Source organism: Hippopotamus amphibius, chromosome 3 (assembly GCF_030028045.1).
Source record: "Hippopotamus amphibius kiboko isolate mHipAmp2 chromosome 3, mHipAmp2.hap2, whole genome shotgun sequence".
Lineage (NCBI taxonomy): Eukaryota > Metazoa > Chordata > Mammalia > Artiodactyla > Hippopotamidae > Hippopotamus > Hippopotamus amphibius.
Window position 1 is genome coordinate 6,852,622 of NC_080188.1, and position 143,722 is coordinate 6,996,343.

Genomic DNA, 143,722 nt, shown 5'->3' on the forward strand with positions numbered 1-143,722 from the left:
AGCATGAACACTGGAGTTGGAGGGATCTTGGTTCAAATCCTGGTTCAGCTCTAACCCTGAACCGTTATAATAACTGCGCACTACGTCCCAGCCACTTTGGTAAGTGGGCTGCATGGGCTATCTCTTCTAATCCTCCCAACAGCACCTCATCCCGCTATTTACAGAACGAGAAACCGAGGCCTAGAAAGGTTAAACACCCTGCCTAACCTAGCAAGTGGTGGAGTGGGATTAGAACCAAGACCACCTGACTCCAGAGGCAACATTCCTCACAACTACCTTACACAGTCCAACCTCTGAGCCTGTTTCCTCATCTGTAAAGTGTGTATAATAGTGTAGCTCCTGTGAGTTGACATATAAATGAAATGTTTATATATTTAAGTACCAGACGTGGTAGAAGAATTTGTTTTTAATTGCTATTCATATTGTAATCCTTCCATTTTCAAGGGAGGAGCCCCATAATCTGGAGAGCACATACTATATGATTTTAGATACAAATCACATTTTTGAAACCTGATGTGCCATTAAAAAAAAACCCTATGTTAAAATTAAGCTTAATTACATATCAGAGAAAACACCAAAAAAACAAGTGGCTTAAACATACAAGAATTCATTCTCACATAAAAGGAGCTGAGTTTGGTAATCCAGTTTCTCCTATTTTTCCGTCTCAAAGTTACTCAGGGTCCAAAACGAGTGCTGGAGCTTCCTTCATCGTATCTGCATTCCACTAGCAGGGAGGAGCAGGGGGAAAGAACAAGGACGTAAACCTCCCAGTCGATGTGGTTCCTTTAAGAAGGACTTCTGCTTAGTCTGGGATTGAACTGACGGAGGGCAGGATACAGTAGCCCCCCCTCCCCCGCCAAAGCAGGCAACACCACGATGCCCTTCTTGCACCAGAGCTGCCTGTGCAGCAGGATGAGGCTGGACTCCAGCTAAAACAACGTCTCTGCCTCACTTCTACCCCTGCCTTCTTCTGCGGCTCTCACTTCCTTACAGATTTCTCCTTCCAAAATTCACTTGCTCGAGAATCTCCATCCTGGGCTCTGCCTCTAGGAACCCCACGGTATGTTCTTTTTCAGCCAAAATCTGCATCCCTGTAATTTCACCCAGGTTCTACTGTGCTGAGGAATCCAGGATAAATGGAATTCTCTTCCATATAGCAGCATCTTTCTATGTTGGAACACAGCTGTAAGAGCATCATGTGATGACAGGTACACATCATTTGGCTGTTGACAAAGAGCTCTTGCGTTCATTTTCTCCTGTACTCTAACACGCCCTCTCCTTGACGGTAGGTAGTGCTATTTTTACAGACGAGGAACCTGAAGTTCACATAGTGACTCCTCCAGCGTCCCTTGGAAAGTAAACGGTGGGGCTCTCAACGAGAAGGTCTTAAGACAGAGCCTCAGAAAAGGTGCATTGGTTTCCTAGGGCTGCTGTGGCACAGCGCCACAAGCCAGGTGACTTAGAACAAGAGAGACACCTTTCACAGCTCTGGAGTCTGCATGTCCAAAATCAAGGGGTCAACAGGGCCATGTTCCACAAAAAGGCTCTAGGGGAGGAGGAGACTTTCTTGCCTCTTCCTAGATTCCGGTGGCCCCAGGCATTCCTTGGCTTGGGCCAGCACAACCCCCAGTCTCTGTCCACCTCTGTCCTCACGTGGCCTTCTTCTCTATGTCCTCTCGCCTTCCTATAAGGACATTCTCACTGGATTTAGGGCTCACCCTAATCCAGTATGACCTCATCTTGATCATTAACTAATTACATCTGCAAAGGCCCCGTATCCAGTCAGGGTCACTTTCAAGGTTCTGACTGGACCTGGATCTTCGGGAGACACTGTTCAGCCTGCTTCCCACGGAATTTTACCTTTCAGAAAATGTACTTATCTCCAGGTTTCATTTGTATGTGTTGACAAGGAACAGCCACTTTCAAGCACATACATTCATGCTCTTGTTTGCACCTCACTCCTGGCTCCCTCACTAGAGGGACATATGCAGGCAGGAAGAAACATGGGGGACCAGCCCCTTCAGAGCGCTGATGGTGCACCTCTCACGGGTCCATGTCCTCCGGTCTGCATTGCGGCATGTGGGCTCTTTGCTGTGGCACGTGGGCTTCTCTCTAGTTGTGGCCTGCGGGTTTCCTCTTCTGTAGCTGTGGCGCGTGGGCTCCAGAATGCCTGGACTCTGTAGTTGTGGCACTCAGGCTTAGTTGCCTCATGGCATGTGGGATCTTAGCTCCCTGACCAGGGATGGAACGCGCGTCCCCTGCATTGCAGGATGGATTCTTCACCACTGGACCACCAGGGAAGTCCCTGATTTGACGTCTAAAAGGCCTCCTCCATCAGGGCTCCTGTCTGTCGTGTCCTGGGGTGCGTGCCAAGCCCAGCATGTCAGAAATGACCAGTGAATGTCAGTAGTTTACTGAAAGGTGTCCTTTCTTTAGGGGTGTTTGGTTGTGTTGTGTAGCAGTGTTGTGCTGTTTTTCAAAGATCTGAGGAAGGCTACACAAAGTCCTCTGCATCTAAGTCCTTCCCCAGCCAAGTTGTCACAGTTAATTAAGGCTTTTCAGAGGTGGGGAGAGATTTGCTTTCAGAATTTAAAGCAGGGATTAGAAGTTGAGGGGCATAATAAGTGTGTTAGTCAGAGCAGGCTGCTATGACAGGATTCCGTAGACTGGGGGGCTTAAAAACAGACATTTATTTCTCACAGCACTGGAGGCTGAAGTCCAAGATCAAGATGCCAGAGGATTCAGGTCCTGGTGAGGACACAGTTCCTTGCTTGTGGATGGCCACCTTCTTACTGTGCCTTCCCTCATCTCAGACTGGCTTAAGGAGACAGAGGAATTTGACGCATGTAACTGGAAACTTCAGGCATGGTTGGATCTAGGTGCTCGCATGGTATCATCACACATTCCCATCTCCTAGTTTTGCTTTCTCCTTATTGTCTTCTTGCTGAGGCAGGTGCTCCTTAAGTGGTGGGAAACAGTACCACCAGACACTTGGTTGCCCCAGTGAAGAGCGCTTTCGCGATAGACTGTGTCATTGGCTACAACCCTTCAGCCCTTTCTTGACCTATGCCCTTTGCCATGTAACGTTGCAATGTTTGACCACATGACTTGCTCGAGCAGAAAGAATGAGGTAGAGGTGACAGCGGCAGCTCCAAGCCTAGGCTTTAGGAAGCTTGTCTGTTTCTCCTGGCTCTATTGTGCTTCTGTCATTCCCATAAGAAAAACGTGCCCAGGCTGGGCTGCAGGTTACAGCAGGAGGATGAGACACGGAGCAGAGCTGAGTCACTCTTGTCAAGGTGAGCCTAAATCAGCCTGTCACCGAACACGTGACTCAGCTCAAGTAAGATTAGAGAGCTGAACCCCTCAGGTACATGAGAAATCACTGAGATGACAAAATGTAACCATCACAGCCTCTTTCTTCAGCTGTTCCAGCAGAAGCTGGGTTTAGGGGCGTGACCTCCGCCCCAGCGGCCGAAGCTCCTCCTAGCAGCGCGGGGGCGCTCTGAGACACTGCTGGTCGCGGCGGCGCTCTTTCTCAGCCTCGTTGGTTCGGACTGAGGCTTTCGGGACGGCGGCGGGAAGATGGCGGCCCCCAGGGACCGGCTTGGAGCCGTGAAGGCTGAGGGGAGCTCGGGTCGCCAGGGGAACTCGGGCGTCGAGGTGGTGTTTTCCTCCGATCCCGCCACCCCCGCCCCGCTGTGCCCTCACGGTGGGTCCGCGTCTGGGCTCAGCCTGGCTGTCGGGCGCCAAGGGGCGTGGGTTGGCCGGAAAGTGCTTTCAGGGCTTCCCGGATTTTTATGTGCCTCTCTCCTCCCGCTGAGTGTGATTTCTAGGAAACGCTCCTTCCTCGTGAAGGTGTGGTTTTTCGCTTACTTAAGAAACCGTCCTAGAAAGTCCCCACTGTGGTGGTTTTGGCTCCACGGCTGTTACATCTTTTTTCGAAGGGACGAGGCAGAGGCTAGGCAGAAAGTATATATGTTATTGAGTAATTCCCATTGCCAAGTACTTGGGGATTTCATTTGTTGATTTGCTATCTTTTCAGTTAAAATTAAAAAAAAAAAAAAAAGGAGCACGATGGAATGAATTCTTGCTTTTCTCTAACTTGCGGAGAGAGTGTCCAATTCTAAACGGTCACATTTTCACTGAAAGGGTGACTGAGCGAAGGTTGCGAAGGGTTAGTTGTTTGGACTCCGCCTTTGTTGTTGTGTCAGGACCCAGGCCGTTCACCACGTGGACTGCAGCTGTACTGACAATAGCATTTTCTTTCTGGAGAGACCAGTTTTCAGAATTTATTTCTTAAGGAATCTGTGTCTGAATGTTGTGACTTTGAGAAAAAGAAACACACACACAAAAAACTATTAAACAGAGTAGTGCATTTAATTGTGACAAGTTGTGCATAAAACTAAAACAGATTTTATTTAAGCGCGATGGAAACTGGGAACTTGAGTAATTGACTGTTTGACATATTTTTTCCTATTCTGACCTAGGACCCACTCTTCTGTTTGTAAAGGTGAACCAAGGGAAAGAAGAAACGCGGAGGTTTTATGCCTGCTCAGCTTGTAGAGATAGAAAAGATTGTAATTTTTTTCAATGGGAAGATGAAAAGGTATATCAACTTTTTGGATATATATATATTTAAATTTTTGATGTGTGTGACATTTTATTGAGACTCAATGAGATAAATCTCTTAAGAGTTGAAGACACCATGTTTTCTGGTTTGAGAGATGTGTTTATATTTACTCTGAACTTACTCTGATTACTGATGTCTTAAAGTACTGTCTCAAAGTCCGAGTTCCCTTTAAGACTTTCTGAGGTGCTAGTATTGGTTTTGCAGATCTAGATTTCTCCTTGAAGAGTGTAGGTCATGATCATTCCAGGAATTCCTTTAGAAAAACACTTTTTGGGAAGCATTTGCATTGAACATCCCTTATTCAGCTGCTGGATGACCAATGAAGGCACTTAGAGATACAGTTACGAGCTTGGTATTCTCTTGGACTCAGCTTCAGTTAAAGTTTCTGAGAGTTTTGACTTGAAAACTTTAAGCTTTGTTAGATTTATTGGAAAACAGTCTGTATACTACTCTTCTGTAGATGTGTTAAGATCACCATGTGTGAATTAATCTCTCGGTGCTTTAATATGTTGGTAACTGTTTCAAACTGCTCTAGAATTTTCCCAGGTTAATGTATTTTGTTTTCCCCTGAAACGAATGCTTAGAGTCGCTCAAATTTCTGGCCTTTTGATGGCAGAAAGCGATACCAGTTTTTCTAGGATAGCAGCAAGTTTGATGGTTTATTAAGTTTATCTTGTACTCTGTTTCAGTTGTCAGGAGCCAGACTTGCTGCCCGAGAAGCTCATAACCGAAGATGTCAGCCTCCTTTCTCCCGATCGCAGTGTGTGGAAAGGTATTGATGCCGTGCTGTTTTAATTTATTATCCTATTGTTTTTTTCCTCTGTGCCTTTAAGTTTATTTTAAGTAATTAACTTATTTTTTTTATTGTGGTAAAAAATATATGTATAACATTTGCCAATTCAGTGGCATTAATTACATTAAACGGTGTCGTGTAACCATCACCACTATCTGTTTCCAAAACTTTTTCATCACCCCAAGTAGAAATTTTGTCACCATTAAGCAATAACTCCCCATTCCACCTTCCTCCAATCCCTGGTAACCTCTAACCTACTTTTTGTCTCTATGATATGACCATTCTAGGTACCCCAGATAAGCGGAATCATCAATATTTGTCCTTTTGTGTCTGGCTTATTTCACTTAGCATAGTGTTTTCAAGGCTTATTCATGTTGCAGCATGTATCAGGACCTCATCCTTTTTATGGCTGAATGACATTCCTTTGTATACATTACCACATCTTGTTTATCCATTCATCCATCAACAGACACTCGGGTGTTTCCACTTTTTGGCTATTGTGGATAATACTCAACACATGTTGGATTCAAATATCAGTTTGAATCCTTGTTTTCATTTCTTTTACATATATACCTAGGAGTGGAATTACTGGATCAGATGATAACACTATGTTTAATTTTTTGAGGAACTGCTAACCTATTTTCTACAGTGGCGGCACCATTTCACATACCCACCCAGCAATATATGAGGGTTCCAATTTCTCCATGTGCTTGTCAACACATATTATTTTCTGGTTTTTCTGATTATACACATCCTAGCAGTTGTGAAGTGGTGTGTCATTGTGGGTTTGATTTTTATTTCCCTTATTAATGATATTGACCATCTTTTCATATGCTTTTTGGCCATTTTTATATCTTCTTGGAGAAATGTCTATTCAAGTCCTTTGTCCTTTTTTTTTTTTAATTATTTATTTATTTATTTGTCTGTGCCGGGTCTTAGTTGCGGCACATTGAGGCTTTGTTGTGGTGTGTGGGATCTTTAGTTGCAGCATGTGGGATCTAGTTCCTTGACCAGGGATCAAACCCAGGCCCCCTGAATTGGGAGTGCAGAGCCTTAACTGCTGGACCACGAGGGAAGTCTCCCTTTGTTCATTTTTAATAAGGTCATTTGTACTTTTGTAGTTGAGCTGTGGGAGTTCTAGATATTACACCGTTATCAGATGATTTGAAAATATTTTCTCTCATTCTGTGGATTGTCTTTTCACTTTCTCAGTGATGGCCTTTGATACACAAGAGTTTTTAACTTTTATGAAGTCCATCTTTCAATTTTTTTGTAGTTGTTGCTTGTGCTTTTGGTATCATAGCTAAGAATCCATTGTCAGATCCAATCTCATGAAGATTTCCTGTAATCTTCTAAAATGAAATACTGAAAGAACCAAAAACAAACCCAAAAACAGGAAACAAAAACTTTTGAAAGCTGTAAACATCTGTTTTTAGAAATCGGCATTTTTAAAATGTTTTGTTGGGTGAATTGGAATTGAGTCACAGATTTAATTTTTTGGCAAACCTGTGAAAAGAATTAATCCCTCTCCTTTGTCGTAGGCATTGTGCTTTATGTGCTGGGAGAAACTTCTTAAGAAGCCCCTGTCTGGGTTGCTGATGACAAACAGGTTTTCACTCTGATGACAACCCCTTCTGGTTACCTGAGCTGCTATGTTTAGAAGGATTCTGAGGTCTTATCCAGGCTAAGTGTAAAGGAATACTGGGATCTATTAAAAATGTCTTGAGCTTCTTAGTAGCTTTTAAAGTCCTTTGATAGAGGAGGATTTTCTTAAGATAACTTGATTGCCCCTTAACTGCAGTGCTTAATCAGTGATGTCTACTTAATTTATGGGAATTAAGTCAACAACAAAAAATGTTGAAAAGGGAATTCACATAAATTGAGCACCACTGAGCTAGGCACACTGTGCGAGGTGTTTTCCACGAGATATTGTTTAAATCCTGCCGAGATGGTTTACTTAGATGAGAAAATTGAGGCTTGGAGGAGTTAAGTAACTTCATCAACTTCACACTATTAGAATGAATGAATTAGCAGTGACTCAAACTTTAGAATCTCAGATTCTAAAATGGTATTTTATATATATATGTGTGTATATATATATATATTTATTTTATTATTATTATTTTAACCATAAATTGAACCAGCCTAAAGACATGTATAAAATGGTATTTTTAAGCATGTAAGCAGATAGTAATTAATATATGATGTGTAGTGATTTAATTTAAGGAGATATAAGGATATAAAACAAAGAGTTATATAGAGATATATTATTATGAGATTGTTATAATGAAAGAAAATAAAATATCGAAGATGCAGAAAGTAGAAAAATGTCACCAGTGGTTTCTTCCTTTGAACCCATCACCTTGGTCATTTTGTAGTCTTCCTTCGGGCCTTTTTCCTATGCAAAGGTTTGTTTTACAAGACTGTGGTCATAATGTGTGCATAGTTTTGTACTCTGCTGTATCACTTGCAGCTGATAAGCATGTATTTCATGTTCTTGCATAAGGATATTGGTGATTCAGTTAAACTCTATAAGAAAAGTTAGATGATCTTTCCTTAAATAATAAGATTTTAGTCTGGAGTTAAACCCCTTTGCAAGTCAGAGTATGGTTTTTGATACTGAAGAATTTTTGAAATTCATATTTCATGTTAATTAGAATATAAAAACACTGGGTAGAATATGGAATATTAAAGAATTTTCAAAACGTATTTTTAGGGGCCATAATTTCATGTTATTTAGTGCTGGTTCTTGAGAGCATGTCTTAATAATTTCTTACATCTTAAATCATCTGTGACCCAAAACCTCGGATTTTGTTGCCCAAGCCTCCATCCATCCATCCATCCATCCATCCATCCAATCATTTATTCATTCTTTGTTGAGGGTTCAAAAAAAAACTTAAGATGTTAGTAATGGAGTTGAGATATATTTAAAGATAATACAGTGCAAAAGAAGAATGTGTTGTGTCGACAGTATTCATAGAAAAGATTGAGTGCTCTGGAAGGTCAGAAGCTTTACAGCTAACTTGTACCTTAGCGGATCGATTTAGTTTAAGGATATGGTATTTGAAAAGGTTTTGGAGGATGGGTAAAAGTTTTCGCTTTTTGAAATGTAGTATCATTGCTTCAGTGGATCACGTTATCATTGATGTTCTTACGTTTTCTTATATGCTTTCAACAGAGTGAAAAGTTTGAAATCAGTCATTTCTCAAAATTAAAAATTTTGCCTTTTTAAAGCCAAAGGCTTACCAAATTACCTATTCTATGTTATTAAGTACTTACTCTCTTAGTGTGTCTTCAGCTCGATACTAGCAGATTACTCTTGTGTGTAAATGGACCTAAGGATGATGTACTATTACTTGAGATTATAATTGTTTTCTAGTTTAACTTTATACAACTCATTTATATTATCTTATTAAATAACTTCTATATTTGAAAATGTTAAAATGCATTTAAACATTATACCTGTTCTATAAAGCAAACTTTTTATCTGTTACTGTAACATAACAACAGCTTTTCATTGACTGATACAGTTTTGAAATTATTAGAAAGGAATAATGGTAACTATTGAGATAAATTGACCTTTGTTACTTGATTTTTATTATGGAACTGGCAGAGCTGCACAGACTTCTAAGTTCTACAGAATAGGATTTGATATTCATTTTTCTAATTTCACTCTTTGAACCATGCTTTATATTTCATATGTGTTCAGTTGACAGATTTACATTTTGTGCCTGAGACTTGACTTTCATTATACTTTTTAGCTGTCTGTTATGCCCTGGAATGTGTTATTCTATTATGTCGTATGTTGGCATCTTTATTGTGACCCCTGAAGTCTTAGGGAAGATATATTTTAATGCTAAATTCAGCATAAATTTATGTGCACCCGCATAGTTTTTTAGTTGATATTTCACTTGGTTATGTTTTTTTCGGAGCTCATTTAAACTCAGATTTTCAAGGTCTGCTATTAGGGAAATGCCATAAATGTAATTTGTCTACTCCCGGAAAGGCAAATGGAACATCAAATGGAGATCAATAAAAATGACATTTCAGAGTGCTAGCCTGCAGCTTGTGAGTCATGCTGCACTGTGCAGCGGAATGAATTTCTTCTGCCCCGGGTATGTGTGGTAAGTACAGATGCAGGGGGAGCGCTGAGTAATCCTTAGCTCCTGAGAGCCTTAAGTTCTTCCTACAAAACTTAAAAAAAGCCTTGTGTCTGAATGTTACATTTAAAGCCATATAGTTGAAAGATAATGATATAATCTTGAATAGAAATATGCACAAGATCTCAGTTGATCTTTTGTCAAGGGAGGGTTAATAAACTAGCAATAAAAGCTTTCTGAAAAGTTTTGACCCAGGCACAAAATACATCAGTGGAGGTTCATTTAACTTTGTTCTTTTACTTTTTTAAAAATTTAAAAATAATTAAACTTAGTGCCTTAAGATAGTCCCATGTAGTGAGTGAATTGCCACACTAGCCCCTCACTTTGAACTTTCATCTCTTCTTGGTGATTTTGCAGCTTCTCCTGCCTTCATTTGGCTTTGCTTGGTGCATGATAGGCAGTCCTTCTCACCATATTTAAGTAACAGAAGCTGGCACAGCGTCATCTGTTTGGAGAGTTTCCTTTCTCCTTTTTCCTATAAAGGCCTTGATTGTTTTCATCATTCATTCGATGACAAGTATTTACTTCTCTGATACCAAAAGTGTGCTTCTGCTCCGTTGCTCTGTTTTGGTCCCCGAGTGCATGTACAATAACTTTGTGTTTCAGGCCTGAGTCATAGGATAATGGCAGTGACACTCCACCTACAGTCTGGCTGATGGCAGTTATAAATCATGTCTCAATATCCTAGATGCTAAAATGTGAAAATGTATGCATTTTAGAAGTGATTGGATTTTGCTTTGTGATCCAGTGTGACAGGCTTTCTTTTAACGAGTGAGTTTAGCCCATTTTCATAGTGGATATGACAGATATGCTTGGTCTTAGTTTTGCTGTATTATTTTTATGCTTCCTGTTTTTAATTGTTTCTTTTTATTCTCTTTTACTCTATGGCCTGTTTTGCTTTTCTTTTTTTAATGTGTGTTTCTTCTGTATTTTTGTTCTAATGGTTGCCTTTGTAACCTTTTAAACTATATTTAAATTTTTTTTTTTTAGATTGCTTTCCTCCATCTAACAATGGGAAATGATGGCAATACATTTCTTCTTCCTCTCTCTTTCTTTCTCTATAATTACTATCTGATTTTAGTTGATTATTTCTTTTAGGGTTAACCTTTATGCTTTTGAATACTGCTTATAGCTCTTTTACTTGATTTTTCAGTTTTAAATTATATCTTTCAGCCTGTGGCTCTAAAGCGTGAGAAAATCAGTATACGTCTACTGTCTCCCACTTTCTCTTCCCCTTCTCTTACCAGTTTTATTTGGATTTATATTATTTACATCTTGTACTCTAACTGTAATACCTGTATTTTTTCTGTTTTTAGCCTGTGGTCAAATGGATTTAGTGCTGACTGACAGCCCCTTTGCTGTAGTTTCTTCACTCATCTCCTATTTGGCTGAAATTCATCCTCTAGCAGTTTTTATTTTTTTTTAAGGCTTTTATTAATCAAAAAATTTTAACTCAAACTATCTATGTGGCTACTGTATAATTCCATTTATATAAAATATATATAAATCATAATAACTTCTTTCTTATACAGCTTCTTGTTTTCGTCCTAGTTAGTAACAGTTTTGAATTTATTTGTTGTCATAGTGACTATTTGCTTAATTATATATGTGCTTCAGAAATGATTCAGTGACAGACTGTCTGCCTGTTGTCTGAATCCTTTCAGAACATTCTAATGTAGCATAATCCATTGGTATCATCTTCTGGGACAAATCTGTCCTAGAGCTTTCAGAAATGCTCCCATCTGGATTGGTTGCCCTTTCTCCTTGGCATCTAGCTGTCCAGCAGGTTCTTCATGAAGGATCCAGGTTGTATAACTATATAACCTGAGATCTTCCAAGTCCAGAAACATTTAACTCCTTTATTCTTTCTTTTTTTTTTTTTTTGAAGATTAGAAATTTGATCTCTTTATTTTCTTTCTTTTACATATATATATTTTGATCAAAGTATAGTTGATTTACAATGTTATGTTAGTTTCTCGTATACAGCAAAGTGATTCAGTTTTTTATATATATATATTTATATTCAGTTATATATTCTTTTTCAGTTTCTTCTCCATTATAGTTTATTACTAGATATTGAATATAGTTTCCTGTGCTGTACAGTAGGACCTTGTTTCTGTTTTATATATAGTAGTGTGTATCTGCTAATCCCAAACTCCTAATTTATCTCTCCCCACCCCGTTTCTCTAGTGGTAACCATAAGTTTGTTTTCTATGTCTGTGTAACTCCTTTATTCTTGAATGGCACTATACTTAAGTATATAATTATTCGGGTATGTGTTTTCCTTGGGGACTTTGTGGGATTGCTTCATGTCCTCCAGAGCAGTGTTTCTTAAAGGGTCGGTCTTTTGTTTGCTTGCTTGCTTTATGTTTTTGTTTTTATTTCCAGTCCACTGGGATCAGATACTTTTGTAAATATAATAAAAATAATTAACTAGAGAATAAAATGAGAAAAAGAGAAGATATACAAAATACAAGCCCACATTTTTTTATTATTAGATTGAACAGACCTAAAAGTACTCTGTCTAATTGGTATAAAAGTTTCTAAACACATACTTTTTTATTTTTTTATTTTTGGGCCACGGTGCGCCCCTTGCAGTGGAAGTGAGGAGTCTTAACCACTGGACCGCCAGGGAAGTCCCTAAACACATACTCTTAATGTCTGTCTTTGTCTCTTCAGGAACTGGAAGCGTTTGGCGGCCAGCTCAGTGCATGGCTCCCTTTGCAGAGCACTGTTCTAGAGTTAAGTAGGTACTGAAGTTGTCGGGGGCCAGTTTGATTTTGACCACCCAGCAGCTGATTTGATCTTCTTCCTGAATGCTTAAAAGGAAGTAAATATTTTGAGATCTTACATTTCTGAAAATACCTTTATGCTGATAATTGATACCTATGCAGATGATAGGATTCGAGGTTGGGAATATCTTTCCTTCAGAGTTTGGAAGGCAGTGCTCCATTTTCTTCTGTCTTCATTATGGCTGTTGAGAAGTTCAAGTTCAACAAGTTCATTCCTGATCTCTTATGTGTGACCTGTGACTTGTTTGATCTCTCCATCAGTCTTTTAGAATCTTTTTATTCCTAGGGATGTGACATGTCATGATAATCTATCTGATTTAAACCTGTTTTATTCTATTTTGCTGGTGTTAGGTAAATCCTTTCAAACTGGAAACTCATGTTCTTGAGTTCTGAGAAATTTGCCGAATTATGTCCCCATTGCCAAAGAATGAAAAACCCAGTTTCACATAATTTTAGGGCTGAGTAGAACCCAGTTCTCACTGAGTGATCTTCCGGAGTTGTCTTTGCTTGTTTTCTTTGAGTTTAACTCTTGCCTTTCCTTTTTAAAGCAACTTTTAAAACCTTTTATTTAGGAAAATTTCAAGCATACACAAGAGTAGAGAGAACAGTATAAAGAACTTCCCGCACCCACATGCAGCTTCATCAGTCATCAATATGAGGCTAATTTTGCTTCCCCTGTACCCTCTACCCCAACCTCCAATCTACATATTATATAGTTTTACCCAGAAGCACTTCTCTATGTATCTCAAGAGATAAGGTTTTTTAAAAAAACATGATCACAATACTATTAAAATATGTAAAAAATAAACGATTGCTTAATCTTATGTGGCATGCAGTTAGTTTCAGCATTTCTCTGTTTACCTCATAAATGCCATTTTACAGCTGGTCTGTTCAAATCAGTGTCCAAACAGGCTTCACACATTGCAATTGGTTGATATCTTTAATCTTTTATTCATTGAAAAAACAGTCATTTGGTAGAAGTTTCCATATTCTGAATTTCGTTGATTGTATCCTGTAGTGTCATCTAACATTTATTCTATCCCCTATATTTCTTGGAAAGTAGAATCAAGTTCAGTTTTGGGAGCAGGACTCTTCTGTTAGTGGTGGGCTCTATTTCCTTTTATATCACATCAGAAGGCAGATAATGTCTGGCTGTTCACTTAGTGTGATATAGGATTGTTGTGTGTTCAGGTATTATCCAGCCTACATCATCCATTATAAAGTTCTGTGTCACTGATTCTCTAATGCTTTTGGCAGTAATTGATGATCATTGCCTAGAGTTATAAGGGGTTACAAATTCCTATCATTGCCCATGTAATTGTTAGCTGTAATTCTTTAAAGAAAAACTTTGTTTCATCAACTGTTGACTTAACCTTGTTACAGTTCATCTGGAAAGTCAAGATAAATGTTTAATTCTTTGTTTTCAGCCTATTTTCAGAATAATGATTTGGTCCCCCAGCAGCTTACAAAGTTGACTTATCAGGGTCATTGTCCTGTTGTTTTTAATATCACTATGAAAACATGTACTGTATTTTTAAAATACAGTGTTTTTTGTTTTTTTTTTTAGTTCATTGAAATTATTCTTTTTGGCATAGCACTTTTTGAATTTGATTTAATTTTTACAGTATTTTGGAGGTTATATGTAGGGTGACCATATAATTTTAATCTAAACCAGGATACTTTTTTTTTATAAATTTATTTTATTTATTTATTTATTTATTTTACTGGCTGTGTTGGGTCTTTGCTGTGCGTGGGCTTTCTTTAGTTGCGGTGAGTGGGGGCTACTCTTCGTTGTGGTGCACAGGCTCCTCATCGCCGTGGCTTCTCTTGTTGCGGAGCACAGGCTCTAGGTGCGTGGGCTTCAGTAGTTGCAGCACATGGGCTCAATAGTTGTGGCTCACGGGCTCTAAAGTGCAGGCTCAATTCAGTAGTTGTGGCGCACGGGCTTATTTGCTCCGCGGCATGTGGGATCTTCCTGGAGCAGGGATCGAACCTGTGTCCCCTGCATTGGCAGGCAGATTCTTAACTGCTGCGCCACTTAGGAAGCCCAACCAGGATACTTTTTGAGAGTAAGGGGGCACTAACTGAATGGAACTCCAGGACCGCAGATGTAAACTGGGCCTATCCTGGGCAAACGGGTGTGTGGGCACCCTGGAGAAATGGGGGTTGTTATGGGAAAAGTAACATTTTTGTCCTCAAATTTTTCAGCTTCACTGAAATACAATTATTTATGTACAGTAAATTGCGTATATTTAAAATGTACAGTTTGATAAGTTTTGACATGAAACCATCAACACAATTAAGAACATAGACATATCCATTACCCCCAAAAGTTTCCTCCTCTGCCATTGTCCTATATTCCTCCATCCCCAAAGGTCACAGGTAACCACTGATCTCCTTTCTGTCATTGTAGGTCAGTTTGGATGTTCTAGAATTTTACATAAAGGAATTATACAGTATACTCTATTCTTTGAGCGGAGGTATGTCTGGCTTCTTTTACTTAGCATAAATATTTTTGATGTTCATCCATGTTGATGTGTTTATATCATTAGTTTATTCCTTTTTATTCCTGAATAATATTCTGTTGTATGGATATATTTTCACTTGTTTGTAGACATTTAGGTTGCCTCCAGTTATTGCCTGTTACAGATAAAGCTGCTATGAACATTTGTGTATAGGGTTTGTGTGGACTCATGTTTTTACTTCTCTTACATAAATACCTAGGAGTAGAATGGCTGGATCATATGATAAATGTGTTTAACCTTATGAAATTACCAAACTATTTTGTAGCGTCATCATTTTACATTCCCACTGGCAATTTATGAGGGCTCCAGTTTCTGCCCGTTCTACACAACACTTCTTATTATCATTTTAATTATAGTCATCATATTGCATGTGATGTGATATCACATTGTGGTCTTGATTTGCATTTCCTTGATGGCTGATGATGTTGAGAATGTTTCCATGTGCTTATTGGCTATTTGAATATCTTCTGTGGAGAAATGTCTGTTCACTTACTTTGCCATTTTTTAATTGGTCTAATTCTTTTCATTGTTGAGTTGTAAGTATTCTTGTGTATTGTGGATGCAATTCCTTTATGAGATATACGATTTGCAAACATTTTCTCATTCTTGGGTTGTCTTTCCACTTTCTTGATGGTATCCCTTGCAGCACAAAAGTTTTTAATTTTGATTAAGTCTAATTTATTTATTCCTTCTTTTGTTGCTTATGATAAGGGTGTCTTGAAGAAAAGTTTAAAATTTTGATTTCCAATTTGTTAGTTTTTTTTTATACTTTGTGCTTTTTAAGTCCTATTTAAGAGATCGTTGCCAAATCCAGTCATTATTATTTTCTACTATGTTTTCTTCTTGAAGTTTTATAGTTTTAACTCATATATTTAGGTCTGTGACCCATTTTGGCTTAGTTTTTAGATATGGTATGAAATAGAGCTAGACTTTTGAACCTTTTAAAATCAGTTTTTCATTATCTACAAGAAAGTCCTGCTGAGATTTTAGTTGAAATTGTGTTGAATTTATAGATAAAATTGGGGAGAAATGACATCTTAATAATCGTGAGTTTGCTAATCCATAGCCATGGTATATCTCTCCAGTTACTAAATCATCCTTAATTTTTCTCTATGACATTTTGTAATTTTCATTGTACTGGGGTTATATGTCTCTTGTCAGATTTATTCCTAAATATTTTATTTTTTTAATGCTATTTTATTTATTTATTTATTTATTTATTTATTTATTTTAAATCTGTTTATTTTTATTGGCTGTGTTTGGTCTTCGTTGCTGTGCAAGGGCTGTCTCTAGTTGCAGCAAGCGGGGGCTCCTCGTTGCAGTGCATGGGCTTCTCTTGTTGCAGAGCACAGGCTCTAGGCACACGGGCTTCAGTAGTTGTGGCACTCACGCTCCGTAGTTGTGGCTCGTGGGCTCTAGAGCACAGGCTAAGTAGTTGTGACTCACAGGTTTAGTTGTTCCAAGGCATGTGGGATCTTCCCGGACCAGGGCTCGAACCCATGTCCCCTGCATTGGCAGGTGGATTCTTAACCACTGGGCCACCAGGGAAGTCCCTTTAATGCTATTTTAAATTCTTATGTTTCAGATTTCGGTTCCTGATTGTTTATTGCTAGTCTATAGCAATACATTTGATTTTGTGTATTAATCTTTTATCCTTGATAAGCTTACTTATTAGTTTTAACAGCTGTCTTGAAGATTTTCTTAGGACTTTCTATATACACAATCGTGTCTGAATAAAGAAGTTTTAATGTTCCCTTTCTAATCTATGCCTTTTATTTTTTATCTTATCAGAGTGGCTAGAATCCCCGGTCAGTGTTGAGTAGAAATGGTAAGCATAGATATCTTTGCTTTATTTCAGTCTCAGTAGGAATGCATTCAGTCTTTCATCAGTATATTTCATATGAAATAAGGTGTTAGCTATAGATTTTTCTTAGATACCCTTTATCAGGTTGTGAAAGTCCCCTTCTATTCCTACTTTTCTGAGATACTTTATCACAAATGAATGTTTAATTTTTGTCGAGGACTTTTTCTTCATCTAATGAGATGATCTTTTTTTTTTTTTTTTTAGATTGTTAATATTGTGAATTGCACTGATTGAATTTGAACGTGAAAGCAACCTTGCATTCCTGGGGTCCGCTACACTTGGTCATGATGTATTACCGCCTTTATATATGTGTTTTTGATTGCCTAGAGTTTTGTTAATAATTTTGAGTTTGGGTGCATGAAGTATATTGATCTTTATTTTTTTATAATTTTTTTTCTGGTTTTGGTATTGGAATAATGTTGGCCTAATGAAATGAATTGGGAATTATACCCTTCTTTCTGTTTTCTGGAGGAATTTGTACAGAATTGGTATTGTTCCACTGTTTTCTTATTTCCAGTGAGAAATCTGATATCATTCTTTTCTTTTGTTCTTCTGTGTCTTTTTTCCCTCTGGTTTCTTTTAAGATTTTCTCTTTATCAACTGATTTTCGAATAACTTTATTATAATGTATCTTATAGTTTTAATTTAATGTGTCTTATAATGTATCGTTTAGTATCTTATAATGTATCTTCATTTCTTGTGCATGGGGTTCACTGAGCTTCTTTGATCTTTGGATGTAATTTTAGAAAATTTTAACCATTGTTTTTTCAAAAAATTTTCTGCACCTTCTCCACTTTTGGCAGTCCATTTTCATGTATTTAGTCCCTTTGGTGTTTCATTTTGGATAGTTTCTAAGGCTGTGCCTTCAAGTACACGAATCTTTTCTCCTGTAGTGTCTGAACTGCTGTTAGTCCCATAGGGTGTTTTCTATTTCAGACAATTAAAAAATCTTTATAGGTTTAATTTGGGCCTTTTCATTTTTTTCGTGGCTTTACTTAGGCTCATACTTTCCTCCACCTTCTTGAACATTTGGAATACAGTTATAGTAAAGTGGCTTTAATGTCTCTGTTTACTGATTGTTTTATCTCTGTCATTTCTGAGTTGGTTTCAATTGATTTTTTTTTTCCCTAATCATGGGTCATGTTTTCTTGTTTCCTTGTATACCTGGTTATATTTGATTCAGTGCTGGCAGTGTGATTTTTACCTTGTTGTATACTGGATATTTTTTATTCCTTTACCTATTTTTGAGCTTTGTTCTAAGATACAGTTAAGTTACTTGGTTATTGTTTGATACTCTTGAGCAGGATTTGGCCAACAACAGTCTGCAGGCCAAATCTGGCCATGCCTGTTCCTTTCTGTCTGGTTTGTGTTTGCTTTTTGCTATAGCAATAGAATAGTAATGACAGAGAACAGATGGCCTGCCAAGCTCAAAATATTTACTGTCTGAGCCTTTTTAGTCCCTTGCTTTTGAAGGCTTATCTTTAAGCCTTTTGGAGGACCAGAGCAGCCTTTGGAGTAGGGCTGACTTCTCCCCACTGCTGAGACAGTACGTCCTGAGTGCTCTGCCTGATGCTCGTGGACTCAGAGGTTTCTCACTCTGGCCCCTGGGTGATTGTTCCACCTGCTCCTTTCCAGGGGTCCTCTCCCTCTCGGTGGGTAGTCTTTTCACGCACCTGCTAATCAGTACTCAGCATAGATTGGAGGGGAGTCTCAGCAGGTCTTGGAGCACTGCCTCAATGTCCGCTGTCTGCCTCCCATGTAGTCCATGCATACTGTCCAGTGCTCTGGCCTGTGGATCCAGCCACCTTGGCCTCCATGATTTCTCTGCTCTGCCTCATCAACTTGTTGTGCTGTGTTTGGGGCCTCTGTCCCAGGCAGTCAGGTCTCTATGGGCAGGAAGCTGGGCAGCTGTACCACTCACTCATCTCTTCCCTTTCCTCAGCATTCACTGTTTGGACTGCCTGTTGTCTGATATCTTTTTTTGAGGGCCAGAATGGTAAATCTGGTCTCTTTCGTGGCTGGATGTAGAAGTCTTCAACAATGAGCAGTTATTGATGAACGGTAATGGTAGTAAATGCAGTGTGCTGGTTGCTGAGGAGGGTGCTGGTTCCTTCCACTTGCATCTCATATCTTAGGAGCCCTTTTCTCTACTGACATTTTTACTTCAAATCACTACTGAAGTTTCTTCTAATATCATGCTCTTTTTTCTTTCCAGTCATAGATAAAGCTGTCAAAAGAACAGTTAAAAGAATTAGAAACATTTAAAGTTTATTTCTTGCTATAGCCATTCAGAATATCTATTTATCTCTGCCTTGAGTGCTTTGAAGTGAAACTGTGATTAGATACAAAGAGTTTTAAAACCCACTTTGATTCTATGTTAAGTTCACAGTTTTTACAGTGCAGTTCAGAGTTTAGTTCAACTGAAATCATATGACTCTTCTCAGACTAAGGATCCTTTAGTGCACTATTTGACATGCTTAGATCTAGACATTTCTGACCCTGTATGAGCCACGATAATCTTACTTATTTTTCTTTTGTTTTCTTACCCTGATTTCTGAGCTGGTATTGCATATACAAAATAGGCAGTTTTAAAAACATACTGTGATTGTCTTCTCTCTTTAATCATCAGTAATAAAACAAAAGGAAAAAAAAAAACCCAAAGTAGTGACTTTGAAATCAGATATAAAGATGACTTGAAAGGGATCAAGTAGGATATCCGGTATCATATTTTTTAAGACTTTGATTATTGTTTTGCTGTTTTGAGGGTGAACTTCTCAGAACTGCCTCCATCAGTACTGCTAAGAATAGAGGAACTTTGTGGGAACAGTTTTTCTTTTAGGAGGTAATTTTTCTTGCTAAGTATGCCATAAGAAATTGAAGAATGATCTTAGTTTCTCATTTTAAAGTGACTGTCTTACTGAGCCAGACTGTTTAACACTTCCAAGTTAGAACACATGGATTTGTCAATAAATTTAAAGGTGATAGTAGTCTGCATCACTACTAAGTTGTTGGAGTAATCTATTATATTCACGTTGTAAGTGGATATTGACCTTCATCCAGTGACTAAATTGGACCATCTCAATTCTTAAGAAATCGCTGATTCTGTTCCACTATGTAGGTATGCGGCCAGACATAAATTCTAGCCAACATTCCTTGGATTTTTTTGTACCTTTGCTTCTTCATGCAGTACTCTTTAGGAAGTAATAATACTTTTTGCATGTTAAAACTGGCAAAAATCACTTGTCTTTAAAGCAACAAACTTAAAATATATTCCTTTGTATTTTGTTTTGTCTTGAAGATACTTGAAATTTATCGAGTTGCCCTTGTCTCAGAGAAAGTTTTGTCAACGATGTCAGCAGTTGCTATTGCCAGAAGACGAGGAGAGACATCAGGAGCATCAGGTAGTGGGTGACGTTTCTGTCACCCAGTTAAAAAGGCCCAGCCGACTCCTTTATCCATTGGAAAATAAGAAGACAAATGCCCAGTATTTGTTTGCTGATAGGAGCTGTCTATTCTTGGTAGACCTACTCTCTACCCTTGGGTTCAGAAGAGTACTGTGTGTTGGGACACCAAGGTATGTTATATGATATTTTAAACACTTCTCCCACCACCACTATTTAAACTGTAAGAAAATTTATTAAGTAGTTATTTATTGGGTTGGCCAAAAGTTCCTTTGGGATATGGAAAACCCAAACTAACTTTTTGGCCAAGCCAGTGCTCTGTGCAGGGTACAACATGAAGCTTCATGTATACAAAGGAAGTATAAAGCATCGTCCCTGTCTGAAGGACTTTGTAATCTTTATTCCCTTTGAGAGAAATCTTTATAAATTTCTGATATATGGTAGGAGATTCTTTCTGATTTGATTCTTAAGTTATTTTTTATAATTTTAGAGTTTTCTGTTTCAGATGAGATCCACCATTTTAAAAATATTTGCAAAATTTAAACCTTGCTTGTACCTGCCAGATTTTCTTCAGCATTTCATTGAAATATTAGAACTATCAGGAGAATGTTGATGAGTTTTTTGTTTGCTTGTTATCTATGGCATTTGTAATTTCCTACTAAATTTGCTTTCACTAATTGCTTTAGGTTGCATGAGCTGATCAGGTTGAAAGCATCGGGTGACAAGAAGTCTAATATTAAAAGCCTTTTATTGGATATTGATTTTCGGTAGGTTTACAAAGTATAATATTTATTCTCCTTCAATGTGCCCTGTTTCTTTTTAATGTTTTCCTCTTATTAATCCTGTTACAGTCCTTTACTTAACATTTAGAAGCAGTGATTGGTTATAAGGTGTCATTTTAATCAGATAAACTCAACATGTAATCTTCCATATTTCAAACAGGGAGGTAGTGAGGTAGTAGATTTCTCTTTTTGCTAGTGTGCTTCCTAAATTTTCTCTGTGAATGTGTCTAGTTGTCTTTGGCTTATAATTTAGAGATATATTTCTGTTGAGTGAAATTTCTTCTCGTATACTTATTTTTCAAGGGTAATTCAAGTTTCCTCCAGGATTTTGTTTCATCATGATGTTTTAAGTGTGGTAAGACACGTATTTTAATATTTCTACTAAATGACGTGCATACTGTCTTTCACTGGACATGGCCTGACATGAAAGGAGTGGTAAATAGACAAGTCCCGAGGCAGAGGATAGGCAAACAGATAAGCTTTGTGGGAGAGGGTCAGAATAAATGGCTCCTTATGTGTTGGAACAAACAGGTGAGATGGCAGATCACATCGTGAGTCTCCCTTCTGGTGGTAATTGAGAAGATACAGACTTTTGATTTACAACACAGGATGGCAGATGTCTCCATCCACAGACTCTCTGATTCTGTAAACTGAAAGTATTCTTCCTGGTTTCTGTAATTGTTTGAATTCCAGGAGTTCATGGTGAGTCTGTAAGACACCGTGTTCTTAGTATATTTTACTTATTCTTGAGTGTATTGAAGGAATCAGGCTTTGAGTTACTTTTTATTTAATCTAATAAAGTCTGTTTGGCCAAATATCCAGTATTTGCTGGATTCTCTCCAGTATTACTCAGATTCCCTATGAAATTACATATTCTCTTTCTCCCTAAAAACAAGGCAGACAGATTTTTTAAAGTGTAGAAAGTCACAATAAAAAGTACAGCTTTCATCATTTATTTTTTTTAGATTTCCAAGTCAACTTTAGGCTATCTAATATAAACACATATGATTCTCAGAAATAACCCACACTTTCTGTAACCTTCATCCCTTATTAACAGGACTAGCACACACTTTACAAATACCTGCCTGATGTAATTTTGGGGAAAATGGAATTCCATAAGCAATAATATGGACTTCTTCTTAAAGATAAACTCAGTTTCTTTTTTTAAATTGAGATATAATTCACTTAGAATTTACCATTTTAAAGTGTGTATTTCAGCAGTTTTTGGTGTATTCACTGTGTTTTGCAGCCGTTACCCATAATTCCAGAACATGTTTAATCACACTATATAATATTCCATTGTATGAATGTCAATTTCTTTTTTTTTTTTTATAAATTTATTTATTTAAGTTATTTATTGGCTGCGTTGGGTCTTCATTGCTGCACACGGGCTTTCTCTAGTTGCTGCGAGTGGGGGCTGCTCCTCATTGTGGTGGCTTCTCTTGTTGTGGAGCACGGGCCCTAGGCTCATGGGCTTCAATAGTTGCAGCACATGGGCTCAATAGTTGTGGCTCACGGGCTCTAGAGCACAGGCTCAATAGTTGTGGCGCATGGGCTTAGTTGCTCCGTGGCATGTGGAATCTTCCCAGGGCAGGGCTCGAACCTGCACCCCCTGCATTGGCAGGCGGGTTCTTTACCACTGCGCCACCTAGAAAGTCCTCAATTTCTTTTTTAATTACTATGTTTCTTTCCTAAAGTATTATTGTTAAATTATTATAAATGTATTATTTTAAAGGTAGAAATTTAACTTTTGAGTTCATATAATAACAATATTAACAATAACTGGTATTTAGTGAATGCTTGTCACGTCAAACCCTATTCTAAATCCTTCGGTCTTCACAATAGCCCTATAGGGTAGATGCTGTTAACATTCTCCTTTTCCTCAGAGTAGAAAACTGAGGTACAAAGAAATTAAGTAACTTGACCAAAGTCACAGTTTATAAATGTCCAGGTCAGGATTCAAACCCAGTGAGCCTGGCTCCAAAAATTAAGTTATCCTCTGGAAGTGAGTTTGCTTTTGGAAGTGTATATAAGCCTTTCTTATGTAGCCTGTATTTCTCTCTTGCCATCCTTCTAGCTTTCCCTTTTTCCACCTCTCCCCCTGCTTTGTTCCACATCAGTTTTCAAATGCGTTAATAACTGGTTTCCAGATTACTCATGTATTTAGAGTAAGGCTTTCATATTAGTCAGGAATCTTTCTTTCATTAGAGTCCTGGCAATACATTTATGTCAAGGAGAATGTATTGGCTCACATTGCTGAAGTCTAGGATATAACAGGCTTCAGTCCAATTGAGATCCTGGGCCTCACACAATTTTGTTAGAGCTCCATCTTCCTCTCTCTGCCTCTCATTCTGTGTTTCTCTCTGTACTGGCCTTATTCTACAGACAGCTTCCTTCATTCTGCCAGGGACTTTGGTGGGCAGCAGCTTTAGACTTACATAGTCTCAGTGTAACTGCCCAGTAGAAAAGGACAGTCTTTCCTGAGAGCTCCAGCAGCAAAACTTCAGTGAGTACTCTGCTTACCTTAGCTGAGGTTGCATGGCCATTCCAGAACCATCACTATGAACTGGTAGATAGGGTGCTATGGAGTGGGTTCTCCATAGGAAATAGGTGTTTGACTGAAAGGAGGAGAGATATAGGTGCTGGGAAAAGAAAAAGAAAAAAAAAAGATGTCCATAACTGAATTATTCAAGACAATATGTCAGTCGTCAGCAGCATAGTCTCTTGGGTCCTGTATTGATTTGCTAGGGCTGCCATAACAAACTACTACAGACTGGGAAGATGAAACAGTAGAAATTTATTTTCCCACAGTTTTGGAGGCTAGAAGTCCAAGATCAAGGTGTCAGTAGGTTTGGTTCCTTCTGAGATCTCTCTCCTTGACTTGCAGATAGCTGCCTTCTAACTGGGTCATCACATGGTCTTTCCTCTGTGTGTGCACATCCCTGGTATCTCTTTATGTGTCCAGATTTCCTCTTCTTATAAGGACACCAGTCATACACATTGGGGCCCACCCTAATGACCTCATTTTAACTTAATCACCTCTTAGTACACATGAAACTAACATAATATTGTACATCAATTATATTTCAATTAAAAAAAGTTAAAAAGGATAAATGCATAAAATTAATTACCTCTTTATTTATTTATTTATTTATTTTTTATTTAATTGGCTGTGCTGGGTCTTCGTTGCTGCACACGGGCTTTCTCTAGTTGTTGAGAGTGGGGGCTACTCTTCATTGTGGCACGTGGGCCTCTCATTGTGGTGGCCTCTCTTGTTGCAGAGCACGGGCTCCAGGCACATGGGCTTCAGTAGTTGCGGCACATGGGTTCAATAGTTGTGGCTCACGGGCTCTAGAGCACAGGCTCAACAGTTGTGGCACACGGTCTTAGCTGCTCCGTGGCATGTGGTATCCTCCCGGGGCGGGGCTCGAACCCATGTCCCCTGCATTGGCAGGCGGATTCCTACCCACTGCGCCACCTAGGAAGTCCTAATTACCTCTTTAAAGGCTCTCTCTTAAAATATAATTACCTTTTGAAATAACTGAGGGATTAGCATTTCAGTATATGAGTTTGGGGTTGGAGCGACACAACTGAGGCCATAGGAGGTATATACCTAGGAGTAGAATTGCTTGGTCGTGTGGTAATTCTATGTTTCACTTCTTGAGGGACTCCCAAACTGTTTTCCAAGATGACTGCACTATTTTACTTTCCCAGAAGCAGTGTATGAGAGTTCCAATTTCTCCACATCCTCGCCAACACTTGCTTTGTCTGTCTTTTTGAAGTAGTGTCTCGTTGTGGTTTGTTTTACATTTTATTGGTGGCTAATGATATTGAGCATCTTTTCATGTGCTTATGACCAATTGTTTATATTTTTGGAAAATGTCTAATTTGGTCCTTTGCCCATTTTTTATATTGGTTATTTGTCTTCTTATTGTTGAATTGTAAGAGTTCTTAATATATTCTGGATACTAGATCCTTATCAGATACCTAATTCATAAATACTTTCTCCCATTCTGTGGGTTGTCTTTTCACTTTTGATGGAGTCCAGTTATTCTGTTTTCTTTGGTTGCTTGTGTTTTAGGTATCATACCAAGAAACTATTGCCTAATTCAAAGTCATGAATATTTACACTTGTTTTCTTCTAAGAGTTTTTAATTTAGGTTTTACATTTAGGTCATTGATTTCTCTTGAGTAATTTTTATGTATGGTGTGAGGTAGGGGTCCAACTTCATTCTTTGCATGTGGATATCCAGTTGTCTTGGCACCATTTGTTAAAATGATTATTCTTTTCCCATTAAATGGTCTTGGAACCTTATTGAAAATCAAATGACCATAAATGTATGGATTTATTTGTAGACTCTCTAAATTCTATTCCATTGATCTATGTCTATCCTTATGCCAGTCCCATGCAATCTTGATTATTTTTGCTTTGTAGTGAGTTGTGAAATTGTAAAGTGTGAGTCTTTCAACTTAATTTTTTTTCAAGATTGTTTTGGAGATTGTGGGTTCCTTGTACTTCTGTTTGAATTTTAGAATTATCTTGTCAGTTTCTACAAAAAAGCCAGCTGGGCTTTTTAAAGGGATTGTGTTGAATTTGTAGATCAATTTGTGGATTATATTCACCTTACTAGTAAGTGTTATGGTTCATGAGTATGAGATGTCTTTCCATTTATTTAGATATTCTTTAATTTCTTTAAACAGTATTTTGTAATTTTCAGTGTGCAGGACTTCACTTCTTTTGTTAAGTTTGTTCCTAAACATTTTTTGTTGCTATTGTAAATTAAACTGTTTTTTTAAATTTTATTTTGTATTGTTCATTGCTACTGCCCTGTTTACTTGGTTTTTTTTTTAAATTGCAACTGAATAACACAGGGAGATCACCTTGATGATTGGTGATGACCTAGAGGGTGGGAGGGAGGCTCAAGAGGGAGGGAATATGTATAAATACAGCTGATTCACTTTGTTGTACAGCAGTGGAAACTAGCAAAACAGTGTAAAGCAGTTATACTCCAATAAAGATCTGGGAAAAAATTGCAATAAAATACACATAGTAAATATAAAATTTACCATGTTAACCAGGTTTTAACTGTGTAGTTCAGTAGTGTTGGGTAAGTGAAGTACATTCATGTCGTTGAGCACCATTCTCCGGAATTCTTTGCATCTTACCTAATTTTCTTTTAATTTGAAAGATTTATATGGCCCTTTAGCTTGTTTGCCTTAAATGCTGTGCCTTGTAGTGTTACCTTTCTTGAGCCTGTAGTTGAAATCCCCTGGTCAGAGTAGGAAGTAGGGGATGTGGATAAAGTTGTTTTATAACCTATGGAATACATGGATGCTTTTTTTCTTTCTATGTCTATAAACCTGTTTGTGTGTGTTGAAGACAAAAGCTGAAGGTGTAGTACTGTGGTATCCTAGCTTAACTTCTTTGATAGCTACTCTGTTTCTGAGTTGGTTCTGTAAAAGATCAAAATTGGTTGCTAAGATAGAGATGGTTTATTGACATATGTTAGTAGCCAGAATGAACTCAGCCTGTTGCCTGTATTTACACTCTGATGGAGTGTGGGGTTGGTTCAGATTTCTCACAAGGACCACAGTTAAATCAGGGAAACATTCCTTTGTGGTATAAAGTGGTAGTGAATATTTCCTTCTGGCACTTTGACTTTGGCTTGTAGTTGCCCTACATAAGGTCTGTGCAAGGCTGCAGAGAACTGCCTCAACTCCAGTGCTCTATGTAGATGTGTGGCAAATGTCCTTTTCTGGGGGTCTAAGATATGAAGTTAACATTTGCTAAGATGGATTTCTATATGCTCTAATTTTAGCATGAAAGATAAGAAACTCTGTTTGGCAAACTATCATCCAAATAAAGTTGTGTCAAAAAAATGAATTTCTTAGGCTCATTTCATGAACTAATTTTATTCAGCTCTTGATTACATTTCCTGTGTGTAGAACATGTTTCATACTTGGTAACTGACTCTTATTTAAAGAGAATGAATGACCAAATTAAATGAATGTCCTTTTGAGCAGTTTTCAAGTGCATGCATTTCTGATTGCTTTTGTTTGCCTTATTCAATGGAGAGAATAATTCTTTGTGGCCACTTTCATTTTAAGAACGTAATGTTGAGTGATTTTTTTATAATTTAAGATATGAATAATTTTGCTTCCTTGCTGTGTTTGATGGAAACTTAGATCTGAAATCTTGACTTTTTTCTCTCTGGCTCTGCCCACTGCTGCCCAGAACATTTTGGGCAGGTGTGCTATGCTGAATTTTATGTAAATAATTTTTTTTTCATTTAAAAAAAAAGACTATTGCGTCATGAAGCAATGAAAATAAATGGAGGGGGCAGAAATATATTTAAAAAGGAATCGTATTTTCCTTTGCTCACACAGAGCAATGCATGAGAGAACACCCTCAAATGATGGTTGATCCACAACTGTAAAAGTATTAATGTATATGTATAAATTAAATAACTGATATAGCTGTATTATCAGCTATTTGGGATTTAGTTAAAGAGGAAGACATTTGTTTATTAATGGTAATTTACATTGTCCCACAGTTTTTTTTGAATGTTCCTTAAGTTACATAGTTTAATAGTTTAAATATTTTTCATTTATCCAAACCTTCTGTTTATTTCTTCAGGGCAAATTTGTTTTTTGAAATCAGCAGATGTACTAACAGTATCTTAAATGATGTTAAGGGATATTGTAGTGAGAATGGCTAACAGCTGTTCTTCCATCTCCACAGAACAACAAGAAACAGATTTAGATTATAGGAGGAGAAATTTTGATTGGGCATAAACACAATTCCCTAATATTAGAGACACTGAAACATATATCTTCATAGCTGGTATTTATTAAAATAATGATACCTGACATTTCAGTATATGCTTTGTAGCTGGCATTGTATTAAGTACTTTACATACCTTATTTATTCTTACCAAATCCTATGAGGTATTATAGAAACTGTTTCCCATTTTGTGAATGAAGAAACTGGGGCTCACATAGGTTAAACAACTTACTAAGATTACACAGTTAATAAGTGAGAGACCCAGAGTTTGAAACCAGACCACCTGACTGTATGTAGAGCTGTACCCTTAGCCACAGTGTAATAGGAAGAGGATAAACTAGGCTTGTCCATTGTATTCAATACTCAGCATGGTTATAGACAGTGATGAATGATCAGTTATAGACAGTAATGAATAACTGCGAGTAGAAGTAGAAGCAAAGAAGTGCCGCTGTTTGGTTAAAGAAGTTGTGTAGTAAAGATATGTCCCTGACTTTTTTTTCAGTCTTTCCACTAGGTTATGAATTCTATAGAAGGACGGTGTGGTTCATATGTGAATTGTTTATGACAAAACTGTAGAAGTTCAAAATCCTATTGAGATAAAAGAGGTTTCTATATTATACAAAAAAAAAATCAGAAATCAGCAAGGAAGACATTAAGGCCCATAGACATAAATGAGGAAAACAGAGATAGGCAGTACAAATAAAATTTAGGAATAAGGAAAACCCAATCTTGTAAGAAATCAAATAAATGCAAATTTAAGCCATAATGTGGTATGAATTTTGCCTAGTAAATTAGCAAAAATTTATAAAATGTTAATACCCAAAGCTGGTAGTCTCATTCATTACTGATTACATTTTAAAGTACTATGTTAGAAGAATAAAATGATTCAATCAGTAAAGAAATATCCTCTTTCCTGACACTAATTCAGTAAATATGAAATGTACATACTTCTTTTTCTTACATATTGAGAAGCATATATTATTAAGCTAATTTGCAATAGACAAGAAAAACTGTATTGAATACCTTTTTTTGTTAACCACAGAAGAAAATAATTGGCAGCTGTTGAGGAGAAATGTTGATTCAGTATTTTCCTTAAAATTATTAACTATGAGAGATGTATTTTAATTGCCAGTCCATCTCGAGCTTAAGTTGCATAATAATCTATCAGGAACATGATTATATATAATCTTCTGGTCCACAGAAGATTTTTATATATGAGTGTTTTTTATATATGAGTGTTCTGTAGTTTTGCCACTGGTTTATTCAACTTGGGACCGTAATTTAAGTTTGTTATTCATCCACTATTGCTGACTTCTTGAGATTTTGGGAAAGTATTCTTTACTTCAGAAAACTGAAGGATGATGAAATTGACTTTATTAAATGTGTGATTTCATAGTTTTAAAATTTAGCTCACATTTATTTGCTGTATAACTATGACCAGACAAGTAACTACAGTAATAAACAAATTGTTTTACAGGTATTCACAGTTTTATATGGAAGATAGTTTTTGCCATTATAACATGTTTAACCATCACTTCTTTGATGGAAAGGTAAGAATTATGACCATTATTTCTTTCTTCTTTTATTGTATTTTTTTCATTATTCTTCTAGGGACCTGCAAGAGCTAATGGTGGCTGTCCCACCATTTGCTGGTATTCATTTTTGTTCATGCGCTGAGTGCATATTGAGCGTCTAGAGGTGATCACGTTCTTTGTCTTTTATGACTTTTCATGGCTTCTTGGGTGAAGAGCTCCTTTCTCACCAAGACCCGCGTAGCTTTGTGTGATCTGGCCCCTGCCACTCTGTAGCCTGTCCTCTCCCTATTGCTGCTTTGCTGTTTGTGTTCAGGACACAGGACCTTCATCGCACACTGGCCTTTCCACCACAGGGGCTGTTGTTCATGCTGTTCCTTCCGTCTTTTGCTCTCTCTTTGCCTTGTTAACTTCACCTCATCCTTCAGAACCCTGTTCCAAGTTACTTTTTCCAGCCTCCCCAACCCTCAGACAGGGTCAAGTTCTCCTTTGTAGATTTATGATATTGTAATTAAATAATTCTGTGGTTAGTTGTTTGGTGTCTGCCTCCCTGATAAATTTCATGACCCAGTTAAGGGAATGTACAGTTTTACTAAACTAATCCTTAAAAAATAGACAGAGTCGAGAGTTAACCCCAGTCTATGAACTCTGGGTGATGATGATGTGTCAGTTTAGGTTCATCACTTTTAACAAATGTCCCAATCTGGTGGGTGCTGTTGACAGTGGGTGAGGTTATCCGTGTGTGGGGCAGAGGGTATCTGGGATATCTCGGTGCCTTCCTTTCAATTTTTGTGTAAACATAAATCTACTCTTAAAATAAAAAAACCTTTAAAAAAAAGGAGAGTGGCTTAAAAAAACTTCTTTCAGTATGATATTAATAACATCATTGTGAATAAACAATGTAGCAGAGCTGATATTTCTACTCCTAATTTGAGCTCTTTGTTCTTCCCATTACAAAATAAAATCTATAACCAACCAAGTAATCACACATGAAAGGAGGTTGGCCAAAAATGTTTGAAATTATCACGACTCCTTGAAGCATACCCATACATATATGTGTATATATCAGTTTTTTAAAGAATTGTGAGCCATGTTTAAGTATATATTGTGCTTTAAGCTATTAGCTAATGATAGAATGAAAGCCAAGCAACACTAAACACTGAGCATTCAGGAAATGAAAATAGATTCTAAGTTGTCGGTTGGGACTGAAAAATGAGACCCCTGGTTTAGTAAGGATAGTCAGCGATGTGCTCCTTCCATCAGAATCCACTAGCATTGGGATACATACTTTTCAGCAGTGAAAGCTATGAAAACCAAGTATTGAAGTAAATAGCAGTTAGAATTAGATTTCACTGTTTCCCAAAGGATTTATGTGGTTGATAGTCACTGGAATTTGAGAACCGATTAGGTGAGCATGGAGGAGAATGAGGAACTGAAAGATCACTTAACAATTGATGAAGAGCTTCTCACCTGGGAAAGTGACAGTGGGGAAGAGAGAGGAGAGAAGTGCATTCTGAAGGCATTTCACAGATGGAAACCAGAAGACTTGGTGTAATTACTATGTGTACACCTGAAAATAATATAATGTGATATGTCAATTATACCTCAATTTGAGAAAAAAAAGACTTGGTGATAAGTGTGCCGGGTGAGAAGTCAAAGATGACATGGGGCCGTGACCTGGATTCATCTTTCATTCCTCAAAACAGAGAGTAGGGAAGTCTGGAAGTGATGTTTGGAAATGTTGAGTCTGTGGGTCCGGCAGAACATCGACGTGCAAGTGTCCAGTGTGGTCTCTTGAAACTGTGGGGCCTTGAGCTCGGGGGGCTGTCCGCGCTGGTGACACAGATGAGGAAGGAACTGAGCTTATATTACTGCTTGATGCTGCAGTCATGGGTCAGGTATTTGTTTATTTGTTTTTAATACCAGACCATGATTTTGCTTTTTATTTTGAACAATAAAGACAAGAGTAAGATTACATTTAAATACCTAATAGTTGGCTAGCAATTTCATTTATGTTAAGAAAGTAACACGTAAGTAGCCTCTAGGAAATTCTATGTAAGTTTGAGAGTTTATAGAATTACCTTACAAATTTCTAGAATAATGGTTGGAATAAGCTGCCAAGACTGAGCTCCACTTTCTCTTTCCCAGAAGAAAACCGTCATCCAGCTCAGGCTCTCCTTTCTCTGTATTTTAGGAGCGGCCTCTAAATAGCACTGCAACTGTAGAGAATGATCGACAGAAACTATTGTTTAATGATTTTACTATCTGCCCCTTTTCTACCTACTTACACAGTCCAGGTTTTCAGTAGAGATTACCATCTACTAATCAATCACCAAAGTATTTACGTGTCTGCTAGGTGCCTGTCTGTGAAGGCATGTAAGCCTTTGAGATACCATGTGCCTTTGAGGATCTAAGCCTCTGCCACTGCACAGAAGCTCTTCACAGTTCACTGCATTAAAAAAGCAGGAGTTTTCTACACAGGATTTTTTCATAGCAAATAATATAGTCCTTTGGGTAATAAAAAATGTCATGTGCCTTATTGGTAAAGGTGGTTAAAGTGTGTACAGAGGGTAGCTATTTAAGATGCTGAGCACTTTTTTAGTGATGACTGAGATGAAGAAAAGAGTTAAGTTGCTGTCAACCTTGGTGGCACAGGCAAGCGTCTGTTTCCCAAAAGTGGTCAACATTAGGACCCTCGGCAGCTCTGGACGGGACATCCCACCGTTGATTCTTACCTGGCAAGGTGTTCTTTAATGTTTTTTTTAAATTTGGTTAAGAGTTCAGGCCTTGTTCACTTACTTATTTCCTTTTTTTTCTACTTTTAACTCTAAGGAATTTTAATTAATTTATTTTTAAAATTTTTATTAGAGTATAGTTGATTTACTCTAAGGAATCTGAAGGTTTTTCAATAACTTCACCTGTACTGTTAGTCCTTGTTCGTGTAGGCCGGTTAAGGAGGTGCCAGGCAGCACTTGAAAAATGATTAACCTTCTTGACACCATCCTTCGCTGTAGGACTTCCAGGAGGAAGTTAATAAAGACTTTACCAGAGAAAAGGGATTTAGGATGTTGTGATTTTTTTCCTTTTCATTAGTTGGGTCCTCTAAGTTGATTTAGTGGTAGAACAATATATGTTTTATTATAAAGTACATGTAGGTTTATTAAAGTTTAAATGCCATTAAGCTTTCAAATCTTCTGCCATTTTGTATACTGTAAGCATTGATTTGCTTTTATAGGTGAGTACTTGAAAGCAACTGCAAAGTCAGTAGATTAGAGCTAATATTATAGGTCTGTCTCTTATTGACTTCTCCCAAAGCAAAAAGTGATAAATACCCTAGACAGTTTTTAATGTTAACTTTGCAATTATTAAAAATACTTCAATCAATTTGTTGGGAAAATGTGTTAATAGCATGGTTTCATGGGCTGGATAAGCTTTGTTTGTGAACTTTCATTTATTTACTTTGCATGTTCAAATATGCCTGTCATTTACCTGGCACTCAAAAACATGTGCATGTTTAACTGGTAACTTGTGGCTTTTATTAAACTGAACTTATGGTGGTGGACAAACCAGACAGGAAAAAATATGTCTTATTCGTCTTTGTGTCTCCAGTGTTTGGCACAGTCCCTGATTCTGTTTGTTGAATTGAATTTAGCATTTTAGATAGTCCTCATGGGTAATGAGTTTCTCTCTTTTAGGTTACTAAATTTAGTTTTTTAATGTAACCATTTGAAATGTGTAGTCCTCTGATAGTGATGGTGTTTGAATTTGCAATTTTAAAAACCACTTATCAAGGAACCCAAAGATAAAATCTTACAGGGGCTGAATGAGAGAGGCTTCAGGATGTCACTGAGGGACTCTGGGGTGGCAGGATGGGTGAAGTTCAGTACGAAGAGTGAGACTGAGCCTAATGCATTCTCCTCCCAATAGGATGAAGTGCCTCCCTCTAGTCCTAATTTAGAAATGAATTTCTGTTTGTCCCAGGCTGCCCTTGAAGTATGCAGAACGTTTTTACAGGAAGATAAAGGTGAAGGAGTCATTATGGTGACAGATCCTCCTTTTGGTGGCTTGGTTGAACCTCTGGCTGTTACATTCAAGAAGTTAATTGCTATGTGGAAAGAAGGTCAAAGTGAAGGTGTGTAATTTATTACTTACTGCAAAATAAACATGTATCTAGGTATTTACTTCCTGTCAAATATTAGCAGAGCTCAGTGAATCAGAGCACTGATAAAATGTACATCTTGCGTCCTCTTCTTTTTAAAAAATAGGCTTATTTGATAATAACTTTATCATCTTGATACACGTATTATTCTAATCATGTATTTTAAAAACAGCTCATAGATAAAGTATTTGTTTTTTGGTGGGCATAAGGAGACATTATGAAGAATAGCAGTGAAACTGTTGGCATTTATTCAGTAAATATTTCCTAAATGGCCACTGTGTTCCAGGTACTGTTAAGGTGCTGGGAATCGAATGGTGAACAAGACAGACACTTATCTTTGCCCTCACGGACCTTACATTTCAAAATCTCTTCCGAAAGCCTTGCCCAAAACTCTAGGAGGGCACCCAACCTCTGGGCCACAGTTCTAAACTGTGCCAAGCTTTGTGTGGGAAGATTGGCCATCCAGTAGCCTGAATGTGGTCATCAGTGACACTTGGATACCTAACCCTAGAACTGGGTTAATGAGTAGAGGATATTCAGCTTAAAATGGCTCAGGACTTCAGAGTATTTTATGTAATTATCTAATTAGTACGGTCACTTTTCAGTTTCCAGCCTGCATGTTGGTAAATACAGGTGTCAGGAATTTGTGACCACGCTTCTCCATTAACTGTGCTGGGTGAATAGTGTGCTTGGGGACAGGGTGCAGACGAACTCTGAAACACGACTCAGTGCTAGCTGTTCCACTTATTTTTGGTTCTGGAGTCTCCTTATCACAATGGATAAAGTCGTTGTTGGGGAAGCAATAAAAAGCTTTGTGAGCTTGCATACAGGTCTGCTGCTTATTAGCTGCATGAATTTTGACAGATTACTTAAATTTTGCAGGTTCAGTTTCCCCATCTGTAAAATGAGATTACTGTATTCATATCTAACTCCAGGGGTCATTGTAAGGAGGTAACATGCAGAAAGTACCTAGCATTGTGTTCAGTCTATATCAGGTGCTCTGTAAATAATAGTTGTGCCCCCTGTCTCTCATAGAAATTACTTTGGATAAAATTGTTCATAAGAATCTTCCATGACTCAGAAAAGACAGATTCACCCTGGAAACTGGCATAGTGAGTTATGGCAGAGCTAGGATTCAGACCTCGGGCCTTCTGCCTTCTGGTCCAGGATTCCTTCCACCGTATCACTATCACCTTTGTGCTTCAAAGTGATGCTCATTTATTTCCCACTTTTTTTGTAATATCTTTGCCTTTACCTAGACTACAGTGATATGCATGTAAAGAGAATTTTTACATACCCTGTGTAGCTGTGTTTAGATATAAAAGAATGTTTCCATTGACTTTTTGGAAAGGTCAAGTTGTAACTGGTACTGTGGTAAATCGTCTCTCCTTTTGTATGATTTAAATGTATTGAAGGATTACAGTTTCTCCCAATACCATATGTTTGTCAGTAATAGCTTTCTACTTTATTTTTTTCTTTAATATCAGTTTCTTATTTTCTTTTCTCTTTATTGTGATCCATTAGATAAAAGTCACAAAGAACTACCCATATTCTGGATTTTCCCCTATTTTTTTGAATCCCGGATTTGTCAGTTTTTCCCAAGCTTCTGCATGCTGGATTACCAGGTATAGTAAATATTCTGTGTTCTGGCATGGTTGGGGAGTGGATATTCTACTTAAATAAATATTCTGATAAGACTATCCTTCAGTTTTAGTAAATGCAAGCCTATAAGCTATATGAAACACTGAAACTGTATCATATGTAACTTAGTGCAGTGGTTCCTAAATGTCTGTAATCTTTAGGGTGTTTATTAAAAATACAGATTCTTAGGTACCAAAATAAACCTACTAAATCAAAATCAGAAGGTAAAGCCCTAAGAAAAAATATTTTGCCAGGCTTCGCAGGTGATTCTGAACTGCAGCCAGGTTTAGACCAAATGATCTAATCTTTCATCATCACCAGAAGATTGTGCAGCACCCCAGGGTCATCATCATGAACACGGGTTTTCTCTGTTCAGAGGTTGCAGAGAAGTAAGTCGCTTTTTCTGGTGGGTGGAACACCATGACACTTTACTTTGCTGCTCAGAGGTTGCCAGGAGCTCTCAGGAGGGGTGTGCCCAAGGTTGTGGCGTGTCAGAGAAGCAGGGATGCTGAGGTGTGGGTGTGCTGATTCCGGGCAGACTGACTAGACCCCCTCCTTTGCATCCCTGTCCTTCAACTTGTTCTGCTCCAGTGTCCACTCTCCTGGATTCATTTCCTTGGGTTCTGAGGTTAACCCTGTTGTTGCTATCACTATGTGTGGTCACCAGGTGGGCACTGCTTCCTCTTTTCTGTAATGACAGTTTTCTGTTTGATTTTTCTGAGCAATGGACTAGCCTGTGATTAAGGCTTTTCAGCCCCAGAACTGTAAATGTCTTCAGTCGTTGTTCCAAGGTAGCACTTGGTTCTTTTTTTTTCTAATTGAAGTGTAGTTGATTTACAGTATTGTGTGTTAGTTTCAGGTATACAGCATAGTGATTCAGTATTTTTGCAGATTATGTTCCATTATATGTTATTACAAGATAATGGGTATAATTCCCTGTAGCACTTGGTTCTAATCTTTCTAGTTTTGAAGATATACACTGTTATGAAAATTATTTAGAAATAATGAAAGAAACAGTGCTGTCAGAAATGAGGGGACAGATCCTACCTGTGATTCTACCCCAAATAGCAAATGTTATAATTTTGAAGTACAGTTGACTCTTGAACAACAGGAAGGTTAGGGGTGCAGTTGAAAATCGGTGTATAACTTATAATCAGCCCTCTGTCTGCAAGGTTTCTCCATATCTGCGGTGTCGCATCTGTGGATTCAACCAACTTTGGTTCAGTATTTACCATTGAAAAAAGGTCCACGTATAAGTGGACCTGTGCACTTCGAACCGTGTGTTCAAGGGTCAGCTGTGCTCACTTCCAGTCTTTTTTTAAAAAAAAGCACTTTTACGTATAATCATAGCAGATGAATTTTAATTCTGCTTTCTTCACAGTGCCTTATATAAGTGTATATTTTAAAATGTAGGTACGTAATCTTATGCTTTTAATAAGTAAATTATTTTATTAATAGGCTATGTTATCATTCTCTTCTTTTTGGACTTAGAGGTTGCTTCCACCTTTAAGGTGCTATAAATAACACTGTCATAAACATCTTTTATTCATATAATTTTTCCATATTTTATGTAACTCCCTTAAAATAAATTTCCAAAACTAAAATAGAATTACAGAAGTTATCAAATTTAATGGACTTTTTTATGGCTCTTGAACCATATTAACAAGTTCCTTTCCAAAAGTGTGTGGCACAAGTCATTTTAACCTTGACTTCTTGAGCTCTGCTTTAGGCAAAACCATACCATATAGCTTCTCAAAGCTGGTTTATTTTCCTTTTTAGGGCATCCAGTTTTCTGTTTCTTATCTGAAGGATGCTTCTAATGTGGACATTTGCAGTGCAGAGATATCTGCCGTATCCTAAAGATGTTAGCTAAGTAAACTATTTTTCTGGTTTCTAGGAGCACTGCTGCCTTTGACAGTGAATAATCATCCTGTACAATCTTTGGCATATAGTAGGTACCCTGTACATGTTGAGTGAATAATTGAATGAACATGAACTTTTTTTTTAAACTTACAGCACTTGTTTTATTTATTTATTTATTTATTTATTTATTTATTTATTTATTGGCTGTGTTGGGTCTGTTGCTGTGCACAGGCTTTCTCTAGTTGTGGCGAGCGGGGGCTACTCTTCGTTGAGGTGTGCAGGCTTCTCATCGCGTTGGCTTCTCTTGTTGTGGACCACGGGCTCTAGGCACACGGGCTTCAGTAGTTGCAGCACATGGGCTCAATAGTTGTGGCTCGCAGGCTCTAGAGCACAGGCTCAGTAGTTGTGGCACATGGGCTTAGTTGTTCCGTGGCATGTGGGATCTTCCTGGACCAGGGCTCAAACCTGTGTCCCCTACATTGGCAGGCAGATTCTTAACCACTGGGCCACCAGGGAAGCCCAAGAGCATGAACTTTCAACCCTATTGAAAAGGAACTAGGTTTTAATGCTGGTTCTGTCACTTACTAGCTAGGCCTATGCATTTTATCTAACTCTCTGAAACTCCTCTTACCTGTTAAATGAGCATACTAATAATGTATCTGCCTCATAAGGCTTTAAGAATATTTTGAGATAATACATTGAAAGGCTTATTAGCCTTGTCCCTGACACACAGCAAATACAGAACAAAAATTATTGCTCTCAACATTGTCATAACCATCACTATATTGTCATCATTCAGATGGTCCCAAGGTGGGGGTAAAACTTTTCTTCAATTTTAATGTCACAAAACACATCATTAAAATTGCAAAACACATCGTTCTTCAGAAGACTGTTTCATTCACATTTAGAGATGCGTTTTCACTGTGGGTGAGAGTTTGAAATGGTGAGGAGGCAAAAGGCAGGTCCAGAATAAAGCAAGATGAGCGTGATTAATGTGAGTAACCAGTGATCATTTGCTTTAGACAGCCTGTGTTCCCAGGAAAGAACTTTTGGAAATATTGTAGTTTTAGTTTTGCAAACTAGTTCCAAGGTCCAGGTTTACTGAAAATAATTATATGACTCAGTGCATTGGTGAAAAGGTTCTAATTAGGCCATGCGTATTAGGGTGAAAAGCAGTCTTTTCAGTAAAGAGAAAGCCAACTCTTTAGAAAAAGAGTTAGAATAAGACCTATAAAACAGAACAAATCTTCATTTTTCATGATTCCTGCTAGAGATGAGAACACTACTGCCCATTACACGCTCAGTGGGAAAAACTGGTTTTGCCAGCTCTCCTAGGGTGTATGTAAACCTTGTTTGTTGTACCTCCCCTTTGATGATTTTTCCACTGTTGTTGTTGTTTTTTTTTTTTGAAACATTCTCTGGACTTATTATCCTTTCTGAGCCTTTTGCATTCTTTCTTTTCTTTTGTTACTTTAACCTCATTTTGTGGTAAATTTTTTTCCTTTTATGTTAGCTGCCTTCATCAAATGAAAAATTTGAAAGTTTCCTCTCCCCCTCTGCCGATCTTTTCCCACAGACCTTGATTAGGCCTTCTTTCTGACTTTGCCTGAGATGATTATAAGCCCCCAAGGCACAATGCATGAAAAAAGCAAAATCACTAAATCTCTTTTTTGGAGATACTTTTTAGGAAAGAGGAAGGTGGAAATGCTGCAGATCTTCATAAAATATAAATCATGTAGACCCTTCAGTGATAAAGCACTTGAGTGCAGAATAAAATAGTTATCAAAGACCTAGAAAACCAAGAGTTTTATTAAGGGCAGATTAGAAAGAAAGGATTTGGTAATGAAAAGAAATTCTGATTTAGAGTCAGAAGAAGTTCGAGTCCTAGCACTGCCTTTTAGAAGCTGTTTAATCTTAAGGGAAGTCACTTTATCTTTCCAACTCTTTGTTTCCTTACCTATAAAATAAAATGATTGAACCAGAAGAGGGATGGCAGATAAGTTTTACTTTTAGACTTAAGCTTGATAAATTAGTAGTGACTTTCTGGAGAATTTGTTGAGAATTCCAGGCTCAGTGGCAGAGAGTAGCGTGATTGATTAGTGATGTCTGCCACAGGGTCAGGGTCAGGGTCAGGGAGTGGTGGCATTCAGGTCCTGTGTTTACCATACCTGAACTAGATCATCTCACTTCCCTTCCACTTTGAACATGCTATGATCTCTTGTTTCTACTTAATCTGGGGCATTTGTCTGGATTGTTAAAAGTAGAGACCTTTGGACTTTCCTGGTGGTGCAGTGATTAAGAGTCCGCCTGCCAATGCAGGGACATGGGTTCAATCCCTGGTCCAGGAGGATCCCACATGCCATGGTGCAGCTAGGCCTGTGTGCCACAGCTGCTGAGCCTGAGTGCCACAACTAATGAAGCCCACACGCCTAGAGCCCATGTTCCGCGACAAGAGAAGCCACTGCAGTGAGAAGCCTGTGCACTGCAATGAAGTGTAGCCCCCGCTCGCCACAACTAGAGAAAGGGCATGCACAGCAGGAAGACCCAAGACGGCTAATAAATAAACTAATTACAAAAGTAAAAGTAGAGACCTTTGCTTTTTTTTTAAGCTGTCTTTTAAAAAATCATCTTGTTTAGAAAACTGTGTGGGTTTTTTGTTTTTTTTTTAATTATTTATTTATTGGGTACATTGGGTCTTTGTTGCTGCACACGGGCTTTCTCTAGTTGCAGAAAGCAGAGGCTACTCTTCGTTGTGGTGTGAAACTTCTTATTGTGGTGGCTTCTCCTGTTGAGCACAGGCTCTAGGCATATGGGCTTCAGTAGTTACGGCACATGGGCTCAATAGTTGTGGCTCACGGGCTCTAGAGCACAGGCTCAGTAGTTGTGGCTCATGGGCTTAGTTGCTCCGAGGCATATGGGATCTTCCCGGCTCAATGGGATCTTCCCGGCTCAGGGATCGAACCTGTGTCCCCTGCATTGGCAGGCAGATTCTTAACTAGGGAAGCCCAAACTGTGTATTTTTTGAGGCTGGTTTCATGTTCAGAAATGAAGATGTTTTGACAGGAATTTCTGAGAAATGATTGTAAATTATAAAGTGACAAGTGAAATTCTATAAACACAAAACATTTAATGGATTTGAAGTGTTGAGGAATAACACGTATATGTATGTGTATGTCTGTGTATATATACATATGATATTTAAAATAAGAGGTTACGTGGAATATGGTGTGACCAAAAAACCTTATTGCTATGGTAGAGGTTGATTGATGGAACTGAAGAGTTCACTTGGGATCTTTTGAATATACTGAAATTAAACAGAACACACTTTAGGGAATTATGAAAATACAAGTAGGTACTCTGTTTTATTTAAGCTTTGTTTCCTGGCATGATACCTGGAGCATAGTAGGTGCAGAATAAATGTTTGTCGACTTGAATGCTTTGGTTTCCATATAACTAGTTTCAGTCTCGTGTTGCAAAAGCAATTTGCGTATAGATAAAATTAAAAGTTAGGAATTGCAGAGATTTTGTGCTTTCCCTCATTTCTATACAGTACTTCATCACATTAATCAGTTCCATGGGAGAAATTTTCTATTTGAAAATGCCTCTCATCATCATTGTGAGTGAAATGTCAGGGATAATGATGGGAAAATGGTGTATCAGCTCTACCACTAGTGATATGCAATTTGCAAAATTGTGTTTGCTTTACAGCACTTCCATAGGAGGTTTATTTGTGTGGATGAAGCTATGAAATATGGATGTATGTTAGAGGTACATTAATTTACCCTAGCAGCATGCATTTTACATACCATATGTTTATAGTTAATTAGCACAACAAACCCACATTTAAAAATAATAATAATCTCAATTAGGTTATGCAAAATCAAGTAATCAACCACCTTCCTGACACACACATTCTCTGACTCCTTGGGTAACCATAAAGAAATTGTTCTTTTTTTTCCCTCTCTTCCATCTGCTATCTATTATATTGCATGGAATATTCCATTTACTAAAAATCTAAGATACACTTTTTCCAGCGTTTGAAAATCTTCATAAGATTCTCTTGGGAAGAATGTTTTTTCTTATGACACTCATAAATGTTCAAAATATCTTTGTTGAATTTAATAAGGTGCCATATATTTACTGAGTACGTAGAGAAGGTGCATTAGTGAAAAATTATGAATTTAAGTCATTTTAAAAGAAAACTACTTAAGGTACTATTTTAAGGTGATTTTGAAGTAAAATCTACTTTTGTATCTTAGCCTGTAATAGGTAACATATTCATAGAATTTTAAAGTTGGAAAGAAGCATAGGTTTAACATAGGCTAACTTCCCAGTGTGATAATCCTCTCCACTAAATTCATGACAAGCAATCATCTAGCTTCACTTGAATGCTTTCAGTGAGCAAAGTCCTACAGCCTTACAAGGCAACTCAATTTAGTTAATAGCTCTAATCGTTAGAAAATTTTCTCAAATGGAGATAAAATATGCTCCCTATTAACTTCTAACCATTGGTCCTACTTCTGTTTTCCGAAGCTATAAAGGATAAGTCTGATTTCTATTCCACTTGACACACCTTCAGTTATAAAATAGCTATCAAATCCTCCCAGTCTTCTGAATAAACGCCCCCAATCTGTTAAACTATAAGTCCTATTTACTCCCATTACTTTCAACAGAAATGAACTGGCTTTATTAATGTCCCTCTTAAAGTGTAGCCCGACTGAATGCAGGGCTTCACATGTGATCTAACCTCCTCTCCTTTCCTTGTTACAATATTACAGTTCTGTGTAGGCCAGCTGTGAGCCTGCACCAGCTCTTACACCTTTGTGCTAGGCTGTGGACTCACCACGCTGCACTGTGAGTGCTCACGTGCAGAACCCCTTAGGGCTTTTTTTTTCCCCCTACTGTCTCTCATTTAGCTGGGTCTCCTCATCCTGTACATACTTTTTTCCCACTGCTGAAGCTTGTTAATCAGTCTTTCTAAATTTATTCACCAGTTAATCTAACAGGCATTGGCATGGCCATGGAGAGAGCTTAGGAATCTCCCATTAAAGGCCTCTCTTTCCATTGTCATCGATTCCTTACATTTTTGTAATTCTCTCATTAAATAGCTACCTTGCAAGTCAGTTCTTTTGTAAATTCTTAAGTGGAACCTTGTTTAGAATCTAAACAATTTGTTACAACTTATTTGAAAGTTGGGATCTACCTGTATTAACCTTATAAAAATCCATGATATTCTTGTGGGTGATCTAAAGCCGTGGTTCTCAAACTTCCGTGTGCCAGGAAGGCTTGTTAAAAATAACAGATTGCTGGGCCCCACTTTGCTGGGCCCCACTCCTGGAGCTTCTGTGTTACTAGGTCCTCCGTGGGGCAAGAATTTGCATTTCTAACAAGAGCCCAGGTGATGCTGATGTTGCTGATGCAGGCCCCACACTTTGAGAATTGCTGATCTGAAGATAGATGGGCTTCGTGGCCAGGTGGATTCATGGCAGGTTTAAAACCAAGTTGACAATATTTATGGATAACAGGGTGGAGGAGGAGACAGGGGCAAGAAGCCAATAGAAATCATGCTTGTTGACTTCCGTTTACTTTCCAGATAATTTACAGAAATCGAGAGTCGAGTTAGGGATCTTGAGGAGAGAGGTAAACGTTTGAGATAGTCACTGTGGGGAGAACAGCTATAATTACAGACTTCCCTCTTCGTCTCCATCCTTCTGTCTGTCTCTACCAGACGCCGGGTGCTGAATTCAGTATTTCACATACATTGTCTCATTTAACTTTCATAGCAACTCGAAGGTAAGTGTCAGTAACCTCCTTTTCTAGATGAAAATGATGCATACTTGCCTGAGGTCCCATAACAAGTGAGTGGCAGAGCCACTGCCTGGCCCCCAAACCTGACTCTGTCAGAGAGTGATGGTGGAGGGCCAAACCAAGGCTGCACTGAGCCTCGGGGAGCTGAAAACTGACATGCAGTGAATTTCACAGGCAAACAATGAAAAGCCCTATACAAGCCGGCACAAATCATCAAAGGTGGAATGTTTTAATACCCAAAGTCTTAATTATATAAAAGCCTTTCTTGCAAAGTCTGTTGCATTGGATAAAAGATTAGAGTTGTTTTTTTAATCCTAGATAACATGAATGTGTCATAACAAATTTTACCTTTTTTATGATGAACTTCTCATAGAGGCCTCTCTGAGACTTGATTCATAAGTAAACTCTTGCTTTTAACAACTTCTTATTAAATACTCTGATTTAATTTGTATCTTGGCATCAGTTTATTCATTTATTGGTTAAAGAATCTTAACGAATGTTGACTCATTTGAGAAGTTTTTCTTTTATAATTTTTTTTTAACTTTCTAGGTAGATTATGATAATCATGCACTTTATAAACATGGAAAGACAGGACGGAAACAGTCTCCTGTGCGTATTTTCACCAATATCCCACCTAACAAAATAATCCTTCCCATTGAAGAAGGATACAGGTAAGATCACAGAGAGACCTTGAAATACACGAGTCACTGAAAATAAAGTTCCATATGTCTAACATCAAAATGCCTTTTGTAGTTCTTTTATTACTTTTAAATTTGGCCTATAATGTTATATTGAATTTAATTTGAATTACACTGAATTTTTGTAAGGAATGCCTTGTGACCTTTTATCTGCCTTGTGAATATCAGTAAGTATACACAGCTGATTTCTTCAGGTCTTTCTTTTCTCCTTAGATTTTGCCCTCTGTGTCAACGATATGTTTCCCTAGAGAATCAGCACTGTGAACACTGTAATTCTTGCACATCTAAGGTATGGTTTTCTTTAGAATGTGTTTTTACTCAAATATATTGGTTTTATTTTAGTTCACTAGTTTCATTACATTTGTTTAATATTATGTTGTTGATATAATTTGTATTAATTATCATTTATTATGCTTTAATACAGTATTTTTTCTCTAATTATAAAGTACAACAGGCTTTTAGAAACACGTAGTTGCCTTCATCATCATTAACAGTTATTTGAGTTATTTTTATATGATGTTGTATGACTGCTAAAATTATTAGTGTTTCAAGTTAGGCACTAAATGAGGGCAGCATTTTGCTGAGGGCAAAGTTAAGATGTTTTAAATAAGGCATTGAACTATTAGATACCATCACGGTTCTGATGAAGTGATAGTTAATAACATGTGCTGTGTACATTTTTTGTGCCAGGCCCTGTCTTGAGAGCTGTGCGTGGACTAACTCATTTACTCCTCACACAGCACTGGTAGGCAGGGCTTTTTACAGATGAGGAAGGGCTACAGGGGACATACCTCCTACTTATTTTTTTAGGAAGGTGGGATCTCCCTTAGGTTACTCTGTTAACTAAATCCAGTCAGAAAGAACATATGAAGTTTAGTTGGTTGATAAGCCCATATTATTCTCCAAAGGAAAGACTATATAACTATTGGAAAGTACATTTTTTATAACTTTATAATTGTATTACTAGTTACACTGTTTTTTAACTATGGTAACACATCTGATATTTACAAGTTTAGAAATTATATTCTTCATTAAAAAAAAATTATGCCCAAATCATACAAAGTACAAAATGAGGAAAACAAAATTTTATTATTTAGAGATGCACACATAAGTGGAAAAAGTAAACAAAAGGAAGTGACCATCACAAAAACCAGGATAGGTGTTTCTCAGTGGGAAAGGAGGAATGCTGGATTGGTAAGAGGCGTGTGGGGGAGTGTCTAGGGGACTGATGGTATCCTGTCTCTTGACTTGTTGGGTTTGTCAGTGTTCACTTTATAATACTCATTAAACTGGATATATGCATTGCATGTACTTCTCTAGGTAGGTTTTACTTCACAGTTTTTAAATTACTCAGATAGTAGCCTCTGTCCTTCTTAAATTACATTAAGTTCTCAGATATGAATGTTATTAAAGATTATGCCAGATAGACACATTAAAAACTATGAAATCATTAATTCTTTTGAAATTTTCATTGAGTCCTTTCTTTATGCAGGTTGGGTTGCTTGATCAGGAATGGACCTTCAAGATCATTTAGATAAATTCCCCAGTTTTAGAGTTAAGGAAATTGGGGCGCATCAAGGAGGTATTTGAGTTGGGTGGAGAAATGCATATATATTGAAATCAAAGTATTTAATTGTAAAGCCCAGGAAAGTGAGAAATAAGGAATGAATAATTTACATATATTTTGATAAGACATTTTAATTTTTAATTGTGGAACTTGATTTTTAATGACAAATTAAACTTATTTAAAAATTGTTTTTGTAGGATGGCAGGAAATGGAACCATTGCTTTCTCTGCAAAAAATGTGTAAAGCCTTGTAAGTATTTGGACTTAGTGTTTGAGATCCTATGAAAACATTTGAGTTTTCCTCATCTAAATAGGATTTTTATTTAACTGTATTTACAAAAGAAAAAAAGTAATGTAGAGACTTGTATTATTTTACTTGCTTTTTAATGTTTACACTTACCAGAATGTATATTCTCTCCTTCAAAGAGAGACATGACTTTACCCTGTTTCAGTGTGGCATTTGGTTTGGCTTATTTTGATAGAATATTGTATCACTCAGCCAGCCCCTATTGTGTCAGTGGCTCTAATAAGCTCATGACTCTTTGCAGAAGGGCGGAATTTGTTGCCATGTATTAATTAGCTATGCAAAGCAATCAAAATATTTGAAGTAAACACTATGCTTCCTTATCATAAAGGTTAATCAAGTGAAAAAGTATATTACATGAACCTCTTTTAAAACCTAATTTTTATTTTACAGCCTGGATCCACTGTAGCATTTGCAATCACTGTGCTCTTCCAGATCATTCTTGTGAGGGCCCTAAAGACGGCTGCTTTATCTGTGGTGAATTAGATCATAAACGGAGTACTTGTCCTAACATCTCTACATCTAAGAAAGTTAACAAGTTAGTTAAATTCTTTTATTTAGAAAAAATTTTCCTTGTGTATTTGTGCAGAGCAATCCATAGAAGTGCGCAGTAATTTAGGGGATCTAAATTAATTGTTGCGCTCACTGTTAGGTATTGTTTACATAGATGGGGGACGGAGGATATGAAGATGAGTCAAAGAGCTTAAAATTTTACAGGAAAGACATGAAAATAACCAAAATATAAGGTAGAAAGTGACTAACTTCCTATATATTTATGTAATATAGTTGTATAATTATACCAATGACAATAGTATATTTAGAAAAACTGTTTGTATTTCAACTGGGCTAATGTGAATGTTAACTTTTTTCCTTTTGAACTAAAGGGATTATAGCTATTGAGTCCTCTTGTTTTATTGGTGTGAAAACCAGATAGCCAAGTTTAACATTACATGACAGTTGAGATCACGATAAAAATTTTGAGCTATCATATGACTTGTGATGAGAAGAACATCTATTAGTATTAGAAGTATCTGATGCTTTAGTAACTACTTATGATTGTATTAGAATTCTTTTCCATCTGTTTGTTTTTATTTTTTTTTTGGTCAGTAGAAATTATTTTTTTCCATTAAAGGCCAGCCATTTGAATTCTGCCTACTATTTAAACTACCTTTTCCATTAGTTTTTATCAAATTTACTTTCAATAATTATTTCTACTAAGTAATCTAGGGTAGAAGTGGAATTTTAAAAATTAATTAGAGGTGTATGAAGAGTCATGTCTTTTTTATAAACCTTTAAGAATAGAATACAACCTAATAAAGTATTGATCTGGGGTTGTTGCACTCTTTACAGTGTAATTCTGGTTGCAAACAGGAGTTAGGAACATGCTCAGCCTTTGATTCTGTGATATTATGCCACATGGAAACTGAATTTGCATTTTGGCAATACAGTGTAGGCTCTTCATTGTTTCTTAAATAGCCCTGGCTAGTCTACTTGGTAGTAGTATATTGTTTTCATTGAGGGAAATCATGTAGTATCTCTTAGTACTAGATTTTATCAATTTTAATTCAAGACCAAACCCCTTAGGATGTGATATACCTGATAATTCTTAAACAACATCCCTTTCTTCTCTTAGGGAAGACTCCTAAACTCCTGTTAACAGTTATCTTCAGGTATTGCTTTCCAAAAAATTTTGCAATGAAATTGACAAGGCATAATTTTTTCTTTATAATAGTAAAAAATAATTTTAATAGCTTTTTAAGCATATATGGCATAAAAGATCTTTTCATCTTTTATGTTTTATAGTTGTCTTATGTTAATTTGATTTTCCGTAGTATAAATTTTCCTTTGGTTGTGAACTGGAGTGATGCTGGCTCCCTCTTGTGGTTAGAGCTTATCAGTTACATAAATACCTATAATTTAGAGGACAAATACTAGGTCAATTTAATTTTAAGGCAAAATAAAGAAGTGAGTTGATTTATACTCAGTTAATTTTAAGGCAAAATAAAATAGTTGATTTATACTTAGTTTGTCACTGTTGAAAGACTTTATCTCTGGAAAGCTTGTTTATTCATATTACAAGTGAATATTTCTGTTTTTGTTTACTGTATCTACTAGTGAAATCTGATTCATGTTTAGCTCTTCTTATGAGTAGATAAACCAAAGAAAATTTGTTTAAATTTTTTATACAGGCATGCAAAGCTTCATTGACTTTGCCATCAAGAGATTATATTTCATTAAATTTGTCAGGACGTTATCCTACTTTTAAAAAATGGGTGCAGGGAGGGAAGGGTAAGGTATGCCTTGTCTCAGTCTCCCAGCTCCTTGAAGTCAGAGATTGTGTCCATTTATTTTTGTATTCCCAACCCTTAACATATATACTGAGAGAACAAAGAGAGAGGCTGAGTTTGGTCCACTAGTAGATTATATATTGTTTACGAAGCTCCTTTCCTAGGTTTTGGTCCTGGGAAGATCAAGAGGAAGCGTCTCCCTAGGACCCGTGGTGGTTTAGGAGGAGCGAGTCTAATGGTTGACCTTGCTGGGCAGCCCCAGCCCAGCCCTTCAGAGGTGATATGAGAAGTGGCGTGATTCTGCTGCCTGGGAGGAAGGGAATGAGCAGACCAGTAACCTTTCTCAGCTGTAGATTGCCTGTAACCTAGTTCAGAGAGCACTTGAAACAAAGGATCTGTTGTTTGTTTGTTTGTTTGCTTTGCTTTCTGGTGTGATTTAGTGTTTTTTAGAGAGTGAGTTTCAACTTGTTCATTTTGAAGCTAGTCTTCAAGAAGGGACCACAAAATGTGGGCATCCTGTATGGCACTCGTCAGGACCTTCAGAGCTACCGAGGAAAGGAAAATTAGCTGTAGGACTATAAGATGGACCTCTTTAAAAGCCTTTTCAGTTTTTTCCATTGTGCGGTTTCATTTTTCTACTACTGCTAACTGCCAGTGTATTGGTCTTTTTTCTGAAAAATGTAATTCAGGGATTTGGAGATTGAAGTGCTGAGTTGAACAGTACAGATGCACCCCAAAAAAACCAAAAAACAGAAAACCTCCCAACTCACTGGCTTGACTGTTTACCTCTGTGGTATGTTTGTCCTGAATAGATTGGTCTAAATCTGTAGTAACCATCTTTCAAAGAAATTTCTTTTCTCAAACATTTTGCTTGGTCAGGACTCTGTCTCCTTGTTATTATGGTCAGGATTCTGAGGATTTATGCTTATAATACAGGAAATTCTTTTCCTTCTGTTTTCTTATTTGGTTAGCTAGTTAATTAAACTTCAACATAATTACATAATTCACTGTGCTCATTCTGCAAAATAATTTAGCACCTTGTTTTTCAGAGCTGTCAGAAAGCAGAAGCAAAGAAAGAGCAATAAGATGAAAATGGAGACCACTAAAGGACAGTCCATGAATCATACATCTGTTACAAGGAAGAAGAAAAGGAGAGAAAGAGCCCATCAATATCTTTGCTCTTAAATGTCCAGTGACTTGCGAATAAGAAAGATTTATAGTCCAACCTTTGATGCCATTTTCTGAAAGCGCCACACTGGACTTAAATTCTGTCGATTTCAAAGGTGTGTGCCTTTCTAAGCTTGAAAATAGGCAGGTGGTATTTGCTGGTTTATAGACCCCCCCCAGCAGCCCCTCTGGAGACCTGGGGAGTTGTTCCATCCTTAGCTGGTTTACTAGCTGTCAGTGCCCTTTTTCTCTCTTTAAATCTCTTCCAGTCATATTATTTTAGCCTCTTTTATCTGAAAAATGGGCATAAAGCATTCTTTTCCAGGAAGAAAGAAGAAAATGACAATGAAAACCTGAGGTTTTATTTACATTGAACATAAGAGTATGTTAAGTAATTTAAATTAAATATTGAAATATTGTACAATGGCTTAAACCCCACTTGTAAAGAGAAATACAGTGTACAGTTTTTTTAGACAGAATCTGAAGATGATGGAAAGAATTTTGACAGAGGCAGTCTAAAGATATAAAGATTATGATTATGGTTACATTATTATTATTAAATATTTATTTTTCAAGTACGTTTTGCAGTTGTCCTTTGATGGTACAGAATCACCTAAATGTTTGTTGAATGAGTGAGGTATTTGGAATTATGACTTGCTCTGTCCTCTTAGTGTCTCTTAATCTGGGCAGTATGTAGGAGTAGTAGCAGAGGGCAAGATATGCTTGTGGTTATTTTGGTGATCCTCATTCCTGTTCTAACACTTGCTGGTTGTATGTCCTTGGCGAGGCCACTCGCTCTCTAGAAGCCACTGTTTCTTCATTATTATAATGGGGACAATAATCGTTAGACCTCAGGTTCATTTGTGGCTAAGTTAAATGAGGCGTATGTGCCCGGCTCTCAGTTCTCCTGTTACCTGTGAGAAGTGTTAACAGATGGAGATGGCTGTGGAGCACTAACGGTCCTCATCGGGTGGTCCAGTGTCATAGCATGGAAGGGAGTAGTTGCAACAGTCTGTCTCCCCATTTCTCTGCTAGGTGTCTGGCATTATCTCCTTAAGACTTAGTAGTTTAGAATGGTTTGCATTTGCACAGTGACTCTTCTCTCTTTCCCAAATGACTGCTTTTAGCAGGTTTGGAGGTATCTCTGCTTGGGCTTAGCTAGAGCCCTGTGAGTAAAGGTAGAAGAACTGCACTCCATCTGGTATTTAAATTCCACCAGGTATTTAAGTTAGGATGGCTTGATGCCTGATGTGGAATACTCACATGTGGCCCTGATCAGTGTGGTCCTGGTAGATCAGGCTATATCAAAAGATGAGCTGATCGGGGGGTGAAGGGGAAGCTGAGACGAAGCGAGACAGTAGCACAGACATATATATACTACCAACTGTAAAATAGATAGCCAGTGGGAAGTTGTTGTATAACAGAGGGAGTTCAACTCGAGGATGGAAGATGCCTTAGAGGACTGGGGCGGGGAGGGTGGAGGGGGAGTCAAGGGAGGGAGGGAATACGGGGATATGTGTATAAAAACAGATGATTGAACTTGGTGTACCCCCCAAAAAATAATAAATAAATAAAATTAAAAAAAAAAAAAAAAAGATGAGCTGAGCTCCTGGGCTTAACAAGCATCAAAAAACTCTTCTCTTGCCCCCCCTTTAACATGGGTGCTGTGGTGATTGATAGGAGGCGTGGATTTTGAAGTAATTAGATGAGATACGAACCTTGTACATTCGTTGGGAGAGTTCCCCTCTCTGATTCAGGCATAGATGTGGACATTGCCTGACTTCTATGGCGTCCACGATACTGTGGTTAAAATCTATTGAAATCTCCCCAGAAACTCAGACGCCTGAGGGGCCATGACTGCTAAAGAACGGGGCCCTGGTGCCCAGTGACTGTCATCATCACCATATTTTCTTAGTTTTAAGATACCGTCAATTGTAAAATGCATTCTCGATGTAATTATAGCTTTCCAGGGAGAAAACTCCTTTATCTCACTAATTGTATATATTAAATTTTAGACATATCTTTTTTCGGAAATATTGAAATGTGAAAAAAAGTCCATCTTAGTATTGAGCAAGTAGGGTGTTACTTATAATCAGGAATTCTGTACTTTAAAACTTTGATGCCTTCTTAAAGAGTTAAAAATAGGAAATTTGATGGTTCTGTTTTTTTTGTTCAATTAATACTAATTTTAAGGACTTAATCTCTTTCTTTTCTCAGAGGATAAACTAATAGAATGTAAAAATGTCTCTGGGAGGTAAAGTGTGATGGGAGATGAGGTCATTTGTTCTAATTAGAAATCTGCATATCTGAATATTAAGATACTCAAAACAGCAGTAGAAGAAAATCCCTGAAATTTGACAGAAAAAAACTTTATAAGCTTTTTAAAAGGACATTTTTCTTAAATAGCTACAGCTAAATTTCATCCTGCTTCTTGTTTGTATTATGAAATGTAATGAAATACAGAGTTACTTTGTAGGCCCTAAATGATCAGATTTCAGTTTTTTCCCTACATTTAGTCTGCTACTTAGACTGATTTATTTCTCCAGTATGCCCCCAATCTTTTCATCCCATTCTCTTTCTATTTGCAATACTTCCCTCCATACAGCCATCTATTAAAGTCTTACAGAGTTTAGGCCCTGGCCCAAGTCCCACTGTCTCCTGGGAAGCCTCACAAGAGTCCCTGATACCAGCCAGCACCTTGCTTTCCAGACCCCTTGCTGCCTCCGCACCACATGTGAGGCACTTTGCATGTATTATTCTGTGATTATATTGACAGATTCTGTTTCCCCCAAAAGGTTTCAGTTTCTTCATGTCAGTACTCACTTCTTATACTCTCATGTCTCTCTTAGGTATTGTAGGTGCTCAATAAAAACTTGATGAAAACATGGAGTCTTCTAGAGGTTTTTAGGTGGTAGGTATATTCATTTGCTAGGGCTGCCATAACAAAAAAATCACAGACCGGGTGGCTTAAACAGCCATAATTAACTGTCTCACAATTCTGGAAGCCTGGAAGTCCAAGATCAAGGTGCCTGCTGATTCAGTTCCTGGTGAGGTCGCTCTGCCTGGCTTGCAGATGACTGCCTTCTCACTGTGTCCTCACGTGGTTTTTCTTCTATGTGTGTGCACTCCTGGTGTCCAAGTTTCCTCTTCGTATAAGGATGCCAGTCAGATTGGATTAGGGCTTACCTTATTGGCCTCATTTTACCTTCATCTCCTTTTTAAAGGCCCTGTCTCTACAGTCCCTGTCTGAGGTACTGGGGGTTAGAACTTCAACATATAGATTTGGGGAGACACAATTCATTCCCTAACAGTAGGCATGCTTAAGATATGGAGAGGACTTGCGCTTTTCTCTTTCTTAGAAGGACTGAAGAAAGGAAAACTGACCTAAACAGTATCAGGAGGAATTCAGAGCCAACAGGAGGACTGTCCCAACACTGAGGGTTTAAATGTTGGGTTGTGTTATATGAGCAAGATCAGCAGGCAGCCTTATCTGGAAGTCTTTAAATTTAGAATAATTCAGCTTTCAAGGTTATTTTAAGAAAAACATTTAAGTTGATTTCCTGCCTTTTCAAAGCAATCTATAAAATACTAGGCATCTGGGAGAAGTTTGACTATAGGCAGACATCGGATATATTGCGGGTTTGGTTCCAGACCACTGCAGTAAAGTGTGTATCTCAGTGAAGGGAGTCACATGAATTTTTGGTTTCCCAGTGCATCTAAAAGTTAACATTTACACCACACTGTAGTCTTTTAAGCATTGTCTAAAAAAATCCACATACCTGGATTTAAAAATACCTTATTACTAAAAAATACTAACCATCATCTCATAACACAGTGAAGCCACAAACCTTCAATTTGTAAAAAGAAAAAAAAAGAAAAAGAAAACAATTTCTGTGAAGTACAATAAAACAAGGTGTGCCTATACATTTTAAGTTTAAAATCACAGCCTATTAAAGGTCCTGGTCTGATACCACCTCCTTTGAGATGTCTTTGTTGGTATCTCCAGTGGAACAGTACATCTCTTGCTAGTGAAATAAAAATAGATGTGTGTCAGGGAGATCAACTAGATGATGGGTGATGACTTAGAGGGGTGGGATAGGGAGGGTGGGAAGGAGTCGCAGGAGGGAGGGGATATGGGGACATACATATAAGTACAGCTGATTCACTTTGTTGTATAGCAGAAACTGGCACAGCAGTGTAAAGCAATTATACTCCAATAAAGAGCTTTAAAAAAAAGAGAGAAGGTGTCTGTTTGTGTGTCTTTTCATTTCTTCTTTTCAGGTATTTAAATCATGCTCTGCATTAGAATGACTGTGCTTGTGCCCCTGTGTAGATTAGAAGCTCGTTGATGGCAGGGGCCTGTGGACATCCTCGTGAATGTTCACTGGCTCCCAGAGCTGTGTCTTGCACACGGTGACATCAGAGACCACCAGCTGCAGTATGCATGGCCTCATTCCTCCTCCCACAAGCCTGGGAAGCAGGTGCCCAGGCTAACACTTTTCTTCACCCTCCAAATAGAAGTTGCTCATAAATACGGAGCAGGTGAATGGAAATGGCCACTCGTGCCTCCCAGCCCAACTGTGCTGGATGACAGCAAGACGCTTACACACTGAAGGCTGCCCAAGGAAGAAAACTTTCCAAAAATGCAAAGGAAAATCCAACGTGCCTTATTTGATGCGGTTTTAATTGGAACATTAGGACATGGGTTAAATTACTTGAGGGTCAGTTAGAAGGCCATTGCAATAAAGTGAAGATAAGATCTCTACTATTTGATTTCAAGAGACTTAATATAAATGTTAACTCAGCAAGACTGAACGGGGGAAAAGCACCAAAAGTGAGCAAGCAGGTCTCAGAGATCTGGGGGGTGAGTTTTATCCCATTAGCTGGACCGTCACAAGATCCTCACGCTATTACGTTGCTTAGTACCCTGCAGACTAGAAGAATGACATCCAGTGGTCTCTAAGAAACTAAGCCTGATTCGGTGAGCCAGTTTCTTTATCTGAAAATGTGGAGGCAAGGAATGGGAGAAAACTAGCGATAGTCAGCCTCAACATCCCACATGCTTAAAGAAGACGAAAGGAAATAAAAGTTGCTGCTTGCCATACTTTACAATTAATACATGAGGCAGGTGAGTCAAATAAAATGAAAAGTAATTCTACCACCCAGAGATAACCACTGTCACAACTTATGTGTATGTTCTTCCAAAGACAGATTCTTGTATAAAAGCTGTATAGACACTCTAAAATTTCCCCCACAAAAATGGAATTGTAAAAGCATACTGTTTTGTAATCCTCTTTCTCATAAACACATGGTGAACATCAATTTATACCTATGACAACAGTATTAGTCTTCAGGATGGATGTACTGTATTTCATCAGTCTCCTGTGGTTGGACATCTAAGCTGTTTGCAGTTTTCACTGTTGTAAACAACTCTATGATGAATGTACTTACAACCAAATCTTTTCTTATTTCCTTAGGATAAGTTCCTGTACATACCAGTACTGGTTCTGTAGCTCTTTATGAGAACTTTTTTCCAGATGGGAGTCACATGAGCTGGTCTCTGAAGAGAAATTGAAGAGGTGGTGGGAGACAAGCCAAACACTGTGAATTGATACAGTCTAGACCCACATCTCACACAGATGCACTTCAAACTTCAAACTACCCTTTGCGTAGTAATGATTGATTGTCACATTGAACACCGTTGATGGGCTGCTTTGCCCCATCGTTCCCACCCTTTCCATAGTGTGCCTGCTGTGGGACTGGGGGAGCGTTGACTAGCATCCTCTCCTGCTCTTCGGGAGGACTTTTCATTGGGCATAGATTCCATCCCCTTTACCTGTGAGTGATTTCAGTGAGGCTCGGGATGGGGGCTGGTCAAATCACTGTGACTGAAGAGACTCTCATTCTTCCTCTGAATGCGGAAGCCTGTGGCTCCAGGTGCTGTTGGCAGTCGTCCAGCAAGCACATGGGGAGCCAGCCTTACAGTGGTGCACACCTTCAGCTGGGTCTCTGCAGACTCCAGGTTGCTGGATCTAGTCTGCCCTGAAGTTGGCCCTAGGATTGCACTTGTCACTTACAGGAGCTTGTAATTTACTGGACTTGTAATTACATCCTAGTTATTACTTGTGCCACTGCAACCATGGACGGGTGGAGAGATTCTATCACTTTTATTTCTTTTTCCAATGAATTCAGTTCATTTGCTTATTTTGTATGTTTCACTTATTTTATAATTTCAAAATAGGCCTCTCAAAATAACAGCCTTTCACCTGGCCTAGATCAGTCACATCCCACACAACTCCATCTTCCATCCCTGTACACTGTGAGCCCACATCTTTGCTCAGGCCCTGACCCTTCCCCCTTACACCTGCCTTTCCAGCTGCCTTTTGGCCTTCACAGATAGATTTTCACACGACCCCTCCAGCTGAGCATCGTCCTCGCTGAACTTTGCTCTGGTCTACTTTCCTTCCCATCCCTTCATGCTTCCCTCATACCCTGCCCCACCCAACAACAGCCAGTTCTCTACTCCCTGAGTCTGTGCACCCAAATATGCCAACCTGTCTTGACAACTCTCTTGCTTTCATTCCTCCAATCTAATCAATAATCTGTTCTTGTTGTTCTACTTCAGAAATGTCTCTGGAATCACCTGCAGCCCACCTCTCCCCTCCCCCACCTCTGCCCAACAAGTCTTCCTGCCATCTTTATACTGCCAGTCCTTCCTTTCTAACCCATCTCAGCCTTGGCACAAGAATTAAGATGCTGAATGACCGAGGAACCAGTGTCAACAACATCCCCCCCCCCCCCCCCCGCCAACAACCTCTGTTCTCACCTTCCTGCCCTTCACACTCCAGCCCCACACCACTGTCACACGTGGAGAGATGCCATCCGTGTGAACTAGCCCAAGGGCTGTAATGATCAAAAACAGCCTAGCTACCAAAAAGTCACTTCCCAAAAGAGCTAGCCACTGCATTTTTTCCAAGCACCAGGAAGAGGAGATATAGATATATACATCATGAGAATTCTTAAAGTCTATTTTCTCTTCATTTCCCTCCCTTCCCGCTCTGTACATTTGTATCCCCTGTCCTTGCCACCTTAAAAAACACCAACGCCTGATCTCTGGGCCTTTTCCCCTTGATCCTGTGCCACATAAGCACAAGGAAACCAGTTTGAAAAAGCAGTATTTTCCTTAGAGAATGGGGAAGGCAAAGAAATGGAGTGGGCAAAGCCAGTCTCCTTTATGAGGCAGTGAGAAAAAGAAAAGGCCGGAAACACTATGTGTTAATAGCTCTTGTCCTGTGGCTACTTTGGGTCATTTCCAGTAACAATCCCTGCCCTCCACTCCCACTGACACGCATGAGGTGCTGTGGCCACGTCTGGAACTCCACATCTATGCTGTTCCCTGTGTTGTTATTCATACCTTCTGGGACCTTCATACTCTTCTGTGAAGGTTTCACAGTATGCAGGTAGTTACTCTCCTCTGTCTTGTCTTGTAGCACTGAGTATATATAGCTGTATTAACTGTCCTTTTCATGTGTTGTATGAGGGTTCATATTCAGGATAAGTTCCAGGAAAATGGGCATTCAGTTTTCCTAAGATTGCTAAGCAGATAAAGATACTGGACCCCCACCATCGAGATTATCTATTGCCACCTGTTGGAGAATGGAAACGGTATCCCGAGACCGGACTATGTGGCAGGCAGCTCTATATAATCAATGGATCCGCTTATTACTGGGTAACTTACAGGGTGGGATCAAGCAGACAACGATCTGGAAGCATTCACAGCTGCACTTGGCACCGCCCGCCGAGGGACCATTGGGACAATTTTATAATTCACTTAGAGAAACAGGAAGTGCATTCCTAAGTCAAGGTTTATGAATGGGTAACCAGTCTTGTGGGTGCCAGGAATGCATCAGGGAAGGTCTTCATCACTGTTTGGGGACTAACAGAGCATAGAGGCCACCTGGTCCTAATGATTATTAAACAATATCTATTAACTACAAAGCCCTTCACAGAGAAGTGATTTACCACACGGTACAGTCCCGGGTAGGGCAGTGGAAGGACAGGAGGAACTGTACGCGCCCAAGGTGGCATCAGTTGTGCTAACAACCACGCACCACGCCAGAACATGAAATAATACCCGAAAACGCATTTCACAAATAACAAAGGCAAGTCCGTTCCCACCTTAGAATATTGCCTCTGGACGAATTAAGGGACATGCCAAATTGCAGAAAAAGCAACGGGAAAAGCCCATCTCGGAAAGGGTGCAGGGAAAACGTCAAGAGTTACAAACCGCCTGGCACAAAACAGTGCCTCGAATATTTGCTGCTGAATGAATTAGTGTGCCTCTGCCGCCTCCTTTCCAGCGGCTAGATCCAGACAGAGGGCAGGAAGATGGGGCTTGTTGAAAGTTCAAGGTCCTGCTGCCTCTTTCTCCTTCGAGCACGTAAAAGAAGTGAAAGGTAGATGGCTTTCTACCACAGACGTTAAGATCGAGAATCACAGGATGATACTGACACATTCTCTTAAGCAGGTTCATAGCTTGTGGAAACTTTTGAACACGTTAACACACTTCAATGTGTACCAAGAAGCATCAGATGAGTCCTGATTCACGTCTCGCCAGGCTGACCCGTGAACTTTTTAGGGCAGAGCGCCTGTCCCATGCATTTGTGTAGCGCAGACTCCTTCCCATAGCAGATGCTCCAAGAGCTACGGGAGAGATCCCCGCTGAGCCCACCGTCCTCGTCTGTCGTGGTGGGGCTACTACTGCCGATACGCTGTAGGCATGGGGTAAAGGATCAACAAATCTGCCTATGTCAGAGGCCTCAGAGCAGGACTCTCCCACCTTGGTTGCAAACTGGCAGCGCCTATAGCGTTTTGGGTTTTTTTAAATTAATTATCTAATTTATTTATTGGCTGTGTTGGGTCTAAGTTGCTACACAGGGGCTTTCTCTAGTTGCTCCGAGCAGGGGCTACTCTTCATTGTGGTGCGCAGGCTCCTCATTGTAGTGGCTTCTCTTGTTGTGGAGCATGGGCTTCAATAGTTGCGGCTCACGGGCTTCATTGCTCCGCAGCATGTGGGATCTTCCCAGAGCAGGGCTCGAACCCGTGTCCCCTGCATTGGCAGGCGGACTCTTCACCGCTGCGCCACCAGGGAAGTCCGCCTTTAGCGTTTTAATAAATACTAGTCTCATCCCGTATTAAGTCTCTTTTAATCGGTCTGCGGCGCTGCCTGGGCAGGGGTTTAAGAAAAACACTGAGGATAGCTAGGACTGATATGTAAGCAGAGCAATCCTTTTCCTTGGAAGACGTCACTCCTTGATGATGGCACTCGTGATGGTAAAGCAGCAACAAAATATTTTCACACATTTTAGCAGTTCTCGAGCGTAAAGCCTTCAATGGCCACCTCAGCAAAAGAATACCTCAATCAAGTGCTACAGTGTGTCCAGACATCTTAATAATAATGAAATAGACTCCTTAAAAAAAACAACTTTTATCAATTGATTTCTGTAAAATATTGTATCTATTAAAAAAAAAAAAAAGAAAAGAAGACCAAACACATCTCTCTACTGAGCACCCAAGCGCGAGCCCCGCGGGCGCGCAGCCTGCGGAGGGGGCTCCCGCGGCCCGAGACCGCGCCTGCGTGCTCTCGCGAGGACGTCCGGGCGCCGGAAGTGCCCGAAGCGCGCGCGGCGGCGACGGCCGGGCGGCTGGGGGGAGGAGGCGGCGGCGGCGCGCGGAGGGCCGGCGGGAGGGAGGCGGAGGCCGCCCGGGCCCCGCCTTGGCTGCCGCGGGTCGCCTCGCGGGCAGCAGCGCCGCCGGGCAGGCTCTGCGCGTGGTGGCAGGGCCGCCCCCATGTTGCGCTTCTCGACCTGCTTCCCGTCCTTCCGGGTGGTGGGAGAGAAGCAGCTGCCGCAGGAGGTGGTCTTCCTGGTCTGGTCCCCCAAGCGGGATCTCATCGCCTTGGCCAACGCGGCGGGCGAGGTGAGTGCGCGGGCGGGCAGCGCCGGGGAGGCGCCTCCCCGTGGGGCGGTGTGTGGGGAAGGTGGCGCCCACGCGCCCTCCCGCGCGCTCTGGCCGGGGGGCAGTGCTCAGGCCGCGTAGCCCGGCCCCGCGCGCCCAGGGCTTCCCGTTGTTTGTGAGACGGGCTTCGTCGGGGCTCGTGGGTCGCTCGTGAGCTAGACGTCGTGGTGGGTCCACAGACCCTGCAGTTCGTTTACTTGCAGCTTAGGCAGAAAAAAAAAAGATGAGTTACCGTCCAGCGTGAGCTGCGAACGTGCATGTGCGGAGCTGCCCCCGAGGATGTTGAAGCATCCTTACTCCGTTGCCCAAGATGTACCCTGTGGGCTGGAGGGCCATCCCTGGGTTCCTGGGGGAGTGTGCGCGAGGGTCGTCGGTTCGCCTTTCTAGCTCACGCTGTGTTACGCTTCGTCAGGTTGTAACTTGCTGCTGAGCGTTTGTAATTACTCGGCAGCCATTCTGTAAGGAAACCTTCACCTTTGCTTCTTTACTCTGGTGGCCTTTTAGCAGGTTTCCTGATAGTTACCTGGCCAGGTGAGAGTTGTGTGGTGTGCAGCCAGGCTTGGAAACTAGGTGGTAGAGAGAACTCAGCCGTCAGGGAAACGTAGCAGCCTGCAAAGCTCTGTCGACGACGCTCATGAACCTCGTTGCCAGGGTGCTGACATCTGCTTTCTCAAGGCGGTCTGTGACATCTTCTCGTCCCTCCACTGCCGGGGTGTTTTGGAAGTCTGTCCTGGCTCAGAGAGGAGTGCAAGTTAGTACAGCCACAACAGTAGGCGAGAAGGGAGAGAATGGGAGCATCCGTGTGGTTAGAGGCAGAGCTGTAATTGTCGGCATCTGTTGCTTCCCTTTTCTCGGTGAAGAAGAAAGGGTGCTCGCCGTTTAGGAGTGAGGATGGAGAAGAAAATATTGGAATTTTGAGGAGAAAAGAGAGGTATGAAAAAGCTGACAGGCGCACTGGTGAAATTTAATAGGATTGTTGGGTGGTATTAAGAGCCACATGAGATTAGTGATGTTGTAGTGAAACTAGTGAGCACGGTTGTATGTCTCTTCTCTTCTGTTCAGCTGTATGCGTGCAGGCATGGTTGGGTTTCACCAGAGTTGTTGTGGCGAACTGTGACAAAGCAAGAGAGATGCAAGGGAGTTGCAGTTATATGTAAGAGGAATGTAATGATGAACTTTGGATTATAACATGATTAAGTAGGGAGGTGAGGGCACGTGTGGGGTGAGGGACAATGAGTTGGTGGTAGAGTGTGACTTGTGTGTCTTGGAGAGGTTGAAGAATTGAAGTTGGGAATCTGGGATGAGCAGGAGAGATACAGGCGGTGATGGAAAGGGGCAGGTTTGCCACTGAAGATTATGACAGCATTTGTAGTTGTTGGTAATGACAAGGTCACAGGCATGACCCTGGGAATGACTGAGGTGAGGTAGAAGATGTGATCATTGAAGAAGAGGTAGTTGAGCACCAAAAAGCCAGGGCATTGTAGCTCTTGAAATCACCAAGAATGATGATGAGAAGTGTTGGAAAGCATGAGTAAGCCAGACAGGAGTCCAGATCTCCCAGGAATGGGGAGAGGGGGGATGGCCTCGGAGTCCGCAGATGACTGCAGTTAAGAGGGATAGCAGGTGGTATGGTCCAATTGCATATGATTCAAAGAAGATTTTAGAGAAGAGAAGAAAAACTAGCCAGAAATGGCATAAAGGAGGATGCCTTTAACTCCTAGCCCAGTAGTATTACAGGGGACGTGGCATGCAAAATGGCCACCACCCGAGAATCCTGTAGGGAAGCAGCGTCCTCAGGTGAGAAGCACATTTCAGGGAAGATACAGATGATGTATGATGATATGTGATGTATGTATGATGGTATATGATAGTTATCATACCTGACCATGAATTCTAGAGGGCACAGAGGAACGGTTTCAGAAGTAAGGAAAGTCGGAGATGGGCTCAGAAAAGAGCACTGGGTCTTGGGATGAGTGATTCCTGGCTTCCCTGTAACCGGGAGTGAAGAAAGGATGCTGTGGAGGTAAGGCAGGGAGTGGTAAAGCTGCAAGTGCAGGGAACTAAGAATGTGTGTGGAGTGGATCTTCAGGAGCACATGCAGTCTGAGGCCTTTTGTTCCTTATTTCCACCGGTTGTGTAAAGGATGGAGTAGGGAAAGTTTTATTTTTGAAGCATAAGGAGCTCTGGGCCATCATCTTGATCCTTTATGGCGGGAATTTACCCATTGGAAATGGAAATTTAGAATGGCTAAGTGACTTGTCCGAGATCCTTAGCCAGTAAGTGACACAGCTGGAATTGTCTGATTCCAAGTTTAGTGTTGTTTGATTATATACAGCTCCCTTTCTAGTTGTTTGTCTCCTTTATTTGTTTTTTCATTATCTTTTTGGACAGCCTTATTCTTTTCTAAAAGATAAGTCTCTTATTGACATAAAAGTTAGGAAAATGTATAGCATACAGGGTTAAATTAGACCTTATTTCACCCATTTTTTTGAAAATACCTTAAGTTCACACTTGTCTTTGAATTTCTTCTGATAGCTCAGTATTATACTTGATGTGATTTATAGTGGGAATCTAGGTTTATTTTATTTTTGGAAATGGATATTTTATTATCTGCTACTAAATCTGTTTTGTCTTAGGTTTTACTTCATCGACTTGCAAGTTTTCATCGAGTTTGGAGTTTTCCACCAAATGAAAATACGGGAAAGGAAGTGACCTGTCTGGCTTGGAGACCAGATGGCAAACGTAATGACAGTATTGTAAAAAATAAATTTTTTTTTCAGAAAGAGTATTCTGCAAAGGGAACTTACTTCCAGAAAGAATTTATTCTTATTATGTGCTAGAATTCTAAATACCAGTTTGGGAACTTTGTTTTTTCAAATGCTTTAAAGTGTTTTTGTAGAACTCAGATTAATTCTACCATCTTGTTTCTTGGCAAAGATATCTCTAAAATGAAATCTGACTTCTTGGCAAAGGTTTAAGTCTAAAAAGAAATTTGAGGGAATATACAAAGAACTTTGGGTTTCTTCTTTTGCTGTCTTGTTGTCTTGCACTGTTTGTCCCAAGCTTCATTTGCCACTCACTAGTCAGTTCATTGCCGTCATGGACCTTTTCTCCCCAGAATGTGTTTTAGCATTCAGTGTGTGGCTCGTAAATATTCTCTCTGCACATTTGCTTGCCTCACCTGAAGGACTGTCCTTTCTGACCCCCTTCCTTCAGTTTCTGTGTGATCTTGCTCCTCTTGGTGCCCCATATGTTGTAGCTCTGAGGACTGAACTCTCCTCTTCCATGTGTTGTTACAATGACAGTCATTGTTTGAGCTGTAGTACATGTCCAGTCAGCACAGGAAAATGCTACAAATCATACAGCTTAAGGTTCATCTATATTATTGGTGTTTTAAAAAAACGTTTTTGTAAAATGATATATATTCCTTGTTGCTTACTTTTTTTCTAGATAAATATGAGTATGTAAAAATGCCCTGAAAGCCTTTCACTTTACAGATAACATTTATTTTTGTCTGTACTCATTTTGCTCCATTCTTGTTTCATCTTTTACTTAAAAGAAAAAAGTATGTGTAAAATTAGAGAATTTTTGTAAGTGATATTTTGAAATCTTGCACTATTCATCCAAAAAAACACCAGGATCTCAAAAATCATGAAAGTCATTGTATGTGAAAATGTATCTAAGTAGATGACATTTTTATCCTTAAAAAGTGTCTTGTGATTTTGGGCAGTAAAAAAGGGGGGTTTTTTGGTAATGATTATTTCAAGATTGCTTTAAATTGTTTTGAAGAAGAGGAGACTTGGATTGCCTCACACCCTGCAAAGTTGCATGTGTTGGTATACAGTGAAACTCACAGCCCTCTGTTTAGGAATTCTTCAATTTGATATGTTAGGAAGATGTTAGTGATTTATATAGAGAAACTATACTAGGTAATTCAGCCATAGTGAAAAGAAGAAGACCTGTCAGTATTTGATGGCCCTGTTCATTAACTGTTAGAAATAAAAAAGAGGAATAAAAACTTTCCAAGAACCAAGCAGGTAGAATCACTTTTCAGCTTTTAGGTGGGGACCAGTATGTCTTGATGATACGATATTGTTTATCTGTTGATGCCTGTTCTGTATTTTCTGCTTGGCATCAAGGTTCCAATCTAAAGGCTCTGATATGTGAGATGTTAAGAACAGTACATGAGAAAGTAGTAGGTTGCTCATAAAAGTTTGAGCATTTGAAAATAAGTGTAAATAACAACATAACTGTATGCAAAGATATCTTTTAGTTTTTTAATTATTTAAAGGAAGGATTTGGGGGTTAAATCATTTCTGTGATTATGATGTATTTAAAATAGTAAAATTGGGCAAGAAATTAAATACCCATTTTTATCAAATATAACACTAATTCTGATTTTGTTTTCTTGTTTTAGTTTTGGCCTTTGCTCTTGCTGACACCAAGAAAATCGTTTTGTGTGATGTAGAAAAACCTGAAAGCTTGCACTCTTTCTCCGTGGAGGCTCCAGTTTCTTGTATGCATTGGATGGAGGTGACTGTCGAGAGCAGGTAGAGTAATAAAAAAAGAAAAATCCCAGTAGTCACAGTAGGGTGTTCATGAAATTTTCATTTTTTAAAAGTGGAAACTTAGGAGTATCCGAGTGTTGAGTGTGTGTACGTTGCATTCAATGTTTTGTTTTAAGCTTATCAAGATGAAATTGTTTCAATGCTTTGTTAGATTTTTTTTCTCTTTTGAAAACATCTGTTTTCTTATTGGAGCAGTAATGCCTCGATGGCCAAGATTTTTCTTTTCAGTTATTTTTAATAGTTTATATCGATGACTTATGCATTCAAATAACCTTAATTAAGATTACTGGTTAGTAAATTGAGATTGTGTTTTCCTTTTCACCATATATTTCACCTGTAGCTTTGTGTTTTTGTGTCTCAGTAAATATTCTTAGAGTACGAAAAGTGCTGAATCGAGCACTTGTGATGCTGAATGTTTTGAGGCTAAATGGGTTCTTTCTGTGTTTGTGGTCCCTATAGTTCCCTTATTTTGTGAAAATAATTTTCTCTTAGTCTGTGAATTCAGATACTATGCCAGGTTTGCAGTAAAGATGGCTTAAAGGATCAGTGGGCTTAGTGAATGCTGAAAATCAGTTTCTTTTTTGAGGGAATATGATAATTTTTTTTCCGTTAGCTTTTCCATTCTAATTAAGCTTTAAGTTAATATCAAATGAATTAGATAACAAGGTCTAGCCTGGGGTTTGAAATTCACTGTAGATAAAACAGTGATTAATCCATTATCAAATAATCAAAGGTTGTAAGTGGTCATGTGAACTTATAGAAGATTAGAGAATAAAGTATACCGTGTAGTTTCTATCCCAGTCCAGTTACCTGCTAAGTGTTTTCCTAACACAGTTTCTGTTAAGAGTTCAGAAATGTTATGTGTAGATTCCAGGTCTCTCAGGACACCATTTTCTCGCCTTCTTACTCATTTATTTCCAACCATATTTGGAGGTAGGATTGAAAAGTGGCGGGCAGGGGGAGGATGAGTAAGACTATTTCAAAATACATGGTGTCATCTTGCATACCTGCTGGATTTTTGCATCTCCAAATGTATGTCAGCCACAGAACCCTTCCTTACATTCAGTAATAATTGCAGTGTTCTTTACAGTTACTCATGGTGCTCATATGTTCAGTGTTGCTTCTTAGAGGAGAGTTAAGAAATCATGAATTCTCAATCAGTATCTGATACTAAATACATTTGAGTACATTTCATATGCTGAGAAAATTGTTTATAAATATTTGTTCCTCTAAATGTAAAGTGGGTAGGCTGATTTTTTTTCCCCAGAAATAGTTATAAGTAAATGAAAAATTTCCAACTTTTCTATTTCTTGTTTGTGATTGTTACAGTGACTGTTTTACAGGGGTAACCTGTGTGTGACATCTGTTTACTTGGCAATGTGTGATGTATAAAATTGGGCATTTAAAAAAATTAGTTTTAAAGAAATGTTGAATCTTTATTTTTATAATGCTTTTTATTTGTTTTGTTTTGTTTGCCCCTTTTTAGTGTTCTAACATCCTTTTATAATTCTGAGGATGAATCAAATCTTCTCTTACCTAAACTTCCTACATTGCCAAAAAAGTAAGTATCAGGGTTTAATTTCATTGAAATTAATCTTGCAGATGTCTTTCCTTTACTTTTAACACTGTGACAATTTTCTCATGTGTTTTAAAAAATGTATTTCTGTTTTTTTTCTAGTTATAGCAACACCTCAAAAATATTTAGGTAACATATATCTTTTTTGTTTTCAAGTAAGATAATGTTTTGTTATTTGAAAGACATAAAGATAACACGATATATTTTTATATTTTAGTGAAGAAAATTCTGATGAAATTATTAAGCTTTTGGGAGACGTCAGGTAAATCTTGCAGATACATATTTAACAAGTCTTATTTTCTTAAATTTGATATTTGATATTTGGGGCAGTTTTTAGACTGAAGATCCAAAGACTGAAGATCCTTATTTGTTGTGTTATTTCATTGCTGACAAATATCTCTGGATAATAGACAGTATCTAGTATTTACTTATTTTTATTGTATGATATTTGATTGTGTCAAGTTTAATATTAGGATTTACTTTTATTTTAAAAAGTAAAGGGGGATAAAAATGCTAGAGTTTCTAAAATTTAAATTTAAATATTCAAGTTCTTTAAGACCAGTTAATGCTGTTAGCATCAGAGCCATGATAAAAACCTATGGCACTTTATATTAGCTGGAAAAGAGATGATTTTGTTATTGAGAGTATATAAGTAGAATCATTATTAAAATAATATATTCTTATTTTACTATAAACTGATATTTTTTAGACTGGATGAAATTTGTATTGTTCCTTTGAAAAAAAGGAATAAGCCCTGTGTGACTGAGTTTTGATGCATTTGTTGGGGATTCAGTTCCCCCGCAAGGGAGCTCAAGCATGCAGATTATACAAGGGCAGGAACAACTCGTGTCTTGTTTTAAGAACTCAGTCCTCTCTGTTGTCCTCAGCTTGTTGCATTATTTTTAACTAGGCTTAATATTCTTGTCCTTGGAGGAAGCTCTGGATTTATTGAGCTTTATGCTTATGGAATGTTCAAAATTGCTCGAGTCACTGGGGTAAGTTTTTCTTTAAAATTTTCAATTTTGTTTCTCTTAGAATATAGCAGCTGAGTGATTTACAGAAAAAGAGTAAACATTACTTTTTTTTCTTAGTTTCAGTTATTGGAATTATTTGCTCTTAAATGTTGAGAGAGTAGTTTTCTTACCAAGATAAAATAGTGATATGATGCATGTGAAGATCAGGGACTCTTAGTGGAATTAATCAAAGTTTTTTTCTTAATGAAAAGATTGGTATGATACACTTGATTATCATTTAATGTTTTTCTAGCCTTGTGGTGTTTAAGAGCTACAGTTTGTGATTAGAATGTGACATAAGTCATCAGAAGCAATCTTATGCCCAGTCTCGGTCTTCTCCATGCCTTTTTCTTGTTATTCTTACAGTTCCCTGAAAGGGTAGAAAATGTAGGCTCTGTGGGAATGTTAGTTCTCCGGCACTTAGTTTGGGCCCTTTGTTGGGGGTGGTGTTTGTGTCCTTGCGGCTCAGTGGACACATGCCTTCATCTGTCACATATGTGTGGCAGCAGCCAGGCGTGTGTCTCTGCCTTTTAGAGCTCTGAATTTCTGCTTCCTATACTGTAAGCAGATGCAGTCTAGCAGTAACACTAGACATACTGGGGATTTGACTGTTTTACAGATTGTTGGTACTTGTCTCGCATTATGTCTGTCAAGTGATTTGAAATCATTGTCAGTAGTCACAGAAGTTTCTGCCAGTGGTGCTTCAGAAGTTTCATACTTTCAGGTGAGTATTGGAACCTAATAGGAGCAGAGAGTGAATATATATTTTTAAAGGTTTTATAGTTTTTTATTATCCATTTCACTGGAGTCTAAAAGTCATTAAAACAAAACAAAGCAAAAAAAATCGACTTGGAGCTTCTAAATCTTATATATAGAGTCTTGCTGGTGAACACCTTACTATTGCAATGGCCCAGTGTAATTTTCACTGAAACGATGTTTTGATGGTCTGTTAATGACCATATTAACTCGTTGCTGTACCACTTCCTCTTTGTACCAAGTGTTTTCTTAGAGTTCTGACCCTAATAATAATAAAAGCCAGTATTTATTAGTTGTCTAATATGTGCCCAGTATAATTCATTGACTCCGCACAGTAACCTAATAGGTAGGTACTCGTATGATCCCCACTTTATAGTGGAGTAGATGGGCACACAGAGAAAATGTAATTTGCTTGGTGAGAATTGGAAAGTGATGCTGGGCAGTCTGGCTCCAGAGTTGGTGCTCTTACCTAACACGTTGCCTCTTGTGTAAGATGACTGCTTAATGTTGGGGGAAACCTTTTTCATTTTGCACTGTTTGTGTCATCGATTGTGGAAACTGGGCTCCTGTATTTAGATTGTAGCCTTGCCTTCAAGAAAATCTTCCCTAAAATTTCATCTCAGATAACCCAGCCACTTAGCCTAAGTACGCGTGAACTCTCAAACAAAAGTAGGACGAAAAGATGCAAGATGTGATGCCTTCCACCATTCGTTGTATTCAGAACATCAGAGAACTCTGAACTTGCTGATGTTTGCTGGAACAGTTCATATTTGCTCTTCATCTTAAGGTTCTGTGAAAATATGATTTCCAGGATTGCATTTGGTGCTATAATAAAATGATTCACTGTTTATGTGAAATTTATAATAGATATTTTTAATAACAACTTTATTGAGATAACTCACATACCATTGTAATAGATATTTACCTTGTATTTATCAGTAGCTATAATTCCTTAAAAATGTTTTACAAGTATTTGTGATCATTTTTTAAATTTCTCATAATAGTGTTATAAAGTAGATTATTACATTTATATTCTAACTATGTAGAGGGGATTGCTAATCTAGAGAGGGTGATCTCTGCATAGTTAGACACTGCAGATTAGAAAATCCTAGGATTATATTCTGTTACTTTCCAAACTCTTATGCTCAAAAGGAGCAGAATTCTGACATAGTCTTTCTGATGTGTAGTTAGACCTTGACTCTTCTTTAAAAGAAGTATGTGTATCTGCTTGTGACTTACTTTATTATTTTGGTTTGACAGCTTGAAACCAATCTGTTGTACTCTTTCTTACCTGAAGTAACTCGAATGGCCAGAAAGTTTACTCACATTTCAGCTCTTTTACAGGTATTTATTTATAGCTTGTTTTATGTGACTATTTACTGTAAGTTTCTAATGTTCTGTAAATAAAAAACTTGAAAATCTTACTTTTTAAAGCCAACTATATGTGGCAGAGGAGTCTAGTCTGATAGACAAGTTTATAATATCCATTAAAGCTAGAAAAAGAAATTTAATTGAAAATCTACTCCCACCCATCTCTGTTTCTCCAAAAGAAAAGAAAAAAAGTAGTTTAAGTCTTTTTGAACATTCTCATAAACAAAACAATATTTTGGAATTTTAAGTTTTTTTGCACATGAAGTGTTATGGAAAACATTCATCATATCAATTAGCATTTGTACATAATAAATACACCCCAAATTAGATTAGTGTTTTAGTCAGTCGACAGTTTGGGCTGGGCTCAGCTAGAAGGTTCTTTTGTTCTGGGCCAGGTTCAGCTGTTTGACACTGGGCTTGGTCATACATCAGTGGTCAGCTGGCTGGTCCAGATGTCCATTAGCTGTGTTGGCTTTGTCTGGACTGCACATTACTCATCTCCCAGCAGGCTAGGCCAGGCTTGTTCATGAAGTGGTGTCAAGAGTGCAAGTGGAAGCGTGCAGAGCCTTCTGGGGCCTTGGACTCAGTGTTACTTCTGCTGCTTTGGTCACACTAAGACACAAGGCCAGCCCAGATTGAAGGACTGGAGAAACTGACTCTACATCTGCATAGAGGAGCTGCAAAGCACTGTGGCCTTCTTTTTTCCATCTGTCACGGTCACTAATGTACTTCATGTCAAAGATTTCTGGGGATTAGTATCTTTTTAAAGAGATACTGTTTGAAAATTGAATAGTTGACCAATCAGCATTTTGACAGTTGATGTATGTAAAACACATATGTAAGAAGCTGGAAAATATATGTTTTACCAGATAAAAATGTAATTTGAGAATGTTGGGCAGTTAAATGATTATCAAGTGTTAGCTATGGTCTTTTCTTTCTCAGGCTCACCTGAATTAAAAGTGACTTACAGTAAATTCTGAATTTCTTTGAGACAATTGACAGTGAGAAGCATGTATTATTTAGTTAGCATATTGACCTAAATATTTTTTGCTACTGTAATTTTTTTTTCTTGTTAATAGTATATAAATTTGTCACTGACATGTATGTGTGAAGCATGGGAAGAAATATTGATGCAGATGGATTCTCGTCTCACCAAATTTGTGCAGGTAATGTAACTGGCATTTCCCATGGAAGGCGTTGAAGAGCGCATGATGTCCTTATTTACTTCATGAAGGACGTGAGAAAAATCAGTCTGATTTGTAAAAGGCTCAGATCATGGTTTCTTTTAAATGGCTTGGTCTAACCTCAAACTGTTATCAGAGAGAGAGATACCAGCTCTTCCCATTGATACATCTTAGGTGGGGACAGGATTGAAAAGGAGCTGGTAGGGCTTGGGGATTAAGGACAGGTGTTGGAAGAGCTGACTGGCTGTTTTCCTATAACTGCTATTCAGGTAATCAATTTAAATATGGATTTGAGAGAAGGTTAAGGGTAAGAAATGGAGTTGTGTTCCTGTAATTTTGAATAAATAGGCTTATAATTTAAAATATCTCGGGGCTTTCCTGGTGGCGCAGTGGTTAAGAATCTGCCTGCCAATGCAGGGAACACTTGTTTGAGCCCTGGTCCGGGAAGATCCCACGTGCTGCGGAAGAACTAAGCCCATGTGCTACAACTGCTGAGCCTGTGCTTTAGAGCCCTCGAGCCACAACTACTGAGCCCACGTGCCGCACCTACTGAAGCCCACATTCCTAGAGCCCGAGCTCCACAGGAGAAGCCCACGCACCACAACAAAGAGTAGCCCTGGCTCGCCACAACTAGAGAAAGTCCATGTGCAGCAACGAAGACCCAGTGCAGCCAAAAATAAAAAATAAATAAATAAGGAAATGACCAATGTATTTAAAAAAAAAAACTCATTGTTTTATCTGCTTTTCTCTAGGAAAAGAACACAACCACATCAGTGCAAGATGAATTCATGGACTTGCTGTTGTGGGGGAAAGCAAGGTAATAAACTCATATTAGGTACTCTTGCTTTTCCTTCTCTTTTTTAAAGTAATTTATTTCAAAAGCAATTTATATTCATAGTAAAAAAAAAAATAGAAAATTTCAGTGCACAAAAAAAAAATAGTATGTATCTTTCTAGGCTTTATTCACGTTTATTTTTTGTGTAACTGTGATCATTTTGTGTCTATGTATAATATATTATATATTATATCTGTACTTTTTAAATGTATAAAAATTTAAAAATTTTATGTAGCCAAATCAGTCTATTATTATACTTGCCTCAGCATTATTCTTAAAAAGATCTTTCCCATATTAAGTGTTCAAAAATCTCCCAGAGATTTTTTGTGATTTATGTTTTTATTCCATTTACATGTTCCAGATGTGATTTATTTGGTTATGTGCTGTGGAGGACTAACTTATTTTTTTCTAAGTGTTTAATTGCCCAGTATAATTTATCGCGTATTACACCTTCTCCTTACTGATGTGAAATACCATTTTAGTACACCATCACATCTACTTCATTCTGTTCCTAGACTTTGTTTCCCGTTTTTGTCTTTTCCTTTGTGAGTTACAACAAAGTCTTAATTTTGGGGGCTATTTCTTTTTATTTATCTTGTTTAAAAATCTTGCGTATTTTGAAATTTAAACATTTTAAGTGATGGATTCAGGTTTTGAGTAGAGAAGACTAACATTACTTTCTTTTTCATTCTAGTGCTGAACTTCAGACCCTCTTAATGAACCAGTTAACAGTAAAGGTACGGTTATCTTTGTTTTTAATAGCTATGAACACTTTCTTAATTTTTTTTTAGAATGGCATATAGTATCTTACTTGTATGCTAAATATATTTTTTTCTCTTAATTAGGGCTTAAAAAAGCTTGGCCAGTCTATAGAGTCATCATATTCCAGTATACAAAAGTTGGTTATAAGTCATTTACAGAGGTATGAAGGTGATGTAGAATCTTTTGGTGTTGTATGTATACATACTTGGCATTGGTTTTCTTTCTGCAGCCTTCTTTCGTCATCTGGCATTCTCTGTTTCAGCCTCTTCTAGTTAAAATCGTTGCATTAGCATTTGAGGGGAATCTTGGAGTGCCCAAGATTTAAAGAATCAGTAATGGTAATTCTGCTTTATGAAATAACTTTTCAACATCTTTTCACCAGTCTGGGCCCTGTCTGGGCTTTTTTCTCACCTAGACAACCATGTGGTATGTCCTGAATAGGACATGTACCCTTTTTTGAGGGGTGAAATTAAGGACGTTTGTGTATCATTTTATCTGTTATGTAGAAGCATGTTACGTATTTTTGCATTTAACTCCTTGGCGAGGTGTTGGTTACGACTGTCCCCATTTTATGAAGTTCAGCACGGTCCTACGGCCGACCCAAAGTTAGTAAGTGTCAGAGCCAAGACTGCCCCAGACCTTTTGTCTCATGCCGTTTCCAGCTACAGCTCCCTACCTCAGTGAAGCAGTTTGCAGGTAGATGTTCAGTGTTTAACTTAAATTTTGATAAATTGCTTTATGCTGAGACCCCTGGCCCTTATTATATCACCTCCCCTTTTGATCATTATAGTACCCTCTGGTCTGGTCTCCTCCAGTCTGCACTGTGCCCCTCAAATGTATTCTCCACAGTGGGTCTGTTACTCTCATTTAAAAACTTCTGATGCCTTCCAGGGCTTCCCTGGTAGCACAGTGGTTAAGAATCCGCGTGCCAGTGCAGGGGACACGGGTTCAATCCCTGATCCAGGAAGATCCCGTATTTCACAGAGCAACTAAGCCCGCGCCACAACTATTGAGCCTGTACTCTAGAGCCCGAGCGTGCCACAGCTACTGAAGCCAGTGCTCCTAGAACCCGTGCTGTGCAACAAGAGAAGCCCGAGCACCGCAGTGAAGAGTAGCCCCCACTCTTTGCAGCTATAGAAAGCCTGTGTTGCAGCATTGAAGACCTAATGCAGCCAATAAATAAAGAAATAAAGTTATAAAAATAAAAACTTCTAATGCCTTCCTGTTTCTTAGGACCAATACCTTTTTTGGCCTTCTTAAACCTGGCATTTTTTTTCTCCCACCCAGGGCTTTTGTACATCCCTTCTGCTTTCTGGAACACTCCACTCTGTTCTTCACTTGCATTCTCCAGTTCTCAGCTCAAATCTCACTTGTTCAGAGAAGCCTTCTGTAGTCCCAAATTAGATCAGGTTCTTCTGTTATACTTGCACCTGGTGTATTTCCTTTAAGGCATTTATGGTAGTTGGGGTGATATACTGTCTGATTGTGTGGTTATGACTGTCTCCCCTGTTGGACTGTCAGTGTCACGAGGACCCTTTTGTTGTGTTCACCATTAAGTTCCCAGTATTTAGCATGGTGCCTGACCTCAAGCTGGAGCTCAGTAAATATTTGTTGAATATTAAATACATAGCCGTTGGGTGAACAAGATTACCATATGACTGTCTTGAAAGTTCCAAGACTAACCGTGGAACATAATTTGATCTTACAAAGTTTAATCTTGTGGTTACGTGTTTGTCTCACTAGTCATGACAACCAAGTGATTCTGCTACAGTTTTTTGAAATAATTTTGAGAAATAATTATTTCTCAGAAAGAAAATTAATGTTACTTTCAGTTTTTATTTCTGAAACCTTCGAAATATTTAAGCAAGGTAATAGCTGCCTGCCACCTTGATGATGGTGGTGTTACTAATTTATTTCTGCTCTGTTTTTGATAGTGGCTCAGAGTCTTTATTATACCATTTGAGTGAACTGAAAGGAATGGCTTCATGGAAGCAAAAATATCAACCTCTGGGACTAGATGCTTCAGGAATTGAAGGTAATTTAATTTCTCAACAGAATGCATTAAACCCACTTTACTTATTTGACAAATAATATTTATTTATTTCCTTTTAGATGCTATTACTGCAGTGGGTTCTTTCATACTCAAGGCAAATGAGCTTCTTCAGTAAGTATTGGGGATACTTGAATATTGGAATCAATGACTTGAGAATATTTAACTTTTTACTTATAAATAAGAAGGGGAAACTGAGAAGAAGCGAGAGAGTAGCACAGACATATATATACTACCAACTGTAAAACAGTCAGTGGGAAGTTGTTGTATAACAAAGGGAGTCCAACTCGAGGATGGAAGATGCCTTAGAGGACTGGGGCAGGGAGGGTGGGGGGGACTCGAGGGGGGGGGCGTCAAGGAAGGGAGGGAATATGGGGATATGTGTATAAAAACAGTTGATTGAACCTGGTGTACCCCCAAAAAAATAAAATAAAATAATTTAAAAAAAAAAAAAATAAAAAATTAAAAAAAAAAAAAAAAAAAGAACCTAGCAAATTGTGATTTTCTTAAAATGAGTTTTTAAGTTTTATCAAAATTATACCTTTACATGATTAAAACAATCCAATAACACAGCAATTTCATGAATTAAAAGAGGTATTTTCCTCTCCCACCCATCCTCACCCCAGGTCCTCTCTCCAGAGGGAATGCTCTTAACTGTTTCTGGTTTTAGGTGTGTAGGTTACTTCCATATTTCTAAATTATATGACTGTATACCATTTCTTTTACTTACCAGTTTTTAGAAATTATTTTTCTCTGTGTTTCTGTTTGTTTTTCCTAGACTCTATTTGCTTTCTTTTTTCCTTGCATTGTCTGTCTTGCCCAGGTCGTTAGGTTCTCTCCCTGTCTCAAGGGTAGTGTCACATCCCTGGAATTCCCTCTGTCCCTGTTCCTCCTCCAGTAGCCTCTCCCGCCTGCGCCAGCCTGGTTGTAACTCTCATGCCAGCCACCACCCCGGCCTTTTCTTCATTGCTTTTGTGGGTTAGGTCCTTACTTCCAGGATCTCCTCTGTTACTTGGGGTTCAGTTAATCATTTTGTGGAAAATATCCTGCAGTAACTTAGAAAACAGATGTGTAAGGGTAGCTTTTGTGTCTTTTCTCCTTCTGCCACACTTAATTGATGGTTTTGACTGGGTATAGATTTTGAAGGAGGATTCATTTTCTCATAGAACTTTGAAAACATTGCTCCATTGTATTTTGTCCTCTTTGTTGCCAGTGGAAGGTCTGGTGCTTCCGATTCTCATTCCTTTGTGTGCTGTTTTTTTTTTTCTCATCTCAAAAAGCTTCATTCTTCACCCGTGGTGTGATGGAATTTCACAGTAGTGTTTTAAATGTGGGTCTTTTCATTTATTGTACTCATAATAAGAAAATGCCATTTTAACCTGAATTCTATTGTATTATTATTTTGGTAATCTCCTCTTCTCCCTTCCTTTTTTTAACTAGACTTTTGTTCTAGAAATCTAGTTGGTTGGATATTTAGACTTCATGGATTGATCCTCTGTATCTTTTATTTTTACTCTCATTTCTTTTTATATCTTTGTCTTTTCTGTTTCCTGTGAAATTTTCTCGACTTAATTATCCAACACTATCATTCATCATAGACAATTATAGACCATTTAACTATTCTTTAAAATATTTTGAAATTAATTATTTTTTATTTATTAGCTGCGTTGGGTTTTCATTGCTGCATGTGGGCTTTCTGTAGTTGTGGTGAGCAGGGGCTACTCTTCATTTCAGTGCGCAGGCTTCTTATTGCGATGGCTTCTCTTGTTGCAGAGCATGGTCTCTGGGCACGCAGGCTCCAGTAGTTGTGGCACATGGGCTCAGTAATTGTGGCTTGCACTCTCTAGAGTTCAGTAGTTGTGGTACACGGGCTTAGTTGCTCCGCGGCATGTGGGATCTTCCCGGACCAGGGCTCGAACCCGTGTCCTCTGCATTGGCAGGCGGATTCTTAACCACTGCGCCACCAGGGAAGCCCTTAACTATGTTTTAAACACTGTTCTAGATTCTGAGGGTATAGCAGTGAACAAAACTGATTAAAAAAAATCTTGCGTTCATGGATAAAATATTCTAGCATGATGTGACAGACAATAAAAAAATGAATAATTAAAACATACAACAAGTCAGATAGTGATAAGTAGTGGTGGGAAAAACTAGGGAAGGAGGACCTAGGGCATGCTGGGGGTAGGGACTCAACTTTTTGGTTAGGGAAGGCCTCACTGAGAAGGTGATGTGGAGAGAGGAGGGAATGAGCCCTATTTGGGAGCAAAGGAGACTGCAAGTATAAAGGCCTTGAGTTTGGAGCATGCCTGGCGTACTTGAGGGACCTCAAGGAGCCACAGCAATTAAAGTCTCTTGAACGACAGTGTGAGTGGTAGGGGATGAATTGAAAGAGGTCATGGAGGGCGGGTCAGGTTGTATAGCACCTCTAGACAGTTGTAAGGACTTTGGCTTTTATTCTGGGTATAATAAGAAGCTCTTAGGGAGTTTTATGAGCACTGGAGTGACTATGCAGTTATAAGCAGGATATGACTTAGGTTTAAAAAGATCCCTCTTATGTACTTGGTATTGAGATTAGATTATATGAGGTCAAGGACAGAAGCCAAGAGAAAAATGGTGGTCAGAATCTGAAATGGTCAGAACCTGGATATATTTTGAAAGTAGAAATAACAAGATTGCTGAATGGTTGTGTGGATGGTAAAATAAAGGAGTCGTGGATAATTGTGAGTTTAGATCCTGTGCACCTTTGAGAGTAGGACTACCGTTTACTGAAATGGGGAAGACTTGGGGGAGAATGTAGGAAATATATATGTATTTCATGTTCCTCAGTTTGGGTTTATCTGATTTTTTTCATAGTTGGATTCAGGTTATATATCCCTGGCCAGAATATTATGTAATTGGTGGAGTGTCCTTCTGAAGGTGTCATATCCGGTGGCAAATGATGTCTGTCTGCCCCTTCTTACCAATGTTAATTTTGACCACACGGTCAGTGTATTAGGCATATTAGATTGAAACATTGGTTAGATACCTTGGTGGAGCTGTCCAGCACGTTGTTGATTGTACGAGACACATTCAAGTGAGGGATCCAGGCTGGAAATGTAAATTTGGAGCCAGCAGCACATTGGTATTAAGCCACGAGCGTGGATGAGATAGTGAGTGTGCTTAGGGGAGAGATCTGAAGACTGAGTGGTGGGCTTTCCAGTGTTAGAAATGGGGTTGATGGGGAGCTAGCGAGAGAAACTGGAGAGGTGGAAAGACCAGGGAGGGGGATCCTGCAGGCTGAGCAAAGGAAGCATTGCAAGAAGGAGTGAGGGATTGGTTGTCCAGTGCTGCTGAATCAAGCAAGGTGAGGACCAGAAGTGGGATAGATGAGAATATTATCAGAATAGGCAATTGGTGGCCTTGATAAGAGCCATTTCTGTGGAGTCACGGGAGCAGGTATGATGCAGTGTGAGAGCAGATGCAAAGAAAACAGCAAATGTAGTCTCTTGAGTTTGGCTGTAAAGGGAATGGCCAGTATTTAGAAATAGTTGTTGGTTTTTTCTTTCTTTTTACAGTGGCAGAAATTAGAAAATATTTATATATGACAGGAATGTTCTAGAAGGGGAACAGTTGAGATGGCAAAGAGAGGGAAGATTGCTAGAGCAAGAGGATACAAGAGGAGATGGGATTTCGTGTGTCAGGGAAGGGGCTGGAAAAATAGTTCCTCCATAGTTATAGGAGAGAAGGCCAAGACAAGGGTCACAGGTGCTGGTATATGAGCAGATGAGGGCTTGGGGATGTTCACTTCTAATTGTTTTTACTGTCTTAACGGAAGTAGGCAATGTTCTGTCATCAGCTGAAGGTAACGATGGGGAGGTGGTATTGAGCTTTAAGAGTAAAGCAAGAGCTACAAGCCATTTGTCTAGTACAGCGGGAGCGGGAATGGGCTGATGAAGCAGGGGATTGTCGGTAGCGCTAAGGGCCACTTGGTTAGCGTTCCCCGGAGCGTTAAAGTGAGACCAGCCAGCATGGCTCTGCAGTTCTCTCCAGCCAGCTTTAGCCGCTCGAGTGGGAGCACAGAATAGGTGAGCAGTTTAATTTTCTAGGCTTGGTGAGTAAAAGAAAGCAAAAGGGAGGCAAGAAATTGAAGCAAGGTCATGATTAAAATGATAAACTTCAAATCTGTACTGGTTTAGGGGGGAGGTGAGGACACGGAGGGGGTGAAAGGTGGTAGAACTAGTAGGTGGTAGTCTTGGCAGGGTGAATGTTGGGCTACTGGAGAGAAGTCACTGGTGGTTGATTAGTAGGATGCTTTCTTTAAATTGAGATTTAAAAGGTTCACGTTGGTAATGAGGGTCTAGGATGTGAACTTTAGAATAAATAGCCCAGGTGGGGTGAGGACGAAATTGACCTGAGCCATGCTATTGAATGTTTTATTATGGCAGTCCCATCTTTTAATTTCTAAGTGCTTTATTTGTTTAATCATTTTTCAAAGCTGTGCTCTTGCTTTGTGGATGTGACATCTCACGGCTCTCTGAGGACGTTAATTAGATTTTTTTAAAGTCTCTGCTACTCTTTGAATTATCTCCTCTTTGTGTGTCACTTTGCTGTTTGTTTTGGTCTCTTGTTGCAAGCTTTCTTCAAAAACCTGATGCCCAATTGTTTACTCATGTTTCGTGATGCAGTTTAAAGTTGCTTGGAACTGCTGGGCGCAGGGTGGCCGAAAGCCAGCACGAGTGCCGGAGTGTGCAGGCCTGTGCTGTGGGCAGCCAGCACCCACCTGGAACCGCCTCGGCTCTTCTCAGTTTGTTTATTCGGCTTCTTTGAAGAGCTCTGTTTTTGTCTGGAAGGTAGCAAATGCCTAGGCATTCATGTTTTGGGGAAAAGAACATATCGGCCACTCTGTATTTCAGTCCTCCCTTGTCGAGCCCCAGACGTCATCCTGATGTCTTCTGTTGGACTTGACGTTTCTAAGGACTGAGTATCCCTGGGGTTCTGCCGGGTGGATGCCTCCTTGCTGCCCACTCCCCTCAGTGCCTGGCACGTGGCCGCCTGTGCTGAGCTTCACCAGTCACCAGTCTTCTGTTGGCTTTTGACATTTCTGAAAGTTAAAAAATTTTTTTTTATTGTCCTCTTTTTGTGTGTGAGTTTATAACACACCCACCCCTCCCCACCAATCCGCCATCATTTCAATGGGGGTTTAGAAGGTAGAGCTTATTACGGATGTGTGTGCTCAGAGAACAAAGAAGGAGGTGAAATGACATTCCTTTCCCTGAATGTTGAATAATTTTTTGGTTCTCTATTTTTGCAGAGTAAACATAAAATATTAAGCTTTCTGTGATCACCCGTCTATGTGAATGAAAGGTTGTTGTTGATTTACCTTCTTGCTCCTTTGAGATAAGTAGAATATAGCATTATTTTAGGTTATAATGGAGAAACTGAGGCAATGAGAATTTTGATGTTAGCCTGTAACAGATCATTGGTTGTGTGGAGTTGGGGTGAGAGTATTGACTGGGAAAGACAGAAAGGAACCTCTTTTTCTGTTTTTTATTTTTGCTGTAAGAGTTTTGATCATAGTGCTTGGTAACATAAGAAATGTCACAGTCTTTTATGTCAGATGTTTTACTGTGTACAGAAGGGTTAATGATACTGACCTACTTCTCCAGTAGTATTATGAGACTGAATGCTTGGAAGGGACTTTGAGATTTAGGGGTGAAAAGTGCATGTATTTTTCACTTCGAGTAATTATCTTGTGGATGTGAGCGTAAAGAGATTTTTAAAAAATGATATCCATCTTTATATTCAAAAACAGTTTCATCAAAGTGAAGATAACTTCCACTTACAATCCTAAATCTTGGGGGTACATTTGTGTAAAGCCCAAGGAAATTCACATTTTGAAATCTGTTACTGTAAGGATAAAAAAGTCAACTTCCAAAAGTAATGTCTATTGATATCAGAGGTAGTGGTAGTGACATAGTACAAATTTATAATAATGATTTTCTATTGTGTTTGATGTTTTTTCTTCTTACTGATCAGTAAGTATTATTTTTAAACTGAGGATAGTGCTGAAAACTGTTTTTTTTCCTGATTTATTTCCAGAGTTAGAAAAGAATTTCATAGTTTACTGAGTGCTCGGAAAGACTGTTACACAGTTTGTGGCAAGACTGTTATATCCAGTTAGAATCTGAGTTATTTGCTTTATTTTTGAAAAGAATCAGGATTTGCTCTTTTGAAATTTTATTTTTGGGTTTGTGTTTGATTTGTTAAATCTGTTCTGAAGGCTTAAATGTCCAGCTAGGGTATAATAGAACAGTAAGGGTTATTATATTCCACAATACTTGAACAATGATACATGAACCCCATATAATAATTTCACTTCTGATTTCTTTTATTTTTATCTTTTAGAGTTATAGATAGCAGTATGAAAAACTTCAAAGCATTTTTTCGGTGGCTCTATGTGGGTAAGTTAATTGAATGAAGCATTCTTGTATTTTTAACACTGAAAAAATGGTGGGAGTATCAATTTAGCATATTTCAATCACTCTGGTAAAATTTTAAGTACCTATTGAAGTGGAGAGAATAGTACAAATGACCCCCCTGCTACTCTTCACTCAGTTTCAGCAGTTTTCAACACATGGCCAGCCTTGTTTCTTCTATACACCTACCCATCTCCACCCCCGCAGATGCAACTTCTAGCGTTGATTGTCTATCACTCATTGATCATTGACCCTTTAAGTCTCTGCTTTGTATTAGGTTACTGTTAGGTGTTAAATTTCAGGAAAAAAAAGGGAGAAAAAATAAGACAAAGCCTCTGTCCTTGAATAGTTTAACTCCTGTTTTATACTTTGGTCTTCTGTCTCTAGATCTGTGCCTTTTATTATGGTAGCCACTAGTCACATGTGGCTGTTTAAAGTAGTTGAAATTATGTAGAACTATATACACAGTTCCTTAGTCATACTAGCCACATTTGAAGTGCTCATGAGCCACATGTGGTTAGTGGCTACCGTGTTGGACAGCACAGAAACAGGACATTCCCATTATCACTTCTACTGGACAGTGATGTCCTAGCTAAATGGAATGGAGACAACTTGTGGCCTTTGTGTCTCCACAGTACCTTTGCATTTGTAGGTAATTAGCAAATAGTTACTGACTTGATATTAACTGTTTTCATGCTCACTCTAAATTTTGCATATTAGTTGTAAATGGAATTTATCCCATGTTTGTTAAAATTCTAAAGAGTAAAACAGGAAGTAAATTACCTGTAATGTGCTAATATCCTTTAAACAAATGCCCAGATATTTAATTCTCATATTTTTAAGACAGACTTTTCATATTTGTTAACCTAATATAATTGCTTTTAATAAAAAAATGAATGCAATCTGTAGATGTTGACACTTAAAATTCTTAGATTTTTCTCAAAACCTTACCAATGCTAGCCAGAATGGGGAGCCAGAGTGTTTATCAGACCAGCCTGTTTAATATCAGAGTTAATTAGAATAAATTACAATGTTAAAATTAAACAAAACCTTAGAAGTGATTTCCTTTTACAGAAGTCATAGCTTGGTTTTACTTATAATTATTGGAGTAATTAGGCAGTTTATATTCTTATTGCATGTCCTAACTGTAATAAGAAGCTATATTAGAAGATAAATGAATTACCACTCAGTCCTTATCATTAGGGCAAAGCACACTGGATTGGAGAACTGGGGACCTGACTGTAACTGAGTGCTGCCACTAGTTAGCGCTCTAACCTTGGTCTGCTCTTTCGTAAAATGCAGTCTCCATGAAGGCAGGGACTTCTTTTATACTGCTGTATCCCTAGTACCTATACTGTGCTCAGTAATTAATTTTTGGATGAATAAGTGAATGAGTGGAACTAAATTGTGGCTAGTTTTTCAGATAATTTAGAAATTTGAATTAATTAAAAACAGTTTCTTAAAATAATCCATACTTGCAGAATAATGTCCAACATGCTTTTTCCTGCCCAAACATAAGAAGCATATTCAGACACTACGCAAAAGCACATGCAGCATGCTTCTTGACTTAGGTGGGTGTAATATGTATAGAAAACACAGTATTGATGAAGACACCCCTATGAAAGGACAAAAAAGAATCAACCACAAATATTAAAGGATGTTTGTAAATATATATATACACACATGTAAGTGTGTATGTACACACATAAATCTTAGTGCAAATGTCTTCATGTAGCAAAAAAGCCCCAGGGAAAGAAACACATCTGTTTGGTATTCTAAGACTTTTGGAGGAAAGGATTGCTTGCACATTTTAAGAGAAGAAACATCACCAAGTTAGGAGGAATCCCTGCACACATAGTCTTAGCTCAAGGCATCAATTAAGTTTGTTTGTCTGGAGTGGCAGTGGGTTGAGTTGAAGGTGAAAATGAAAAATAATAGTTAGGATTGCTATACCAACCATTTTGAACCTGAAAGTATAAATCAAATTTAAATTCTTCATCCTTTAGTTCTTAGAAGAAAAATAAGTTTTCTTTGCTGACAAGAAGCTATTGAAAATGGTAAATGTAGTCCAGTGAAATACATTTAGTGTTTGAAATGCATCTATAATTAAAATTATGTTCGTAGTTTCCCTTTAAAGATAGTTTTAAAATTTATATTTCCAGCTATGTTGAGAATGACAGAAGACCATGTACTTCCTGAGCTGAATAAGGTAGTATATAGTAATATTTATCCTAATGTGTTAATATTGCCCTGGCTGAGCTCAGCTTTGCTGGTCATCTTAGTCGTCTTATGCAGTTATTAGTTAACAAGATGTTAGGCTATAGGCACAAGACAGATCCTAGTAAGACTTTTTTTTTTTTTAATTTGCATGTTTGATATTTTTCTTATCTCACAGAATACCTTTATTATGGCTAAGTTTCTTGTTTTCATGATTGTATAAGATTTTATAATCTATATAACATAGGGTGTTTGGTTTCCTTACTTTAACTCCCTAAAATCTTAAATGCATTTTTATTTTCCTTGGAAATCGAGTACTTAGGTATTGGTGCCTATGTTGGTGTCTGGTGAGCACCAATTTGTTTCTGACTGTAAGGATGGGGACTAGTTGCAATGGAATCTCCTTCTCGGGGAATCTTACAGAATAGGGCAGAATCAAGCCCCACTTGGGCCCTGCAGCTCACTCATCCTCACCTCTGCCCAAACTGAGTCAGATAGATTAGGTAATCTTGAGCCAGAAAAAATGAGAGCATTAAAATTAGCCTTGGTGGACCAGATGAGTAAGGGATCACAGCTTTTATACGACGTAGCTCTTTTGTGCTTTGGATGACTGGCATTGCAAACCAGAGATGTTCGCATTAGCTGTTTCTCTGACATCACTCTTAGCTTTATCTGGGGAAATATAATATGTTAGTTGTTGGGAGAGACCTCAACGTGTAATTTTTTGAGGGCTGAAGAACCAGGATAGGGAGAGGGCAGGGTCATTGAAAGAAGCAGAGGCCAACAGTGAAGCAAGGAACGCTCCTGGGTTGTAGCCCGTAACTCAGGTTGAGGTTATTTATCTGGACTGACAGTCCCCCATTCCCAGAGGAGGGACTCTACACATGTAGTCTTAGCGTAAGGCATAAAGTAATAAACAGCCTTAGGCCATAAAGAGTTCTGTAGCTATTGGAGTCACTGATTGGAAAAATGGGTTTAAGATATTTAATTACATGCTTCTCAGAGCCCTAGGATTTCATAGTTTTCAGAGTTGCCTAATCTAAATTTCTGTTGACATTTGCTTTGAAGGAACTTTGCCTATTTGTCCCATGGCTTTTAGTAGATAGTAAAAAAGTCACATTTATTATTACATAGAATTTTATTGTGAAGCTTTCTTTTATCTTAATTTGTTTTCTTTTTGTTCCTTTTGGTTTTGATAGATGACTCAAAAAGATATCACGTTTGTTGCCGAATTTCTTACTGAACATTTCAATGAGGTAGGAAATTGATATTTCTATAGTGCATTTTAAAAAATAAATCTGGATAATGGTAAGAAGTAATCAAATTCAATCCAATTTAATTGAAATTCTAAGCAATTATGTATGCTTTTTAAACTGTTGAAGTAATTAATGGCAGTACTTATTAAATGTAAAGAATATAAATTGAACTTTTGTTTATATGTGTGTCTTACTATCCATAAAAGAAAAGAGTAACTGCCACCAACAGCTTTCTTAAAAAATACAGTTTTTGGTTTAAATATATAAGATTATTTTTCCTTCAATGAGTTGACTTCAGAATTAAACTATATTTATTCTTTCTAGGCTCCAGATCTTTATAATCGAAAAGGAAAATATTTTAACGTTGAAAAAGTTGGTCAGGTAAGGGCTCTGGATTGAATCTAGTTACTGATTTTTTTATTTTTGAAAACTAATTTTAAAACTTAAGTGTTAGTCTTTATTATACAAACTTTTTGAAAGTAATATAATGCCAAATTATATAGTAGCCCTGCCCTTTTAGTAAAATCACCAAAGAGTAGCTTTAAACTTCTTGGTCTCAGAACCCTTTTACATTCTTAAAATTATTGAAGACTCCAGAGAGCTTTTATGTGGGCTGTATCTATCAATAGTAGATTTATTAGGTATTAGAAATTAAACAGAATAAAGAATTATTTATTCCTTAATTCATTTTAAAAGAACAAACCCACTTTCCATTACATGTTAATATAAATATTTTTAATGAAAAGAAACTTTACTTCACAAAACAAAATTAAGTGAAGAATGGCATTGTTTTATATGTTTGCAAATCTCATTGATGTCTGGCTTAAGACAAGGCAGCTACATTCTCATATCTGCTTCTACATTCTCATAATCTGTTATGATATGTTGTTTTGGTTAAGAAAGCTGGTTCCACACAGGTGTGTAGATGAGAAGGGCGAAGTATTTTAATAGGTTTTCAGATAACTGTGAATATTCTTTGATACTACACCAAGTTCTGACAAGCGATAGTACCTTAGATTAGTTTCGGTGTGGAGTCTAAATTGCATCAGTGGACTTTTCATATTCTCGTTCATTAAAATTCACTCATCTGCCTTGCACTTTGGGTGGCTCTTTTACCCTGTGCATGATTCTGTAATATCATGTGTTGGTCATTTGGAAAATACTGATTCGCTGAATTACAAAGATCTTCCGTACGCTGACACCTTTCTTCATATGTATCCAAGAGTCAGATTTTGTTAATATCATTACCAGTCTCGTCTATAACAATCTTTAACTACTGTGAGGCTGTCGAGCATGTAGTGGCAGATACAGGTTTTCCAAAATTTTAATTTTTGCTTGAAAGTTTAAATTTTATCATTGGTAACAAATACTGTCAGTTGTTTTGCTTAAAGTGACAGGATCACTTCTTTATTTTCAAGAACATATCTGTCAAATACCTAAGAATGAATAATCATAGTTTGTCTGCCAGTCATTCTTTTGAGTAAAAATGGAATTCCATTAACAACAAAGTGTCTGGCTTGACTCGCAATTACATTTTCATAAATGCTTTTCTTCCCTCCTGATAACCGTCATACTTTGCTATACAGCAGAAGTGCTGTATTTATACTTCCCAGTTCTGTCACTCAGAATATGAAAAAAGATTTTGTTGAGATTTAATAAAATTAATCATTTTAATAGCCTCATTAGAGATTAGTGAAACTGTATGTGGCAAAAAGGAATACAGTGTCTACTAGTGGTTTGGGGCCACTACTTTGGTTCTTGGCCACAGTGCCAGCAGTTTTCTCCACCTGTGCTTTTGACCATCAGGGCAGACGTTGTTACAGTGAAAAGGGCAAATAATATCTTGATACTATTATAAAATTAGTAATGACCTCAGGGATCTCTGAAAGCATCTTGAAGACTCAGAGTTGTATGGATCACACTTTAAGAACTACTGCCATAGAGTAGATTGACAGTTGATACTTTTTAAATTAATTTATAAACTTACATGTATAAATTTAAGATGTGCTTCATGAAAATAGAACATGAAATTTAAACTCATTTGATAGTCTACATCTGCAGCATTCTAATCTTTTAGTAGTTTGCAGTTCAGTTGCTTGGCATTTAGCACATTTTGGTCATCTCACAGAATAATGCACTTTCAGAGGACTTGGCGGTAAAACAACATAACAAGTAGAATAGTGTTAAATATAAACAGTTTTGGAGCCTAATTCTTTGATTTACAAAACTCACGTTTCTAATTCTGTACTTCTAGTACTTGAAAGACGAAGATGATGACCTTGTGTCACCCCCTAACACAGAAGGGAACCAGTGGTATGACTTTCTTCAAAACAGCAGCCACCTTAAAGGTATTTCATGAACCGAGTGGATTTTGGCCATGTTTGTATTTATTTGAGAGCAGTGCGTCAGCAGGTGTACTTGCTGAATACTTATCTAAGTTCTTTAGATTTATCTTTTATGTCCATTTTATTTGATTAGAGAAACAGTAAAATAACAACAGTGTATGACATTACCATGTTCAAAAACACTCTGATGTTAACTGTGATGTAGTTAGATTGCTTCAGTATTGTCTGTTATAAAAAATATGTATAAAAAATAGGATATTGGGAAGAAAACTGTAGAGGCTGATAGAGAAGTCTGTTTTGCCAGTTCCAGTTTATGAGCTTTTAAGAGCATATAATGCTTTTAACTCCTATAGTGATGCATCACTGTGTTCTTCTGAGGTTGTATTTTTTTTTAATTTATTTGTTATGCCTTTTGTGCTCTAGGATGTTGATATGGTAAAACTTTATTTAGCCAACATTATTGGGGATGCAACACAAAATAGCAACCATTAAATATGTCAGAACTTCTCCATTTTAGGTGAAAAGATTTTTAAAGCATCTGTTTCTTTGCTTTCTCAAAGAATAATGTGACCGTAATTTAGCTATTTCTTAGATCCTCGGGGTAATAGCCACATACATGTATTACCTCCTTTAATCCTCCCAAGAACCTATGAGGTAGGTACTTGCTGTCTTCATTTTACTAATGAGGAAACTGAAGCTTAGCGAAAGCCCAAGAGGATACAAGGTGGTAAGCGATAGGATGCTGCTCACTTGAGAGCCTGAGTTGTAACTGGACTCAGTAGTAATCTCTGCTTCTGCCTGGTTGCTGTTTACCTGAGTGAGTGACTGATGGGGGAGGTAGAGAAATCTTGGGCCCAGAACTTTGCTTATTGCTCTTTTGATTTAACCCTAGAAGTCCAGATTCTTTTTCAGAGCAGGATATATTTTATATTGCTTGAGAGTCTTAAGATCACTAGAGAGACGTATCGACATAAGTTAGCTGTTGAATGGAGGGAGGATAAAAGTGCAGCTGACTCAGCTCATTTACTGTATTTAAACAGGATGTCCAGGGAGTAGGGAAGGATGCCGGGGGAGGGCTGATGGCAGTGTACCAGCAGTGGTGGCACCTGGATCCTATCACTGTTGGGCTAATATCCATCCTGGGAACTGTGTGCTAAAAACAGGCCCTACCTTTTTGTCTCCTCACACCTTCTATGGCTGAATAGAAAGGCCTAATCTTAGTTACAGGCCTTAGTTATGTTTAACTTCAGATTAACTGCATCTCTTAAATGCTGAAGATTTTGCTAGTATGTGACTTTGGACAAGCTCATTAACCTACCAGTTTCTTAGTCTAGTATGAAGTAATAAAGACTGGGATTATGGAGTTATTAAGAAACCTTAATGAAACGTCTTCCTAGCACTTTGCAAAAATCAAGTGCTAAATGCTTAATGCACGAAGCTTCCCAGGGGACGTGAGAGAGTCGGTGTTGTATGTGAGTAAATGTTAGTTGGGAGCTGGGCTGCTGGGCTAGAGTCCTGCTCTGCCACCTCCTGGTTTGCGGCTGAGGGCATGTTGCCTGACCTCTTTGTGCCCTAGTTTTCCCTCCTATAAAGTGAGGATGATCACAGTGCCTCCCTCAAAAGGCTGCGGGGACGATTAAATAAATTAATTTAGATGAAGCACTTAGGATAGCGCCTGGCACACAGCGTACAAGCAGGCAGTATACATCTGAGCTGTTTTTACTCAGACCACTTCTGACACCAAAATGAGAGGATTTTTTTTCCTCCTGAGACCAATTCTGACACTAACTGTGCAGAGTTAGCACCAGACTCACGGGGTTGGGCTCAGCCCCACAGACTACCCCCACTTAGAGTTCGGTCACAAGGACTGGGTCCCCAGGTTGCCTACGTTTCTGTTCCACTTCGCTACAAAGTTGGGGATTCCCATACTTCAGGTTTAATAATTTGCTAAAATGGCTCAGAAAACTCAGACACACGTAACTTATATTTACCAGTGTATTATAAAGGATACAATTCCAAAATAGCCAAGTAGAAGAGATGCTTGGGGTGAGGGGTGGGGAGGGGTGTGGCGCCTCCATCCCCTCCAGGTGCACTGCCCTCCCAGCACCTTAATGCCTGCGCTGCAAAGGGGCTTTATGGCGTTTTCATCATATGGGGGTGGTTAGCTTGCTGGCCACTGCTGACAGGACTCGACGGCAGCTTCTCTCCCCTACCCAGAGGTTGGGGGATGGGGCTGAAGGGTCCAGGCTTCTAATCCAGGCTGGTCTCTATGGTTTCCAGTCCCCATCCTGAAGCTGTCTAGGGGCCTCATTAAAACAGAGGATGCTCCGATCATTCTTATCACCGAGGAAATTCCATGAGTTTTAAGGAGCTCTGGGCCAGGAACAGGACAAAGACCAAATATCTTTCTCTGATACCACAGCCTTTGTCACCTGTTGGGAGCTTAAAATGTGAACACGATTAAAACTCGTTTTATCCAGCATAGCTGGGACATGAGGTGCTATGAAGGAGGCCTGCAGAGCCCAGTGGAAGAGTTGGGCTGGGTTTGATTCAGAGGTCTAGCTTCTTAGTCATTGTTACACTGGGCAATTGCCTACACCTCCTAAGCCTCATTTTTTTAAAATCAGTAAAATAAAGTATGATGCTTTATACAGCTGTGGTAAACAGTAGAGATAACAGATATAAAAAGGACCTAGCATACTTGGTGTCAGTAAATGACAAATTATATATTACTTTCTATAGATAAAGTGTCCTTTTCAAAAGTAAAGAGCTTATTTTCATAGCACCAGTTTGTCTCCTGTTTTTGTTTTCACTGTCACACTCTTCCAAAACAATACCAGATTGCTGCTATACCATTGTGGCAAAGAAGAGAGAAGTGAGCTTATTTCATTATATGTCTTATGGTTCCCAAATCATCCCTTTTCTCTTATAGCCAACAGAAGCATATTGTTGGATTTTGGTGGAAAAATAAAATACAGAATAATAAGCTGTAGGGACTCAGCTTGTAGTGAGTGTGGTGGTTTTCAGTGGACTGGCAGCAGGCGATGACACAGGGCAGAAGGCCATGGTCATTTTTAGTGAGGTGGTGTGAAGGGGTAATGAAGTGGCCAGGGAGAATTCCACCGTCAGGTGCGCTGTGTGGGCTGGCTCTAACAGTAGATTAGTTTCTCCTAGTTATCTGGTTTGTGATAGCTTTTTATGTTGTTTTTGTTTTTGTTTGAAACCAGAAAGTCCTTTGCTGTTTCCTTATTATCCTCGAAAATCATTACATTTTGTGAAAAGGCGGATGGAGAACATTATTGATCAGTGCTTGCAGAAGCCAGCAGTAAGTTTGAAAGAAATGCATGTTTTTGTGTAGGAGCAAGAATATGTACAATATGTGGCTCACTTATGCAAATGATCATAGTTATTAAGATGAACTGTATCAAAATGCTGATATTCAACTGTTTTTGAGTAACAAAAATGGCAGTTTCATATGGTTCACCCTAATATTTCCTCTTATTGTTGGTTTCTTACATAAATTTAAAAATAAATACACGGTTATTGAACGTGTTGATGTTCTTTAGTATTTTATTTGTTCCCAGAACAAACTTATTATAAATGGTCTTAGTTACAGAGCTGATGTGTCTGTTAACTACCAGAAGATGGATGATTGATGCTATGAGACTAGAAGAGGTCATTTCTAACCTGGCATTGCTTATCTCCAAGGTCCTTTTCAGCTCAGAACTTCCTCTCTCCCTCACTGTCATGACTGTCATTAAAGTTTCTTGCATGAAGGTTTGGTGATATAGATGTTTTTTCACTAGGCTTAAACAGTGTTGATCAGTCACTTTCTGTGGAGTATTTATTTGTGTGTAAGTACAGACTTTAATTATATTTTTAAATCTTGTTTAGGATGTAATTGGAAAATCAATGAATCAAGCAATATGTATTCCATTATATAGAGATGCTAGAAGGTAATTCTGTTTACTTTTTGGGTGGTATAATTCAGCAGCCAATTAAAATTTTTCTTACTTCTTTTTCTTTTGTTTTAGTGAGGACTCCACACGTAGATTATTCAAATTCCCTTTTCTGTAAGTGTGTGTCTCTCTGCTCTCTCATATGAACAATACAGTTTTGTTCTGTGCATTGATAGCTAAATACCATATTTTGTCATTAATTTTTTTCCTTAGGTGGAATAACAAAACCTCAAATCTACATTATCTTCTTTTTACTATTTTAGAAGATTCACTTTATAAAATGTGCATCTTAAGGAGACATACTGATATTTCCCAGTAAGTATTAATCTAAAGTTTGAATTGAGGAGATAAGATTTTATTATTTTTAATAATAAAAGATACTACTTCCCTTCCCTACATTTTAGGTTTTAGCTGAGCTGCCTTATGACTTTAGGCTAGCTAACTTACCTCTTCTTAGTATCAGCTTGCACATTATTAAGGCGGTAATGCCAAATTAGGAAGCTACATGATCCCTTCTAATTCTAGATTATTTAGTTTTGTATTGGTTTATAGCTTTTACATGTAGGATTTTTTTAGAATTAGGAAAAATGTAACAGCAGAACGGTCAGGATCATATCTCATGAACTTGTGGAAGTTCAAAATTATATTTTGGGTTCCTTTTTACCTCAGGTTAAGTATGCCTTTCATTAAACAAGTGGCCTTACCTGTAGAGACTTCTTTTGAGAATGCAAATAAAAGTTCTGAAAGAAGAATCATATTCAGAATATCACTAGGATCTTAAATGGTTTTTTTTTTTTTTTTTTTTGGGGGGTACACCAGGTTCAATCATCTGTTTTTATACACATATCCCCGTATTCCCTCCCTTCCTTGACTCCCCCCCCTCGAGTCCCCCCCACCCTCCCCGCTCCAGTCCTCTAAGGCATCTTCCATCCTCGAGTTGGACTCCCTTTGTTATACAATAACTTCCCACTGAGTATTTTACAGTTGGTAGTATATATATGTCTGTGCTACTCTCTCGCTTCATCTCAGTTTTCCCTTCACCCCCAGCCCCCTCCCATACCTCGAGTTCTCCTAAATGGTTTTAAATCTAAACCTGAAGGAAATTTTTTGAAACCAAGATGTAGCCCAAGAGAAATAATTTGGTTGTCCCAAACATCCTCATTTTATAAGGTGTCTTGCTACTTTGGTGACTAAGATTTTAAACCAAGTTGTAATTTTGTTGTTAGGTTTATCTGTCAAGGGTATAAATTAGTTGTCAGTATTCTATGACTATTAACTTAGTTATCAGTAGAGTGAGTGTAATGGTGTTTCGTTCTGGGGTTTGATGATTAGGGTAAAGGTACTGACAGTCATGTTCTTTCAAGCATGTATAGATTATTGCCTATCCAAGCTTTTGTTCCACAAAGCCTCTTTTTCCTCCCTTCTTTCTTCAAGATCTGTAAGCAATGGACTAATTGCTGTTAAGTTTGGGAGCTTCACATATGCCACAACTGAAAAAGTAAGAAGAAGGTAAATCTTGAATCTTTTTTGGATGACATGTATATATAGGAAATATTGATATAATTATAGGAATATAGTTAGACTCAAGTTACAGTGGTGATACTCTTAGAAGGCCTTCTTCATTTGCAACATAGGGGGCTGGATTGGTTATGTATTTTATACGTAGAGGATGATTTGACTTAGAATTGAGTAGAACCTTACTGGCCTGCAGGAATTTTTATGGTGTGTTTTCCTGCAGTTAATACTTCTGAACTCTCTGTCTGCTAAGAAAGTAATGTGGTTCCAGGGCAGATGACTGAAGGTCTTCTTATAACCAACAGAGATATGAAGTAGTAGCCTTCTCACTGCTGTGGGATTTTTTTTAGTGCACAAAGGGTAACAATACCAATGTCATCCTGAGGCTTTGCAAGAGAAAGAACTATGACAGTAATCCTGAACTGCTTTTTTCTTGCTATTTTCCTTACATAAAGAAAGTTATTTATGATGTCTTTGAAGCTGTTATGTCTTTTCATCTGTAAATGTTTTTACTTTTCATTCTAGTTAGCTCTGCTTACTCATATATATATGTGTATGTATGTATGTGTGTATGTATGTATGTATATATGGTGTCATTCATGGAATTTCCACAGGCTTAAGTCCTGACCGTTGATGTCAAGAGTTTTCTGAAACTGTGAATCAATTTCACAGATTTTTCTTTTTTCATGATTACCTATTTTCAAGGCCTAGTTATATTCGTGAATAATCAGTACAACAGGTAACTGTGACTTTAGTGTAAATTAATGGTATTTTTTAAAATAAATTTATTTATTTATTTATTATTTTATTGGCTGTGTTGGGTCTTTTTTTTTTGCTGTGCCCAGGCTTTCTTTTTAGTTGCGGTGAGTGGGGGCTAGTCTTCGTTGTGGTGCGCGGGCTCCTCATTGCCGTGGCTTCTCTTGTTGCGGAGCTCTGGCTCTAGGTGTGTGAGCTTCAGTAGTTGCAGCACATGGGCTCAATAGTTGTGGCTTGCGGGCTCTAAAGCGCAGCAGGCTCAATAGTTGTGGTGCATGGGCTTAGTTGCTCCACGGCATGTGGGAGCAGGAATCAGACCCGTGTGCCCTGTATTGGCAGGCGGATTCTCAACCACTGCACCACCTAGGAAGCCCTAATGGTATATTTTAAATGTTGCTGTATAGAACGTCACTTGATCTTTTCATTGTCAGTTTTTTTGCTTGGTACCAGTATAATGTTATATATACAATTATTTTCTCAGTCATGATAACATCTTTGATACAACAAAACTTATTTTTATCCTAGCACCTACAGTTGTTTAGATGCACAGTTTTATGATGATGAAACTGTCACAGTAGTTCTTAAAGACACGGTAGGACGTGAAGGAAGAGATAGACTCCTCGTCCAGCTGCCGTTGTCTTCAGTGTACAGCAGTGAAGATGCCGCAGAACATCAGTTCACCGGGACTTACTCCACACGGTAACTTAGCATTAGCAAGGTTGGCTTTCTGATAGAGCGGTTAAATGTTTTTTTTAATGTATATTGTATATTCTAGTTCTTTAGGTATGATATGTAAAGTCAACTGAGCAGAAATACTCCTGTTTTTTTTTAATTGAAAAAATACTGGCTTCGACAGTTCTTCTGTCCTTTTGCTTTATTAGTAAATCAAGAATTATTTGCTGAAACAGGGTGGGGGATTATTTGGTGTGGAGAATAGAACTTCTGTTTTCAAGCATGAATCCCAGTTTGTAGCATAATTATTTTAGATTTGCCTGTAGTATTTTCCTTTCAAAATCAGGACCTCAGTAGCCATGCAGTAGGTTCAAGGTCAGTTCCAAGAGATGGCTTTAGACTGAGATTTAAGTAAGCAGATCTGTAATTTAAAATGAGTCCATTTGCTTACCTGGAAAGTGAATCAGGTTTCTGCCTTAATAATATATTCTATTTGGAAATGCAGTATTTTCATAGAATATAGTATCACAGCTTTCTTATGCAGTAGCTGGTAGCATTATGTTGGAAATGGGAATATTGGTGGAAATCAAACGCTGATAACACCCCTAGTAAACCAGGGAGAAGAGCCCCATTTCACTCCTGGGTTGGTTTCTTTCCCTCTCTAGGCTAGATGAGCAGCGTAGTGCTATTCCCACCCGTACCATGCACTTTGAGAAGCACTGGAGATTACTGGAAAGTATGAAAGCACAGTATGTTGCTGGGAATGGTTTTCGCAAAGTGTCCTGTGTGGTAAGTATTTACAAATTGTTACTAAGAGTAACAGAAGGAAGCAATAGGATCTGCAGGGTCCTCTCAGTGCAGACATTTCGTGATGTAAAGCTTTTTTTGGTTATGAGCATGTCGTAGCCTTAGCTATTTAGTTCTCTTGTCCTGAGAAAGCTTAATAAGTAAATAACAATTTTAGATTTTAATAATCTTGAAATTGTCACTGTGGGTGGAGATACTTTCATACAAAATGAAAGCTGAGTTTAGTGATTTTGTTGTAAATTGATGGGAAAATAACTTTCTTCTAAAACCACTCTTTATTCAGATTTCTGATTTCTAAGTTTTTATATATAATGTGTTAGTTAAGCCATTTTAAAAGTTCTTTATTTGGCCTTTCCTTTAGTTAAGCTCAAATCTCCGTCATGTGAGAGTATTTGAAATGGACATAGATGATGAATGGGAGCTCGACGAGTCTTCGGATGAAGAGGAGGAAGCCAGTAATAAGCCTGTAAAAATAAAGGAAGAAGTATTGTCTGAGTCAGAAGCAGAGAACCAGCAAGCTGGTGCTGCTGCTTTAGCTCCAGAGATGGTCATTAAAGTAGAAAAACTTGACCCTGAGCTAGACTCATGATCTAGCTTGCCATTATTTTGTATGTTCTCATGTCAGAAAGGACACAAGTGATGATCAAAGATGTGTTGGACCACTTAATTTTCTTTGTGAAATAAACAGTAAATTTTATTTTTTTATTCTGCATCGTCTTCTCTTGGTGGGATAGCCACTGTGATAGATTTTCTTTTTATCGAGATTTCTTTTTAATACTGTGTGCAGAGCTAGTGTTAAAATATAAATTGGGACTTCCTGGGTGGCGCAGTGGTTAATAATCTGCCTGCCATTGCAGGGGACATGGGTTCCATCCCTGCTCCAGGAAGATCCCACATGCTGCGGAGCAGCTAAGCCCGTGTGCCACAACTATTGAGCCTGCACTCTAGAGCCTGTGAGCCACAATCATTGAGCCCATATACCACAACTACTGAAGCCCACACCTAGAGCCCGTGCTCCGCAATGAGAAAGAAGCTACCTCAGTGAGGAGCCCGTGCACCACAACTAGAGAAGAAAAGCCTGTGCGCAGCAATGAAGACCCAACTCAGCTAATAATAAGAAATTAATTAATTAAATTTTTAAAAAGAAAATATAAATTGAATGCGAGGAAGAAGTTTAGTCTTTTCTGTCAAAAGGTGTAGGTATCAGGAATCACTCCTATATCAGGAAAAAAATTACATTTAGTAGTTTCCAGTCATTCATCACTGGAAGTTTTCACGCAGTTAAAGTATTTTTAAAATGCAGATAACGTTTATTCCTATTTTTCCGTCTTCCCCTTCTAGTTCATTTTAGATCTCCGGAATGTTTTCAAAATTATGTTTTTATGCTGATTTACTGTAATCCTAAATAAGCCAAAAGATGGGTGCTGTCTTTATGATTCAGATAGCAAAAGCATCGCTTCACAGGTGCATGGTTGTCTTTTCTCATTTTTTCTGGACTTGAGCTCTGAATTCTTTGAATCGGTGTTTAGAAGCATCTTCTTCCTCTGTGTAGTATGGGGGTGTCGTTGAGTCCCGGAACATGAAAAATACGGATCAACTAAACGTAATTTAGCATCAAGGCAGATGAGCGCCTGTGATCACCTAATGCTTATTCCTAAAGTAGAATGGTACTGTCATGTGACTTTCAGAGTTTCCGTTTTATATATGAATTCTAATATCAGTTCACTGATAAGTGAAAGAATCACTTTTGAAAGCTTTAAATATCTTTAGGCAGGAACATATACTATAACCAGGTAAGTGGGTAACTGCAAGATTGCTGTGTCATTTGTCTGTTTCTTCAACAGGGATCTGTCGCACTTGGATTTTAGGTACGTCACACTTCAGATACTCGAGTGACCTCCGTTGGTCTGATCTTTGTTGGTTTTGAAGGGAAAACTGAAAAGAATCCACTGGTGTGTGTGTGAGCTTGGAGACTAGAACTGTGGTCTTCAGGAGACTGACCATGCTGGCCCTCAGGCTTGCACGTAACAGGCCTTCAATACAGTTAATACACGGTTCACGTGTTCATTAATGGTTGGTCACTGTTGGTGGCATAGTGCAGAATGCCTTGAATTAACTTTTGTGAGCAAAAAAGGTGAACTGTCAGATGCCATTACAGAGAGTATGGGTTGTACGTATGTGGAACAAATTACGGTGAATGCATTACACAGATATGCCACATAACATTTAAATAACTGATGGATTTTAGGGACAAGTAATTACAGCTTGTTCTTAGAATAAATTATAATCTCACAATAAGCAACCAGTTCTTTGTTAGGTTAATCTGTCTCATGTGACTTCATTAAATTTATAAAGGTTTTTTGCTATGTGAATATTTGCTTTCTGTGGTTCCGGCATAGGGATAGATTGAAACTGGGACCCCTAGACTCTGCTGTTATCTCGAACCAGGGATCAGAAATAGTTCTATTGGGACTACCCTGGGGGCTCAGTGGTTGAGAATCCGCCCACCCATGCAGGGGACACAGGTTCGAGCCCTGGTCCGGAAAGATCCTGCATGCCAAGGAGCAACTAAGCCCGTGCACCATAACTACTGAGCCTGCACTCTAGAGCCTGTGAGCCACAACGACTGAGCCCACCTGCCACCCACAGCTACTGAAGCCCGCGTGCCTAGAGCTCGTGCTCTTCAATAAGAGAAGCCACCACAGTGAGAAGCCTGTGCACCGCAACAGAGTAGCCCCCCACTCACTGCAGCTGAAAGAGAGCCCGTGCACAGCAATGAACACCCAACACGGCCAATTAATTAATTAATTAAAAAAGAAACAGCTCTATTGATGCACTAGCTGTCCCTTAACATTGAGTTAATATATATAATATATTAATATTATATTAATATAAATTAATGTGAACCACTCCTACATGTACCCAGTGTGTACAATAGCCAAGACATAGAAGCAACCTAAGCGTCCAACAGATGGAGGAATAAAGAATATCTGTTATACACACATGCATGCACGTGCACGCACAGACACACACACACAGTGGAATATTAGCCATTAAAAAAGAATGAAATATTGCCATTTACAGCAACATGGACGGACCTGGAGAATATCATATTATGTGAAGTAAGTCAGAGAAAGACAAATATGATATGTGGAATCTAAAAAAATACAAATTTATAAAACAGACTCACAGACATAGAAGCAAACGTGGTTATCACAGGGGAAAGGTGGGGAGGGATAAATGAGGAGTATGGGATTAACATAACAATTACTATATATAAAATAGGTAAACAACAAGGATTTACTATGTAGCATGGGAATTATATTCAGTATCTTGTAATAACCTGTAATGGAAAAGAGTCTGAAAAAAATTTATATATGTATATATAACGGAGTCTCTTGTTGCAGAGCACGGGCTCTAGGCACACAGGCTCAATAGTTGTGGCTCTTAGAGGACTGGGGCGGGGAGGGTGGGGGAGACTTGAGGGGGGTGGAGTCAAGGAAGGGAGGGAATATGGGGATATGTGTATAAAAACAGATGATTGAACCTGGTGTACCCCCAAAATAAATAAATAAATAAATAAAAGTGGAAGAAGGAAAAAAAAAATATATAGTTGTGGCTCACGGGCTCTAGAGCGCAGGCTCAGTAGTTGTGGAACACGGGCTTAGTTGCTCTGCGACATGTGGGATCTTCCTGGACCAGGACTCAACCCCATGTCCCCTGCATTGGCAGGTGGATTCTTAACCATTGCACCACCAGGGAAGTCCCTGTCATATTTTAAGATATGCTGTCATTTCCACATCATTAGAAATATTGCTTTTAATATTTAGAACCAATCTGATCATTATAGATTATCACTATTTCTAGTATATTTAGCAGCACACGCTTAATTTGAGTTTTGAATTTAGTGAGTGACAAAGTGTGGGGATGTGGGCACCCTGAGCCGTGGGACTCTACCATTTGCTGGCTGTGTGTGGAACTCTGAGTCCTGACCTGGGTGCAGTGGGGATAAGCGAGACCCTGTCCCAGGTTTTGAGGACTAAAGAGGGCTCAGTAGAGCATTGTGGTTGGCAGGTAGGAGACACCTGATGGATTTCTTACTACGATATTATGTGCTGCTCTTTTCTGGGATAAATTGTGTTAGCTTTTTTAGAAACTTAAATGCCTTTTTTTTCCTCAGTCAGACTTCGTAGACTGTGACAATAGGCTTTTTTAATTCTCTTTTTTTGTTTGTTTTTATTCTTGATTTTTTTCCAAAATTAAAATTTTACACTCCAAAAAATGCTAAAACAGTTTTTATTCAGAGCAGCTGAATATAAATGTGAAGAAAACTCTTATGGTATAGCCGGAGTTTATGATGCTGTGACTAGAGGAGTCTATATATATATATGTATGAATTAGTCTAAATTTCCATTCTTGAGGAGGCCTGGCCAGCGGACATGTGCGAATAAATACTTTTACAGGATGCTATGTCTGGGCAAATGAGCTTTTTTGGCACCTCATGAGTTGTGACAAATATCTATAGACTGTTTGCATTTATTAGAATCTACATTTGACTGAGCATGTCATCTTTTGTTCTCACTGAGCCGGAGGGAGATGGTACCTAGGATTACACAGTCAAGGTCACAAAAACCTTATAATGTGAGAGTAAGATGTTAATATTTAGATAATATTAGAGCAGAAAATAGTTTTTGAACTCTTATGAGAAATATTCAGATCAGAAATTCTCAACTGTTGAAGAGTTAGTGCTAAGAAGTGAACTGTTAATGTTTTTCACTTCCTGAGTGAACTAGAACAGGATTTCCCATGAAGCACAGGTCACCACATCAAAATCACCCGGGTCAATGATTAAAAATGCAAATTTATGGGTGCTGCCACAGGCCTGCTCAATCAGAATGTGAAGGTGGGGCGCAGGCCTGTGTTTTTAACCAACTCACCTGATCTTATGCCCACCAAGGTTAAGGACCAGTATTTTCCACAGAAGCTATTTTTCAGTAATTAGATGTTTAGTATTTTTTGTTGTAAGTTAAAAGCTGCTCCCTTAGATGCATTGAAAATTGATTTTTTTTTCTTTAAAAATAACCCTCACTGGTGGTAAATTTCACATGCAAGTGCTCGCATTTCCATAAGTCTGTTTATGTGGTAGTGGGCCCAAGTGTACCCTAACTCTCTATGCACTATGGCACGTAGAAATGAATCCCTTAAGGCCACCTCTCAGCCTTAGGAAGGTCCAGTTCAGCCAAGTAGTAGGTGCTGAGTTGGGTCTCTGTGGGCCTTGCGACTTGGTAATAGTCCATTTCAGTTATAAATGTCACCTTTCCTCAGGTGTGTGCAGTCAGACTGAAGTCACAGTGCCCCCGGACACGAAGTGTACTGTAGTTTACCGCTGTACCAATGATAAAATTTCCATGACATGATTAAATGACACTGTGCTTACCAGCTTAATAGATACTTTAAACGTTAAAACAGAGATAAACTTATGCCTCCGGCCTCCCACTTCCGATGTTCTCATGTCCGCCCAACCAGACTGGATTCCTGATTCCAGTTGCAGAGGGAACGTTATTATTTTAAATTTTCCCACTGTTGAGCTGATAAAACCGGGTATAGGAGCCCAGCTAGATGTGATTGTCAGCATTTCAAGCGGTGCTGCAAAACTTTCTAACATTGATAACACTTTCCACTGCTCACAGTATTTTGTCCTGTCCAGTTGTTGCAGGAGGACATGTAAGGATTTAAAAAAAAAGAAAAAAAGGTTTGGTTTGCTCTCCTGGGGTGGAAAGTCAAGATCTCCAGGTGGCAGAGTGTGGCTAGCCCAGGGGCTGAGGCTGCTGTTCTGGGTGCCATTTCCTCCTCGCTGGAGGAGGAGCCATGAAGGGAGACTGGGAGAGAGTGGCCCGTGCGCGAGGCAGGAGGAGACCCAGGCGGCTGGTTTCGTGGCAGCCCAGTCAGGAGGGCAGTCAGCATGTCAAATGCTGCCAAGAAGTGGGGAGTTGGCTGTTCTCTCTGAAAAACGGAAAGTTGGTGGTGGTTGCATTTCAGATAACCCTCAGTCTCCTTAACATCTCCGTGTCTCTTCAGGCTCTGCCCCTGCACTCTCCCCAGTGTCATCTCGGGGCTCTTCCCCCAGCTCAGATGGGCTTTCCTTCTGTTTTTCTTGAATGAACCGAATTCTTTCCTATTCCAGAACTTTGGATCAGGGATCTCCTTTCCTAATCGTTCACAAAGTTAATTCTCACTTATTCTCTTTTTTTAATAAATTTATATATTTATTTATTTATTGGCTGTGTTGGGTCTTTGTTGCCGCGCACAGGCTTTCTTTAGTTGTGGTGAGTGGGGGCTACTCTTCGTTGCAGTGCTCGGGCTTTTCATTGCATGGGCTTCAGTAGTTGTGGCACATGGGCTCAATAGTTGTGTCTCGAGGGCTCTAGAGCACAGGCTCAGTAGTTGGGGCACACAGGCTTAGTTGCTTGTTGGTATGTGGGATCTTCCTGGAGCAGGGATTGAACCCATGTCCCCTGCATTGGCAGGCGGATTCTTAACCACTGCGCCACCACGGAAGTCCCAATTCTCACTTCTCCTTAATTTTTCAGCTCAATGTCTCTTCCTCAGAGAAGCCTACTGTGATTTTAGGAGTCTCTCCTCCTGACTCCTTCCCTTCAGATCAGTTGTCACAATTTTGTAGGTATGTGTTAATTTGGTGCTTAGTATTTTATTGTCTAAATTAAATTATAAACCCTGCAACACCAGAGTACATGTCTGTTTTGCTTACCTCTCTATACCCAGTATCTAGCATAGTGCCTGGCACATAGTAGGTGCTCAAAAAATACTCGATTTGATTACCAAAATATAGAGCAAAATGGACACTGGTTTGAAATATGTTACCCTGAAATCTTAACAGCATTGCAATGTATTGAATTTTTCACAAATGGGCTGTATTACAAAATTTGCAAACTGATTGATTGACACAGATCAGATTTCTCTATAGAAAAAGTGTCATTGTTGGTCCAGGTCAGAACCCACTGAAAATAACAATTACAGATCTGCAGGCTCACCTTTATCCAAATATCAGTATTGATTTCCAAATGGGGATTCCCAGTTTTCAGCCTTCACAAATTTTTTAAAGCCTCCATTCTTATGAATTTAGGACAGAAACGATGTATTTAGAAAGATTATTTTTAGTATTGAAAAAAAGTGGTGACACTGACAGGAAGTGTTTCGGAGGAATGTTGGTAGCAGAAGCCCTGTTGGAGTGAGTGTGCAATAGATGTGAAGTGAGGAAGTGGAGACCACAGAAGTAGGCAAGTCTTGAAGAATTTTGCTGCAAGAGAGGAGAGGAATGGAGTGGTGGCCAGAGGGAGACATGGCATTGTGGGCTCTTTAAAAAAGATGGATGCTGTGAAGGCATATTTATACAACCATAGGAGTGATCCACGGAAGGGGGAGAAATTGACCACTCCAGAGAAAGAGGGGAATATGTGGGAGTGAAACCCTCAAGAAGGCAGAGGGCCAAGACCCAGTGGTCAGAGGAAGGATCGGCCTTGGGTGGCAGCATGGTCCCGTCCACGCTCACAGGAGTGTGTGGGGACAGATGCTGCCGGGTGGGAACTGTGGGTAGTACAACGATTTCCCCCAAGAGGTAAGGTCTCAGCAGAGAAATGAGGAGAGATGTGTGAAATTGTCGACCTCCAATGGGAAAGTGAATTTGCTGAGGAAGTGCTAGCATTGAGGGTCTGCTGGTGATTTGTGACATAAATTCAAAAAGAGTCCCATTACTAGAATCATTTTCTCCCACTGCTCAGGTGTCGGGTGGATTAGATGGAGTGTTGGGTTTAATCTGGGTTGGGGTTTTGTCAAATCACTGCGACAAGGCAGAGAGGGATGAGGGGCTTAGGGAAGGTAGTGACACAGTGACAGGGTCCATGGATCAGAAGGTGGAGGATTGTGGGGTTTTAGAATCAGCGGGATGGAGAGACAGGTGGTGGCCAGAGGGGCCGTTTGCAGTGAGTGGTACAGAGGTGGCGGAGTTGATGAGGACAAGGGGGATGGTGGCCGTGGTGGCTGCTGTTGGGGCAGGGGAAAATCACTGGGGCTCAGTAGGTCAAGAATTGAGTGCCCAGAGTTTTTGGATGGCTTAGCTGTGTGGCTGTTCAATTTGAGAAAAAAAAAAAAGATGACAGCAACAGGTGGAGACAGTTACCTTGAGTTGGGTGCCGAGGTTGCCAGTGCAGGAGGAGACTGAGGTGACAGCTGTGAGCGGATTGGAAGGGGAAGGAAAAGCTGCCTGTGCTTCCAAGGCTCCCGGGCTCTGAGAGGCCCAGAGGAGGGTCCATGACTTCCGTAAAGTCGCTTAGGAAGTCGTGAGGTGGGGAGTCAAGCCTAGGCGGGCGGAGGCAGGGCCGGGCTCCCAACCCCCACACTGACTGCCCCAGAGGAGCTCGAAGCAGGGCCCAGGGTTAGAGAGGGCCCAGTGCAGTAAAAATACGAAGCCAGCTTGTGAGCACAGGCAGTGTGTTCCACTCCTGTATCAGCCGTAGGTCGGCACTTCGTCCATCTGGGAGGTACAATTAAAGGCTGGGATGGGGATGGAGGTCAGTTCTGATTTGTAGAGCTGGACTCGGCAGCTCTCCCCGCTGGCGCTGGTTGGTGTCCTGCCTGGTCCTGTCTTGAGTGCAGCGCTGCTCTTGGAGACAGTGGTGTGTGGTGAGGAGGCAGCCCAATGCAATGACCCGGGAGAATGAGCCTGAGTGAGCCCTGCTCAGAGGCCCGGGGGGGGTGCCCAGGAGGGGCAGGAGCTGAAGCATCCGTTTTTCTCCCAGTGTGGGGTGCAGTCCAGGGCCTCCCCGGTGCTGGGTGCTCTTCTGGATCATCTGAGGTACTCGTCCGGGGGAGCTGCCCGGTCCAGGAGCTCTGGCTGTTTGGGGAACCAGGCAGTTCCCAGGCGCCTAGGAGATGGCGCTGAGCTTCAGCGGGCTGCGTAGCTGACCCAGGAGGGCCTGGACCCAGCTGGCCCTGGGAACCTCTGCGTCTGCCAAATTGTACATGAAAACCCCTGGCTGCGGATGTTCTGGGGCCGGGCCAGGCCAGAACTGAGGCTGGCTGTGATCAGAGGGTCTCTACCTGCACCTGCCGCCGTCCACCCCCTCCTCCTTGTCTGCGTTTGGCTTTTCAAGGTTCTCCTATGCGGAAGTCTGTCACGGAAGAGGAGTAGCATGGGAGAGACTGCACGCTGCTTTATACACATTATCTCACATGGTTCTCTGAATAGCTCTGCAACAAAGGAATTGCTCTCCGTAGTTTACAGAAAAGAAAAAAAGTTCAGAGAGGTTCCATGTGTCCCAAGCACACAACTAGTCAGTGGCAGGGGCCAGGATGCAAAACAGATGATTTGACCCCAGATAGTAATAATTGTTACAACAACTGAGTACTTAATAAGAGCCGGGCACCATTCCAAGCACATCCCATGAGTAATTCATTTAAGCCTCACCCCAGTCCTACAAGGTAAGTGCTATTATTAGCATCGTCCCCATTTCACAGATGAAGAAACTGAGGCACAGGGTAAGTTTTCTTACTTGTTCCTGCGAATTACACTGGCAGCAGGGGGAGGATGGGGATGTCTGGTGCAGCACTCTTGCTTTTAACCACTACCCTGTAGTGCTGCCTTTCTGGGGTCTGTGTTGTTCCATGACCCCACCCTCTCTCCCTCACCCTGGTGGCCTTGTCCCTGGCCGCACTCCCCGGGGCAGAGTTTCCCCGCAGTGGCATGGCCGCCGTGATGTCTGTGTGGCATGACTGACAGCGATGCCAAGGCTTCATTCTTCCCAGAGCTCCTTCGTTCATAGTCACCATCAGCTCTGTGAGGGAGCAGGTGTGACGAGGGAGCAGCGCTGCTTTTCCTGCAGACATGGGAGTATGTGCGAGAACCCCAAATCCTGCCCCCCGAGATCCGTGTGCTTTCCCCCAAGACAGTGCTGCTCACACCAGTGACCGTGCCCTCTTGGTTTGCCTCCTCAGCAGGTTCTCATGTGTGTGTGTGTGTGTGTGTGTTCAGGGCTCACGGAGACAGAGCCGTGCTTTCCCCAGAAAGGTGACAGCAGGGAAGACAGCCACTGTATTTGTGCTGTGAATGTTCTCTCTCCCGTTTCCCAATGCATCAAGATTATTTTGCATTTTGTTGGTGTATAGCCTTCCCGTGGGTAAAGGCTCCCACGGAAGATGGGAAGCAGGTGAGAGGCAGAGAGATGATCTTCTGAATAAATACACGGGCCAGGCCGGAGTGGGGGGGCGGGGAGGCGGGGATTAGCAGTTTGCATCAGGGAAGCTATTCAAAACACGGAACGCTGGGTGGTGAACGCTGTGAGAGGGACTGTGTGTACTCCATGAGATACAGACTAGAAACACTTGGCCTGTTAGCTGTGGGCTGGGAACGAGAAAGTAAGTTCCGTCTTGTGTTTTCCCACAAAATAGCTCAGAGCATCACACACCAATTACCCTACTTACTCATCCAACATGTAAAGGGACTTGATGGGGTGACAGTCTTGGGATGGAGCAGGAAACGTAGTAACGTAGTTTCCATTTGAGAAATGGAAATTGAAGGAACAGATTTGCAAATTGGCTCAGCAATTCAGTGAAAATGTGAGCCTTGGATCTCTCAAATGTTTAAGCCAGTACTCTTCACTCTGCTGAGTTCCAATATTAGTTAGTATAATGGGCTGTTTATGTTTAACTAAATGTAAGACTAATTTACAGCTAGTCTTGCTCTGGGCTGGGCATTACGCGTGGGACACACACCACCCAGTCCAGGCCCTTTCCGGAAGCCGGAGGGATGCATGATGGTTTGCTGCCAGAAGGTGGGTAAGAAGATGACAGTACACAGAATCCCTGGAAGAGGAAATGAAGACATGTTTTATGGATTGAAGCAGAACAGAGTGGAGCGGCGTGGCTCTGAGTGGGAGAAGGGTGCAAATTGTATCCCTCTGTCGGCCCCAGAGTCCAGGTCAAATGCTCTTTCACTCCTCCAAGCCCCACCACCGCAGCTCCAGGCCTCACCATCCCAGCCCCAGGCTGGCTGTCATCTCTGCCTCGAGTTCTCACGGTACCGTCGTGCTTACCCAGCACTGAGCACGGGCGACGACCTGGACGAATAAATGCACCACAGGTATGAACTCGTCTTGCTGCCCCCCACCGCATCCGCCGTGAGAAAGGAAGCATCGTGAATCCCTTCGTACTGAGGAGGACAGACGGGCCCAGAGAGGTTAGGTAATTTGCCTCGTGTCACACAGCTAGTGAGGGGTGGGGTGGGGCCTGAGTTCTCTATTATACACGGTGCATCCCTGACATCTACCACCTCCTCCCTTTCCTTGTCTGGCATGTGAACCGCTGCCCGGCGGTGACCCCCCACTGAGGACCTGCGCCCTGTGGGAAGCCCCGCCCTTGACGTGGGTGGAGCCTGGCACCCTGAGCCCCGCTTGGGGAGCCACAGCGCCCCCTGGTGCCCGGGGAATCTGGCCTCAGCCCCGCGACGGCCCAGCGCGAAGGCTCGCGGCGCCCCCCTGCCCCACGCCGGGGCCGCAGGACCGAGCCGCCCAAGGTAGGAGGGGCTGCTGCCCGGCTGGGCGGGTGCGGCTTCGGGGGCTGCCCCGTGGGAGCGCCTCGGTCCAGCAAGCCCGGGCCCCACGTGGGCTCTCTGGCCGACGCCGGGTCTCCGGGCAGCCCTCCGCCGGGCCCAGCGGCCCGGGGAGGACATCCCCGAGGGGGCCGCCGCCCGGGAGGGCCCCCCACCCCGAGGCCGGCGGGGAGCCCCTGCAGAGCGCGCAGCCGGCGTGTCCGTGAGGCCGGCTCCCCGCCGCGTGGACGTGACCCGGGCCTCGTGCCCCCCAGGGCCCGGGCTGGGGGTGATGCTCTGTGCAAACAGAGACCGACCGAATGGGCTGCGTATCCGCGCCTGCGGCTTCCATCCTGGCAGAGGCCGAAGGCGGGCAGGAGGGCCGGGACACTTCGTGGTGAAGAAGTGGGAAGGCTCCCGTGTGCCCTGACTGGAGGCTGTGGCCCCGGGAGGCTGGAGGAGGCTGAGGGGAAGTGGGGCGTCCTATGGGATGCGTGAGGGGTGCGTATGTGGCTTTCCCTGGTTGGTCCTAAGGTGGAGGCCGGCAGTTAGGGAAGCTGTCCGTTAGTGATGGAGTCCCGGCCATCGGGGCTGATGCTCACAAGGATGGTTGGCCTCCTGGATGGCCGCCGTCGAGGTGGCAGTCTCCCTTCCTGCAAGAACGACTTCTATGAAGCAGGTGGCTTCCTGGGCAGGGTGCTGCAAGGCTGTGGGTTGGCGTTCTGTTGTTATATATGGTCTGGCCTTCCACCAGTCTGTGTATTGAGCCTCTCCCTGCGCTGTCGCTGTCTTGAAATTCTTGGCAGGGGGCCCCACACCGGGTCCGGTAAATGATGTAGCCATTCCTGTGTTCTTCGGACTCATGACCAAGGAAGCTTTCATGATCTAGTTGCAGTTTTCCAACGTTTACTTAGAAGTTGAGGTTGTGCTGTCCTCAAGTACTGAAGGCCTCCTGGTGGAACCCAGGTTCCAACACCCGGGAGAATGTCTTCGGGCCTGTTGTCCCCGGTCTGTTTCCTTCTGAAGCCTGCAGATCCTCCGCTGTGTTTTTTCCATCTTGATATGGTCAGGGTCTTCTGGACAGTGTGGATGGTTGGTGAGCTAGGGCTGAAACAAACATCTACCTTGGGTCAAAGCTTACTAATTTGGATCCTGTTCATTTAAAATGGAGTCTTGGTCTGTTTTTGACAAAAAGATTTGCTAAGCAAATGCACTGCGCAAAAAATTTTCAGGGAGGAGGACAATATTTAACCTGAGAGCAAAATTTTCAGCACTGTGTTATACAAAACCAGTGAATTACCTTGTAAGTGTAAAATCTAATTTCAATGCGTTCTTTGTTGTTCATGCGTTGGAGGAGGTCACTGAGAGGACGTGACCGTCTGTTGACCCTGGAGCTGGACCGAGGCAATCAGAGGCCCCTCACCCCCTCCCCTGTCCTTGGAACCTACGTTCTGCCCTCCGTTCCCACAGTAGGAGCTACTTCAAGGATGCAACCTTGAAATATTGTGTTGTTGGGACCATTTGAACTCACTTAAGGCCTCTACGTAAACTTTTAAGGCTGATGGGCGGGTGTGGAGATCCGGGGCCACACCAGACAAGCCCCATTTGTAAGTTCCTTTGCTTAGTAAACCTGCCACCTACCGATCTGGAGCAGCTACCTCTTTCTTGGTTTCTCCTTGCCTCCCTACCTTGTTGGGGCCAGTTTCTGATTTCACCTGCTGCAAGCTCCTGAGCTTACGATCCAATATCATGAAAGTGGCTCCAACCCCCCCCCCCCCCCGCCGCCTGTAGACGTGGCCTTGTGAAGGCATCCTGAAACGCTCAAAAGCAAGAAAGTGAAGTCTTTCTGTGAGGATTTCCTCATTTGGGCTCACTGCAAAAAGAGCCCGTCTTTTTTAAGCCCTGCTCCCTCATGTGCCTCCCCCAGTCCTAACAAAAAGCTCTGGAGGGGACAGAGCACAGCACAGCCCCCAGGCCACACTGCCACTTAGTAGCCGTGAAACCTTAACCAGGCTGCTTAACTTCTGGGAGCCTCATCTTCCTTATCTGTGAAATGGGGACAGTGATGCCACCCCGCCTGGGGTCCAGGTGTGGGCAAAGGAGGTAATGTTCACGGAAAGGAACGAACGCTTGCTGGCCCGAACCCACACTCGGTAGACTCAGTCGTGGTCACTCGCCCTCACTGCTGTGGTTAATCCCAGGCAGTCATCACCACCACCTCGTTGCTTTGGTCACATTTTTCTTTCTGGTAAAGGAAACTTTCCCCGTGGATGTGTCACCTCAGACACCAGCTCTGGCTTTGAATGCCCTCAGACTCTCGAAGGATGAAGATTTTCCTCCACTGAGGGCATTTAAAAGGAGATGCCACGGAGGCTGGTGGCAGCTGCCCAGGAGGCCTTTCCTAACCTTTTAGGAAAACGATAGTATGGGCTGGAGCACAGGGTGGCCTCCCAGGTGGCCATTTGCAAGGGGACGGGCTCGTGTGCACACCCCGTTCTGAAGGGTTGTTTTGGGAGGAGTCCCTTCGCCCTGCAGTGACACGTCTAAAGCAGAGCGGTGGGCACTGGCCGTGCACACGCCAAAGGGCGCTGATTCGTAACCAGCAGGCGTGGGCACGGCCGCCTCCCTCTCTCCCAGGCTCCTGCTGGCTCCATCTCCTGACAGTATCGGTTTGAAGACTATCGTGTTTGGCTGGTACCTGCACGGTGACTCATGGGACCATGCAATCATGATGCATTTGCAAACACCCAGAGCTTACCTTGGTTCTGAGTGGCCAGAGGCTCACAGTAAGTGCTCACTAAATGCCTTACCCGGCCATGTGCCCCACTGCCCTGGTTTCTTGGTGACCTTGGCCCACCCACCCGGCCTTCAATGTTGGGCAGTTTTCATAAAAGTCTCTGGGAAGCCGAAGGAACACCTGAATTATGGACCAGAAAATAAGATTGAGATGTACTGTTTTTTGATTGAACCAAACCCAAGATCTTTGTCCCAGGGATTTTTCAAATATGAGTGCCAGGCTTCTTATAATTAAAGGTGGGGGGGAGGGGCAGCAGGGAGCATGGAAAACACAAAACAGGCTGAGCCTTGGGACCTGCTCCAGTCGGCTCTGCAGCTGTCACAGCTGGAGTGCCGTACCCCCTCACCACCATCCCCAGAGTTCTCTTCAACTGTTTCCTGGATCCGGACCTTCCTCCTTCTCAGTTAACACCCTCATGGGGGGAGCATATTTTCCAGAAGCTTCCTGAGAACGGGTACACAGGAGCAAACTTTCTAAGATGTTTTAGGTTTTTTTTTTAAGAACTTTTATTGAGATACAGTTAACATACAATAAACTGCATATATTTGGAGTGTACTGTTTGGTATCCCAATCTCCCAATTCATTCCCCCCCCAACCCTCCCCGCTTTCCCCACTTGGTGTCCATATGTTTGTTCTCTACATCTGTGTCTCTATTTCTGCCTTGCAAACCGGTTGATTTGTACCATTTTTCTATATTCCATATGTGTGTGTTAATATACGATATTTGTTTTTCTCTTTCTGACTCACTTCACTCTGTATGACAGTCTTTAGGTCCATCCATGACTCTACAAATGTCCCAGTTTTGTTCCTTTTTACAGCTGAGTAATATTCCATTGTATATATGTACCACATCTTCTTTATCCATTCATCTGTTGATGGACATTTAGGTTGCTTCTATGTCCTGGCTATTGTAAATAGTGCTGCAGTGAACATTGGAGTGCATGTGTCTTTTTGAATTATGGTGTTCTCTGGGTATATGCCCAGCAGTGAGATTGCTGGGTCATATGGTAGTTCTATTTTTAGTTTTTGCAAGGAACCTCCATACTGTTCTCCAAAGTGGCTGTATCAATTTATATTCCCACTAGCAGTGCAGGAGTGTTTCCTTTTCTCCACACTCTCTCCAGCATTTGCTGTTTGTAGATTTTCTGATGATGCCCATTCTAACTGGTGTGAGGTGATACCTCATTGTAGTTTTGATTTGCATTTCTCTAATAATTAGTGATGCTGAGCAGGTTTTCATGTGCCTCTTGGCCATCCATATGTCTTCTTTGGAGAAATGCCTATTTCGGTCTTCTGCCCAATTTTTGATTGGGTTGTTTGTTTTTTTGATATTGAGCTGGATGAACTGTTTATATATTTTGGAAATTGATCCTTTGTCTGTTGATTCGTTTGCAGATATTTTCTCCCATCCTGAGGGTTGTCTTTTTGTCTTACTTATAGTTTCCTTTGCTGTGCAGAAGCTTTGAAGTTTCATGAGGTCCCACTTATTTATTTTTGTTTTTACTTCCATTGCTCTAGGGAGTGGATCAAAAAAGATCTTGCTGTTATTTATGTCGAGGAGTGTTCTTCCTATGTTTTCCTCTAGGAGTTTTACAGTGTCTGGCTTTACATTTAGGCCTTTAATCCATTTTGAGTTTACTTTTGTGTATGGTGTTAAGGAGTGTTCTAATTTCATTCTTTTACATGTAGCTTTCCAGTTTTCCCAGCACCACTTATTGAAGAGGCTGTCTTTTCTCCATTGTATATCCTTGGCTCCTTTGTCATAGATTAGTTGACCATAGTTTATCTCTGGGCTTTCTATCCTGTTCCATTGATCTATATTTCTGTTTTTGTGCCAGTACCATACCGTCTTGATCACTGTAGACTTGTAGTATAGCCTGAAGTCAGGAAGCCTGACTCCACCATCTCCATGTTTCCTTCTCAAGATTGCTCTGGCTGTTCGGGGTCTTTTGCATTTCCATACACGTCGTAAAATTTCTTGTTCTAGTTCTGTGAAAGATGCCGTTGGTAATTTGGTTGGGATTGCACTGAATCTTTAAATTGCTTTGGGTAGTATAGTCATTTTCACAATGTTGATTCTTCCAACCCAAGAACATGGTATGTCCCACCATCTGTTTGTGTCTTCTTTGATTTCTTTCATTAGTGTCTTATAGTTTTCTGAGTGCAGGTCTTTTATCTCCTTGGTTAGGTTTATTCCTAGGTATTTTATTCTTTTTTGTTGCAATGGTGAATGGGATTGTTTCCTTAATTTCTCTTTCTGATCTTTCATTGTTAGTGTAGAGAAACGCAAGAGGTTTCTGTGTGTTAATTTTGTATCCTGCAACTTTACCAGAGTCATTGATGAGCTCAAGTAGTTTTCTGGTGGCATCTTTTGGATTTTCTATGTATAGTATCATGTCATCTGCAAACAGTGACAGTTTGACTTCCTCTTTTCCAATTTGGATTCCTTTTATTTCTTTTTCTTCTCTGATTGCTGTGGCAAGGACTTCCAAAACTATGTTGAATAGTAGTGGTGAGAGTAGACATCCTTGTCTTGTTCCTGATCTTAGAGGGAATGCTTGCAGTTTTTCACAATTGAGAATGATGTTTGCTGTGGGTTTGTCACATATGGCCTTTATTATGTTGAGTTGGGTTCCCTCTATGCCCACCTTCTGGAGAGTTTTTATCATAAATGGGTGTTGAATTTTGTCAAAAGCTTTTTCTGCATCTATTGAGATGATCATGTGGTTTTTATCCTTCAATTTGTTAATGTGGTATATCACATTGATTGATTTGCATATATTGAAGAATCCTTGCATTCCAGGGATATACCCCACTTGATCATGGTGGATGATCCTTTTAATGTGTTGTTGGATTCTGTTGGCTAGTATTTTGTTGAGGATTTTTGCATCAAACTTCATCAGTGATATTGGTCTGTAATTTTCTTTTTTTGTAGTATCTTTGTCTGATTTTGGTATCAGAGTGATGGTGGCCTCATAAAATGAGTTTGGGAGTGTTCCTTCCTCTGCAATTTTTTGGAAGAGTTTGAGAAGGATGGGTGTTAGCTCTTCTCTAAATGTTTGATAAAATTCACCTGTGAATCCATCTGGTCCTGGACTTTTGTGTGTTGGGAGATTTTTAATCACAGTTTCAATTTCATTACTTGTGATTGGTCTGTTCATATTTTCTATTTCTTCCTGATTCTTGGAAGGTTATACCTTTCTAAGAATCTGTCCATTTCATCCAGGTTGTCCATTTTATTGGCATATAGTTGCTTGTGGTAGTAGTCTCTTATGGTGCTTTTTATTTCTGTGGTGTCCGTTGTAACTTCTCCTGTTTCATTTCTAATTTTATTGATTTGAGTCCTCTCCCTCTTTTTCTTGATGAGTCTTGCTAGAGGTTTATCAATTTTATTTATCTTCTCAAAGAACCAGCTTTTAGTTTTATTGATTTTTGCTATTGTTTTCTTTGTCTCTATTTCATTTATTTCTGCTCTGATCTTTATGATTTCTCCCCATCTACTAACTTTGGGTTTTGTTTTGCTCTTCTTTCCCTAGTTTCTTTAGGTGTGAGGTTAGATTATTTATTTGGGATTTTTCTTATTTCTTGAGGTAGGGTTATATCGCTATAAACTTCCCTCTTAGAACTGCCTTTGCTGCATCCCATAGGTTTTGGACCATTGTGATTTCATTGTCATTTGTCTCTAAGTATTTTTTAATTTCCTCTTTGATTTTTTCAGTGATCTGTTGGTTATTTAGTAGCTTATTGTTTGGCCTCCATGTGTTTGTGTTTTTTACAGCTTTTTTTCCTGTAATTGATTTCTAATCTCATAGCATTGTGGTCAGAAAAGATGCTTAATATGATTTCAGTTTTCTTAAATTTACCAAGGCTTGATTTGTGACCCGAAATGTGATCTATCCTGGAGAATGTTCCATGTGCCCTTGAGAAGAACGTGTAATCTGCTGTTTTTGGATGTAATGTCCTATAGATATCTATTAAATCAAGCTGATTTATTGTGTCATTTAAAGCTTGTGTTTCCTTATTAATTTTCTGTGTGGATGATCTGTCCATTGGTGTAAGTGGGGTGTTAAAGTCCCCCACTATGATTGTGTTACTGTCAATTTCCTCTTTCATAGTTGTTAGCATTTGCCTTATGTATTGAGGTGTTCCTATATTGGGTGCAAATATATTTTTAATTGTTATCTCCTCTTCTTGGATTGATCCCTTGATCTTTAGGTAGTTTCCTTTCTTGTCTCTTGTAACATTTCTTGTTTTAAAGTCTATTTTATCTGATATGACTATTGCTACTCCAGCTTTCTTTTGATTTCCCTTTGCATGGAATATCTTTTTCCATCCCCTCACTTTCAGTCTGTATGTGTCCCTGAGTCCGAAGTGAGTCTCTTGTAGACAGCATATGTATAGGTCTTGTTTTTGTATCCATTCAGCCAGTCTGGGTCTTTTGGTTGGGGCATTTAGTCCATTTACATTCAAGGTAATTATCGATATGTATGTTCCTATTACCATTTTATTAATTGTTTTGTTTATGCTTTTGTAGGTCCTTTTCATCTCTTATGTTTCCTGCTTAGAGAAGTTCCTTTAGCATTTGTTGTAGGGCTGGTTTGGTGGTGCTGAATTCTCTTAGCTCTTGCTTGTCTGTAAAGCTTTTGATTTCTCCGTCAAATCTGAATGAGATCCTTGCTGGGTAGAATATTCTTGGCCGTAGGTTCTTCCCTTTCATCCCTTGAAATATATCATGCCACTCCCTTCTGGCTTGCAGAGTTTCTGCTGAGAAATCAGCTGTTAACCTTATGGGAGTTCCCTTGTATGTTACTTGTCGTTTTTCCCTTGTTGCTTTTAATAACTTTTCTCTGTCTTTAATTTTCATCAGTTTGACTACTATATGTCTTGGCATGTTTCTCCTTGGGTTTATCCTGCCTGGGACTCTCTGTGCTTCCTGGACCTGGGCAGCTATTTCCTTTCCCTTGTTAGGGAAGTTTTCAACTATAATCTCTTCCAATATTTTCTCAGGTCCTTTCTCTCTCTCTTCTCCTTCTGGACCCCTATAATGTGAATGTTGGTGTGTTTAACATTGTCCCAGAGGTCTCTTAGGCTGTCTTCAGTTCTTTTCATTCTTTTTTCTTTATTCTTTTCTGCATCAGTGATTATCACCATTCTGTCTTCCAGATCACTTATTCGCTCTTCTGCCTCAGTTAATCTGCTATTGGTTCCTTTTAGTGTATTTTTCATTTCAGTTATTGTGTTGCATATCTCTGTTTGTTTGTTCTTTAAGTCTTCTAGGTCTTTGGTAAATTTTTCTTGCAACTTTTCAATCTTTGCATCCAGTCTATTTTCAAAGTCTTGGATCATCTTCACCATCATTATTCTGAATTCTTTTTCTGGAAGGATGCCCATCTCCTCTTCATTTAGTTGTTTTTCTGGGGTTTTATCCTGTCCCTTCATCTGGTACAAAGTCCTCTGCTTTTTCATTTTCTCTATCTTTCTGTGGCTGTGATTTTTAGTTCCACAAGATGAAATACTGCTGATACTGCTTGATTCTGCTGTCTGCCCTCTTGTGGAGGAAGCTGTCTAGGAGGCTCGTGGATGCTTCCTGATGGGAGGGACTGATGGTGCGTGGGGCTGGGGGTGTAAATCTCAGTAAAACTTTAATCCCTTTTGGTGGGTGGAGCTCAGTGACACTTTAATCTGCTTGTCTGCCAATGGTGGGGCTGTGTTCCCACCTTGTTTGATGTTTGACCTGAGGCGACCCAGCACTGGAGCTTACAGGCTCTTTGGTGGCGCTAATGGTGGACTCTGGGAGGGCTCACACCAACGAGCACTTCCCAGAACCCCTGCTGCCAGTGCCCCTGTCTCCTCAGTGAGCCACAGCTGCCCCTCATCTCTGCAGGCAACCCTCCAACACCAGCAGGTAGGTCTGGTTCAGTCTCCTATAGGGTCACTGCTTCTTCCCCCTGGGTCCTGGTGAGCACACTTTTTTGTGTGCCCTCCAAAAGTGGAGTCTCTGTTTCCCCCAGTCCTGTGGAGGTCCTGCAATCAAACCCCACTGGCTTTCAGGGTCTGATTCTCTGGGGATTCCTCCTCCCGTTGCTGGACCCCCGGGTTAGGAAGCCTGACGTGGGGCTGAGAACCCTCACTTTAGTGGGTGGACTTCTGCGGTATAACTGTTCTCCAGCTTGTAAGTCACCCACCCAGCATTTATGGGATTTGGTTTTAACACGATTGCTCCCCTCCTACCATCTCATTGTGGCTTCTTCTTTGTCTCTGGATGTGGGGTGCTTTTTTTTGGTGAGTTCCAGTGTCTTTCCGCTGATGATTGTTCAGCAGTTAGTTGTAATTCTGGTGCTCTTGCAAGAGGGAGTTGAGCACACATCCTCCTACTCTGCCATCTTGATTGCATCAAATTACTATTTCTTAATTTTTTTTTCTTCTCTTCGTTTTCTCTGTTCTCTTTTTCTGGAATTCATGTGGACTGATTCTCTTATTTTTTATCTGTCTCTCTTATTACTTTTTAAAATCTTGTTGCCTTTTGCTTTATTTTCTGAAAGATTTCTTCAACTTTGTCTTCCAATCTTCTAATTAATTTCGATTTTTTTCTAGCATATTTTCATTCCAAAGAGCTCTTTCCTGTTCCTTGATTATTATTTTCTTCCTTCACCTCCTCCTTCTTATAGATCTGTGATATCTTGTGTAATTTCTCTGAAAAGATACATGAACATCATATGTGTGTTTGTGTGTATTTAGTGTGTTTAGTTTTTGTTCCCATGCATTATCTTCAGCTTGATATTGGACACATGGAATTGGAGATGCCCTTGATCTATCCAAGTGTGGTTTTTTCTATCTGGGAGTGTTCAGAAGAATGGTCTAAATTGGAATATAAATTCAGGCATTGGCTTGGGTGTGATGAGATCATCTAAGGAGAGAGCAGAGAGTGAGAAGACGACGGGGTCTTGGTAGAACCTGGCCACTGGCCTCCTGGATGTGGGACTCTGGAAAACATCCAAATTCGGAAAGGAAACCAAGGAGCAGCTGGGAGGTAGAAGTGAGCCTGAGAGCGGGTGTCAGGAAGCCACACGTAGGGCTTTCGAGGTGGAGCAGGGGTCAGTCATGCACCATCTTGAGAGGCTCAGGAAGATGGGCAATGAGCTCCCCTCAGTTGAGCATCCCACAGAGTCCATGTGGCTCCTCGCTCAGGCCCAGGGTTCTGCCTTGAGTCTTTATTTCCATTTTCTTCTGTGACTGCCGAGCTCACCCTCCTGAGATACAGGATTTCCACAGCAACATGCGCCTTGTTTTCTTGCACCTCCTGCTCTTCCTATTCACGCATTCATTTAATTCTCTTTTCTTTTTCTTGTATCTACGTGAGAAGATTGATGTTAGTTGAACCTATGGTGGTAATCATTTTCCAGTATATATAAATCAAACCATCATGCTGTACGCCTTAAACTTGTACAGCAATAAATGTCAATTATTTCTCAATAAAACTGGAAAAAAGAGAAATAATTGTAAAAAACAAAAATCAAAACACAAAACCCACCAAACGTGCTCTCATCACTGTGCACACAGAGGGCATATATCCATCATCCCCAGTTCTCGCCCTTATGTCTTACATTCCAGCGGTGGGGGAGGGGTAGACAATAATCACGTGAAGAAATAGGTGAGTAAGATAATTTCAGATAATGGCACCATTTATAAAGAAATGTGCTGGGCATATACCCAGAGAACACCATAATTCAAAAAGGCACATGCACCCCAATGTTCATTGCAGCACTGTTTACGGTAGCCAGGTCATGGAAGCAACCTAAATGCCCATCAACAGAGGAATGGATAAAGAAGATGTGGTACATACATACAATGGAATATTACTCAGCTGTAAAAAGGAATGAACTTGGGACATTTGTAGAGACAATGGATGGACCTAGAGACTATCATACATTGTGAAGTAAGTCAGAAAGAGAAAAACAAATATCGTATATTAACGCATGTATGTGGAATCTAGAAAAATGCTACAGATCAACCGGTTTGCAAGGCAGAAATAGAGACCCAGATGTAGAGAACAAACATATGGACACCAAGTGGGGAAAGCGGGGTGGGGGGTGGGTTTGGGTGAGATTGGGATTGCCATATATACGTTACTAATAAGAAAAGAAATATGAAATTGTACACTTTAAATATATGCAGTTTATTGTATGTCAATTATATCTCAATAAAAGTTCCAAAAAAAAAAAGAAACCTAAGAATATAAACTTCAAAAAGAAAGAAAGAAAGAACAAAAGAAGGAAAGAACAAACGAAAGAAAGAACAAAAGAAAGAAAGGAAGAAAGAAAGAAAGGAAGGACGGAAGAAAGAAATGTGAAGCAGGGAATTCCCTAGTGGTCCAGTGGTCAGGAGTTGGTACTTTCCCTGTGGGGCACCGGGTTGCATCCCTGGTCAGGGAACTAAGATCCCATAAGCTGTGTGGTGTGGCCAAAAAAAAAGAAAAAGAAATGTGAAGCAGGTTAAGGAGCTAGAGAGGAAGGAAGAAAGAGGGGAGAAGTTGCTATTTTAGGTTAGGCGAAACATTCCAGAAATGATCTGAACAAGGTGAGAGAGGAGGCCAGTGAATACGTGGGGTAGATTTATTCTGACGGAGGGAACAGGGTCTGTCAAGGCCCTAACGTGTGTGCAGGGGAGAGAGGAGAAGGGCAGGCCTTGGTGGGACAGGCTGCGTCACAGGGCCTTGGGGGACGTGGTGAGGCCTGTGGGCTTCATCCTAAATGAGATGGAACATGGCTGGAGGGTTTTAAGCAGAGGAAGAACATGACGTGATTTCTCTTTTAAAAGCGTCATTCCTTCGGGTGTGTAAATACAGGAGGGTCGGGACGAAGGGCAGGGCTGTTTCAACGGCCCAGGAGGAGCTGGCTCCAGAGGGGGCAGGGGCTGCGGCTTGGAGTGCAGACAGGTGCATCCGTCGTCCCCCAGGGAAGCGGCTCTCACAGTGGGCTCCCTGGGGCATCACCTGGGAGCTGGAACATGCAGGTTCTCAGGCTCCCCCCCAGCTCTGTGGCGTCGGAGAGTCAGGGGGTGGGGCCCAGTGGCCTGTGGTTTAATGCACCCTTCAGGGGATTCTGGGGCAAGTGAGGGGGACTGCCTGCTTGCTCACGATGGTGAGGAGTCCTGCGAAGTTCTGAGCCAGAAACTGGCCTGGATCTGGTTTACCTGTTGGGATAACTCCCCTTGGAGGGGGGAGTGGGGGCCCAGTCATGAGCACGAGGTGAGGAGGACACCATGAAGGCCGGTGTGTCTGTGGCTGATACAGAGGAGACGGGCAGTGAGGAATAGAATAGCTAATATTTATAGAGTGTCAAGTATATGCTGGGCATTGTGCTGTGTCACTTGGATTATCCTGTTCAATCCTTGCATTGCCCTCGAAGGAAGGTAGGTTTTATCATCATTCCCACTTCACAGAGGAGGAAGCTGAGGCTGATTAAAGTTGTAAAGAAGCACAACACGCACAGCTTTGTGCCTGTAATTAATGCCACTGAATTGTGCACTCGGATATGGCTAAATAGCAAGTTTTATGTTACATATATGTTATTGCAATTTAAAACAAATTTTTAAAAGAAAAAACACAACAAAAACCACACCCTAGTTTGTGTGTGAGACAGCAGAATTCAAACTCAGGCAGAATGAACCCCGTTCTGAACTCGTCCACACTGTGGTTTGTGTAAGAGGTAGACTCGACACTTTGCACAAGCTGGGAGGGTGGTTCCCCTAATGAGTATTTGTGTCAATTTGTTAACGTGGGGCATTTTATTAAAATGCCCTGTGGTCCAGAACCCCAGATCAGAAAGCTTACGGCTCGTCTCTCCTCCTTTCTTCTTCCTGATCCGCTGTATCCAATCTGAATTGTACTTGTGAAATATTTCCTGGGTTTCACGCCCTGCTCCCCATCCACAGTGCCACCATCTGGCTGCTGCAGGCCAGAACTTCCAGCGGCCTCCACCTGGGGCTTCCAGGCTCCCTCCCAGCTCTTCTTCAAACTGTACTTACAGTCCTAAAATCCTGGGGTCATAGTGGACCTCTGTACTCGGAAGCTTAGCGCTCAGCTTGGTTTCCCAAGTCTGATGATCCCCAGGTCCTGGAGATGCCAGAGTGACTCTTCTAACCAACGCGCCGGTGGGCTTTTCTCAAGACTCTCCAAGGACTCCTTTTCTCATCCAGAATAAAAGACAAAACCCTAAGGGACCAGCCCCTGAGTGCATCTGCGCCCCCTCCTCCCGACACTCACTCCCCCTCCTCCTATTTACTCACTCGGCTTGGGCCGCACCAGGCTCCTTGCTGTCCTTGGAATTCACAGACACGCTCCTCGCTCCAGGCCTTTGGCCTGGCTGTGCCCTCTGCCTGGAACACCCTCCCTGAGACTGGTGGGGTGGTTTCTTCCTTCTGCTTTGACTCTTTGCTCAATCTGACGCCCTATGTAAAGCTTTGCCTCCGTGCCCGGCACCCTGACCTCCCTGTCCTGCGATGTTCCCCTCAAAGCACCCACCACCTTTGCCTATGGTGATATTTGGATTCAGGTCTGATTCCCCTCGCCAGTGAGGATGAGGGCTTTTTGCTGTTTCGTTCGCTGATGTATCCCAAGCCCCTGGCCTATAGTAGGTGCTCAGTAGACATTTGTAGGATAATGGAACGAATGAATGGCTGTTTTCCCAATTTCCCGAGCAAAGCCTGGGATTGTATCATTTCCTTCTTTCTTCTGTTGCCATTCAATTCTCAGGGAATCTTAAAGCTGATTAGGACAGAAGTGAAGGAAGCATGTGGACTGTGAATTTCAGCCTGACCTTGGGTGGGGATGATGGCCAAGGCCTCTTCCCCAGGCTGAGGGGCAGAAGGAAGAAATGGCCTCTCCAAGCCTGGCTTCTCTGCCCGGCGCCCTCAGCCTTACTCTGGTTCTGGCCCTTAAGGCAGGGTGGGGAGGAGGGGCCCAGGGAGGGGTCCAGAATTGGTTTGCATTTCTTGGTGGGTTAGGGGCAGGAAGATCAAGACGTAGGCTCCAATTTTTATTTTTATTTTATTTTTTTACTCTGAAAAAGATGCTTTTCTGTCTCTCCCATCTGTAACTTCTCTGCCTCTGGCTATGTTTTCACACCCAACCCAGTCTAGCAAGGGCACAACAAGAACTGAAAAGAAAATTTTCATTTTGGTGCCTTATTGGTAAAGCTGGGCTTTCCTGTCACGCGTTTTCACCTGGATCAGGACTTCTGCATCACCTTTCTCTGGCTCATTGCTAGCTGCTCTTGAGCTGCGGTTGGCTTCTTTGCCAAGGAGGAGATTTGCATCCTGAGTGCACGGCCCCTTTGGCGACAGCTCCTGCAGTCTGAGCCGCACCAAGATGGGAACGGGGGTGACCTCGTTTCCAGCTGGCTTCTCCACCTCCTGTCTTCACAGAGCTGTCATTTTCAGAAGCTCTAACATTGTGCCCTCAGTGCTTTTGATGGAAATCCTAAAGGCTCTGAAAACCGAAAGTTGTTTTTTATTTTGGTAACTACCTTGGCGTCAAAATGTGACCTGAATTTGATGGCAAAACCCTCACCTGAATGGAGGCTATTAATAACTCTTTATGTAGTCCACTGCGTGTGACGATTAGTATGTTTTGATGCAGAAATATGAATATGGCTAACTGTGTCATGCTATGTTCGTATGTTTAATTGTGTGCCGTCCGGGTCCCCTGGGGGTGTCACGGACTATACCATACTGCGCTGCGTGAATGCTCTTAAATTGGAGTCCTCTGGATTTCGACCCACAGCTGACCCAGGGTTTGGATTTGGGACGTGGATCTGTGTGTGTCCTATGACAGGGAGGCAGGGGGAGTAACGCTTCTCAGAGGCGGACGGCTTGGCTTCAGCTAGGCCGTGCTGGCTGCGCGGTCTTGGCAAGCCTTGGGACTCCTGGACTCTGTCTCTTCATCTGCCATGACAGTGCTCGCACAGCATTGGGACAGGGTCTGCCCTGGCTGTCTCGCCACCTGCATCTCCCATCACGTCCTTGCTGGTGCCTCTTCTTGGACTCATTCTTCCCCAGATACCTCCACATGGCTCACCCCATGTTCAGGTGTCCACGGTGCTCTGAAGTCGCCTCCCCATGGAGGCCTCCTGACCCTGTGGATGAAGCACTGCTCTCTCCTTCCTCCCACCCTCCGCCTCTCTCTCCCACTTTGCTTTTCCATCCAGCACGTGTCTCTACCTGCCATGATATTGTGTGACTGTTAGTTTACTTGTAAATCACCTGTCTCCCCCGCTGGAAGGGAAGCTCCACCAGGCAAGTCTCCTTGGCCTGATTCACGGCCGCCTGCCTGGCACGTCCAGCAGCCCTGCTGGTGCCCAGTGAGGAGCTGAGCAGGCGCGCGGCATCCCTGCAGACGTGCCCTCGGGGAGCACGGCGATGACGGGTGCAAGACCAGGACGGACTCGCCCACCTGCCCGCACTCCCGGGTTCTGCCGTTTCCTCCCCGGAGTTGCTGAGTTCTTCTATATTTAGAAGGGATGCAGGAGGCAGAGGAGACGGCACGTGTGTGGGCATGGGGGCTTCTGAGACAAGGAACTGAAAGGCGATGTTGGTTTTTTGTCAGGACTCAAGACCAAGCTGACTAGATCCTTCCTTGAAGGCCTTTTTAGTGTGGATTTCAGGAAATAAGTCAGAGGGGCATTACGCTCTGCCCCCACTGTGACATTCTTGAAACCCTGGAGTTGGGTTGCTTTTGGCAAAGGCAGGCGGCCACCCCCGGAAACCTCCTGCAGGTGTAGAGGAGCTGAGGGCTGGGAGGGGAAACCAGGCCTTCTGGGTGTCGCAGTTACTAGGAAAGCCTTTCCCTCGGGACCTGTGTCCTCAGGCTTCCTGGTACCTGGGACTGGGCAGAGCTCCCTGGGGGAGGACACGATGTTTTCCTGAGTCCTTTTGCAGGGCCTGAAGCTTCTCCTGTGATGAAGCAGAAACAAGTCAAGTGTTCTTGGGGGCAGCCTGCATATCAGATGATTCAGAAAATGAACTGAAGCAAACGCTGGATTTAGCAAGAGGGCACTCACCCAAATTCCGGGGCCGTGGGGTGAGAACTGAGAGCTCTCTTACAGAGCCGGGAGGGCAGGGTTTTAGAGGAGAGTTGAAGTGTTTAGGGACATGTGACTGAAGTTAGTTAATGAGAGGAGTGATTTGAAACATTGAGCCCAAGGGTTCCAGAACGAAACTCATTAAATATTAGAGACCTTAAAAATGGATGCACGATGCCAGAAAGCAGCATAGCCTGGCAGCCATGCACCTGCTACCCGGGTTTATAAAATTTTACCATTTTGCCAGATTTCAAAAAAAAAAACAAAACCCCGAAGCGTTACAGGCACCACTGGAGTCCCCTGTGTACCCTTCTCTTTCCTCCTTTCCTCTGAGTTTGGTTATTACTTCCAGGCATGTTTTTATATTATTAATACAAATATTGTCTCCATAAATAATTCTATTATTGTACATGTTGTTAAAGTTTACATATCATTTATGATATAAAGTTTTTATTAGGTAATAATATGCATGTACATTATAAGCTGTTACACCACTACGTACAGCTTTCTGCAACTTACCTTTTTTTGTTGTTCAGTATTATGCTTTGGAGGTTTGCCCATGTTGATCCACAGAGCTGTCGTTTGGTCATTTCAAGTCCATCGAACATTCCATCACGTTAATACATCACGAGTTATTTATTCATTCTTCTGTTGATGGCCATTCAGACTGTTGCAAGTTCCTGCTATTACAAACAATACTTCAATGAACATTTTCATACTGTGTCCTCGTGTTCTTGCTAGAGTTTCTTTAGAGTATTTATCCATGAGCAGAATTGCTAACTCAAGAGGTCTGCAAATATCCAGCCTCATTTACTTTGCCGGATGGGTCTCCGGTTGGTCAATACCAATCTCGACTCCCATTAGTAGAGTGTAAGTGTTCCTGTTGCTCTGCATCCTCACCAACTCGTCAGTGTTGCCCAAGGGTTTCATCCCCGTGAGGTGAGGGTTCCGGGCCCTGATCCCCCCACAAGGGCTGACAGCTGGTGGCAGTCTGCCAGCGACACCCCCAGAAGCTGAGGAGAGCATCCTTCTGTTCTCGGAAGGAAGCAGGGTCCACACTCTACCTTCCTCCCGGCCCCCGTGCTCCCTCCACCTTTCACCCTTGAACTCTCCGTGGGGCTGGCTGATCTCTATGGGTCGAATTGCTCCAGATCCCTGTCCTTTGCCTTCCCGTTGGGTTTGGCCTTAGAGAGAAGCCGGGACAGGAGAGCAGGGGATGAGAGGAGACAGAGGTCAAGGTGTTCATTCCTGCTAACCCTCCCCTGACAGAGGTGGCCTTCTTTGGTCTCAGTCCAGGCTGGGCCAGCTCTAGCTCCTGCTTCTCGGGATGCTGTTCCCTGCTCTCACCCCTCTGGGCCTCAGGTGGCTCCAGCTCCCCACGGATGCTGGTCTCTGGGGGCTGCACCAGCTCACCAGCTCCCTTAATCAGCCCACTTGTTATAAAAGGTAACTAAACCCTTGTTATAAATAGTAACTAAACCCTTGGAGTGTGTCACCTCCGTCCTTCCTTGAATGATATACTTTTTGAGTTTTTAAATAATTCTAATATTTTTGAATACTATCCTCCATCAAGATGTCCCCATAAAAGGGGAAACAATGGGACACAGCCAAGTGACACGGAGAGCTGCACCAGGCCTGTGAGCTGCCGGGGTACTCACCAGCCCAGTGACCTTCCCACAAGGATTTAGATTTAAGCCCCAGCACAGTGACCAATGATTTCACATCACAGACCTGCTATGGGGGGTCCTGCAGATCACCAAACCTGCTGATGTTAAGTTTGTGAACGCTGGGAGGCTAAGGTACCTTCCTGAAAGAGTTGTTGTGAGAACAGAAGGAAATAGTCTAGGTCCACGGCGGAGAGGCCAGTGTCTCGCCCAGACGCTTTGGATGAATTAGGAAAAGATGGGAGCTCATGGCCTTGCAGGGAGTCTGGCAAGCAGAGTCCTTACTGGCAGTAAGCTCTTGTGCAGTCCACAACCTATGCAACAGGATGCGATGGCCCTGCTGTAGTCCTTATCCAATGTCCTTACCCAATAGTGGTGAAGATTCAGGCAGATCTAGGCTTACGTCTTGGTCCAGCCCTAGTCTACCCCAGAAAGTTCTGTGGCACATCTGGTGAATCACCTAAACTCTTCATGTGTTCGAAGAGGGTAAAACAGCCTCTACTTTGGAGAACTGCAGTGAGGCTTAAACTGAGAAGAAGTCTGTAATGTGTATAAAGCAGTGTTGCGCACACAGTAGGTGTTCAGTGAGTGCTATTATTCGGACTTAGTTGTCGTTATTCTTATTTGCAGTCAGGGTGGTCCCCACCTTTCCCCCCCGCCCCCTTTGTAGGCAGGACCTACAGTTCTCACTGGAAGGGGCCCATGTGAGGGGGAGCTGCTGTCTTCTGGCGTTGGTGCTCTGAGATGATTTTCCTCCTCTGACATCCTCCTGCTGTAATTACCCCAGAGACAGTTTTTCCCTCCAAAGACCAGCCTTAATCCCATCACTTTTGCTTCTTGATGCCTGGCTCCTTCCTCTAAAATGTTCGCCAATCCTCCTCTCTCCCTCCTCCCCTCTTTCTTTCTTCCCTTCGTCCTCCCCCATTCTTCCCTCCCCCATGTCTCCCCCTTTCCCTCCCTCCTCTTTCTCTTCTGAACAGCCTCTGAGCTGCACAGATGCAGTGTTGGGTGCAGGGATTGGGGAGGAACAGCGCTGCCTGGGAGTGCAGAGCAAGAGAAGTGTTACCCAACACAAGCGTGTGTTCTAAACAACCCGAAATGCTGGAGTTTGGAGCAGAGAAAGGTTTATTGCAGAGCCGTGCGAGGAGAATGGGTGGTTCATGCCGCCCAAACCCTGAACTCCTCAAAGGGTTTCAGGAAAGCATTTTTAAAGGCAAGGTCAAAGAGGGGCATGGTTGGTTGTTGCAAACTTCTCTGGTGTCGGAATCCTTTGTTCTTGCAGCTGTCCATGTAGGTCAGGTCATAATGTTCCTGTAAACCGCCACCAAGATGTTATTCTCTGTTCTGCAACTTTTTATCTCTATATGAATGAAAAAGTGTTATATCCTGAAACGTAAGAGCCTTGAGAATGGGCTATCCTGTATATTTCAGGCTATAGGCAACGTTCTTTTCTTAAAAATTAATTAATTAATTAGTTTATTTATTGGCTGCGTTGGGTCTCTGTTGCTGCATGTGGGCTTTCTCCAGTTGCAGCGAGCGGGCTACTCTTCATTGTGGTGCGCGGGCTTCTCATTGCAATGGCTTCTCTTGCTGTGGCTCACGGGCCCTAGAGCTCAGGCTCTGTAGTTGTGGCGCACGGGCTTAGCTGCTCCGCGGCATGTGGGATCTTCCCAGACCAGGGATGGAACCCTTGTCCCCTGCATTGGCAGGTGGGTTCTTAACTGCTGCGCCACCAGGGAAGTCTCTAGGCAACATTCTTAACTAGAAGCAAGAGCAATAGAACACAAAGGTTAAAGTAGAAGAAACAGATCTAATATGGAGTCAGATTTGTTTTTCACTATGGCAGGAGGACTTCAGTCCTGCATAAATCAGTGTCCAAAGGCCTTGGTTCCAGGTCACCGGGAGGGAAAGCTGACAGCTGGGCTGGACAGAGGGGTCGTTCTCAAGGGGAGAAACAGCTTCCCTGGATCACTGGTCTCGCTGTAGCATTGGTTCCCCAGGCAAGAAATGACCCCTTGGCCCCTAATGGTACCTGTGTCCTCCCCGGTCCCCTACCCAGCCTCGGCCCTAGAGAAGGAGTGCGTGTGTGCACTGACGTACCCCCAGCTCTCAGTAGCCAGAATCCATCGTCTCCCAGAGTAGGAGTCAGGTCCAGGTCCCCAGAGAGGGCAGGGGGGAGAGAGGGCAGGACTCTGGGAGCACAGGAGGACCGACTGGGCCTAGCCTGTCAGCATCCCCTTGGCTGGGGAGCTGGTTCGGCTCCAGGTGGCACCTGGGCCAGGTGAGGCCCCAAACTTTGTAAAATTTGGTTCAACCTTGTATGATCCCATAGATGACTTTGTCTCCTGATGATCACTGTTTTAGAGATCAAAGCCATGTGGCTTTGCTAAGAAGGATGATAAGTGTTTTCCTAAGTGTGTGTGTGTGTGTGTGTGTGTGTGTGAGAGAGAGTGAGTGAGGGGGAGGCGGGGAAAGGAGAACATGGCTCCCTCTAGTGGGCAGCTGTGGGAACAGCGTAACGTGGACACGGAGTAGAGAGGTGGAGAAATGTACAGAAGAGAAGAGCTGCAGATGTTGGTTTGCTTCTCCTCTTGGGACCCCCTCTCCATCTCCGACCCCACCTCACCCCTCCCCACAATGGCTCCCTTGACAAATAGGCTCCTTTGACCCACAAGATATTTTAACAAATACTCACCGTGCACCAGACCGTAAGTACTTTATCAACAGTGATCCGTTTAATATGTGTAATAACGCTGTGAAGTAGGAACTATTGTTAGCTGCATTTTACACAAGACGCCAAGGCATAGGGAGGTGGAGTAACTTGCCTGAGAACACACAGCCAATAGGTAGAGAAACTATGATGCAAACCAGGATCCTCCAGCCTCAGAGGCTGTGCCCCTAACCACATCCCCGGGGGCTCTTGGCCTCGGGTTCCCCAGGTCTCGTTGTGTTGAGGTGCTGGTAATAACACCCCCATCATCTCCCTTATCACCCCAGGCTTCTGTTTATCAGAGCCCTTTATTATTCATATCCTTCATCTCACGTGGTGCTCTGCAAAGTAGGACGCACAGGTACTGTCTCCTTGTTACAGATGGGGAAATGCAGGACCAGAGAGGGACAAGACGTACCCATGGTTGTGAGGCTGGTGAGGCTTAGAGCTGGCGCTGAAGGCGGCTCCACCTGCTCCACTCGACCCTCTCCCCGGCCTCCCTCGCAGAACTCCCAGCAGCCGGCCCTCCCCACAGCAGGTGCCCTGCTCCATCTTTCCTTATGCGTCCTCTCTGCCCTCCCCTTCCTAACCCTCACATCCTCTTGCCCTGGGGTCCCCTTTCCACCCTCTGAAATAGTTTCCATTTCACCCGTTACCTTTGCCCTTTTGTTCCCTCCCTGGCCCCGAAACGTCTGTTTTGGGGCCATTTTGTCCCTTACAGCATCCTCGGCAGGCTGACATTTGCTTTCCCTCCACCGGGCTGACGGAGCTTCTCAGCATCACAGTACATTCAGGGAAGCGAGATGGGCACCCTCAGAAAGTGTATCTGAGCCCATCCTTTCTCAAACTTTTCTGTACATAAGAGGCCCACAAGTTTTCTGTTAAAAATTCAAGTTTCTGGGCCCCAGATGTTGAGTCAATTGGTCTCAGCATTTTATGCAATTGTCTGAAGTGATTCTGATCCAGGGGGTACCACAGTTTGAGAAAGTGTTTCCAACGGCGTGATCCTGCTGTGGATGCGGACACAATGCCGGGCCTCTGGGGGGATGCTGGGAGCTGCCGCTCGAGTCAGAGCCCTGAGTGTTGCAGTGGAACTCAGAGCTGTGAGGTGAGAGGGGTGAGGCGGCGGGAGGTGGGGCTGGGAGTTTCCGGGAATTACGGTGGCCTGCGGCCTTGGCCTCCGTGGCCGTGTGGACAGGCTGCTGACTGATGGAGGGCGCTTCTTAGGGCTGCTGTAACAAAGTACCACAAACGAAGCGGCTTTACAACAGACATGTATTCTCTCACAGTTCTGGAGGCTAGATGTCCAAAATCGAGGTGTATCAGGGCTGTGCTATGTCCTAAGGTCCTAGGGAAGAATCTTCCCTCAACTCTTCTTGCTTCTGGTATTTGCTGGCAATCTTTGGAGTCCCTCTGCTTGCTGTTGCCTCACTCCAGCCTCTGTCTCTGTCGTCACATGGCTGTCCTCTTCCCGGGTGTCTCTCTTCTTCTTTTAAGGACACTAGTCATGTTGGATGTAGTGCCTGTCCTACTACAGTGTGACCTTACCTGAACTTTTAACTAAGTCCATCTTCAACAGGCCTGTTTCCAAATAAGGTCCCTTCTCAGGCACGGATAGGGCTTAGGGCTGCAGCAGATCTTTTTTGGGGGTGAATACAAGTCAGCCCTTAGCAGAGGGGATCGTTTTGATGCTTTTACTTGGGATGTGTACGTGTTTAAGAATTTTCTCTTTGCTCATAAATGGGCAGCAAATTGTGTAAAATAGCATTTTAAGTACATAGCAATAAGACTTGGCTTTTATGAAAAGGCTTGAGTCACTATTCACAGATAAGAATGCTTTACTGTTGACATGAAAGTACTTCCCCAGGACCGATGGGTAAAAGCAGGACTGGGAGTTGGGGGTGTCAGCTCTGTGGGGCCAGGGGCAGCTGAGGAGTGAAGAAGACATAGAAAAAGTGATTAAAAATGTTCCTAGAGGGTAATTCACACCCCCTCGTTTATTCTCATTAACCCCCAAGGTGCTGGTGGTTGCAGGAAAGATAGGCCCTTGCTCAGAGCTCTGTTGGGTTCCCAGCTTTGTTCAAATCACACAAGCTGTGGGACCTTGGGCAACTTAAACTTTCTAGGCTTAAGGTTTACTTGGGCTTCTTATTGTAAGTGGGAAAAATAAAACATAAAACATAATCACGAGACATTGCAGCACGGTTTACAACAGCCAAGATGTGGAAGCAGCCTAAATGACCATCGACAGACGGCTGGAGAGAGAAGATGTGGTGCATGTATGCAATGGAATATTTCTCAGCCATTAAAAAGAATGAAATAATGCCATCTGCAGCAACATGGATGGACCTAGAGATGACCATGCAAAGTGAAATAAGTCAGACAGAGAAAGACAAATATCATAATATCACTCATATGTGGAATATAAAAAAAATGATACAAATGAACTTATTTACAAAATAGAAACAGACTCACAGACTTAGAGAAAGAATTTGTGGTTGCTGGGGGGAAGGGTGGGGGGAGGGAGGGACAGATTAGGAGTTTGGGATTGACATGTACACACTATGTTTTCTTTTTTTTTTTATTTTTTATTTTTTATTTTTTATTTTTTATTTTTTTGGGGGTACACCAGGTTCAGTCATCTGTCACACTGCTATGTTTAAAACTGATAACTGACGAGGACCCACTGTAGAGCACAGGGAACTCTGCTCAGTATTCTGTAATAACCTAAATGGGAAGAGAATTTGGAAAAGACTAGATACATGTATATGTATAACTGAATCACTTTGCTGTTCACCTGAAACTAACACAACATTGTTCACCAATACTGCAACATAAAATAAAAAATTTTAAAAATCAAATAAAAAATAAAAGATAAAAAATCAACCAAGTGTATGAGAAAAAAAACCCATAATCACTAGAGTTGCCATGAGGAGAAAGGAAATAATGTGGTGAGGGGAGGCTGCTTAGGGGGCATCCAGAATGGGTGACTTCCCCTTCCCCCTCTACTCCCCTCCCTCTCTCCCTCTTTTCCTTCCAGGAGGAAACGTGAGAGATTTATGATTTTAAGGCACTCCACTGAGTGGACGGCTCTTTCTCTCTGGGAAAACTGGCTGCGTGGGTGTATGGGTGGTGGGTGAGTGTGTAGTAAGATACTAGAGGCGGCAGCTGACATGTGACAGCTGTATCCATAGAAGCTCGTGTTTTGCTCCAGAGACTCTACTAGGCCATGCTATTTGTTCCTTTTTTATAGACGAGGAGACCGAAGCATGCTTCCATCACGCTTATCCTCATGCAGCTATTGGACACCTTTCAGTAGCTGAAGGGGGACGATGGGAGAATACGCAGGAGAGGATGTGCCTGGCCAGCCTGGGTCCAAGCTCCCTGTACTTACCCAAGGCGCTTCCGGCTCGAGTTTGTGGTTCCAATACTTGCAAGGTGGAGTCAGGAGCGATTGAATTCCTGCTCATTATTGTTGAGAAATATTTATAAGTGATTAATCGAAAGATGAGCTGACATAAAACTTGACATGTCAATAAAATCGGAGGGACAGGAATATAGCCAAGTTTCCTTTCAACCTCTTTCTTTGTTCTTTGCCAGGGTTCCTCAGGGTCATTGATTGGAAATAAGCAGATACTTATTCCAACAGATTGCTTTAGAATACCATTGCTCTTTCTAGAACCCATTGGGTGTGAAACTAACTCCACTGCCATAAACATGTAGGTGCTTTGAGATCTTCCAAATACGGTGTAGCACAGTGGATGGTGGTAAAATCGTGAACTACCAATGGACAAGGCCACTGGATGGGATGGACTCATTCCCGCCACCCCCTTTTGTCAGGTGGTTTGGTTGCCACGGTGATGGGAGATTGGGGAGGAGATTGAGAACACGTTGTCATATAGGAACTTTAAAATCTTTGTGGGAGTGTGACAGCTTCTCTTGTCATTGAGTCCACCTTGGGCTGGGACATGCCTGACCCTGGTAGCAGCGTGGACAGTAATGGCCATATGTGTGATTCGACCAAGTGGATTCTGTGTGCCCTTCGTAACCAAAGCACGGGAGTGGATCCTGGCAGTTGGCTGGGCTGCACTGGTGTAACCTTTCTCTTTTGATGGTTCAGTCTCATCTCTCTTCCACCCTTCCTTTCTCCTCCCGGATCCTATTTTTAGACTGTTTCCTCGTTGAGCTTTCTGGAAGTTGGGGCTTCCAGCCCTGCCCAAAAAGATTACAGTGAGTTTTTTTCCCCATGGGAGTATATCTGTTCATGTCCACCACCCTCCTGCCTCATCCCTCTTTCTGCCCAGAGCTGGAGACTGAGTATGGAGAGCTGATGGGCAGCATAACTGGCTGCTGCTCAGTGACAGCAGCAGCGAGATTGGCGTCGCAGGGACGGTTTGGTCTGTTCACATGCCAGAGTGCCTCCCTCATGGTAAACCCTAGCGTGGTTCTAAAGATGCCTGGGAAGTCAGCCCAGCCCACTGCAGTAGCAGCCTTTGACTTCGTTCCTGACTCATGTTGTCAATTCATGAAGAGAGGAAAACTTTGGTTAAAAAATTTTGGGGGTGGGCTAGTTTGAGACTGGGTGGTCATGTTAGTCTGTCCTATCTTCTAACAGGGAGGTTTCAAGCAGGAAGTTCTGCTGGCCAATAATCCCTGCCGTCACCCTCAGGATTCCTTTACTGAGCACCTTTTTTTTTTTTTTTTGGCACACGGGCTTAGTTGCTCCGTGGCATGTGGGATCTTCCTGGAGCTGGCATCGAACCCGTGACCTCTGCATTGGCAGGCGGATTCTTAACCACTGTGCTATCTAGGAAGCCCCCCTGAGCACCTTTTAACACATCCCACAGTGCCCTAAATACTGTGGGGAATGCAGACATGATCTCTGCACTCAAGGAGAAAATACTGTAGTACAACAAGTTGTATGCAAGAATAATTTCCTACGTCTATCAAAGACCTCCACCTGAGAGCTAGAACTACAAGACTCTTAGAAGGAAACACAGAGGAAGACGTCCCTGGTCGTCCAGTGGCTGAGACTCCAAGCCCCCAGTGCAGGGGGCTCGGGTTCCATCCCTGGTCAGGGAACTAGATCCCACATGCGGCAACTGGGGGTTCGCATGCCACAACTAGGGATCCTGCACGCTGCAACTAAGAAAGATCCCGCACGCTGCAACAAAGATCCCATGTGTCGCAACTAAAACCTGGCACAGCCAAATACATAAATATTTAAAAAAAAAAAAAAAAAGGAAACACAGAGGAAAAGCTCTATGACGTTGGATGTGGCAGTTATTTCTCGGATATGACACCAAAAGCACAGGCAACAAAAGAAAAAATAGAAGTATTGAACTGCATCAAAACTAAAAATTTCTGTGTCGAAGGACACAGAGTAAAAAGGCAAACCATGGAATGGGAGAAAATATTGCAAATCACATATCTGATAAGGGGTTAATATCCAGAATACTCAAAGAACTCCTACAAAGCAACAGCAAAAAAAAAAAAAAAAAAAAAAAAAAAAATCCAACAGCTTGGTTAACACACAGGCAAAGGACTTGAATAGACAATCTCCAAAGAAGGTATACAAATGGCCAATAACGACACGAAATGATGCTCAGTATCACTAATCATGAGGGAAATGCAAACCAAAACCACAATGAGATCCCACTTCATACCTATTAGGATGGCTACTATAAAAAAAAAAAAAACACAAGATAATTCTTGGTGAGGATGTGAAGAAATTGGAATGCTTGTTCATTGCTGCTGAGAATGTAAAATGGTGCAGCTGCTATAGAAAACAGCATGGTGATTCCTCCAAAAATTAAAAATAGAATTACCATGTCATCTAGCTATTCCACTTCTGGGTATATACCCTAAAGAATTGAAAGCAGGAATTTGAAGAGGTATTTGTACATGCATGTTCATAGCAGCATTAATAACAATAGCCTAAACGTGGAAGAGACCCAAGTGTCGTCCGTGGGTGAGTGGTATATGCATACGATGCAGTATACACATACATGGGAATATTATTCAGCTTTAGAAAGGAGGTGAATCCTGACACACGCTACAACATGAATGAACCTTGAGAAATTATATCAAGTGAAATAAGCCAGTCACAAAAGTCAGATAATGTGAGATCCCGTTTATATGAAGTACGTGGAGTTGTCAGAGTCATAGAGAGAGAAAGTAGGATGGCAGTTGTCAGAGGCCAGGGGAAAGGAATGGGGAGTTATTGTTTCAGGGGTACAGAGTTCCAGTTTTCCCCGATGAAGAGAGTTCTGGAGGTGGATGGTGGCGATGGCTCTACAACAATGTGAATGTACTTAATGCCATTGAAGAGTACACTTAAAAATAGTTAAGATGACAAATTTAATTGATGTGTATTTTGTCACAATTAAAGGAAAACAAACCTCTTAACAATGCTATGAAGTAGGTATGATTCCCATTTTACAGATGAGGAAACTGAGGCATAAAGAAGTTAGGAGACTTCCTCAGAATTACACAGGTAATGCTTGACAGAGCTGTGCACTGCATCCAGCCAGCCTGCTTCCTGCAAGTAGCCACACGGTGCATCCTTGCTTGCTGCAGGGCTCTGCTCGGTGTTCACCCCACTGCCCCACCTTCTCCCCTCACCCTGCGTAAAACAGCAGTCCCCGCTCCAACACAATCCCATCCTTGTTACTCTGCTTTAGTTTTTCTTCTTGGTGCTTACAATGAATGACTTGTAATATACGTATTTGATTTTTTTTTATCATCTGTCTCTTGGCTTCACTATGACAGGGAGTCGGCCTTTTGGTTACCCATTGTGTCTGAGTGCCAGGCACGTAGCATGTGCTCAGTAAATACATGCCTAATGGATGCATCAACATGTAGTGGGTGTCTTCTATGTGGCAGGCACTGGGAACGTTAATATATCAGTGAAATCTGGTCCCTGGCCCCAGGACTCCTGGTCTGGTGGGGAGATGGGCAAAGAAGCAGATGTTCACAGTAGTCACAGAGGGAACACCCAGCCTAGCCTGGGTGGGGGCCAGGAAGGCTTCCTGGAGGAGGAACAACCCCCTGAGTTTAGTTCTGAAGAATGAGTTGGGGGTGTCAAGGTGAAGAAGAGGAGGAAAGTCTTTCTAGATGGAGGGAACAGCACGTGCAAAGTCCCTGAGGCCTGAAAGAGCACCAACATTTAGGAGAACTAGTTAGTTAGTGTGTGAGAGGGAGGAGGAGGTTTGAGTGCTGAGAGGAGCCCGAGGCAGATCTTAACCTGCTAGGGGGCCCCCGGATGAGTCTGGAGAGCTGTTCCTCTCATTGTCTCCTTTCCTGTTTCTTATGTTCCAAGGGACGCCTTGTATTAAACCTCTTTCCAGCTCACTGGGGCCTGGAACTCCATGAGCGATGTTTAAAATCATCACAAATACAAACCTCGGTGGAAAAGGGATGGAGACTGACATTGATCGAGCAGCCCTCCTTGGTGTCTGAAACTTGGTTTGCCTTAGCCCTGGAATCTGCACACCCGCCCTGAGCAGCGGGTAGGGGAGCATAGCCAGTATGCCCATTTTGGAGGCCAGGACACTGCTTCTCAGCATCAAAACTGCACAGGTGGTGGAGTCAGGACTCAAAATCAAGGCCACCATTCCAGAGTCTGGGTGTTCTTGCAGCGTGGAGGACAGGCCTCCCTGCCCCTGCTCTTCCTGACTCCTCTGAGCCCCCTACCGGCTTATGTCATTCGATTGACCTCGCCCTGCACAGCAGCGCAGCAGCAGAGGAAACTTATCTAAAAGTGTTGGGTGCAGACAACCACCTGGTGGCCGTTCTTTCCAAAGCCTCTCAAAAGATTGTAAACCAGAGCGAACACTCTTTCTAACTTTCATCTTCTGGCCAGGCAGCGAAAGGACACCTGGTTTTTGCAAATAAAACCAGGAACCTGGCACCCGTCCTACCATGCAACCTGGGGAGGAATATTTGTTTCTCTTGGGATGCTTGTGTGTGTCTCCTCTGCCTGGGCTTGGCTGGGGAAGGCTGCCTCATGCTTGTGGCACGCACAGGAGGGCGTGGGTGGCCCCGGGGTCTTGGTGGTTTGGAATAAAGGTAGTGGGTGCAAACAAGCTTTGGACGCTGACAATCACTGGCTGTAAAGTGGAGACAGAGGGCAGGGGTTGGGCATTTAAAGCTCTGAAGTAGATGGGAAAGTAAATCCCATCCTGATGCCTGATGGGCTGATGGAAATAGCCCTCATTGTGTTTGCTGCCCTCTCTTCTCGCTGCTTTCTTGACACATGTGCATTTCTGGAAACTTCCCACCTGCCCTCCAGGGAGGGAGGCAGGTCAGTCCCCTGGGTTTGTGTGTTTGCATGCATTTCTTTCCAGGGAGTGTTGGTGCCCCGTGTGCGTGTGTGCGCGTGTGCGTGCGTGCATGTGTGCGCGCGTGTGCGCGCGCGCGTGCATGTGCGCGCGTGTGCGTGCGTATGTGCGCGCGCGTGTGTGTCTGGGTGAATCAATGGCACCTCAATGTTGGACGCACTGTTGTTTTCCAGAAAGTGAGTGAACCAGATGTTGGTTCTCCTGGGGAGGGAGCCATCAGAGCTTTGTGGTTTATTTGGGGACGGGCTCTTAGTCACAGTTTGAGGAGGGAAAAGGGCACTGGATGACCCAGGATGAGCCTGGTCTCACTCTGTCACACACATCTGCTTTCTAGAGACTTCCATTTTGCGTAAGGGTTTGCCTGTGCATGTTTCTTCCTGCTAGACCACAGCTTTGCATCTTTGTGCTGCAGAGCCAGGTGTGGCTTGGCCCACAGTAGGTAATAAACCCACGTGTTGAAAGGACGGATGACTGGATGCCCCACAGTGGCGGCCCTCCAGAACCCGGGACCCTGTCTGAGACACTGTTCCCAGTGTTTCCACACAGCCCATGCAGGAGTAATGCTGATTCTGAGGAGTTTTGTTGAGAATTTTGAACAGGCTCCCCAAATCAACAAGGATGCTGTTGGAGCTTTTTTGTGTTTCTACTAGATCGCTGGTTCTCTGCTCTTCTCCCATCAGTCTTCATTGAGGGACTGGGCCGAGCCTCCTGTAGGGTGAGGGCAGGATGCGCAGATCCATCTGATCCAGCTTCTCAACGAAGGATGGCCCAAGAGCCAAGGGGAGTGTGGACGCAGGGACTTCTGTAGAGAGTAGGGCTGAGCCGCGGGCTCCGGAAGCTGGCATTCGGTTGAGGCAAGTCAGCTAGACAAAGAGATGTCCGTGGATCCACGGGTTCTCATGACGCTGTAAACACATGAATTAACTTAGCATTCCAGACCCCCAGTGCCTTGCACCTTTAGACATCAATAGTTCAAGCCAACAACAAAGGCCAGATTTCCCCTGTGACCCTGAGCCTGTGCTGGCTAGTAGTTGTCACTCTGGGTTATAATTATCGTGGATGCATTTGTCCTCCATGCAGTGAGGGTGGGGCATCCTTTGGGCAGGGCCCGTGCCCTGGTCTTTACTTCCCAGAACCTCACTGAGCGGATGTTGCCCACGGATCCCCCAGTAGAGGTTTGTGGAATGAAAGATGAAGCACCCGTTACCTGTTACCAGTGATTTAACAGATACCACGAGGGATATAAAAATGACAGGAAATAGTCATTTCCCTCAAAAACACTGTCTATTGGGAAAAGGAATAATATGTTGATTTGAGTTTAAAAACCCCGTGGAAGAAAGTTTTCCCCAATGTGATTTAGAATCAGACCAAGCAGAAGTGAAGTCCTCTTTAGACGTCGTCTTATTGTTTCTTCCTTCCCTAGGCAATGAAAGAGAGAGAGAGAGAAACTAAAGGATCTCTTAGTTCCTGCTGAGGCTTGGAGGCCCTGATGGGATATTCCTTGTGTGATGGGGTGGGTGGGGGGAAGGCGTAGGACACAGCAGCCTTTATTCTCTTTCTTATGTAAGAAACAGCTTTTTACGGTTGACATTTGGAAATTAGAGATCAGCAAAATGAAAGAAAAAAAAAAGTCCCAAATCTTATCATTCGGAAATAACCACTGTTTATATTTTCATGTAGTTTAGTCTCTTTCATTTTTTTTCTCTTGGCTACTTTTTAAAATTTATTATACTGTAGTTGATTTACAATATTGTGTTGGTTTCAGGTGCACGGCTTCAGATTCGCTTGCATTACATGTTATTACAAGATATTGAGTGTCGTTTCATGTGCTAGACAGTAAGTCCTTGTTGTTTCGTCTCTTTTGCTTTTTAAAAACAAGACAGAATCCTTATTGTGTTTTGCTCTGTGTGTGGGGATTTTTGTTGCTGTTATTACAAAAGCAAAGAATGGTCGTTGCAGAAACAGTAGAAAGCATAAATGAGAAAAAGCAAGCAAAGAACGATTGCCCTTGGGCTCCCAGGATGAATGCGTGTTAATATTTTGGTGAATTTCCGTTGTGTCTTCCTTGCTAGTCCACTCGCCTTTTTGGTTTCTGGCATGAAACAAAACAGATAAAACCCCGAAGGTTTTTCCCCCCCTATTTTGTACCAAATGAGAACACACAAATAAGCAAATAAATTAACGCAAAAAGAAAGACCAACCATCCCCAACCACCAGGTGTGTCTCTGAGCCCAGGTATCTGAGCTGCTCTTTCCTTTCCCTCCCCCACTTTCCTTTCTTCTTTTATTTTTAAAGAGAAATGGGAACCTTTGGATTAGCTTGAGGAAAGTCAGTGGAAGACATGGTTATCCTGACTGCTTTGCAACTTGCTTTCCACTTGATGTTCACATTTACTATCTGAGAAGGAGAACGGCTTGTCACTCACTCAGGGGACCTTTTTCCCCTCTTTTTAAAAAAAATTCCTGGGACTTCCCTGGTGGCACAGTGGTTAAGAATCCGCCTGCCAATGCAGGGACACTGGTTCGTTCCCTGATCTGGGAAGATCCCGTATGCTGCAGAGCAACTAACCCCGTGCACCGCAACTACTGAGCCTGCACTCTAGAGCCCACGAGCCACAACTACTGAGCCTGCACGCCTGGAGTCCGTGCTCCACAACAAGAGAAGCCACTGCACTGAGAAGCCTACGCACCACAATGAAGAGTAGCCACTCCTGTCCACAACTAGAGAAAGCCCGCGCACAGCAACAAAGACCCAGTGCAGCCAAAAATAAATTAAATAAATAAATGAATATAAAAAAACTTAAAAAAAATAAAAAAAAAATCCTGAGAGGTGGGGATGGGTTTATCAAAGAAGGCCATGCTTAACTTGCCCTGGGGAATTTTATGGTTTCCTTATAGGTAAAAAGGGAGAAGGGGAGCATCTTTCCACTGTCTTAAACAAGAATACAAACACCTCAAATGCTTTCAACAATCTTGACTCATCTATCCCGGAGACCTTGGGTAGAGGGCAGTGGATGTAGGGCTCATGGGTGGGACCCAGCTTGTGCATGGGGGCTCTGGGCTGATTGAACCGAAAGGCTCTCAGCCATCTCGTCTAGCCTGTGGCCTGAAGGGGTCCCAAGGAGTGTGTTGGTCTGGGCGGCCACTGGTGTGTGTTGGCAGATCCTAGACCTCTGGTCCGTCTGCATCACCTCATCTCAGCCACGAAGCATTAATGAGGACCTACTGTGTGCTCTGTAGACACGGTGCTGGGCTCTAGGACACCCGGGGAAGGAACACGTGTCTCTGTCCTCCAGGACTAAAAACACTGCTTGTTCCCTGTCTTTATTTTAACCTGCATCCCATTCCTTTTGTCTGGAGCCAGCTATTATTATTTTAATCCAAAATACGAGCCGCTATTTCCTTCCAGAAGTTCTAAATATTTTTTAATAAATATTATACACTACAGAAAGCTTTTTTTTAAAATAAATTTATTTATTTATTTATTTTTATTGGCTGCATTGGGTCTTCATTGCTGTGCACGGGCTTTCTCTAGTTGTGGAGAGCGGGGGCTACTCTTTGTTGCGGTGCACAGGCTTCTCACTGCGGCGGCTTCTCTTGTTGCGAAGCACAGGCTCTAGCAGGGTTCAGCCCTGCTGGACGAGGAATGGGTCACCTCTTGCATGTCTGAAATGGTCTTTAGTCTATCCTCACACTTTTTGGACTGTTTGGTTGGGTGTAGGATCTAAGTGAAAAGTAATTTCCCATCAGAAATTTGAAGGCTTTGCCTCAATGTCTTCTACCTTCCTGATCATTGTTGAGAAATCCCGTGCAGTTCTGATTCCCAGTTGGGATGCTTTTAGGATTTTCTTTTTTGACCCTTTTGTTCTGAAATTTCATGACAATGGGATATTATGTGGCACTTTTAAAGTATGTTTTTTTAAAAAATATTTATTTACTTATTTTATTTTAGGCTATGTCAGGTCTTTGTTCGGTGTGCGGGCTCCTTATTGTAGCACTTGGGCTTCTCTCTAGTTGTGGCACTTGGGCTCAGTAGTTGTGGCATGCGAGCTTAATTGCCCTGCGGCATGTGGGATCTTAGTTCCCCGATCAGGCATTGAACCCATGTTCCCTGCATTGAAAGGTGGATTTGTAACCACTGGACCACCAGGGAAATCCCCAGATTATGTTTTTATTGAAATATAATTGACACATGACATTGTGTAAGTTGCAGGTGTACAAGGTGTTAATTTGATACGTTTCGCTGTATGATCATTGTAGTGTTAGCTGACACCTCTATCACTTTTCTATACGGTACTTTCTATTCACTCTGCTGGGTACTTGGGAAGCCCTTTAAATCTGGAAAATGTTGTTCTTCTATTTGGGGACAGTTGTCTTATTTCTTTGGTCATTTTCTCCTCTGCATATTCTCTGTACTCTCTGCTTCTACTGAATTTTATTTTTTAAATTTCAGTTACTATAACTTCCATTTCCAAGATTTCTTTTACTGTTTTCTGAGTGTGCCTTTTCCAAGCATCCTATTCTTGTTCCGTGGGTGCAGTCTCTTCTCTTTTATCTCTGAAGTTTTGTTTGTGGGCTTTCCAAAGTTTTCTTCTGCTCCTTATGGTGTTTCTACTTCCGGTGCTTTCTTCTTGGCATTTGTTTTTAATCTGTCTTTCTTGTGGGAGGCCTTCCTTGCACGTCTGGTTCTCCTTGGCTGCCTGTCCATTTGTAAAAACAAGATACTGATAAATTGATGAGTAGACCTGGTTGACCGGTGGTAATCACTGCAGGACAGCTGGGCAGTAGCCAAGGTTTGGTCCTAAAATCTCCAAATGCAGTATCTGTGGGTCTTTTCTCCTGGACTGGTTTCTTAGCTTGATTCCTCTGATAAAGTCTCCCCAAAACTTCAGTCTGGGGTGTGTAAGCCTGGCTGCCCATGTCCTGGAAGCTGAGGGTGTGTGGGAGCAGGGGCAGAAGAGAAGGATGGTCTCATCATTCAGTAAGTAGATTTTCACTCACGGCCTCTATTTTCAATTGTGCATGGCTCTTCAACTCTGCCTGCTATGCCACAGGCCAGGGCACGTCTCTGGCTTGAGTCCATTTTTTAATCTATCTTTATTTATAATATGTGATCAAAACAGAGTTCTCACCCACTAGAGCTCACAGACTAGTGTGAGGAATGGACACACAAGCAGGCAATTATGATGCCGTGATGTGAGTGCAGTGATCAGCCCAAGTGGTGTGGGGAGCCTCAAGGATAGACACCAAAACTAGCCAGGCTCATGCATCCAGGTCAGGGAGGGCTTCCTGGAAGAGGTGACACTGTGGCCTTTCAGGAAGGTCTGTGGATTTTCTTTTGATTTTCTAATGAAGTTTAGCTTTTAGGTCAGGCGAGAAGGGAGCTCAGCTTGGCCTCTAGGTCTACTGTGGGGGCTCTGGGCCTTCAAAACCTTCCTGTTTCTTCTCCATTTTCCCCTCCCTTGTCTGGCACAGGGAAGCTCTGGGAGCCTTTGAGCTCCTCTGAGGGCCTGCCTCGGAGGCTCAGAGGGCAAAGGGGGTCGGTGGATCCCCCAGTAGAACCATGATACCTTTACTGGTACCCACCAAGGACTTTATCCCCAAATGCCTCATGCCCTTCCCCCATGCCCCAAGTCTCTGGGTGGAAGGGGTGGGTGGAGTGGGATGAAACCAGGCCCTAGGAGAATTGTTCTGAATGCCCAGAAAACGTGAACAGTGCGGAACAGTGAGTGTTATAACACTACTCCCCCGGGGGTTCGCTGGGGTGTCCCCGAAGGCTGTGGTCATGGTGTTTCAGCATTAATGGCCTTTGTTGGCTCATGCATCGTGCGGGCGGGCTGGGTCACCCCAGAGAGCTCTTCACGCTGACTCAGTTTGGGGTTCTTTGAAGGACATCCAAGGACTGTTCAACATCGGTGACAGCAGTGACTTTCAGAGCCACACTGGAGCTGTTCCCAGCCTTGAGAAATTCACGGTAGGAAAACACGTGTCTGGACAAGATGAGCTGGAAGAGAACAGGGTGTCGTTATGGAGAGCCTTGCAGAGCCTGAGATTTGGGGCCTGCTGTTGACCCGGCTCAAAAGTGAGTTAAATTGGGGCTTGGGCCTGCAGGGGAGGTGGGATGAGGGCTAGAGGCTTAGATTATGTCACCTGTCGCAAACTCAGAGAGACTTGGAAAGGGCTTCAGAGACTACCCGGAGCTCATTCCCAATTTACAGATGGTGACCCTGCTGCAGTCAACAGGATTTATCCAAGGCCAGAGCGCTGGGCTGAAAGGCACGGTCTTTTGACCACCCGTCCCCTCCGTCAGCCACATCTAAATACCTTTTATCATGAAGGTGAGGAGCAGCATCAAAGTGGTAACAGCCCTGGTTCCGTAATAGCAGGTGTTTACTCAGCTCCTGACACACGCTTAGCACTGCGGGTTTTGGATGAATGTTTTCAGGACAGAGAGTGGGGGTTCTTTTCCACATTTTAAGAGCGAATGTTTCAGATTTTGCATTAAAAAAAAAATCAATAATGGAGAAATTGGGTTGAAAATACACATCCAACACATGGTTATCAAACTTCAACTACATTTCAAGGAGCTGGGTTGGCCCTGTGTAAATATAGAGAAAAGGCCAATACGTGCCCTCAAGAAGGTCACAGTCTAGTGAGAAAGGAAGACCGGATGGCAGGTGGTTACTACGTAGCCGGCCAAGGGCAGGACAGAGCTAATTGTGGGGTGGAGTCCTGCGGGAGCCCAGTAGAGGGGCATCCGGACTGGAAGAGGGGACCAGGAGAAGACGCACCTGAGCCTGGCCGTGAGGGAAGACCTTCACCAGCTGCAGGGGAGGCAGGCAGATGGGGAAGTGATGATGTGGTGGGAGCCGTAAGGACATTCCAGGAGAAGGGATGAGCGTGTGCAGAAGCGGTGGCCTGTTACCATGGTCACACCCGCGTCCAGCAGTGCCCCGTACCTTGAGATTCTGGAGAAGTATTTCTTGGGCGGATGAATGATCAAATACAGATTTGATGTGAAGGCTGACATCCCCCGCCTCCCCCGGCAAGGTGTTCCCTGCTCCTTGAGTTCTGCATTTGATGTTGCTGGGGTGGGCGGCATGTGAGCTCGGCTGATTCAGGGAGACGTGGGGGTTGCCTGAGCCCAGTTGAATCTGGGGCAGGAAGGGCTTCATGTAAATGTTCAATTCCTGCAAAACCAGTCCTAGGTGTTTCGTGAAGACTGGGGTGGGGAGTGGGGGTGGCGGATTGCTGTTGCCTTTGACTGGTGTCGGGCCCAGGACCGGGCAGCCGTGTAGGTCACAAGTACCCCCCTGCCGTCAGCTTGGTCTCTTAAAGTGCCTCTATGCTGGCTCCCCCTTCACCCTGACTTCACCCTGACTGGCTTGCTTGTTTCCGTAGGGACTTTCCCTCTCTCTGCTTCCCTCCCATCCTCAGCTTATGTAACCATCACAGCCGCGCCGAGCCGTCAGCACCACGGAGGAGTGCGCTTGGTTTTGGAGAGGTGAGCTGACCACACAAGGCCACGCTGCTGGCGAAAGGCAGAGCTGGCTTTCCAGCCTTGGCCTCTTGCTTTCCGAGTCTGTTCTCTCAGCAGCCACACCACACCTTTCAGACACCACCTGAGCCCCCGCCGTGCGCTGGGCTGGCCATCCTCGCCGTCCGCAGTGATTTCATTTGTTGATTTGTTTGCTCACTGGGGCCTCTTTGCCTCCTTCACTGTCATGCCCCCAGGGCCTAGCTTGGTTCCCAGCACAGAGAACACCTCTTGTAAACCTTGGCTGAAACCCCAGCCCCCAGGAGGGCAGGGGTTTTTACCCATTTTGTTTTCTTGCTGTATCCTTCAGGCCTGGAATGGTGCCTGGCGTGTAATAAATATTTGTTGAAGGAACCAAGGAATGGAAAGAACCAGTGCTGGACTTTGGGGGATGCAAAGATGGGTAAGCTTAGTCTCAACCTGGGGAACCTCACCAGTGCATGGGGGAGACAGGCGTTAGCAACGGGTGCTGTAGGAGCCGCCCACTGGCCCGAGAGTCCTGCTGCCTGGCCGTCGGGCTGCCTGTGGTCAGTGCTGGGAAGTTGATAGGTGCTTTTCCAGGGGCTCGGGATGTGGCAGGAGACGTGGCAGACAAAGTCCTTGCCTGCCAAGAGCGTATATCCTACTGAAATCTCGTGATTTTCGTCTTGCTGTTACATGAGTGGGGTCGTGGCTTGACGGGACCAGCACCCCTGCCTCCGACAGCAGCCGGGCCACCCGCTGGTGAGTGGACAGAGGTCTGCCGAGGCCTCCTGGGACAGAGGCTTTGCTGGTGCCCCGTGCACAGGGGGAGGGCGAGGAGGCTGGTCCAGCTGCGGAGCCGGGAGACCTCCCCCCCACACTGGAAGACCCCTGGGCGCTCACGTCCCCGAGAAGCAGAACAGACGAGACGTGGCCGGAGGTGGGGCACGCTGGCAAAGGCAGGGGAGCGCCTGATGCGGCACATGGGCTGGGAGGCAGGCCACGGGCGCCAGGCCCCATCCTCGCTTGGCGGCCTTGCGTGCTTGGTTCCAGCTCGCTGAGTCTCGACTTCTTCATCTAAAAACATGGGCAGCAATACCTCTTGGGCTGTGAGACAGGTTAAATGCAGCACGCGTGTCAAGCCCTTGACACAGGGCTGCACAGACAGTCGCTCGGTGAGTGGCCGCTAGGGTTCAGAGGTCGGGGTCACGGTGGGTCATCTTCATGGCCGCTGCAGGAAGGAATGCCCTCGGCTAGCACGGGTCTGGGGAGCCGGTGGGGACAGGGCTGGCAGTCAGTCTCACCCCCGGCATCATTCGTTCACAAACTCACCCCTTCGTCCTACATGTATATCTACATGCGGTGCTTTTACTATTAAATTCCAGCGTATCCAGAAAATCACTGATTAATTAAGCATGTAACAACCCATTTGATTATAGCCTCAACTTTTCTTTTCTTTTTTTTTTTTCAGCCTCAATTTTCTAGGAAGCCATGTTGTAGCACAGGGTTGGGTTCGTCAGTGCTCATCACGTGGGAAGATTTTGACTAAAGGTCATTTCAGATTCTAGGTCAGTGGTTGGACGTCCACGTGCCCTGGGAAGCCACTCACTATAGGGTATCAGCTACGTGCTGGGCAGTGAACTGGGCACTTGGACCCCTGCCCTCCAGGAGCTTGTTTTCTAGAGGAAGAGACAGATAAATAACTCTGCAGAGGGTGACAGGTGCTCTGAAGGAAAACTAGGTAGTGGAGGACAAGAGAAGGAGAGAGCTGAGGACGTGCTGCCAGGCTGGCCAGGGAAGGCTTCTCTGGACAGATGGCATTTGGGCAGAGACCCGAATATGGGGAGGGAGGGAGTCACGCGGATGCCCAGCTCACAAGTACACAGGGTGTAAGTCAGGCCGTATGTATAACAGCAATTATTCAGCAAATGCTAGTGCCCTGGGACTCAGTGGGGTTAGTGGAATTGATAGGCTCCGCGGACGTGAGCATCTCTACGTCCCCAGGATGTGAGCGTCGCAGGAGCGGGGAGAATGGGGGAGTGAGATGGAAGAGCCGTGTGCACATCAGGGGAAGCTCGTTGCTGGGCAAAGAGAACAGCAGGTGAAAAGCCGTGAGGTGGGAATATGCTTGACATGGTCAAGGGACAGCGAGGAAGACGGCGTGCCAGGACGGCTGGGAGGAAAGCAGGCATGGAAGGGGTGAGGTCAGAGGCTCAGATCCCATTACACCCATTACATGGATAGAACTTGGGATTCGTTCTAAGTGGGATGGGAGCCACTGGAGGGTTTTAGGTGGCAAAAGGCTCATTCTGACTGCTGCGTGGGGGGTAGGTGGGGTGCCGTGTGGGCAGGTAGCTGAGAAAGGAAGCAGGGAGGCCAGTTAGGGGTATTGCAGTGGTGCCCATGGGGCTCATGGTGGCGGGCACCAGGTGGTAGCAGTGACACAAGTGAGAAGAGAGAAGTCGGCTCAGGCAAACACCTCAAGTGGTCATGGGGGGGTAGATGGGGCCGGCAGGGCCGGGCAGGGCTGGTGTCACTTTGTCGGCGATGGGTGTGTGGGGAGATGGTACTGGCGGTCACAGATCGCTGGGGTTGTATACGTGCAGACTCCAGTCTGAGACGCTTGGCTCCTGTTGTCCGACCCCTTGCTCTTCTGTGACTTTGTGACCTTGCTTAGAGGTCACCCATTTCTTGAGCCTCCTCCTGTGAGAAAACTGTCTGTTGGTAAAGCCTGCATACTCAAGTGCCACACACGGGGGGCTCAGACCGCAGAAGTGTGTTGTCTCACAGTTCTGGAGGCCGGAAGTTCGAGGTCAAGGTGTGAGCAGGGTTGGTTCCTTCTCAGCGCCGTGAGGGAAGGACCTGTCCCAGGCCTCTCGCTTCCGCTTGTCGATGGCTGTCTTCTGCCTGTGTCTTCGCATCGTCTTCCCTCTGTGTGTCTCTCTGTTCAGATGGCCTCTGCTTATAAGGACCCCAGTGATATTGGATTAGGGACACCCTAATGACTTCATTTTCATTTAGTTACATCTTTAAAAACGCTGTCTCCAAATTTGGCTGTATTTGGGGGCAGGGGGTTGGTTAGGACTTCAACATAAGAATTCTCGGTGGGACACAATTCAGCCCGTGACAGTGACCCATGAGCCCCAGGATGGAATTTGGT

The 143,722-nt window shown here is 41.7% G+C and overlaps 2 protein-coding genes across 5 annotated transcripts; both read left to right on the forward strand.

The window, feature by feature from the left end:
* The first annotated feature begins 2,720 nt into the window (after positions 1–2,720).
* Positions 2,721–49,332, forward strand: ZCCHC4 (zinc finger CCHC-type containing 4). 3 transcript variants are annotated; one of them, XM_057728240.1, is made up of 14 exons: positions 2,724–3,709; positions 4,488–4,606; positions 5,320–5,402; positions 20,063–20,338; positions 20,852–20,932; positions 29,209–29,281; positions 33,245–33,395; positions 34,947–35,047; positions 43,284–43,405; positions 43,646–43,721; positions 45,197–45,248; positions 45,696–45,840; positions 46,936–46,972; positions 48,640–48,760. In XM_057728240.1, exons 1-13 carry the CDS (start codon positions 3,583–3,585, stop codon positions 46,946–46,948), a joined length of 1,419 nt encoding a protein of 472 aa, XP_057584223.1. In that variant the 5' UTR covers positions 2,724–3,582; the 3' UTR covers positions 46,949–46,972; positions 48,640–48,760. The 3 variants fall into 3 exon arrangements, with proteins under 3 accessions (XP_057584224.1, XP_057584223.1, XP_057584222.1); XM_057728239.1 differs by lacking the exon at positions 46,936–46,972 and having other exon boundaries at positions 2,812–3,709; positions 48,640–49,332; XM_057728241.1 differs by lacking the exons at positions 43,284–43,405; positions 43,646–43,721; positions 45,197–45,248; ... (1 more) ...; positions 46,936–46,972; positions 48,640–48,760 and adding an exon at positions 35,318–39,385 and having other exon boundaries at positions 2,721–3,709.
* Positions 49,333–58,425: 9,093 nt separating this feature from the next.
* ANAPC4 (anaphase promoting complex subunit 4) lies at positions 58,426–93,568 on the forward strand. 2 transcript variants are annotated; one of them, XM_057727409.1, is made up of 28 exons: positions 58,426–58,735; positions 61,411–61,516; positions 63,192–63,324; positions 64,829–64,903; positions 65,021–65,047; positions 65,136–65,180; positions 65,829–65,913; positions 66,551–66,655; positions 67,948–68,031; positions 69,138–69,224; positions 69,995–70,059; positions 70,772–70,814; positions 70,923–70,999; positions 72,774–72,874; positions 72,952–73,003; positions 79,274–79,329; positions 81,507–81,553; positions 82,761–82,817; positions 83,142–83,198; positions 85,072–85,165; positions 88,390–88,487; positions 89,057–89,118; positions 89,197–89,235; positions 89,335–89,436; positions 90,556–90,630; positions 91,918–92,091; positions 92,730–92,853; positions 93,233–93,568. In XM_057727409.1, exons 1-28 carry the CDS (start codon positions 58,607–58,609, stop codon positions 93,458–93,460), a joined length of 2,427 nt encoding a protein of 808 aa, XP_057583392.1. In that variant the 5' UTR covers positions 58,426–58,606; the 3' UTR covers positions 93,461–93,568. The 2 variants fall into 2 exon arrangements, with proteins under 2 accessions (XP_057583392.1, XP_057583393.1); XM_057727410.1 differs by lacking the exon at positions 65,021–65,047.
* The last annotated feature ends 50,154 nt before the right edge of the window (positions 93,569–143,722 follow it).

What these genes read in the sequence shown, in the direction of transcription:
- ZCCHC4 (XM_057728239.1), top strand. Translation starts at nt 3,583, where the DNA reads ATGGCGGCCCCCAGGGACCGGCTTGGAGCCGTGAAGGCTGAGGGGAGC. An exon ending in CTGTGTGTTGGGACACCAAG is followed by an intron (nt 20,339 to 20,851) that starts GTATGTTATATG and finishes TAATTGCTTTAG; the next exon opens with GTTGCATGAGCTGATCAGGT. An exon ending in ACATCTAAGAAAGTTAACAA is followed by an intron (nt 45,841 to 48,639) that starts GTTAGTTAAATT and finishes CTTGTTTTTCAG; the next exon opens with AGCTGTCAGAAAGCAGAAGC.
- ANAPC4 (XM_057727409.1), top strand. Translation starts at nt 58,607, where the DNA reads ATGTTGCGCTTCTCGACCTGCTTCCCGTCCTTCCGGGTGGTGGGAGAG. An exon ending in AGATGCTTCAGGAATTGAAG is followed by an intron (nt 72,875 to 72,951) that starts GTAATTTAATTT and finishes ATTTCCTTTTAG; the next exon opens with ATGCTATTACTGCAGTGGGT. An exon ending in AGTGCTTGCAGAAGCCAGCA is followed by an intron (nt 88,488 to 89,056) that starts GTAAGTTTGAAA and finishes AATCTTGTTTAG; the next exon opens with GATGTAATTGGAAAATCAAT.